The sequence below is a fragment of the Colletotrichum karsti genome (assembly GCF_011947395.1).
Source record: "Colletotrichum karsti strain CkLH20 chromosome Unknown Scaffold36, whole genome shotgun sequence".
Lineage (NCBI taxonomy): Eukaryota > Fungi > Ascomycota > Sordariomycetes > Glomerellales > Glomerellaceae > Colletotrichum > Colletotrichum karsti.
In genome coordinates, this window is record NW_024065936.1 from 451,178 (window position 1) to 575,129 (window position 123,952).

At 55.0% G+C, this 123,952-nt stretch overlaps 33 protein-coding genes across 33 annotated transcripts; 20 read left to right on the forward strand and 13 right to left on the reverse strand.

The window, feature by feature from the left end:
- Window positions 1-4,381: 4,381 nt before the first annotated feature.
- On the forward strand, window positions 4,382-7,510 carry CkaCkLH20_09891 (C6 transcription factor; the record flags this gene model as incomplete). Its single annotated transcript, XM_038892606.1, has 5 exons — window positions 4,382-4,688; window positions 4,742-5,489; window positions 5,541-6,170; window positions 6,239-6,623; window positions 6,674-7,510. 5 exons carry the CDS (start codon window positions 4,382-4,384, stop codon window positions 7,508-7,510), a joined length of 2,907 nt encoding a protein of 968 aa, XP_038742173.1.
- Window positions 7,511-10,089: 2,579 nt separating this feature from the next.
- CkaCkLH20_09892 (metallopeptidase family M24) lies at window positions 10,090-12,137 on the forward strand (the record flags this gene model as incomplete). The annotated part of the gene is made up of 5 exons (XM_038892607.1): window positions 10,090-10,148; window positions 10,416-10,447; window positions 10,581-10,710; window positions 10,768-11,874; window positions 11,927-12,137. 5 exons carry the CDS (start codon window positions 10,090-10,092, stop codon window positions 12,135-12,137), a joined length of 1,539 nt encoding a protein of 512 aa, XP_038742174.1.
- A 3,778-nt stretch (window positions 12,138-15,915) lies between these two features.
- Window positions 15,916-17,328, reverse strand: CkaCkLH20_09893 (zinc carboxypeptidase; the record flags this gene model as incomplete). Its single annotated transcript, XM_038892608.1, has 3 exons — window positions 15,916-16,532; window positions 16,588-16,702; window positions 16,756-17,328. 3 exons carry the CDS (start codon window positions 17,326-17,328, stop codon window positions 15,916-15,918), a joined length of 1,305 nt encoding a protein of 434 aa, XP_038742175.1.
- Window positions 17,329-19,137: 1,809 nt separating this feature from the next.
- Window positions 19,138-21,549, forward strand: CkaCkLH20_09894 (signal transducer; the record flags this gene model as incomplete). Its single annotated transcript, XM_038892609.1, has 1 exon — window positions 19,138-21,549. One exon carries the CDS (start codon window positions 19,138-19,140, stop codon window positions 21,547-21,549), a length of 2,412 nt encoding a protein of 803 aa, XP_038742176.1.
- A 3,455-nt stretch (window positions 21,550-25,004) lies between these two features.
- CkaCkLH20_09895 (uncharacterized protein) lies at window positions 25,005-26,298 on the reverse strand (the record flags this gene model as incomplete). Its single annotated transcript, XM_038892610.1, has 2 exons — window positions 25,005-26,105; window positions 26,158-26,298. 2 exons carry the CDS (start codon window positions 26,296-26,298, stop codon window positions 25,005-25,007), a joined length of 1,242 nt encoding a protein of 413 aa, XP_038742177.1.
- Window positions 26,299-33,843: 7,545 nt separating this feature from the next.
- On the reverse strand, window positions 33,844-35,064 carry CkaCkLH20_09896 (sphinganine hydroxylase; the record flags this gene model as incomplete). Its single annotated transcript, XM_038892611.1, has 2 exons — window positions 33,844-34,253; window positions 34,350-35,064. 2 exons carry the CDS (start codon window positions 35,062-35,064, stop codon window positions 33,844-33,846), a joined length of 1,125 nt encoding a protein of 374 aa, XP_038742178.1.
- A 1,926-nt stretch (window positions 35,065-36,990) lies between these two features.
- Window positions 36,991-38,065, forward strand: CkaCkLH20_09897 (translationally-controlled tumor protein; the record flags this gene model as incomplete). The annotated part of the gene is made up of 5 exons (XM_038892612.1): window positions 36,991-37,200; window positions 37,367-37,478; window positions 37,576-37,713; window positions 37,764-37,926; window positions 37,981-38,065. The coding sequence occupies 5 exons, from the start codon at window positions 36,991-36,993 to the stop codon at window positions 38,063-38,065; spliced, it is 708 nt and encodes a 235-aa protein (XP_038742179.1).
- A 353-nt stretch (window positions 38,066-38,418) lies between these two features.
- On the reverse strand, window positions 38,419-39,708 carry CkaCkLH20_09898 (uncharacterized protein; the record flags this gene model as incomplete). The annotated part of the gene is made up of 2 exons (XM_038892613.1): window positions 38,419-39,567; window positions 39,631-39,708. The coding sequence occupies 2 exons, from the start codon at window positions 39,706-39,708 to the stop codon at window positions 38,419-38,421; spliced, it is 1,227 nt and encodes a 408-aa protein (XP_038742180.1).
- Window positions 39,709-40,197: 489 nt separating this feature from the next.
- CkaCkLH20_09899 (uncharacterized protein) lies at window positions 40,198-41,305 on the forward strand (the record flags this gene model as incomplete). Its single annotated transcript, XM_038892614.1, has 2 exons — window positions 40,198-40,260; window positions 40,325-41,305. 2 exons carry the CDS (start codon window positions 40,198-40,200, stop codon window positions 41,303-41,305), a joined length of 1,044 nt encoding a protein of 347 aa, XP_038742181.1.
- Window positions 41,306-43,656: 2,351 nt separating this feature from the next.
- Window positions 43,657-45,537, reverse strand: CkaCkLH20_09900 (uncharacterized protein; the record flags this gene model as incomplete). The annotated part of the gene is made up of 1 exon (XM_038892615.1): window positions 43,657-45,537. One exon carries the CDS (start codon window positions 45,535-45,537, stop codon window positions 43,657-43,659), a length of 1,881 nt encoding a protein of 626 aa, XP_038742182.1.
- Window positions 45,538-47,199: 1,662 nt separating this feature from the next.
- On the forward strand, window positions 47,200-49,535 carry CkaCkLH20_09901 (uncharacterized protein; the record flags this gene model as incomplete). Its single annotated transcript, XM_038892616.1, has 3 exons — window positions 47,200-47,510; window positions 47,564-49,292; window positions 49,347-49,535. 3 exons carry the CDS (start codon window positions 47,200-47,202, stop codon window positions 49,533-49,535), a joined length of 2,229 nt encoding a protein of 742 aa, XP_038742183.1.
- Window positions 49,536-50,379: 844 nt separating this feature from the next.
- CkaCkLH20_09902 (alpha- sarcomeric (f-actin cross linking protein)) lies at window positions 50,380-53,030 on the reverse strand (the record flags this gene model as incomplete). The annotated part of the gene is made up of 4 exons (XM_038892617.1): window positions 50,380-51,256; window positions 51,309-52,288; window positions 52,357-52,423; window positions 52,510-53,030. The coding sequence occupies 4 exons, from the start codon at window positions 53,028-53,030 to the stop codon at window positions 50,380-50,382; spliced, it is 2,445 nt and encodes an 814-aa protein (XP_038742184.1).
- A 2,377-nt stretch (window positions 53,031-55,407) lies between these two features.
- On the forward strand, window positions 55,408-61,038 carry CkaCkLH20_09903 (uncharacterized protein; the record flags this gene model as incomplete). The annotated part of the gene is made up of 3 exons (XM_038892618.1): window positions 55,408-57,027; window positions 59,509-60,195; window positions 60,253-61,038. The coding sequence occupies 3 exons, from the start codon at window positions 55,408-55,410 to the stop codon at window positions 61,036-61,038; spliced, it is 3,093 nt and encodes a 1,030-aa protein (XP_038742185.1).
- A 783-nt stretch (window positions 61,039-61,821) lies between these two features.
- On the forward strand, window positions 61,822-62,852 carry CkaCkLH20_09904 (proteasome component pre6; the record flags this gene model as incomplete). Its single annotated transcript, XM_038892619.1, has 5 exons — window positions 61,822-61,852; window positions 61,910-61,916; window positions 61,975-62,027; window positions 62,084-62,471; window positions 62,525-62,852. The coding sequence occupies 5 exons, from the start codon at window positions 61,822-61,824 to the stop codon at window positions 62,850-62,852; spliced, it is 807 nt and encodes a 268-aa protein (XP_038742186.1).
- Window positions 62,853-63,029: 177 nt separating this feature from the next.
- CkaCkLH20_09905 (zinc finger protein) lies at window positions 63,030-63,368 on the reverse strand (the record flags this gene model as incomplete). The annotated part of the gene is made up of 1 exon (XM_038892620.1): window positions 63,030-63,368. The coding sequence occupies one exon, from the start codon at window positions 63,366-63,368 to the stop codon at window positions 63,030-63,032; it is 339 nt and encodes a 112-aa protein (XP_038742187.1).
- Window positions 63,369-64,368: 1,000 nt separating this feature from the next.
- On the forward strand, window positions 64,369-66,840 carry CkaCkLH20_09906 (DNA repair helicase rad25; the record flags this gene model as incomplete). Its single annotated transcript, XM_038892621.1, has 1 exon — window positions 64,369-66,840. The coding sequence occupies one exon, from the start codon at window positions 64,369-64,371 to the stop codon at window positions 66,838-66,840; it is 2,472 nt and encodes an 823-aa protein (XP_038742188.1).
- A 1,838-nt stretch (window positions 66,841-68,678) lies between these two features.
- CkaCkLH20_09907 (uncharacterized protein) lies at window positions 68,679-69,716 on the reverse strand (the record flags this gene model as incomplete). The annotated part of the gene is made up of 1 exon (XM_038892622.1): window positions 68,679-69,716. The coding sequence occupies one exon, from the start codon at window positions 69,714-69,716 to the stop codon at window positions 68,679-68,681; it is 1,038 nt and encodes a 345-aa protein (XP_038742189.1).
- Window positions 69,717-74,357: 4,641 nt separating this feature from the next.
- On the forward strand, window positions 74,358-77,234 carry CkaCkLH20_09908 (potassium ion transporter; the record flags this gene model as incomplete). Its single annotated transcript, XM_038892623.1, has 3 exons — window positions 74,358-74,457; window positions 74,548-76,244; window positions 76,296-77,234. 3 exons carry the CDS (start codon window positions 74,358-74,360, stop codon window positions 77,232-77,234), a joined length of 2,736 nt encoding a protein of 911 aa, XP_038742190.1.
- Window positions 77,235-77,804: 570 nt separating this feature from the next.
- Window positions 77,805-80,312, reverse strand: CkaCkLH20_09909 (uncharacterized protein; the record flags this gene model as incomplete). The annotated part of the gene is made up of 1 exon (XM_038892624.1): window positions 77,805-80,312. The coding sequence occupies one exon, from the start codon at window positions 80,310-80,312 to the stop codon at window positions 77,805-77,807; it is 2,508 nt and encodes an 835-aa protein (XP_038742191.1).
- Window positions 80,313-80,931: 619 nt separating this feature from the next.
- On the forward strand, window positions 80,932-83,798 carry CkaCkLH20_09910 (uncharacterized protein; the record flags this gene model as incomplete). Its single annotated transcript, XM_038892625.1, has 4 exons — window positions 80,932-81,069; window positions 81,273-82,245; window positions 82,347-83,026; window positions 83,097-83,798. The coding sequence occupies 4 exons, from the start codon at window positions 80,932-80,934 to the stop codon at window positions 83,796-83,798; spliced, it is 2,493 nt and encodes an 830-aa protein (XP_038742192.1).
- Window positions 83,799-84,615: 817 nt separating this feature from the next.
- Window positions 84,616-86,247, forward strand: CkaCkLH20_09911 (uncharacterized protein; the record flags this gene model as incomplete). Its single annotated transcript, XM_038892626.1, has 1 exon — window positions 84,616-86,247. The coding sequence occupies one exon, from the start codon at window positions 84,616-84,618 to the stop codon at window positions 86,245-86,247; it is 1,632 nt and encodes a 543-aa protein (XP_038742193.1).
- A 915-nt stretch (window positions 86,248-87,162) lies between these two features.
- On the forward strand, window positions 87,163-88,653 carry CkaCkLH20_09912 (uncharacterized protein; the record flags this gene model as incomplete). The annotated part of the gene is made up of 1 exon (XM_038892627.1): window positions 87,163-88,653. One exon carries the CDS (start codon window positions 87,163-87,165, stop codon window positions 88,651-88,653), a length of 1,491 nt encoding a protein of 496 aa, XP_038742194.1.
- Window positions 88,654-89,261: 608 nt separating this feature from the next.
- CkaCkLH20_09913 (pyridoxal-phosphate dependent enzyme) lies at window positions 89,262-90,460 on the forward strand (the record flags this gene model as incomplete). The annotated part of the gene is made up of 2 exons (XM_038892628.1): window positions 89,262-89,379; window positions 89,463-90,460. The coding sequence occupies 2 exons, from the start codon at window positions 89,262-89,264 to the stop codon at window positions 90,458-90,460; spliced, it is 1,116 nt and encodes a 371-aa protein (XP_038742195.1).
- Window positions 90,461-90,651: 191 nt separating this feature from the next.
- Window positions 90,652-91,886, reverse strand: CkaCkLH20_09914 (uncharacterized protein; the record flags this gene model as incomplete). Its single annotated transcript, XM_038892629.1, has 2 exons — window positions 90,652-91,697; window positions 91,772-91,886. The coding sequence occupies 2 exons, from the start codon at window positions 91,884-91,886 to the stop codon at window positions 90,652-90,654; spliced, it is 1,161 nt and encodes a 386-aa protein (XP_038742196.1).
- Window positions 91,887-92,157: 271 nt separating this feature from the next.
- On the forward strand, window positions 92,158-92,896 carry CkaCkLH20_09915 (mitochondrial ribosomal protein; the record flags this gene model as incomplete). The annotated part of the gene is made up of 2 exons (XM_038892630.1): window positions 92,158-92,320; window positions 92,388-92,896. 2 exons carry the CDS (start codon window positions 92,158-92,160, stop codon window positions 92,894-92,896), a joined length of 672 nt encoding a protein of 223 aa, XP_038742197.1.
- Window positions 92,897-93,351: 455 nt separating this feature from the next.
- Window positions 93,352-94,519, reverse strand: CkaCkLH20_09916 (inositol-pentakisphosphate 2-kinase; the record flags this gene model as incomplete). The annotated part of the gene is made up of 2 exons (XM_038892631.1): window positions 93,352-94,277; window positions 94,342-94,519. 2 exons carry the CDS (start codon window positions 94,517-94,519, stop codon window positions 93,352-93,354), a joined length of 1,104 nt encoding a protein of 367 aa, XP_038742198.1.
- A 3,304-nt stretch (window positions 94,520-97,823) lies between these two features.
- CkaCkLH20_09917 (mitochondrial distribution and morphology protein 34) lies at window positions 97,824-99,952 on the forward strand (the record flags this gene model as incomplete). Its single annotated transcript, XM_038892632.1, has 2 exons — window positions 97,824-98,090; window positions 98,573-99,952. The coding sequence occupies 2 exons, from the start codon at window positions 97,824-97,826 to the stop codon at window positions 99,950-99,952; spliced, it is 1,647 nt and encodes a 548-aa protein (XP_038742199.1).
- Window positions 99,953-101,529: 1,577 nt separating this feature from the next.
- Window positions 101,530-102,411, reverse strand: CkaCkLH20_09918 (histone acetyltransferase subunit; the record flags this gene model as incomplete). The annotated part of the gene is made up of 2 exons (XM_038892633.1): window positions 101,530-102,101; window positions 102,171-102,411. The coding sequence occupies 2 exons, from the start codon at window positions 102,409-102,411 to the stop codon at window positions 101,530-101,532; spliced, it is 813 nt and encodes a 270-aa protein (XP_038742200.1).
- Window positions 102,412-103,359: 948 nt separating this feature from the next.
- On the forward strand, window positions 103,360-104,296 carry CkaCkLH20_09919 (nad dependent epimerase dehydratase family protein; the record flags this gene model as incomplete). The annotated part of the gene is made up of 2 exons (XM_038892634.1): window positions 103,360-103,472; window positions 103,531-104,296. The coding sequence occupies 2 exons, from the start codon at window positions 103,360-103,362 to the stop codon at window positions 104,294-104,296; spliced, it is 879 nt and encodes a 292-aa protein (XP_038742201.1).
- A 103-nt stretch (window positions 104,297-104,399) lies between these two features.
- On the reverse strand, window positions 104,400-105,314 carry CkaCkLH20_09920 (SYF2 splicing factor; the record flags this gene model as incomplete). Its single annotated transcript, XM_038892635.1, has 1 exon — window positions 104,400-105,314. One exon carries the CDS (start codon window positions 105,312-105,314, stop codon window positions 104,400-104,402), a length of 915 nt encoding a protein of 304 aa, XP_038742202.1.
- Window positions 105,315-105,775: 461 nt separating this feature from the next.
- Window positions 105,776-107,053, forward strand: CkaCkLH20_09921 (uncharacterized protein; the record flags this gene model as incomplete). The annotated part of the gene is made up of 1 exon (XM_038892636.1): window positions 105,776-107,053. The coding sequence occupies one exon, from the start codon at window positions 105,776-105,778 to the stop codon at window positions 107,051-107,053; it is 1,278 nt and encodes a 425-aa protein (XP_038742203.1).
- A 1,630-nt stretch (window positions 107,054-108,683) lies between these two features.
- On the forward strand, window positions 108,684-111,066 carry CkaCkLH20_09922 (uncharacterized protein; the record flags this gene model as incomplete). Its single annotated transcript, XM_038892637.1, has 3 exons — window positions 108,684-108,933; window positions 109,005-109,695; window positions 109,752-111,066. 3 exons carry the CDS (start codon window positions 108,684-108,686, stop codon window positions 111,064-111,066), a joined length of 2,256 nt encoding a protein of 751 aa, XP_038742204.1.
- A 9,813-nt stretch (window positions 111,067-120,879) lies between these two features.
- Window positions 120,880-121,992, forward strand: CkaCkLH20_09923 (uncharacterized protein; the record flags this gene model as incomplete). Its single annotated transcript, XM_038892638.1, has 3 exons — window positions 120,880-121,091; window positions 121,373-121,432; window positions 121,491-121,992. 3 exons carry the CDS (start codon window positions 120,880-120,882, stop codon window positions 121,990-121,992), a joined length of 774 nt encoding a protein of 257 aa, XP_038742205.1.
- Window positions 121,993-123,952: the final 1,960 nt, after the last annotated feature.

The window sequence follows — 123,952 nt, forward strand, 5'->3', positions numbered from 1 at the left end:
GCTGCGTCGTCGTCGTCAGTCTTCTTTTCTTGTCTTGCAATTTGGCTCTTGGCCAGTGGCACCCTCCTGTCGCCCTAGCTCGTCTCCCTGTCCCTGCTCGGGGTACCCAGCCGTGTGTACCGTACCTGTTGATCGACTCGGCTGCTCTGGTCTGCCGTGCCGTGCCTATCGTCTCTCTTTCTCTCTCCACAATGGCGACACAATCAACATACGCACTGGACCCTCGATCCCAACCTCGGAGCAATTCCTGTCTCCATCATTCATCATCAAGGGATGTGGGTGGATGCCGAGAGAGGGGAACAGTCGCAGGTGCGAAAAGGCAATCGCAGATGAGGCACCGTTTGATATCGTCGACATGCTCATGACTGGGAATGGCCGATGACAGAGACACATCCTCATGCGATACTTGGGATGGACCGATGGTCCAAATGGTACACGGGCGCAGGTGCTGGCGCGGGCGCGGGCCCAGACTCCCCCAGCAGCATCACAGACCGTTTGAGCCAGCAGGCCCCGTCCTTACACTTTGGAAACTGGGCCTGCCACGGCATCGCGTCGCCTCTTGCTAGCCTAGTCCAAGGTCAACTCAACTCTTGCTCAACTGCTCTAGCCCCTAGCCCCGCCAATTCAACTCGGAGACCGAGGGTCATTTGGCTACCGCTACCCTGCCTCTCTCGGGACCGAACCACGTCAAGGTCTAGGGATGGACAGTATCTCCCTCATACTGCGCTACCGACAGGTCAGACCAGTCTTTTGACGCTGATTACGATTTCACCTCTGTTAGCTTTTTTCTCGTTTTCATTTTGGCTTTACGCTCGACAGATTGCAGCTGGAACTGCCTTGCATGAGGAAGGGCCCCTTGTCGAATCGAAAACGGGGAAACTCCTGGAAGTCAACTCCGATCCAATTGGATGCCTTCAGCGGAGGGTCTGATGCATAGCAGATGGGATAGTCAGCGTTGACTGAGGCCCTTGCTGGATTGAATCCATCCCGTCCTGCTGACCTTGGTTGCAAATGCAAGGCAAGACAAAGCGCCATCCATTGATCCATTGCTCTGCTCTATTCGTGGACATGAGCGAATTCGCCAATTACCTCTTTTTAGCGCTGGTGGGCCTTGATGCCAGACCAGGTCTTTGCTCTACTGGCGGCTGGAGGGCTACTCCGGATACAATAGATGGCATACTGGATGGAGCTTACCGGACGAGGCCGGGCGGGACGGGCATTCCGTGGCGGTCTGCTGAGGCCAGTCGCCAGTCGCCAGTCGCCAGTCGCCAGTCGCGCAGTGTGCAGACTGAGGTACCTTACACCACGTTGCCATGCGGTAAGGTACCGAATGGCGTGGAATTCGAGGCAGCGGTTGGCTTCAATCAAGATTCGCAAAAGACACAAACATCAGAAAAGGGTAAAAAGGCATACGTACCCCCGGCTCCACCATGCATCCAAACGCATGCACGAACATCGTCGGCGCTGCATGTTCTCAACCCACAAGATGCAGAGCAGAGGTCCGGCATGACTGATGATGTTGGACTGAGCCCGTTGACTGACATTGGGGCAGGGTTCTTACGCAGTATTGCAAAAGTACGGAATCGTATCCTTCACGGCCAATTCAACGTTGCGCTTGTTCACAAATGGATCGATTTATCAACAGTCTCCATCAAACAAAAATGGGCTGCATCCATTCCCGAAAAATCTCCGCTTTTTCGCTTCCTTTTCGAGTCAAATCAGCCGGGGCCCCCAAAGATGCCCGTCCGGTCGCTACGTGCTCGACTCGCTCACTTCTTTTTTGCCGCTATTATTCATCCCATACTGCGTCAAGGGATGCCCACTCTACTACCTACCCAGAGCGAGCCAGTCTGAGTGTGTTCCGAGAGAATGTGTGGTCTTCCCGCGCGGTATTTCCCAGAACGCAGAGGCGACAAATTCGCATCGCCGGCCTTGAGACGAGGCACTCCTTACAACCCTCAAGCAGAAAGAAAGGGAAGAAGAAAAAAAAAAATTGAAGAGCGTACGGAAACAGCACACGTACCACTTGCGCCTCCAAACGCCGTGTTGCGGCTGGCACTGACAGCCACCGTCAATTGTCAATGGAACGAACAAACCCCAATTATCGTCATTACCTTGCTTTAACGCAAGGGAGCAACTCTGCGGGCTAAAAACCCCCAATCTAATTCAGTTACTTCGTCCTCGCTCTTTCGCCGTTTGGCGTATCCGTACTTGCAAAAGACCCTTCCGTTCGTTCAGATTACCCGCACCACCTGCGGCACTACTTCTGCCTACTTTAACTCGACATTGCCTAGCTCGAGTTCTCAAGATAGAAGCTCCAACTACTCCAATCTCGTCATTGTTCTGACGCCCTCCACTTGCAAGGGCGCTTTTAACACGGGAACAAGCATACCCCCTCGAGTCCGGAGCCAATCTCACCACCGACCACCGAGCCGGAGTTGAGAGTCTTTCCATTCCTCTACACAACCTTTTGCTGCTGTCCTGGCCCATCCCAGCATTGGTTTTCTGCGTCGTCTCCTGCTGTCGGGATGAGTCCCCTTTGTTCAGATTTGGAGAGTCCTAGCACCGGCAGGTGTCAGGGCCAGGGGCGCGCGCCTTTTTCACTTCTGAGCTTCTTCTTCGTCCGTTTTGTTTTGTCTTGGCTTTTCACGGAATCACCACACAATTCCCGTTCCTCCCACTCCTCCCAGCGGAAAGGTACAGTGTGACTCGGAGGCGGCAATGACAGGCATAAGGTCGTGTATGCGTACAAGACGATGTTTTCTGCGCTCTTGGAGGTACTTGCGCACATATACGGTACTGCGATATGCATGGCATACAACATGGAAAAATCGGACTGGCCAACAGCTGCTTCAGCTCATTGTCCGTTATTACTCACCTACAGTACCGTCGTTCCGCGGATTTAATTTCTTCGCGCATCTTGCTGCCGCCATCTGTCACAGACCAATGGCTACTGCGTATCTCTCACCGCGGTCGCCTCGACCGAGCTTCCACCACCCTACCTCCATCTCCAATGCAATACGCCCCCCTCCCGGGGCCCCCTCACCCTCACCCTTGGGCGGGCCTTTTCTTGTCTTGGTGTTTGCTGGGGGAGGTGCGGTACATGCCATTGTGTTGTGATACTTGCTACGGGGGACGGGACTCTCAGTCATCGAACAGATTTGTCCCTCTGTCTTGTCTGCGCTCTCGCCGAGGAGCGCCACGATAGGTCGTCTCGTTGCTTTACTCGCCTTACCTTAATCCATCTTGGCTTGCTGTACTTGTTGCTATTTAGTAGTCTGCCTTACGCCTCCCCTGTTTCTTCACTCTGTCTGCCCCTCCCTCGACACACCTTTCGTCGACAAGTTCAACACAACTCCCCTCATCTCTAGCCCCCTCCCCTCCACTCCCACTCACACTCACACACTCAACTCACACTCTCCAGAGGCCGTGACCCTCGTACCGATCCCTATCGCCTTTTCGTCTTAGCTTCTCCATCCCCTTTTGCGACGGTTTCGTATTGTCTCCGTTCCCTCTTGTCCCTATCCGCTACTCTACTGCTGGTGACTACAACACAACACAATACACACCCCATATCCGCAATAATAGACAGGCAAGGGCTAAGGAAGTGACTTGGGGACAGGTCGTCTCCAGCACCCATCCCGCTGCGCGCGCCAGATCGCGTCCAGCGTCCTGAGCCCTTCCCTCCCCTACCCTGCCAACTGCCCTCCCCTACCTTTCTTTGCCTACCTTACCTGGGCACCTTACACTCCACTCGCAGTCAGTCCCGGTAGCGCGGTGTCTGCACCGTGCGGACCCAGAATCCCCATACCCTCGAGTCGTGTACTCTCTTGTCTCAACCAACCCCGGCCGAGACGCTACCTACCGCTACGTAATCCATCTTTGCGCTCAGCTTCCGCGCGACTTACACACACCTCACGCCCATCTCTTACTCTGTGCTTCTGGCCTGCACCGCACCATCGCACCCGCACCGCACCCGCACCCTGCTCGGCCTTAAACAAGGGCCTTCCACCCCCCCAGCTGCCCAGACGAGCCAGCAAAGAGGCAAAAGATCCCCCGGCTCCTCTCTGGTCTCCCGTTTTGTTTAAACTTATCTTCCTTCTATCCCCCGCGAAGTCTTGGCACACGTTTCGTTCTTCTTCAAATGTTCAAGACTGGTCAGTCCGAAAGCCGTTCCTAGCACTTGGGTTGGCTTATCGGACAACTACCCTTGTACACACACACAAATATGCAAAGAGCTCGACCACCATAACTGCACTTACACCGAGGATCGTGAACTCGACTCCAATCGAGCCGTCACCACCACCACCAACACCACACATTACCTCAATTACTCCAAATCTTGGCACTCTTGTTGTTGGTTCTCTCGACACCACCAGCAATGAGTCCTCCATCACGCCCTGTCAAGACTGACAACAACTCTCCCCCGGATTCGCAAGCTTCTGGAGTCTCTCCCAACATGTCGGACAACGAATCTGCAGCTCCCTCTGCTGGGTGGCCCGTCAAGGAGCCTCCCTCCCCCAGCGGCAGTCAGTCTGGTTCCGAGGACGAGAAAATGGGAGGAGATGCCCCCAACGTTCCTGTACAAAAGCGTCGACGTGTTACGCGAGCTTGCGACGAGTGCAGGCGTAAGAAAATCAAGTGCGATGGCAAGCAGCCTTGCACTCATTGCTCCGTCTACAGCTACGGTTAGAAACCCCAACGCCCAATTTCCCACCTTCTGCGCTGACCACCTTCCCAGAGTGCACATATGACAAGCCTTCAAACCGCCGCAGAAACCCTGCTCCTCAGTACATTGAGGCATTGGAGAGCCGTCTGCAACGCGCCGAAACTCTTCTGCGCAAGTTCATTCCCGACGTTGACTTGGCTGATCCGACACTGGACCCTGCGGTACAGCAAGAGTTCCGCAGCAGAGAGCACGCACGAAGCCAAGCAGCCAAGCTGAGGCACGAACCTTTTGTTACTAACGAGAAGGAAGACGCGCAGCTTCTGTCCATGATCGAGTCCATCGGTCAACTGGACTTGGACGAGAAGGGCGGATGGGACTTCCACGGTGTCTCGTCCGGCGCCGTCTTCTTGCGGCGGATGAAGGAGCACTTCCGGGGCATGATGGGACCCGTCACCAAAGTGCCGTTCCTCCCACGGCCAGAACGGCCGGCAGGCCTCATCAACTTGGATTCTCCAATTTCGGCCGCCAGCTCTCCTTTCGACTCCACCATATCAACTCCCCCTGAGCTGCCTCCCAAGGAGGTTGCCAGGAGACTATGTTACTACTCGCTGAATTGCGCCACATGTCTGATCCGTGTGGTCCATGTTCCTACTTTTTACGAATTATTTGATCGCATTTACGAAAAGTCTCACGAAGATTACACCAAGGAAGAGCACCGTTTTGTGGGTTTGCTCTTTGCAGTCATGGCTCTAGGCTGCATGTACGCCAATTTGGACGAGACTGCACCTCCCAGGGCTTACAAGGACTCTGTGGAAGAAGGGTGCGTCACCACAATCCCCATCCATCGAACCCGTGCTGACAACCGCTGCAGAATGAAGTACTACGATGCCGCCAGGCGTATCCTACAAGACATCACGGAATGCCGTGATCTAACGTCACTTCAAGCACTGCTTTTTATGATTCTGTTCCTGCAAGCAACCTCGAACTTGAGCGGCTGTTATGCATTCGTAGGCATTGCCCTTCGGTCAGCCCTGCGTATGGGCCTGCACAGGTTCTTGAAGCACGAGCAGATTTCCATCATTGAGCAGGAAGTGAGGAAGCGGGTGTTTTGGGTTATACGACAGATGGATATCTACGTCTCTGCTATGCTCGGATTTCCATTGCTACTCAACGCGGACGATATCGACCAGCCGTACCCCACCGAAATCGACGACGAGTACATCACGAACGACGGCATCCTAACACCGCCGCCGGGCGTATTTTCTTTCTTTGAGGCCTTTAACGCCCACAGTCGCCTCATGGAGATTTTGGCCAAGATCCTCAAATTCGTCTACCCCTTGAAGGGCCTGGGGCAAAGCGTTATGAAGGGAGACAAGCCAGGCACGACGTACCTCATCAGCTACGCCAACATCAAGCGGATAGAGACCGAGTTGCAGGAGTGGTACGAGGTACTTCCTGCGCAGTGGCGACCCAGCCCGGAGGGTCCTATTGAGGTGATTCGGTAAGTCATCTGGGAAAGGAGGATGTTGGTGTGTTGTGCGAGTCGAATTCCAGCTAACCATTCTAAAGCGTGCGCCACTTGTTGCGGTTCGCTTACGCACATGTGCAGCTCGTCCTTTACCGGCCGTTCCTGCACTACGTATCGCCTCGACTGAGCATGGACAAGAACATCGATGAACTTTCGTATGCTTGCGCTGCAGCCTGTATCAGTGTATCACGCAACATTGTGCATATTGGTATCGAAATCCGCAAGCAAAACGTCCTTGCCGGGCCTTATTGGTTTATGCTCTTCACCGAGTTCTTCGCCATCCTTTCTCTCGTCTTCTATGCGATCGAGAACCCCGAAAAGCTTGGCTCCGCGGAGGTGTTGGAGGATGCCGTGGCAGGAAGAGACATGGTCGCAAAACTACAGAACAAGAGCCAAGCCGCCGACAGGGTCACCGAGGCGCTCAATGTAAGTGCTTACCCCAATCCGGCCTCGGCAACACGCACTAACATTGGCAGGTCTTGTTCGAACAGCTGCCCGAGAGGCTCCGTCAAGCCAAGGCTCAGCCGATCCCGACGAAGAAGCGGCCTGCGCATGGGCCAAAGGCGAGCTCGATGCCTATCCACGGACACCCTGGCATGCACCCGGGTGTCGGCCACCGCCGATCCGAAGAACTAAGCCGATCACCGAGTGTGTCCCTCGCCAACGGGCGGATGTCGCAAGGCCCGATGCGCGGCTCTTTCGACGGGGTGCCCATTTCCGAGGCGGCGTTCCAGGACCCCAACCTCGCAATGCAGGACCTGCTATCCATGGACATGGCGTCGCGGGCCACTCCGGACTCGGTGAGCACGTCGGCAAGCTCGACTCGGCCGCAAGGATTCCCGCCACCGCACGTCAACAACATGAACCACATCAGCAAGCTCGACTCGCTGATGTTCCCGTCAGAGGATCCGTTCGCCTACCCGAACCAGCCGATGGTGGAGTTGGGCTACCAGAAGGGACCCGGGCCGAACAACGTCAGCGGTCCGCAGGATACGTCCTCATTCATGATGCCTGGGGCATTCGACGAAATCGACACACAACTACTCGGCCAGTCACCCGCGTACTTCCTGCACCAAGGACAGGGACAGCAGCAACAACAACATCACCAGCCAGGATTCGACATGCCCAGTATGTATCAGCACTCGGGGTACACGGGCATGACGGACTCTGCGAGGGTAGAACAGGCCAGGCGAGCACACATGCAGCAACAGCAGCAAAGGCCGGGAGATATCGACAGGATGCTCGCGGAGTCTGGTTACCAAAGCAACTGGGCGGCTGGATTGCTCGCCAGGAACGGATATCAGGGCCTCTAGGCACATTTCGCTTCAAATGATACCCAGCATTATTTTGGAGCCCTGCAAGTTCAGGGTGCGATACTTTTTCTCAAGGGGGTTCAGAGGATGGGGAAGAGGGACACGAGCATATCGGTTCTCAGGCGTTCCGGTGTACTTGACAACCTTTTTTTGATCAAGTTTGCATGGCAGGAAGCGGGAAGCTTTGTCGATCCGAGACGAGGACGATGACGAAGCGATTTTGGATGGGAAAGGGTTTTCGGGCACCATCATCTTTACGGCCTCCCGATGATTTGATACGGGGTCGTGTGGGATGCTGTGACCATGCGACCCCGAAGCACGTACGAACAGGTGCTTTGTACGTAGTTGACACAGCAGCTAGCACACAATTGGATATAGACAATCTGTATCAATCCGACCTATCAGGCTCACAAGACGGAGTGATGACTGCACAAGTGACCAAAGGGGAGCGGGACAAAAGTGCGCAGGCAGGGACCGTAAGCCGTCGACGCCCACTTGCAACACAAACGACCCCGAGATGCAGCATCAGCAGGCATCGAATGGAGTGCAGACTCGGCGTGCATTGCAGCGCATCGCATTGCATGGCAGCGGCAGGGCGCTACCAAGACAGGCCCGGGGGGCCGAGGTACGAATACCTACCTACCACTTCGCTACTGTATCCGTACGTCCTCATTCAGCAAAGCTAGCCTGCTGAGAAATGATTACAGACAGACGTCGCGGGGTGGAGAAGAGCTGGTAGTATCGGTAAGGCATGGCGCGATGTTGCTGAGCCAGGGTTGCCCTCCCTGTCCTGCCCTGTCCTGTCCGTTGGGAACTCGAGGTCTTGGCTTTTGGGGCGAGAGACGATCCATACAATTGGGGGCCACGATTACCTACGACTACGGATACAGTGCTGAGCGAACGACGGGGCTGATGCGAGATGGATTGATGTTTTTCTGGACGGCGGCAGTGGTGTGTACGTTATTGAAACGATCTGCCTCTCCTCTTCCAAGGACTGACAGACAGACATTGTACAGTATATCTCCGACGAGCACAGTGAGCCGGGGGTGAGCAGTAGGTGGAAGCTGTCGAACGGTACCTTTCCACCCACACGCCTCTTGGTGAACACTACTGCGACAGGGGTAAATAGGATTCAGGGGACCGGGGATGAGGAGGAAGAGGAGAGAGGAGGGGCACGTGCCGTAACCATATGAGGCACTCGAAGCAAGCCGTGATTGGAGCGCTGCGTTATTCAATTGCGAGCACTCTGTATTACATCCACAGTGAAGGCGACTTGGTGTCATCTGTATCTCCGTTATTTCCTTATCAGAATCCATCGATCCTTAGTGGCCGTTTCGGCACCGGAGTGGCTTCTCTTGCAGTGTTCTACATAGTACACAAATGGAAGCCGGGAAAAGCCACCGATGATAGGTACGGCGCGGAGGATGGAGGTCTCGCGCGCCGAGTGAACCGAGCTACCACCGGACGGGCACCACAGCACTAAATTAGCTAGCAACACCTACCGATCGCGGATACGCAGGTCCCTACGGATAAAACCACCTTGCTTAGGTACACAGCAACAACACAACCACGACGCAACGCCAACCCGCTCTCGTCGACTCACCGGCCTATCACGAGAAATTCGTTTGTCATACGCCGTGAGCCACTTTTCCCCCTTCGTCTCTTTCTCTTTCGTCTCTAGTGCACCGTCCAAAGAAAACGGCTTGCTCCGTAATCCCGTTGACCCAGGCCGAAGACGACACCCCCCGTCCGTATCCGTACCTTACCTTACGGTGCCCAAACCCGCCCTTTCGGAGGCACCGAAGAGCGGAACCTTGCGCCAACGCAGTACGACGGGTCCCCCGGCCACCCAAAACCGACAACCTGCGAACACGGAACCGCGCGCTGGCTTCCATTCTCTCTCTCACACACTCAGACAGCGTCATTCAACCCCGCCGATTCGGCCCCTCCTTCCAATCGACGACGACTCCATCATCCATCTTGCTTTTGATCCGCGCGCCCACCAAACAAACGAAAAGAAACACGATCCATCCTGAACCCCCCCCCCCTCCCCGGATTCGCGGCTCTTGTCCGAACAAGAAGTCTCGATTCTCAAACTGTCAAGTCTTGTCTTGGCCCTGCGCGAGAAAGCCCGCAACGCCACGTAAACGCCACCCCCATTTCCAAGAAACGAGCCGCATCGCCATTGGGCTCAGGGCTGAACCGGGAGCCGCTGGCGTGACATCCGCCAACCTTGAACCTAGCGTCGCCGCGCTGGATCGTCCGCCTTAACCTGCCTTTGGTCTCCATCGCGAGACACCCTACCACTCACTTGCCTTGTGGTACCTACATACAACACGCCGGCAGAGACGCAGTCACTTTGAGGAGCCCCATTGTGGTCGTCGTCGTCGTCAGACCGCCTTCACCGAACCACCAACCCACCAAAATCCACACCGCACCGCACCACACACCATACCACATCGCACACACGCCCCCTTCCCTTGCATCGGGCCAACTACGGGCTGGAAGCCAACGACGTCTTCTCCTTCGATTAAGCTCAACCTCTTTTACCCCGCCGCCAAAGAAACGCAAGACTCCGAATGACGATGGAGCCCGCCGTCGAGCACGATGTCGTCGCGGTGGATGAGTTCGATGCCTTGTAGGTGGAGATGCATTGCGCGTTCACTTCCATCTCTGTCTGACCGGACCGTCTTGGCGATGGCCGGATGGCGGTCGAGACCTTCGCCCTTCCCGATGCCGATGACCCTGGTGTTTTCCTTGGACCTTGGAACCTACGGTCTACCCCTCTCCGTCTTCTCACACAGTACATGCTCGACTTTGCGGATCATGATGGCTAATTTGTGCGTGTTCTTCGGTGAAGGGCTATCGAGGTGAAGACCTTACAACCGATTGACAGATCTTTCAGAGATTACCCGGCGATCCCGGACAGGTATCCCGGTATGCTGAACTCATGTCTTGTCTTTGCTGCTTGTGTATCGTGATGCTGTTGTATGAGCCTCTAGGGGCTCGTGATACTTGAATGAATGTTAAATAGCGTCTGATGAGAATCAAAAATGCTAACACGTAAAAGCCAAGCTCCATGCCCGCAAGGTCGCAGCAGAGCTCAAGGCCAAGGGCGAAAGCCTCATCTTCCTTGAAGGCGAGCCCAGCCGGACCTTTGAGGACTCAGACATGGGCCCGACCTTTAGACAACGGCGATAGTAACGAACCCCCTCCTCACCCATCACCAGCGCGCTCGCACTAACACCGCAACGCAGCTTCTACTACCTGAGCGGCGCAAACTTCGCAGACTGCGCCGTAACCTACGAGGTCGCCCGGGACCGCCTCATCCTCTGGATCCCCTACGTCGAACCCCGCCAGGTCCTCTGGTTCGGCCACACCCCGGGCATCGCCGAATGTCTCCGGAAGTTCGACGTCGACGACGTCCGCTACACCAACCAGCTCGACAGATTCGTCTATGACCACCTTCCGGAGAAATCGACCCTCTATGTCATCCACAGGAATCAGACGCCCGATTCGGCCAAACTGAGGCACGAGCTGGGCGACACCTACGTCGACTGGACCTCCCTCCAGCCGGCCATCGACCAGGCCCGCGTGATCAAGACCGACTACGAGGTCGACATGATCCGCAAGGCCAACGCCGTCTCCGCCGCCGCCCACCGCCGCGTCGCCGAGCGCCTCCTCTCCCTCGAAAACGAGGCCCAGATCGACGCCATCTTCCAGGCCTACTGCACCGCCGCCGGCGCGAAGGACCAGGCATACGCCATCATCGCCGGCAGCGGGCCCAACGCGGGAACGCTCCACTACGACGCCAACAACGAGGACCTCTACGAGCGCGACGTCGTCGTCCTCGACGCCGGCTGCGAGTGGCACTGCTACGCCAGCGACATCACCCGCACCCTGCCCATCCCGGGCCGCTTCTCCGACGAGGCCGGTGCGATTCACGCCGTCGTCCAGAGGATGCAGGACGAGTGCATCGAGATGATCCGCCCCGGAACCCTCTTCTTCGACCTGCACATCCACGCCAGCCGCGTCGCGCAGGAGGGCCTCATGAGGCTGGGCGTGCTCAGCGGCGACCCCGAGGCCATCTGGGAGGCCGGCACCGTCGCGGCCTTCTTCCCGCACGGGCTGGGACACCACGTCGGGCTGGAGGTGCACGACGTCACGGGCCGCGAGAGGCTGCTGCTCTTCAACGAGGTCAGGGGCGGGAGGAACGTGGCCAAGAGGGAGATGGTCACGGCCGAGATGATGTCCGTCATGGCCGTCCTGACGCCCACCGCGCGGGCCGCGGCCTCGGTGCCGCCGCCGTACAAGGGCCGGCAGCACCTGCAGAAGAACATGATCGTGACCGTCGAGCCGGGCGTGTAAGTCCATCTGTCTTTAATGGTTTCGGGCTTTGCTGACGTTGGGGGATAGGTACTTCTGCAAGGAGTATATCGAGGGGTATTTCCTCAACAACCCGAGGCACGCCAAGTTCATCAGCAAGTCCGCGTTGGAGAAGTATTACCGCGTCGGCGGCGTGCGTATCGAGGATGACATCCTCGTCACGGACGACGGGTATGAGAACCTTTCGTCCGGGGCGCCCAAGGGGGAGGAGTTGTTGAAGGTTATCAATGGCGAGGCCTGAGTTTCTATTTGTGTGAATGGGGGGGTGAATTAACTTGCCTGCGAGTGATTATCGGTTATCCTCAGATATGTTGTTGTAGGTTTCGGTGTGTTGTCGGTTTTGACCGGTTTAGTCAGACCTACCTGTTCACAAGTTGTCACTCCCTAATGAAGGTACCGTCAAGGTTATTTGACTGAAGATTTTAATGAGCTGAGAGAACCGATTTACATCCCTTCCATCCCCTGTGATCCTGGGACGTTCAAAGTGAAGCCATCGCTAATGAACTATTGTCCAGCAAAGACCAGTAAAGCGTCTCAGTTACGGTTCCACTCAATATGATTAACGAGAACTGGTGCTAGCTAGGACATCCTTGTATTGTAGCTTGATTATGGCTTTACTGTCCGCCGTATGTGTTCACTGCGCAAGCTCAGATCAAGCAGCTTACGATATGTTCTGTCATTCAAGTAAACAGTTCATGCGCTTTTGTGGAGTCTCTTTTTCATATCTCCGGGGAAGTGTATCCGGGGTCCTCAATTGTTCGATTCGAGGTTGTTCTTTGAGAGATGGTTCAAGAGTGTGTGTTTTCTACACCCTGAGAAGTTCAGACTTGGTTTTGAAGAGTAAGTGCCGCTGCTATTCGATTCAGTGTAGAAGGTTTGAGTATACTGATGAAATTTGACATCGTCTATGTGGCAGTATGGCTTGTTGCGTGCGGTCTCTCAGTCCATGCCTCGGGCCGATATCAGGTACATCGCTTCTCCCGCTTCACGGTGACGGCGACGGCAGGAGTGGTAACAAGGGCGGTGGTGGCAGAGGGAGCAAAAGCAAGAAGAGGTACTTAGGCGATTGACGGTATTGTAAATTCTCGGAGACTTCTAGATAATCTTGATCTGCTTCCTGGGCAACGTTTTGACCCAGGCTTCAAGCGCCGCGATCCGACGGAAAGAGCACCGGAGCGACCCGATCCGCTTGTAGGTGCTGTCTTCAATATGACGCAACGCTAGACCCTGGAGCATCGGGCTATGAAAGTCATGAGCGCGTCTTGCTTCGTTGATTATTAAAACCAAAACCTTTCCTCGGTCATCTTCCATTGTGTCGAAGCTCACAAATCCGCTAGATGGGCCAGGACTTGACCAATGAACCACATGTTGAATCCCCTGCACGCTGTCCTCGCCTGCGTTCCAGCTGACCAGGTCTCGATAGTTGTGACTTTCGTCTTTAGGCGGTCGCAGTTCGAAAGTAATCATCGGGCCCTCTAGTACAATGCTTCCGCCAGTAACTTCCCCGGTGTCTATGCCGCCCTCGACAGTCTCAGTTTCCGCACGAATAACAGAACAGATCTGAGTGCGAGTGTAATGCAATCTCGCGTACTCCAGTACATCTAGTGCCCCTGGCTTCGCATCAAGACTCGCCCAAGACCAAGAGGGTGCTCGGTACTGTTCTGGCCTTTCTGCCGGTTTCAAGACCATCCACGTAAGGGAATTGGCAAGCTCTGCTTCCCAGAGGCCTGCCAGGTACTTGTGTTCTCCACATTGCAGGCTTTCAAGCTTTACTCTCAAGTCATTAGCCAAGCCAGAGAGAGCGACCAACTTATCACTAGGCTTGGTCAGTTTGCAGCCCGCATAGATATCGACAACTGAATTCCAGTCGGTGTAAACCTGCTCCAGCGAATTCTTGCGCGGGGATACTCCCGGGAAACCCAGCAATCCCTTCCAGAGAGAAGCATCGGGATGCTGCACGACATCATCAACATTGAGGATATCGAGTCCCTCGGGGTGGGTTTCGCAACACCGTGCTTGACGGCACTCCCAGAATAACTGCTTGGATCCGAAATGTAGAACCCGAGGGGCGAGCAACCTTTCCTGGAGGATCCAACCCCTTTCCAGCAGTGGCTCATTCTCAAAGGAACGACGCCAGCAATCATCCATTTCTCCAAAAGGTACGAATCGCCTTGGATTGCTGTCAACGTTCAACTTGATGTCCACTACACTGGGAATAACTGCTGCCGGCTCTCGATCAAAGAAACATCCTTCTTCGCTATTACTTGCTCCCAGTGCGGAAATGCTGATGAACCCGTTTTTATAGACGTGCTGCATCGACGAGGCCTCCATTTGCCAGTCGTCATCTGAGTCTTGGTATATGCAGAGCCGGTCGATCCACAGGTATTTGATGCCGAACCGCTCACAAATTGTTATTGCATCTCTGAAAGTCTTTGGCAGAATTTCGACGGACTGTTGTTGTGAAAGGTACCGCACAGTTGAGTTGAGCAGCTTGAGCGACTGCTTTGCGGTCTCCTTTCCCCAACAGTGGCTTAAAGTAATGTATCGTGAGCCTGCTGGGCATTTTGGTCCACTAACGAGACGGAAGAAGTGGCCATGAGCGGAATGAGTGAGCTCGAGAACTCTAGTTGGCATGTAACGATTTGAGGCTGGGAGTTGTTGGCACTTGTCGTGTGAGCTGGTGCAGGTTTCAACCCATCGTTTGACGATAGACCATGCTTGGTCAGACTCGGTTGACGCGCTGATGTCGAGATTGAGGCGACGATAATGACAAGAGTCTATATCTTCCTTAGCAAGTCTTGAAGCCACAATATCGAAAGACTGCCTCCTTACCATCACCTCCGACCGGTACAAACCATACCGGGTAGCCAACGTCATTGACATGGCCTGTAACCCACCGGATTTCCAGTTCCCACAAACTTCTAATTCCAAAACCATCGCGTATAACATAAAACACGATAAGATATCCTAGACTCCTGTGGTTTAAGTCCTCACCGCACCCATTTTCCTCGAAGTAAGTCTTGCAAATAAGGCAACCCTCTAGAATAGAACGCGAAAGCGAGTCTACGTCTTTGTGGTGGCCATAGATGTAGTTCTCGACTTCATGTAAATCTTCCTTTGGATTGTCCGTCTTGAAACGATCGAGTACCTCTGTAAATGGTAAGCACATGTTTACGTCAAGTTGGGAGATAGGTTTGTCAAGTCAACCTACGGGAATATTCAATCCATTCGTCTTCGCTAAGATACTCGTCAATCCGGGCGAGTCGATTTTCCGGCCGTCACATTCCTTCTAGAGCATCGCGACAGACTTGACAGAGCATGATGTTTGATGCGTCCGTTGATGGGCGTAGTTTCGGCTCGTGAGGCGGAACACATGTTTCTGCAGGATTACGAGCGGGGTTTCGATTCGAGTGAGATTGGGTCACCGAAAGGCCAAGTCCCCTGATTGTACTCCTCAAGCCTATTGGAAGGCTTGGGACCAACGAGACGCAGGCGCTTACGAGCTCAGTTAGAACGCAGCATTACCAGGCTTTGGATTGGTTGGTTCAGTTTCCGCAGCCTGCTCCTGCTGTACGTCATGTAGCCGTGTTATGCGTGGCTTCCAAAGACGAAAATGGGTCTTGGTAAGTGTGAAAGTTTGCTCTTAACTTATCAAGCCATAGGCTTCATCTAAATGGACTCGATGAATTTGCGCGCTTCAATGCGCACCGTTTGCGCCCTGTTGAGTGGGACGGCATCAGGGGCAGATAACCAGCTCATGGGCTCCGGTCCGGAGTCCTCCTATAACGGGCACTAATCGACAACGACAACAAGGACCACAACAAGCAGAAGGAAGATAACAATAAATTCAGCGACGAGGATAATACTGATAGCAACAAATAGCAGCCATGACGATGAGTGTGAATTTACTCCGGCGGGGATGTGATTTAGTCCCTCTTCATCTTCTCTGATTCTTGATATTGGAATTTGTCTGCAGCCAGACCGCAATGTATGCCTTAAGTTCCTATTCAATGGCTTTCCTATTCAACGGCTTTGAGGACATACTTGATGCCTTCCCAATGCTCCTTTACCGTAGGCCAGATAAATTCCGGGGGCAACACAAACCCTCCATCACCATTGGTCTTAGGCCTCAACTCAACGCTCCAAGAGTACGTCGCATTAAGAGCTCCGTGATGGAAGTCTCTCGCAGAACCAGTGGAGTAGTACAGAATCTCACACGAAGGTCCGACAAGATATTCCTCACCACTTGTCGCGTTGATGGTGGCCGCGTACCCTCCGCCAACGTCCCGCTGCGCCTGCAGATTCTTAGGCAGCACGTCAGGTTCGCAAGAGAAGCCCCAGGGGAGAAGGATGAGTTGCGAGTAACTGTGCCAGTCGATGAAGAGGCGGATGCCACCGGGAGTGGCTGCCAGCTTTCGGGAGAGAGCGGAGAGCACTACGTTCTCGGGAGTGTCGCCGGGACTGAGACCGCGGAAGGTCTGGCCGCAGGGGTCCGCGGAAACGCTGCCGTCCTCGAGAGGGTAGTCCCATTGGAAGTTCCAGTTGCGGTTGCCGTCAGTGCCGACGCAGGTTGTGTTGGAGCGCGGTTGACGGTTCTTGCGCCAGAGACGGTCTGTGGTCTGGGAATAGACGAAGCCTTCATGTGGTTAGCGAGATAACACAGCACGTAATCAACGGATATGTGAGCTTACCGTCCGGGTTGTGGAAGGGAACGATGTAAAAGTCATACGCGTCGAAGAATGCAGTGACGTTCTTGTCTCCAGACTTGTAGCCGTCGATGAGCTGGTAGGTCAAGTACTCGACTGTCTTCATAATTTGTCAGTCATTATGATTTTCACCAGCTCGTCGTGTCAACTAACCATCGTCGTGATCCATTCTCTGGCGTGAACAGTGCCGTGCCAAAGAACAATCGGCTTGTTCTCGGCCTTCTTTCCTCCCCAGAGTTTCAACCCAAAAATGTTGCGGCCCTCATGCGAAGCACCGATATCAAGCCATTCAGAGTTATTAGGAAACGCGGCGTGAAGTTCCTTCCAGTATTGAACGTGGTCATCATACGAGTGGTAAGAATCGAACCATGCCAGAGCCGGCAAGTCGCCTCTCTTGGTAAGGGGCACAGCTCGCTTGACCAGAGACTCTGCCTGGATTTGCTTGCCGAGATCCTTGCTAAGGAGTTTTGTCTCCAGACCCAACGCCTCAAAGCTGCCGACCTCGTTCGGCGGAACGGCTACCTCCATGGAGTCGCGCAGGTCAATGGAAGGGTAAGAAACCAGGCGAGACTCTAGATCGCTGGGGGCATTGGCCGTGGATACTCGATAGACGTGGTAGCCATCGTAGTTGACCTTTGAGTCTCGAGATGCAACGTTCGGGGTGGCCTGCAGGACCGAAGCCGCGGCCAACGGCGACAAAAGGCCGAGGACGATGTTGAGCTTCATCGCGAACTGCCACCGTGATGATCGTGCTGATAACGACGCCGAAGATGAACTTCTCAGCCAGTCCGGGGAAAAGATTCGGAGTGTGCCACTTTATATTAGGATGACCTCCTGATGCCCGGCGTCTTGTTTTCGACAGAAGCGGGTCAGGCAAAGACGTTGAACCCTCATCCCGACGATAAACTCAACGGGGTTAAAATGAGGGGTCAACTGTTGATAGACATGCACGCCAAGCCCGCGAAGCTTGGATGACGTCCCTGACTTCCGGAGGTAAGGGCAGCACTCGACAACAGTAATGAAATCGCATGGTTCGGCGTGTTGAAAGCGGCTTGGTGAGGCGATCGCGACGTCGTATGGAGATGCAGAGCTACTCCCAGAATAGTAGGTGCGAAGCACCTCGGGTTACTAAATGATTTCGACCCCTCGCAGTGTGAGTCTTGGCTGCGAGGATAACCGATCACGTAACAAATGTTGAATGACTTGGATAACCTTGAATCGCATTCTTAGAGAAAAGGTTAAAAGAACAGGGGTCAGATAGAAGAAGTGTTTGTCAGAGAGTAAAATATCATCAGCACACTTGTCTCGTCAATTATTGATGACTCAAGTGGTCTCTCCTGCTGATCAATCTCTCATCGTGATAGACTTGGACGTCAACTCTAAGACTTCATGCACGACAAGCCAACTCCAGTATTTGCAGCCGCTTTTAGTAAGGGTTCCTATATTTCTTGCATTTATGAGGAATGGCAAGACAAGCTGTTTGCTCTCTGTTCTCTCTTAGATGATTTTTTTTTGGGTCTTCAATCCAGTTTTACTTGAACATATTTTGGAGTTATCGTCCAGTCCAACTTGGTGCAGTGCCCTCGTTAGGTTATCTCGTAAATGAGCGACGCTCCTTTCCCATGAATCGCAGCGTAGTATTGATGTGAACGATGGAACCAATGCATGTTTGTGATATCCAATTGGAATCTTTGCCTGAGCCCCGACTATGCCTTCACCAGGTATCTCGACAGCCTCGTTAGAGCTTCCCGGAAGCATTGTCGAATTCACTTAATCCAGCGGCGGGACGGCCCCGGATCGGCCCCGGATGAACGGCCCCACTCTCTCGGCATCCGTTCCGTACCACAGTGCCGAAGCAGAATGACGAATGTTCTTCACTCTACACAATTGAACTTGGCCAATAATATTGATTTGTTCTTCGTCTTGAGTACCTTATTGAAGGGAAATACCAACCCGCTAGTACCGGTAACTGCTCACCATCAGAATTTATGTCCTAAAGGTTTTGCTTGATACACCTCAGCATCCGTATGTTATTTCTTTCATGGCACTGCCATTATTGCAGTTATTCGGTTCGTCTGAACAATAAAACTCTTCTCGATTTAGGTAACGCCATTGTGAGTAGGTAGGTTGGAGCTGGGCCGTACGTTGGAAGCCAACTCCGGTCGTGCGGCCGCTAAAACCCCCCACTAAGGTGCTCAGCGTCAAATACCTACCTAGCCACCCGCCAATTGGAATTCGTCCCCAGGCCTGTCATGTCAGTGCCCATACCAGAATGTCCCTTGAAGCTCAGCTATGGTCAGACGTCACAAGCACCTGTGACGGCCGCCACCTTTCCAGAATTTTTTTCTTCTCCAACGTCGACGCGTCTTGCATTTTCATCCGTAGTATTATTACCCGACAAAAAAAAATCGAATTCCTCGCGCCAAACACTTGCATCACGAATTCCTGACTACACACCTGTCGCAAAAGCTTGCCACGGCGGAGATGGGCTGAGGAACCCATTCGAACCTTTCGATACGGCTACCGAACAACGCGATGGCAGCGACCGAGAGCTCCAAACCCTCCTCGCGCGACGAGTCTTCGGACTCTGGCAGCGGCAGCGACAGCGAAAATGACACCCCAACGACAGTCGAATGGCTTGCTACCGGCCGTGCAAAGCGCTCCACTGCCGGTAACCGAATGAAATCGATGCTCGCCAACGAAGAACCCGATTCCGACCTCGAACTGTTGTTTGCCGAAGACGATAATGACGAAGGCTTCACCGATGTCGACGATGGCGGCTCCGACGTACAGATGGACTCGTCGTCCGACGACGAAGATGAGCAGAATCAGGGCGACGAGATGGAGGGAGAAAAGGAGCTTGAGAAGCAGGCCAGGGAGAAGAAGGCTGCAGCGCGAAAGCGCAAGGCACAGGACGCCATCCCGGCCAAGTTCAGGAAGAAGGTCCGCATCGACGCGAACCAGAACGTTGCACCAGCCCCGCGACCCAAGAAGAAATCCGAACGAACGAGTTGGCTGCCATCGCCTGCCGACATGCCCGTCCGTGCCTCACTCCGACAGACGACGGTGCTCAGTAAGGAGCAGTTGCACCTGCAGATGAAAGAGCGTGAAGCCAAGCGGTTGAAGCAGGTGGCCATCATGGAGAAGAAGGCCAAGAAGCTGGCAGAATCAAAGAAACCACCGATGACGCAAGCGGAGCGTCTCGCCGAGGCAGCCATCGTGGAGAAACGAAACTCGAAGTCACTGAACAGATGGGAAATCGCGGAGAAGGCCCGCGAGGAAGAACGGCTGGCCAAGCTAGCGGCGCTGAACAACCGCACACTCAAGGGTCCTGTTGTCACGTACTGGAGTGGCATAGGCGAGTGGGAACACCACCTGAAGCACGTGGGCAGGGTCGCCGAGGAAGAGAAACCAGTTCGCAAGAAGAGGGAGAAGAAGGAAAAACCAGACAAGGGCAAAGGCAAGGAGAAGGAGATGGAGAAGAAGGAGATGGAGAAGAAGGAAGGCGACTCGGCTGCGGCGACAGCTTCCACACCTGGACCTACGCCGTCAAAGACGCCTGATGGGCAGACAGACGCGAAAGCAAATGCCCCATCAATGCCGCCAGCTTCACTGGGCGCCGAGGCTTCTGAGCCGAATGCTACTCCCAAGGCGACTTCGCCAGTGACGCCGTCTCCGGCACCCACAGAGGCGACACCGATCGTGAAGACCGAAGACCGACCAAGCGCTACAGCACCACCTCCAATACCACCACCGCCGACCCTCTCGCCTGTGCCCCCTAAATCTGACGATAAGCCCAGACTGATGGCACCGCCGTCAATACCACCGCCTCCATTAATGGGCTCTTCAATGATGGCTCCTCCACCTATACCACCACCTCCAAAGCCTTCCGTCTTGGCAGCTCCTGTGCTCGCACCACCGGTCCTCGCTCCGCCATTGGGAGGTATACACCTTGGACAGCACAACTCGCTGCCCAAGTCCAACGTTCTCGCACCTCCCAATACCTCTCAGCATCAATCCCCTCTCTCCATGCCTGCTCCTCAGCCACCGGCATCAGCAAGACCGCCACCGCCTCCACAAGCACCTCTTCAACCAACTCAACCACGAGCTTCTCCCAAGATAGTACCTGCGGCAGCGATTTACTCCCAGTCTCCACCACCACCAGTGAAGCCTCCCGTGCTAGCGAAACCTCCTGTATCAACAAAGCCTACCGCCCTGGTAGTCCCGCCCGTCCCGGCAGACCCTCTCGCATCAGCCAAAGATCCCTCCGCACCCAAAGAGCCTCCCCCAAGCGAGGTTGCCCGCAACGCATTTATCCTTCGCAACTTCGATGAGGACCTCATCAAAGACAAGACAACTCAAACGCAGGTCCTCTTCGGACGACGTATGGACCGCATGGCGAAGCCAGCTCCCCGCCCTATCTGCGTCATCACAGCCCATCCGGCCCGCTACCGCGACCCTGCGACTGGTCTACCTTATTATGACGTTCGTGCTTACCGCGAAATCCAACGCCTCCGCCGCGGCGAATACAAATGGAGTAGTCTCCTCGGCGCATGGGTCGGCAGTTGCACTTATGCAGCCCGTGGGGTGCCGGAGAGATTCCTCAAAGGCGACGGCAAACCCAAGAACAAGCCTAAAGAAAAGGAGGTCAACAACGTCACCGACGTCACCAACGGGGAATCCGCCGAAAAGACTATCGAGAAACAGGAACCACAAGACGACAAGGTCACCTCGTCTCCGCAGAATCCGCAAGAAGGGAAAGATCAACCGGAAACGGTGACAGGAAAGCAAACGGTGGCAACTCCGTCGCCGTCTGCGCAACAGCCGCCGCAAGCGCCGCAGGCTCAGGTTCAGACGCCAGGCCAGACCCAGACTCAGGAAGCGAAACCGGCAGAGGCCGAACCTTCGCCGGCGCCGGTGGCCGCCTCGGTCGCGACGACGGCTTGAGTAATGGCACGCTCTGGTGGGTGTGCGCGCCTGAATAATGAAGGGCGGGAAAACGCTTAAAAACCTCAGACGCCCCGTATATAGGCTCCGACCGATCAGATCGGAACAAGACGCCGAAACAGGAACGGAGGTGAGGGACGGCGGAGTGGTGGGATTGGTGTGGATGGCGGGCCTTCGCATGAGGAAGCTTGTCCCGCCTGTTAACGCCTGTGATGAACCATTCTGGTCTGTACTTTTAGCTATACTATCGTATGTAACAATACCCCCGGGCACTCTTTGGAGTCAGGTCCCTGAAGTCTCGAGAATGACCTCGAACAACACACATTCTGCTTCAACTTTGGCCGCCGCATCCTCAGTATTGTGTGATCTCCAACGTGTCACATAAAGACGCCAAACATCAAAACACCAGTTTACCAGCTTCACGAACCGCTCTCATACATCCACACAACAACCTTAAAGGCCCCGTCGGAGCACTTTTGGGCCCAAAAGTGAGAGTGATGGTGGGCTGGCCGCGCAAAAGCTAGACGGTCCTCCGGCCGGAGATGTGTCGGGCCCGGAGACATGCTGTAAGGAGACCATTCATGACCTCTCGTCTATAACATAACGAGTATTAAGGGGGTGACGAAGCCAAACCGGGAGTCGTAAGAGAGTCAGAAGAAGGGGCAGACGAGGGACGCGACTGACAAGTCGGGGAGCCCAGCATGAAAAACGTTAAAAATTGAATTGTCTTGGAATCGGTAGTTGAGGGTGTGGTGTACCTTACTTACAAGTGGTTTAGTCTTTCTCTCCCAGGAGAGAGGAAGAATGGGGTTGGACGGTCCTTCTCATGTGATGGGACGGTTTCCGATTCTTCAGGCCAGGCACGAAGTTTGTTTTTTCCCTGGGCTGGCTGGTCGCCTCGTTGTCGGTTTCCATTGCCCTGTATCCATCCCCTTCTTCTTTTTCGTCTCGACTTTCCGTCCACACACACTTACACACTTACACACTCAGTCAACACGCAGGTCAAGAGTCTGTTTGTCTGCTCCATTACTCGTGTATACCGACTCTATCCCGGGTAAGCATAGTCAGGCACGGGAAGATCAGGAGGGTGGAGGGCACAGGCAGCATCAACTTTGGGAAGAGGTAAAGTTCTTCCACACACCATCTTCTCTGTCGACATTGATGTTACGTACGCACACCGCGTGCGCGCTCCTCTGCTTCGGTGTACACGGACGCATGGACACAACTCTAACCTCGTCCTCCATCAAAGCACCACACTTACACCACACATACATACCTACCGCATAGCAACACACGCAGGCACACCCGTGACCTGAACCCATGACACCACTTCATCTCTAAAAATCTCTCCATCCCAAGCTTTCGGGTTCGATATCGGATTCCCGTCCTCCCCCTACCATCCGTCCTTCTCGACCACTCGTCCGTCTACACTAGAAGACACCCACCCGCTTCCATCGGACGACTTCATCAACACCAGAAGCGGAAAGGCGCGAGGCTTACCTCTCAGTCCATCCAATCCTCTTCCTGTTCCTGTTTGTTTTCGCCCAGGGCGAACTTGCGAGCCATTTACCCGTCTTGGCGGGGCATCCTCTCACTCAACCAGAGAGAGGGACAGACAGACAGCCCCGAGAAGCAAGACCGGACGAAGAGAAGATTGAAGCAGCACGATTGGCTTGTCTATCTAGTAAACTCGCAGGACCGCTGTAATGCTCGCGGACGAATTTCGAACCATCTTCCCCCCTTCCCCCATCTCTCGGCCGTGAGTTATGCTGCCTTTCGTAGCTTTCCATTCGAGAGGCCGGCCGGCCGACACAAAACACACACAAAGTACAGCACTTATGTCCTCGCGAATAAGAGATCATGTCGTCACCAACCTGTAACCCGGCCGAGAAAACGTACGAGAGAGAACCCTCCACGAGGCCTTCATGTTCCAATAACGCCATTCCTGTTATGCCTCCCTTTCCCCTCCCCCCTTTCAATTCCATCTGCCGCGAACCCCGCGCCTCACGATGAGCGCACTAATGCAATGCATGTCGACGACTCGCGGGCGTAAGAGAGGGGGGATTGTGGGTGAAATCCGGTTATTCGAAGCATCGCGAAGGTTGGAATGTGATGTGAACAATTCACTCCGATTTGCTGAAATGCTCCTTTTCCATGCCACCGAGTAATGGGCAAAACCCACGACGACCTCCCCTGACTTCCTCCTCCTCCTCCTTTCGGCGACCTCCCACTGAGAGTAAAGTACGCGTGCCAAAATCCTAAACAATCCCACCTTACTACGTTAAAAGAAACTAAACTTTTCCATCATCTCGATCTCTCGTCCGCATGAACAAGTAATTCTGCCTCTTCAGCCGCCCAGCCCACCTCTTACACAACTGCCCGCCGCCCGGTTCCTGACTAAGGAAAGGGCCGTGTGGATGCGGCGGGTGATGGCTAAGCTTCTTTCACGGTTTGATGTTCCTCCAACACTAACAGCCGACGCGGGGAAAACCCGTATGTAAGGTTAAGACAAGAGTGAGGGTGTACCACCTTAGGTATGTATGGGGGACTCGAACACCGCCGAGCCTCATGTTCGCCCGTGCAGACAACCCACAAGTCTTGCCCGTGAAACCTGTTTGTGAGGAAAAAAAGCGTCTTGGCCTCTTCTTTCTTGTCTGTCTGTCTGTTTCGTCGCAAGACGAGAACGGCAGCATCTATTTTCGAAAGAGGAAGCGCTTTGAAGCCAAGTTTTTTTCTGACGAGAGGCTGTGTTGCTACCCCTGAGAAACCTTGGCGTATTGGCAAAACACGTGCGCACGAGAACATACGTGTGTGTGTGTTGTTGAAGATGTCACGAGGAGAGATCACGATGGTTTGGAAAAGTGAAGTTTTCTTGAGTCATTGCAGATGTTTCATTGGGTCATCTAACGAATAATACGTCGTTCCAAATGGCACATCTCCGCCAAGTTCCATCGCCAAGGGCTTCGTACGGCTACTTTTCCAGTCAACAGTCCCAGCTTGCCTGAAAGCCGCAACAGAAGATGTTCGACCAGATACTCCAAACACCATATGCCGTGTCGTGACCAACTTTTTGCGCCCAAATCCACCAGCCCCAGGTACGTTTCCTGTGAACTCTCCATCCCATTTTCCCCGATATCGCTCAAAATGTCCACTCCGTAAAGCGCCGTCGGCGTGATAGCCGTCCCCGTGAGTGGTAGTTGTAAAAGGGGGATTTGAAAATGGGTATATCTCTTTCCGGAACTCCGTTTCAAAATTCATGTCCGCCGTCTGTTTCCGTGCTAGCGACGTGATGGCGCTGCTTGAGAGATGCTCAACGCCCCATCTCGATGGATGGGCGGAGCAGGTGCGAAATGCAACCTAGTTGTGAACTGTAATAGCTTTGTCTATATGACCTTGCTGTAGTTGAAGTATTGTCTGTAGTGATCCATATGTCGGACCACTCGAGGTGCCTGTACTCAGACACCTTTTCCTCGGATGATGTCGACCATCCAGCCCATCTCATTGACCAAGTCATCAAGCTGGTTGTCGACAGGTGCGGACACTACAGTAGTGACACCAGGGTGATTTTTGATACCGGGTGCGCGGGGCAAGCTGTAGTTCTGCTCCAAAGATGGCTTTCTTGATCCAGGGAGCGACAGTGGCTGGACATAGTTGGCGTCGCTCTCGTTCGAGTAGCGATCATCGTCGGTGGAGTCGTAGAATGAAGGTGCCTCATCCTCAGGGGATATGGGCTCCACGGAAGAGGCGATGCTCGAGTCGGATGAGAAAGAAAACCGGGAAGCTGGAGGAATTTCCGCGAGTTCCTTGACAGGCAAGGGAGGGAGAGGCGAGTATTTCTTCTCGCGTGTGAGGACCTTGGCATTGCTGACTGCGGGCATGCTGCTGTCGGAGTGGCAGCGCTTGAAGGGTGGCGGCGAAAGGCTGGTGGTGTAGTGGTTGATCTCAGACAGGGCTGAAGAGGCGAAGTTCTCGTCGTCCTCATTCTCCTCGACGATATCGTCCGGGATAAGGATAGTAGGCCTGTCCTCGTTGCTCCTGGCGAATGGATTGTCATCTGAGAGAAAGCGACGCAAGCTCTCGGGGGAGAGGTCGCGGGTGCGGCTGCCGTCCGAAGACGAGTCGCTCCTATAGTCGTCGAACTGAGAGGACGAGTAGGGAGATACTGGGCGCTCGTCGTCATCATCCATCTGTCGACCTCTGTCGGTGCTGCGGCTTGTGGTTGGCTTCCTTGAGAAAAGGCGGCGCCAAGTTGGTGGTGGTGATGTGGAGCCAGACCGTGGGAGAGCTCTCGAGGGTGTCGCAGCAGGAGCAGAGCCAAGTCGCTGGTGAGGGCTTCCGGGAATTGGTGGTGGAGGTCGCGGGGTGATGAACTTGTCTTCCGGGCTCATGGTCCTGTACTCGCTGTGGTAGAGGGAACCAAGCGAGGCGCTTCGCTGGCGCTCGGCCATCTCGTATGGTACATCCAGGGTGTTCACTGTTTGTCCAGGGAGGTAAGGACACTGAGTAGTTGCTGGTTGCGCCGGGTTGTAAGTCTCGTGGTTGCCATCGACCTCGTACTAAAGAGGATTAGCAAACCCAACCGCCCAATTGCTCCCAGTTACTACTCACGTAGTAGTAGTAGGTGTTGCCCATCTTCAAACCACCGTTACGCTTCTTGTCCCTTGCGCTGAACTCGTCGTCAATGGTGATGTCGTTGAAGGTGTGGCATCCGCGCCATTGGCCGCGGTCTCGTCGAATGTCTCTCTCCATTGTGTACGGTTTGCTGAAATTGTCCCAGGAACCAACCAAGTGTACTGATCTTACGGTCGGGTGGGTTTGGCTGTAAGTCGCTTGCATTAGCGTGATGTAGACGTGGGGATGCTAGATCATTATATATCAAGAGCTCTGGAAGGTGTTGACGGTGTTTTGAGACCGTGTAAGCCGCCAGCCACTAGGCTTACGCCGAGCAACAGACTTGGGTCCCTGTCCTTGGCATCCCCCGTAAGCGGACGAGGTGCCGACCGACCAAGCTCGGCGATACTTTTGGCTTTGGCAGACGTTTGACGGAGTCCTCGGGAGGTTGCCGTTGGGCTCATGATGGAGGGTGGAAAGATGAGGAACGGGCGCAAGCCAGGGCCGGGGAGGCAGGGCATAGCATAGTCCAATATAAACTTTTCCATCCGACAATGTTCGAAACATGAGCCCAAGCAGTTGGTTAAGCACAGCCAAACAAACTTCGGCGGCGGTCCCCGAATGCCCTCCCCGACTCTTTGGGGAAGGTGAAGAGACTATGAAATGCTAAATGAGGAGAGGCGACGAACTTTCGCCAACCTGGTACACGCTGCGACGGAGGGATTGGGCGAGGCGTAGTGGTACAGGGCGATGGGACGAGGGGTGAAGCTGTTACTGTGACCATACACACAATTATGCGAGTTCGAATGAAGGTACGTAGATTGTCGATTAAGGTCTGTCGCGAAAGCGACGGCGAGTAATTCGACCAGCGAACGGAAGACAGAAACGAAAGCGAACGATATGAATGACCAATGGCCCTGATGAAAAAACTCACAGCATGAAGGTGAAGAGAGTCGTGGTAGGGTCCATGGCTGGAATGGGTTGGGCAGAGCCCAAGTAGAAGAATGCGGGAGTATGTCTCAATTAATGGAAAAGCTGCAGGCAGCGCCGCACCGCAGTAGGTATGTTGTTGGTCTGGTCGAAAGGCTTGGTATTTCCACCTCTGGCGTGTTGGTCCGGCCGGTACGGTGTAAGTCGACTTGGCCGGCGTTGGTTGGAATACCAGAGTCGGATTTGATATCAGTGAAACACCAGGAGCATTCCCATTCTGTCCGAATAAACGCAGAGCAGGTCCCGTTCGAGGGTAGGCAAGGCAGATTTGAAATTGACGGGGTGGGTTATCAACCAATGGAGAGGAGGGGATGTGCGTGGAAGCGCCGTGACGGCCGTCTGGATGGGCGAGGTCGATCGTTGACTGGTGAGCGCTTAGAGAAACAAGCGGGCGGGCCTTGGGTGTGCCGCAAGAGGCAGGACGGCAACGCAGGTACGGTTCTAGGTTTGGAAACAGGCGAGGTAACGGAGGAATTGATGTTTTCGAGAAGCGTGTTAGAGGTTGAGATGTAAGTCAGGTACCCGTCGAGACTGGATTGGTCGTCGGGGATGTCTTGGTTTTGGTGGTTTGGGCTCGGTGTCCGGAGGGTGGGTGGGAGGTGAGGAGAGTTTCCTCCAAGTCGCTCTCTAATATATGTGAACCTCGGACGGGACTGGGGAACGTCTCGAGAACCTTGAAGTAAATGGAACGGAGGGCTGTATTGTTTTTGAGGTACCGTGAGCTGAAGCAGTAGCGCGGGTGAGAGAATAATTGGACGGTGGTAACAGAAACGTGCCCCGGTAGCCAGTCAAGGCAGCTGAAGACGAAGGCAGAACCAGGGTCTCCCAGACTATTTGAATGGCCTTCTCTGGCGCTAGCATGAGGTAAACCAGATCAAGAACGGGTGGACTCGGTGGATTCTGTGGGTTTTGGCTGCTCTTTTCTTGCATCTGGCGGCGTTGAGCCACCGAAAGCCCCTCCAGCAATTCCGCGAGACCCGTCGACCCTGGTTGAGGAGGCGTTGGATGGTGAAGCCAAGCGGCATCAAAATCGGCCAAGTCGGGCATGGGTCCGGACCAGATTGGGGGCAAGCTGGAGTCTTAGCCGGGATGGGTTGGTGGCTTCGAGCTGACAGAGACGGCCAAGATGCAGAGGCCTTTGGGTCTTTAAGGGGAGCAGGCGACCTTTCCTGACGCAGCTCGGTAGCGGACGAAGCAAATGCGTCTTCTTGTTGTTGGCGACAGTTCTGAAAGGAGCATCAGGTCGCGGCAGTGTGCAGATTGATGGTACTCGTACGCAGTGAGAGTACTCCCGTCCGTACCTTGGTTCATGCAACGCGCTAATATGGCCAGGGCTAGCGAAGCCTCGTCAGGCCATGTGGGTGTCCTTGTTCGAGGTTGAGTGCCGGGTGCAGCAGCAGGGGGATGCTGCCGTGTGGGCGAATCGATTGGGTGACGATTCTTTAATTAAGGTCCATCGATGTAAGGTACCGCAGAATAGGGATTGGCCAGAGGGCAGAGTGGACTGTGGTCCTCAGTGACGGAGGATTGTTGTAATGTTGACATTGTTGGTGCAGGGCAACAGCAGCTGTTGTTGGGTGACGGTGAGGGACCGCTTCGTCACTCCTGAGCCTGAATTATTCCTTGCGCCATGGCCATGGGTCAGGGGAATAATCTGAGCGGGAGGGCGTAGTCAGAGGGCTGAAGCGTGAGATCGTATGAGAGAATGGACGGCCGAGGGTAAAAGGAAGGATGATGAAGCAGAAGAAAAGAGCATAGCAGCAGATTACTGCAAGGTAATTGTCAACCCAGGAGGAAATCGAGTATCTGATTGGACATTAATTGACAACCTCTTCACTTTACTTGCATCGTACTGAAGTGCCTGCCTGCACTGACAGAGGGCTTAGGCGCGACATGCGCGTACCTTTACCTTCCTGCCAGACGGAAGGAACTATTCCTGCCTCAGCTGCAGGCGCACCTGCCTGCACTGGACCTGCCTGCACCAACAACCAACACCGTCTGCCATATTTGGAAGCATCCAGCATCAAGCACCGCCTTCCCGCATCAGAAAATTGTCTGCCTGTTGACCGCAGTGCATGCAGGCCAGGCAGTAACAAACTGAAGGTCCCTAGGATGAAGTTCCTGCGTCTTACATCTTACCTCAGCCAAAACGACAAACGACGCAACTGTGAGTACGGGCCACCCCCGGTCGGAATGCATGCGGGACGGAAAACGGTGGTTGGCGTGAACTTACGCGAACTTCAAACTTGCGAGTAGGAAGGTGCACCACGAAGACGAAGACGAAGGCATCAGGGTTTGAGAATTCGAGTGTACCTGCCCTAATTCCTCTCAACAACATCTTGAGCACTTGGCGAGCCGTGACAGCCCAGGCTCGATCAATCTCGGTGCGGCCAAGACGTGGAGTCCCGCGCCGAACCCGTCCCCGTCTCCAGTCGTCCGCTTCTTTCGTAGGAAGTACCTGGCTTCAGCGCCAGTGCTTCCCGTCCGTCCCCGATCACACTTTGGACGACAAAGCTACGACACCTTCAAACAAGCAACGGCACGGCACCTTCTCCACCATTCCAAACTGCTCGGCTTCAGCACGCAACATCTGTGCTGTGCTTGAGCATGAAAAACCGACCTCACATTTCCAATTCATCCGTACTGCTTACTTCATGACGTCCTCTGCCGGATTGACGGCAGTGGCAGCTCTTGGCTTTGGGATCGTTCCATCTGTCATGTCGTGGCCTCTCTGTTATGGTGAGTCCTTGAACGGCCGTTGATGTTGTGGTCCAGACTAACAAGAGTCAGTTCCATCAATGCCACCTACCGACCCTCAATCCATACAACCCATCATGACCCGGCAGAAGCAGGACAACCACATTGTCCGTTGCGCCGATGAAAGGTGCCATTCGGCCTTCAACCTCGATTGCCGTCCGTTGCATTGTTGCATCGCTGTACCCAACACCATGGTCTGCTGACTTTCGCCATTACGATCCTGCCTTCGACCGGCCATGTCTCACTCTCCAACATGGCATCTTGTGAGCTACTGCCCAACCACTGTCACCGGCCCCTGTCGCTCCCGTCGCATTTGGGCTGCTCACGGACGATGCTGTCATCAGCCCTCAGCCATCGAGACGCATTAGGAGCCGCCAGTCTAGATCGGACCTGCGCCGAACTGGAATCCGTCGACGGGGGACTTGAGCTTCAGAACCACACTACGGTCCGGATCTTGACAGGCGTTCAGACCAATCCTGCCCTACATCTCCGCTGTGGAGCCGAACCTGCAGCCACATCATCGCACCGCGCTAAAGACCTGCAAGGCCACCTGCAGAACCCTGCATGTCTTTGTGCTGTTCGCAATTCGCATCCGGAACAACGGCCAGTCATCGTCATCTTTCCATTCTGATGCCATTCTGGCCACTGCATGGCTTCACTCTAGTTGCCTTCTAACACTGCTCTAGCGCCGTCTTGGTCACACTGGTAGAGCAACCGCTGAATACCGATCTAGACTGCCAACTGCCGACTGGATGCCAGCACAAAGCCACGGTGGCATCGCCGACTTCAACGCTGATTGCTGCAGGCGGCGATTGTACTGGTCTCAACGAGGATCAAAACGATGCCACATCATCTCACCTACGCTGGCCATCGCGATGCCTCCGCGAAATGCCCCTTCCAATGCGCTCTCCGTTTGCGTCTCAGCACAGACGCGAGGCGCTCAATATTTGTTGATATGATTGCCGAAAGCGATGTCAAATTTCCCCAGACCTCACGATGCTCCATGCTCGAGGCCGAATTCGTCAACGTGATGCCTGCAAGGCACGTACGCCCGTATCTCTTCTTCATGCGACCTGCCGCCCGGCCGAGATCTCGTGATTGAGGACTCGCAGACCGCTGCCGACCGTCGACTATGAAGTCGGCGATACCTCAAACACATCTGAGCTGCCCAATCATGCTCGAGTCACATCTCCGACAGAATCATCTCAAGCCCGTCACCCTGGTCTCAGAGCTTAACTCTAATCTCAGACAGAACAATAATACAGCTCGTTATCGGCGTTAGGCTGTAGAGCACTCGGCCGGGCTGATCAGTTCCACGCCCGTTCCGTTTCTTGCCAATGCTTATCATTTACACCTTACGGCCGACTCGATATTCGTCTCGACTTGACTCGAGGGCAGCGTTTACCTTTTTGACGATTTCTCAAACAGGCTGAAGAAGGCGATAGCGCCGCACGACTGCCTCTGTGCTCCTTGCGCCAACAACTTGGGGTTCGACTTGACTCGGCTTCAGTCTCTCCACGTCGCAGGAAACATACCTGTCGCGTCTTCAGTTCGTCCCTACTGCCGCTTCTTGCACTTCACCCCACGCGCGGTGTGTTCCCGTCTGAGCCGTCCCCGACTTTCCGAGGTCCCCGGATTGATTGGATCGCCGGATTCCCCCTGTCAGCGTAAGGCGAAGCTTAGCGAACTCGGGGGCCGTCGGCTGCCGACCATTCATTGGCTGTCGCGTCGCCAGTTCGAGAAACAGCACACCATCACGACGCCCAGGGTCCGTTCTTATTGGAATGAACCCCTGTTTACAACCAATCTCCCGGTTCTCCTGAATCAGTCCCTACGAGACATGAAAATTCACGATGCTTTCCAGTACGACGATTAAATGTCTCAAGAAAAAGCAATGCCGGCCTATTACAGTCCTACAACTTCAAGACACTGGACAAACAAATTTCCTGCGCGTCGTCTTGGCCAATAACGTTGCGACGAGCTCCGAGCGCTGCGAAGCTTGGTTGACTTTATACTGCTCGTGTGTTGCTGTCGACAAGACGTGTTTGTCGCATGGAGAACACGAGAGCGGATGATCTCCAAGGCCCCTGAGCTTACTCGGTAGCTGATACTCCGTTATTTCCGTCAAGTCCTAAGGGAGGCTTTCGAGTGCGAGTTGATGGTAACACATCTACCGCTAAGTGCAACATTGTTCAGAGTCCGGTATGGACGATTTGATGTCCGAAAAGGGCGGAGGAATGAGAATGTCTCACTTCATATTGGACGTCGATCTTTCTCAGCTACCTCCTGTCAATAGTGTCCTCCCCGACTCCCCGAACACGTCAACCCACGGTCGCGGCGACCCAAACGCCAGAGACTCCAGACGTAAATGCCCTCCTCCACCCCGTGGTGCGATTCCTGCCTGAACAGGGGCACGGAAGCCGCTGCGATCATGTCGCGCCCTCCAACGCGCGCCACATCTCGGGCGCTTCCTCTGCCGTTTCGTGGCACGGTCGTTGGGGGAGGAACAGTTCGATGAATGAGCACCGCGACAGGTCACAACGAACGGGGCACTGCGCCGTGCTGCGTCCTCACATGTCCCCTTTCCCCTGCGTGCATTGTGTCCTGCTGGTGTTACACCAAAACACTCGGACAAAATGAAGAAGATCACCAAGCAGGAGCGGCCGCACCAGCAATAATACATGCAGAGAAAATGAAAGCAACCCAGGCCAACAAACTGTAAACTTCGTCGTCGGATGATCACCCCTTTCCTGCCTTCCAACTAAGGCAGCGACGGGACTGCAACAGAACATCTCAAACGCGCATATCCTTCCTTACGTTCTCCATTGGGGGCCTGCCTGTCAAATCAGAACCTCGACGCGGGAATTGGCGATGACAGGTCCCCCAGACAGGCCAGACAGATAGATGCCCCAAGCGTTCGGACGGCCGAAGAGGCCGAACCCCCTCCTCCCCCGTCCCCTCGGAAGTTACGACTCCCAACTCCGACGTGGTCGCATTCATGATTTGTCGTTGGCTCATATCCATTGCCGGAGGCCGACGAGTTATTCCTCCTTTTTATTTCCATCCCTGCCCTAGCGTCAATGAGCCAAGCACCGAAACAACTCAGGAGGCAAAGTCTTGAATGAATTATTATCGTCCATTAGGTGTGATGTAATAAACCGGGTCTGGGGGAGCGATGACCTCGTGTCTCCCGAAACCCCCAGTGACTACGTTCCGCAAACAAAGGCGGCGCGGTTTGTGTTTTCTTACAGGAATGCCTCCTCCCGGCCCCTGGCATCTCGAAGGATGCGGGCCGCGACGAGAGATGCATAAAAGCGATGAAAGAGAGGCCTCTCGGATGCATCTCACGAGCATAGAACTCCGTCTCTCTCTCTCTCCCTCTTGCTGACCACCGTCCAAATATATCCAATACAGAAGCCCGGAGGTCCTAGTCTTCTTTCCCATCTCTTCTTCTGCTCGTGGGTCACAATACTCTCTTAACAAAAAAATGATAAGAACCAAAACACAAATCGACCTTGCTTCCCCACCCGCCATCGTTGCCTTGTGTTGTTGTTGTCGTCACATGAAAAGTAAAAAGAACGCCCGATCCCAATGCTTATCCCTAGTTTGATTGGTTTGTAATGGTAAAAAGTTGTGTTGTTTTTTGGTGTGCCTGCCTCTTTTTTGGGTCCCCGGATGATCCAAACCAGTGATCTCGACTTTCGCGTTTTAATAAGTGAGGGCGCGCGGCGGTTGTACAAGAGAATCGAAGTGAAGCAAAAAAGATTGACGTTGCACGGCTTGATTATAGGTTTGTTTCGTCGTCGAAAACATATGGTTTGGTCGGTCGTTCGGTCCGGGGGTTTTTTCTATCGCCTCTCCGTCGATTCGCGGGTAGGGTGGGGGGATATCAATGATTTTTTCCGTTTGTTATGCTCTTGCGCCTCCCTCTCTCTCTCATTCGGACTTAGCCTCCACTGCCTTGTGCTGCTTCTGCGCTTCCTCTACGCGGTTTTTCCTGCCGCCCTTGTACCTCGTGTCGAGGATGCGGTCCCAGAAGATGAAGAACGGCTGGGAGAAGTTGGTCTTGATGCCCCACGTCTGGTGGTGGATGTCGTGGTAGGCGGCGTTGTTGCTCGAGATGTGCTGGAGGGGGTCCCAGGGCAGGGAGTAGCCGCAGTGGTCGTCGACCGTCTTTATCGTCGAGAAGCAGAAGAAGACGAGGCCCTGGCGGGCGTTCATGCCGGTGAAAAGGAAGGCGAGGCCGGCGCCGAGGGTGTCGAGGAGGAAGCCCTCGAACGGGTGGTTGTAGAGGGCGCCGTAGGCGTAGGGGACGTAGAGGCGGTGGTGTCGCGAGTGGAAGGTGGCTGTTTGGGTCGTTTGTCAGTCTTCTGAGGCTCTTCCGGCGATCCCGGGGCGCGAGAGGGGTTTGCGCCGAGGGGCGAAAGGGGTGGAAAACTCACTGTACATCCACTTGTTGACGTGCATGAGGCGGTGGAGGAAGTACTGCCATGTGTCGAGGACGGAGACGGCAGCGAAGAGCTGGAATCCGGGGATGGCGAGCCAGTAGATGGCCTTGGCGACGAAGAGCTCCCAGGCGGCGAAGGCGGGGACGACGGAGTGCGATCCGTCGAGCAGCTCGGTGGTGAGGAAGGGGTAGTGGCCGCCAGCGAGAGCGCCGGCGAGCAAGGGGTGGCCGGAGGCGGACATGTTCTTTGAGATGGAGGCGGCGTTGAGGCCGAGCAGGCCGAGAAGGGTGGGCAGGGCGCGCTGGGCGAGGCGGACGCGGGTGGCCCAGACGGCGACGTCGTGGTCCTCGCGGCCGACGGTCTGCTCGTCGTCGATGAACTCGAGGAAGACGGACATGACGATCTGGATCAGCTGCTGGATCAGGACGTCGCGGGCGACCTCGTAGCGGGAGACGTGGTTGCGCTTGGAGATCTCCTCGGGGGTGTGCAGGCGGTACTGCGGCCAGATGTCGTAGACGTCGATGAAGTGGAAGAACATGGACAGGCACCAGTAGACGACGATCGGGAGGAGGACGTTGAGGTAGCTGTCGGGAATCCCGGGGATGAGGTCCGGCTTGGGCCTCAGCGTGTAGGCCGGAAGGGGCGGGAGGTCGGCCGCGGCCGACGTGAAGTTGAGCGCCATCGTGGGAGGGACTGTTTCGTTCACCATGGCCGGTGCGATTTTGGCAGTGTGATTAGGTTGGGCAATTGGCGATCGGGTTGGAGTCGTTTGCCGTGTAAGAGGGAGGGAGTTTAAAGGAGGGTGTTGTTGCTTTTGGAGGTGAGGTTGGCTGACAGCGGTTCGGTCGGTCGGTCGATCGGGTTTAGGATGGGAGCGAATTAAGAAGGGAGGGCGGGGAGGAGGGGGGGCGAATGGCACGTTCGTGGGTTTAAAGGAGCGGATGGGATGAATATATGAAAATGCCAATCTTCTGGGGTGCAAATGCAAACAGGGCTGAGACGAAGAAGTCGGCAGACTGGTGGCGAGTTGGCTCGAGGTTTCACTAGCTTTGTGACTAGCTTAGTCCTTGTTCGCAATGCGCAGGAGGGAGAAAAAAAATATTACCACTACAACAACATGCGCGCGCGCGATGAGTAAGATCAGCAACAACAGACAACAGCAGCTAGCCGTTTTTTTCCCAACCTTTGGACTGGAGTGGCCGCTCGGCGCTTTTTAATGAAAAGATCGATAGGCAACGGTCTTAGCGGCGACGGCGGAAGCGCGGGCGGGCAATTTTTTCCCCTTCTCGGAGGACGGGCTCCTCTCTCAAGGCGCTGGGCGCTGGCCGCTGGAGCCATCGCCCCAACCCCAAGAATGATGCGCTTTATCAATCTCGCTTGTGATCAGGCGCGGGCCTCTCGCCTTTCGACCGTCTCCCGGTTTTGCCACGGATCGAACCACCAAATGCCGTTGCGTTGGTTTGTCCGAGGGGGCGATCAGCTGAATGGGCTTTCAAAGGGTGATTTCCGTGGGTCGACTGGTCTGAAATGCCGACACGATGCTATTCTACAATTGCTTTGCTCTGGTTTCTCTTGTTGTTCTTCTGTTTCCGCATCTTCTGTTGCCTGTGACTTACACTGCGATGACGAACACGCACCCACGAGTCTACTCGCGTAATAATACGCGGCGGGCATGCCATGTTGTCATAACTCTATTACCCTGCGCGGCTTGCTACGCTGCCGTGTCAGGCCACCGGGCTCCCCCCTGTCGCTGCCGTGGATACGCGGACGACTCGGCGGCTTAAGTAAGCCCGATTCACCGCGATTCGTATTTCTGAGTGGTCAGGCCGTAATTGTATTGGTGTCGACATGAGTGGGCTTAAGTAAGCTCCATCCAGCGCATCGTGATGATGCGTCCACTTCATCCGCTCAAGAAGGCCTCTTTCGGTGAGACCGTGAAATGAAGCCGGCAAAAGAGTGCATGTTCTTCCATTCTTCATTCTTGAGAACGATGGCTTGATATTGAAATTCGCTGGACTGGATGAATTCTCCTTCTGTGAGGCACTAGGCGCCGTCACAGCTCCATCGTTCTACTTCTAGAAAGACGGTCCACAATGTCAAACCCAAGACCAGACGACAGTCCAGGTTCATGTGACACGCAGAAGACCGGCAGATCAAAGATCGGGCTGGACTCACCGCTGTCAGAAGCCCGCTGTGCGCAAATGAGGATATCCCAGCTTCAAACGTGGGACACACAGTGGATATCGCCCCGGCCTTCAGCGGCTGCGGCGCCGTCGCCTCGTCCACCACCGCTGCTTGTTAGGTAACATGCATCTGAATCCGATGCTGCTGTTGCAGTCGCTCTCTATGTGCTAAACACCATAAGAAGACGCAGTTAGTGCCAATCGCCGGAACAACAGTAGATGAGCCTCACTAGAGGCAAACACTAAGCTGGGATTTCGTCAGGTTGATATCTAAGGTACGGATACATTCCAGCAGATCAGGCTCGCCCGCATCTGTGAATGAGTGAGTTCCTTGGGTCCTGCTGGACCCACGTCTTGTCCGCACGTTCTCGCCCTTCGGGGTGGCCGCCGCTCCGTTAGCCATCTCCCAGCATCTCCCGCGAATTCCTTAACGCACATCCGTCTGGATATCGATGCTAGTCCGGAACCGGCTTAGCGCTGAAAACCCCACCAAACACAGTCCTCCCACTTGCCAAATTTGCGAACACTTTTCGCCCTTCAAAAGCGACCCCCCCTCATCCTCCTCTTCTCTAGACCCAGGCAACGAATTTCCGTTTCGCAGTCTCGTTCATCCTTTTTTTACCGACCTTCTCAGACAAACCGCCAAGATGATTATCTACAAGGTACGACATTCCCTTCTGGTTTTCACGATGACACTTCTCTCAGGCCTGCGATGCTTGCTCTTCGCACCGCTGTCTTTTACCCCGCCATTGGGTCGGGGAGAAAACAAAAGACGAAAAATTGTGTTCCAGATAGAAGTTCCATGCTGACGAGAACCGCACCGAATAGGACATCCTTACCGGAGACGAGATCATCTCGGACTCCTACGACCTCAAGGAGGTCGGTGGCGCTGTCTACGAGGCTGACTGCGCCATGATCACCGAGGGCGCCGTCAACGTCGGTTCGTGATACCCCTCTCCAGCCCCTGGGCGCTTACCCCGCGCGCAGTCTCCAGGCTGTAGCGAAGCGAACGCAGTTTCTGACGAGGACGCCTATAGACACTGGTGCCAACGCTTCCGCTGAGGAGGCTGAGGAGGGTACCGAGGACGCCGAGGTCAAGGTCAACAACATCGTTCACTCTTTCCGTCTCCAGTCCACCTCCTTCGACAAGAAGGGCTACTTGGCCTACCTCAAGGGTGCGTTGAACAATACCCTGTCTTTATACAGAAGCTAATGCCCACCGCAGGCTACATGAAGGCTGTCAAGACTAAGCTCCAGGAGAAGGGTGCCGATGAGGCCAAGATCAAGGAGTTCGAGACCGGCGCCTCCAAGTACGTCAAGGAACATCTCCTGCCCAACTTCAAGGACTTCGAGTTCTACACCGGCGAGTCCATGGACCCCGACGGAATGTAAGTTTTTAGTCACTCCAACTGCCCGAGGCCCGCATGCTGACAGCCGTTAAGGGTCGTCCTTCTCAACTACCGCGAGGACGGTACCACCCCCTACATCGTCGCCTGGAAGCACGGTCTTGAGGAGATGAAGGTTTAAAAATCTCGATGTGGATGTCCTGCTTTTAAGGTTTTTGTCGGTGCTGGGCCCATTTTTACGTCTAGACACCCTGCTACAGCGTCCATCTGCTTTGGCATATATCCCTTCAGATCCTTAGCAAGCAAAAAAGTAAAAAAAGAACACCCGGTACTGGCCGTAATCCTTGAACGACCGCTTGATGCTTCAATGAACTTCGAAATGCTGCTTGGCCTTATTCAATTCCCGAATAGTTTATTCACAGGCTATACCCCGCAGAGTGGCCTGACTGACCATAACAAAACGCCACGAATGCATGTCTTATGTAATGATACCCCGCCTCTGTTGAACACACGGCCGTACAATCTACTAAGTACTCAAAAAGTTGGTTTGGTTGCCAGGGGAATCGGAGGTGGTTCGTCGTCGTCGCCCGCGCTGGACGCCGACGTTTGAGGTGCACCGCCAAACTGAGGCTTCTTCTTCGGCGGGGGAGGCGGAGGCGGCTTCTTCTTGCCCAGAGCGTTCACCAACGCTGGCGGGGGAGACAACGGGTTCGAGGGAGGATTGGTGGTTCCTGTTTGCTGGTGTTCGCCGGCCTGTCCGCCAGCCTGCCCGGCGTATTTCCCTACCTTGTCGGCGATACCGTACTTCTGGTTGAGATTGTTCGCGCTCTTGACACCCGCAGCGACCTGTTCTCCGTGTCGTTGACGGAAGTTGTTAAATGTAGATGCGGCGGAACGCGCGTCCTTCATGGATACAGAGGACGGGTCCTTGTGAAAATTCGACGCCGTGCGGAGTGCCGCCTGCTTCTGCTCCATCGTAGTACCCTCAGTCGGCGGCGGCGGCGGGCTAGCCGATTGCCCTGAAGACTTGCCCAACTTCGAGAAGCGATTCTGCAGCTCGCTCATCTGGCCTGCGCTAGGCGGCGAAAAGGCCCCTGATCTCGGGGGCGGCGCGGGGCTGCCGGCATTGGAGCGGGTCGGAGGCTCGGGGGCGGATTTTCCGATTCCTAGCGACGGCACCGATATACCGGCCGCTCCTAGCCTGTTCATCGCGCTCTGGTTGAGATATCCGCCGCCGCTGGATGTCGGGGGCGGTGCGGGAGCAGACGATAAAGTAGCTGTGGATGTTGCGGAGGGCGTTCGGGGTGGGAGTCTCGGGGGCAGTTTTGGCGGTGGCCGAACGGCCCCTTGGTCTGGTGCCGGTGACCTTCCATCGGCACCATCTTTCCGTCCCGGCGGCGGGGGTAGATGGGCGGTCGATAGGCCGGTCGTATTAACGCGGAAGGGCTGCGGCGGCGGCGCCTCTTCCTCCTCTTGCTGTTGCTGAGAATAGCCACTCGCGGCGTCGTACGGCGGAGGCGGCACACCAGGTGAGGTTGCGTTGGATCGCGGAGGCGGAGGGAGGGGCTGGCCCGGCACTCGTCTCGGCGGCGGTGCGAATGTCGAAGGATCTTGGAGGGACGACAGCGGCCGGGCGACGCGCTCTTCCCGTTCTTTTTCCTTGTTCCTGCCCAGAAGCCCGTTCTGTATCACTCGTCAGTTCACCCATCGCGTAGTCTCTCTTCCCAATCCGTCGGCAAAACGCACCACCTGGCCCTTGAGCGTGGTTCCCTCCTTCTCGGGATGCCAGCCATTTTTCATAAAGTTACCGAATCCGGAAGACATATTGTCGGGCTGTTTACCTCGAACGCGGAAACTTGGATAATCAACGGAACACCCGATGAGGAAAACGACAGATTTGAACCGGGCCTGGGCGGTGATGAAAAGGAGAGACAGGCTTGTCGGGTTGTGCAATTAATGTAAAAGCGTCCGGTGGAGGTTAAAGCGGTCCATTGCTCTTCGTCAGCGCTCAATCCTGGTTCGTTGCGTGACGTCGCCTTGAAATGCACTACGGGCAGGTGTGCCCCACCCTAGTCACTATTGGGCCGCTATAGGCTCGGGCGGTCGGGCGGCTGCCAGGCCGGGAACGGGCAGATAAACGTGCTGGACGCCTTGCGATTCAGGCGCGAAGAACGCCCCTCCCTACTGCCCTGGCTGAGGTGTAACACCGAACCTGCCTGGACCAAATATTGACTTTCGTCGCGTCAGTCGCGTCTTCTGATTGCTGCTGACTGCGAACATCCCCACCGATTGACAACATCACCACGGTCTACAATGGCCCAACCCAACATTATCGATGTTGAGCTATTGACGGAACATCTCGGATACGCGCCCATTGTAAGTTGACACCATCGAGCGTTCGTCGCATTATTTGATGGATGTGAGACTAATCAGACGGCAGTCGCTCCTCGACAGTATTATCAACAATGTGAATGCGGTAGCCGACAAGACGCTCGATCGCGTCGAGCAAGGTCTTTCAAATGCCTCACCAAAGTCTCTGGGCTTCGAAAAAGCACTGAAGCAGAAGAAGAAAGCGAACCCGCACGCAGAACTACCCAGCATCGAAGAGACTTCAAAGCTCGAAATTATGGATGGCGTCCACAAGCTCGAGACCCTGCTATGCGCCGCCATCGACAAGAATTTCGACAAATACGAGTTGTATGTGATGAAGAACATCCTGGGTATCCAACCCGTTCAACGCAATTGGATGCGCCTAGCACACCACCACGGTCTAGACTTCACGGCAGGTGCGCACGAGGATGCACCTACGAGAGAGGGCGTGGACGCTCTGAGGCGGAAGCTGCAGGCTAGCCAACGGCTGAATGTAATGCTTCAGTCAGAACAGGCGAAGAACGCAGCGCTCTTAGCAAAGCTCAAAGATGTCGTCGGCGGTAAGCCCGCTGGTGCCAGGACATCGCTGGGAGCCGTAGAGATCAAGGTGGAAGCAGCAGACGACAAGGCACCGTTCCAGTTCTTGCATAATAAGGGCGATTTGACGGAGGGCGATGCGAAAACGCCGATAACTACGACAACGGCTTTTAACTTGTCGCAGCTGCAGGCGCTGCGAGCCCTGTCGACTTCCTTACGAAACATCATGCCCGATCTCAAGGATCCATCGAGTACCGAGGACGGCCCGGAAAACAATAAGAGCTGGAGAAGGGAGAGACTCGAGTATGTCGAAGGCGAGACAAGGAAACATCTCGAGAACGTCAGGGGTCTTGAGCTAGGCAAAGATGGAGAAGTGCGAGATGGTGAATGGCAAGGCGAGGGCAGAAAGTTTGCCAAGGGTGAGGTCGAAGGGTTGGAAAGCGTGGTCGCTGCTCTCGGGGGAGCCTCTGGGGAAAATGCTGCACAAGATTCTGACGCCATGGATGAATCATGATCCATTCGGGTCTTGTTTGAGCTACGAGTAGCTCGGTATACCATTGACACGACGGATATCGCGGCAGTGACTTCGTCTCGCAATCACGGATCCCAAAAGGCCAAAGAGGAGCCGAGATCTACTCCCCAGGCTTACCTGCGACCGACGCTCAGATCCAGCATCAGCGGTTCAGACATATTAAACGGCTGTCGTCAACTGTCACCAACGCAAAGGGCAGTACCGGAATTGGCAAATTGCTGCAGTCAGCGGGCCAAGCATACGAGCGGGACGACCGTAGCGTTGTATCGAGTAATCTTGGAAGCCGCCTCAGGTACGAGATGCATCATCAACACATACACGGGCCGCCCAGGTCCAGTCACGCGACGCTGGGGAGCATTGAGTTACCGAGGCCGATTCGGCAAAATCTTCGAGGAGACGAGTACACAGCACGTCGCGAGTTTGAGGTTGAGACACCACAATTAGAACGTAGGAGATCGAGCCAGGATCGCCGCGGGATGAGGAAGACGTAACGAGCCGAGTTACAAAGAACCAATTAGCGAGAGGTCCAAAACTTCTCGGAGGAAACAAAGGCGCAGGTTGTTCACAGTGTTAGATAGATCCAGTCTCTTGAAGTGGCGGCTTGAGGACGAAGAGGACATACGTCCATTAAGCGAGCAAGAATATATGTAGCGTTCAATGCATTTGAAGTTGGACTTTCTAAAGAAGTACTGTGACACGAAATATTGTACGCCTGGTCAGTCCTCCACCAGTCGGAGGCTGATCCGGAGTTTATTCCGTAGTCGTGTCAGCTCCATCCAAAGTGTTTATGTGAAAACCATCTCCATAAACACAAAAAGATGTACGTCGAGCCTTCCCGATACTCGAATTAGCCATCGCTGCAAGCGTCGCAGAATAATTTCCACTGGGCATGATACTGGAGTCGGCGATCTCAGTCCACGGCAGAGTACCTGGTCCGCACGACCCTGGGCACATGAGCATCGAAGGCCTCCCAAAACCCCAAAGTCTTTGAAATAGTATTGAGACAATATCATTAGACTGCGGGGGTTTGTCGTCAACGTCGAATAGGGAGTAAAGCCCAAAAAGGGTTCTCACCAACGACATTGCAACAAAAAGGGGGGGATACTAGATATGAGAAGAACAAAAAAACAAAACAAAGCTCGAGTCAAGCGTTCCAACAATGGTTCGAACCCTCGACTTTAAGAAACACCCCTTCACTTGAAGGCGTGAGATTTCATACCGAGTTCACACTAACGGACCAGGGCGTTATACCTCTAGACCACCGGGGGTCCTTCATCGGGCTCGGTTGGGGGAGAGGGAGGGTATGGGAAGTCTAGGTAGGGTGGCGGAGATTTCGGATGGGAGTGAAAGAAAATAAAGTGTGAGGGCGAGGTACCTAAGGTGTTGTCCACGGTTGAGGAAGGCGCGATCCGGATGTGAGGAAGGAAGGTGCGAAGGGTTGGGTGGGTTGGAGAGGTGCCTTCCCTTTCAGGCTCTGGTGGACGAGACCGGGACGGGACGTCACCAGCAGGATATGATATTCCGCTACCTTGGTAGCCAAAGTGAGCTTATTGCTGTTTTCTAAACGACCTTTGGCAGTCGTAATGACTTGATACGAACACTGGGATTGGCATTGCGTCTCGGCCCCCGGAGAACCTACAGTACGAACAAGGTCGACTTTTAGCATCGAACGAGTGCATCTCGAAGAGGGATTCGCTAGGAGTTAGACCAGAAGGTTTACGAAGATAAATTGGTGGCTATAACATTTCACCGTGTCTTTCCTGAGTTCTGATCTGCTGCTGTTATGATTTCCTGCCCGGAAGGTACGTCTATCAACCTGACCCATACAGCTCTCGTATATCGATGCCCTTAGTCTAGCCTACCAGTGAAAGTACTTCTGTCGTTGGTCGTACCGCTTTTGTCTTATTGGGAATTATTGGAGAGTTGAATGCCACTAGCATAAAAGAATGAGGATGAATTGCGTGAACTGTCATAGCTTCTCTAGAGCCTACGGTACCAGCTCGCATTCGGAATTCAGAAAGTGAGGCTTCAACAAGCCCTTGTCTGGTAGTGTTCTGCCTCAGATCAACAAGAAGAGGCTGGAAGACGATCGATGTTGACATACCCTTCGAGTTCGTGGCGAGGACAAAGCACATCGAGTTTGGAATGCACGAGAAATAGTCGAGTCATCTCGTAGTCGTGGATTTGTAGCTGGCGTGAGCCAGCCTATGTACCTAATTCTCAATTTCAAAACGCCGCACCGTAGTTATAGCTATTATGCATCCGTACCCAGGCCTGTACCTATGAACACCAAATAATGTAACGAAAAAAACAATCTGTGTAACACCCAAACCTCAAATCTCCTCGCTCAAGCCGTCTGACTGACGATCCCACTTCTTACACCATCCAAACCAGTACCTCTTCCGGCACTCGGGCTCTCCGGGCGCCTTCGTTGGATCCGCAGTGGGAGTTGCACTCGGCGCCGCAGGTGCTGAAGTGATGGGGTGGGCGGTGGTCGCGGCAGGAACAGAGGCCGTGGTGGTAGACGTGGCGTCCCTACATCCCCAGAACTTTCCGGGTGTCATACAAGTAGTCGTAGAGGTTGTGGTAGTCGTGGTCGAAGTCGTGGTCGTAGTAGTCGTTGTCGTCTTATCATTGCATCCAAACCATCCAGGCGTCTTACAAGTTGACGTCGTGGACGTTGAAGTCGAAGTAGTGGGACCAGGGGTGGTGGTCGTCTCGTCCAAACAACCCCACCAACCGGGCGTCTGGCAAGTGGCTGTGCGAGTGCGCGTCATCGTTGTAGTCGTAGACCTCGAAGTGGTGGTAGTCTCTGTGCCATTGCTCTCGTACATCTTCCAGTTGACGCAGTCGCGGCACTCAGGGGTGGCCTTGCACACTGGGACGTCGTCGTACTTCATGATCACGTCGTGGATCACCGACCGAATCTTATGCGTTCCAATGCCGACTCGCCAGCCCTTATCCGCAACGACGTCGTAAACACACTCAACACCAGAGTGACACTGGGATTCCATCGCGTATCCAGCAAAGGAACAGGTTGCTGTAGCCCCATTGCATGTGCCGATGTAGATCGGATCCGCAGTGTGGCCGAAGTGGAAAGCACCGGTATTCTCGCGGGCCTGGTGGACCATCTGCTCTGCTCCTGGGGGCACAGGCAAACCGAGCCTTCCGGCAGCCATCGCCTCCGGTACGGCTTCGAAAGTGACAACAGGGACGCCGTAAGTGAGTCCAAGGAGGGAGCTAACCGCACCACCAAGAGAGTGTCCAGAGAGCCAGATATTCGCGTCAGGGAATATTTCGGTAACGTTGGAATATAGCTCCTTGGCCGCAGTGTAGTATCGGTGCTCATCCCGGAGCGCTTGAACGACGCAAGTGTTGTTGCATGAATAGGTGGACGTGGCGCAGTCGCAAACTTGATGCCAGGTCCACTGGCCCTGCTGAGCACAGCAACAGCTGAAGAAGAGATTGTCGTTGACCTTGTCGTTGGTGGTGGTGCCATCTCCGTCGAATACGGCCGGGGACGTGCCCTTCAGTCCGATAACAACGGTCGAGTTCGTCGCATCTGCCCAGATGTGTCCGCGCAAACCGTCGGTTTCCCATCCAAAGTCCGCGCTCCTGTTGTACGGACCACCGACCTCTTCCCAGTCCGCCTGTCCCTCCTCTTCGACGTATGCGTTTGCAGCCATGAGTGCAAGACTCAGAACGGTTGCCTTGTTTGTAACGTCCGGTCCGGGGACTTCGTCGAGCGTCCACATCGATGGCGACATGATGTTTACGTAGCCGCGCTGTCGAGCTTCGGTGACCATGGGGTCTACAACGGAGGGTCGGCGGTCGACAAGTCGTTCGATCTTCATAGGCGAGCTTCGAGCCTTCAAAGGCATGACCTTCTCCTTCTCGTAACCATCCTCCGCCGCCAACCAGACTTGGCTGTCAGCGTCTCCGGCGTGGTGGACATCCTTCCGTCGGTGTAGCTGAGGGTGGCGATACGTGCCGTGATGGAAAATGTGTCGTAATGTAAAGAGATGATCGTCTTGGACGGGCTGTGGAGTGCTGGGTGGAAGCAGCGGCCCAGGCGGGAGGACTGCTTGTTCGTTGTGGGAAGCTTCCCCAACGGATGCCAAGGTTGGCGATACCGCGAGGAACGATAAGAGCAGCTGGGCCGTGACTCTGCCAGCAGAGGTGCATTCGCCCGGTTTCCCTAGTTTTAGCCGCATGTTTGCTTGGTTGTTTGCAGGTTGGGGAGAAGTGAAGCTGGATAATTAAAGAGTGTGGGGGAGTGTGCGGTGTGGCAGATATGAGTGTTGGGGAGGGAGGGCGAAACGGAATCAATGATGCCGACGTTGAGATGCGAAGATTCGCGTGCCCATGTCCCGTTACCGATGACAGCATCAGGTGGGCGGCTGGGTGTTTACGTTGCGTTGCCTCCGAGTCGCGGAGAGAGCACAGACCATGTCTCATAACCCACTTCAGAGTCCGATAGGTCTCCGCCTCCAGATTATGTTAAGATTTAATATTAAAGTAGCATATTATTTCTTAACTTTTTCCCTGATCAAGTACCCGCAACCTCATATCTGCTGATAAGGCGCAATCAGGGACACCCAAACCAGCATGTGACCAAGACAGTGCATGCCTTCTGTATTTAGGCCAGTCGGGTGCCTAAGATCCACTCTACTACGCCACTTCGGGGAATCAAGGTGGTGGTCTTCAGCGGACGTTCGGCTACTAGACGATCCCGTTGCGATCCCGTCGCACTCCTGCTCCGCGGCCATGGATACCGACTTTTGACGTCCCGAGGCAATGGAAATTCATGCTGTGGAGGCCTTCAAACGGGATTCAACGTTTCTTGAGCGTCCAGTGGCTTTGCTGCAAATATACTGCTGTAGTACTCACTGGCTTTTTGGGAGTGTGGAGACAGCTCTAGTACCTAGGCAATGCTCTGTTCTTGTTCTTGTTCTGGCTGTAAGTTTGTTTAAGAGCAGAATAAATCAAAAGTCCCGAGGCAAGTCAACACCTCGCTCACCTTCCGTCGCTATTGTCGTTGCAGCTGTTTGTTGATGACGTTGTCGTTGTCGTCCTATCGTTAGGAGGAATGCCATCGTAGGTATAATATAGGGGAACTACATACCTTGGGTTTTTCGACAAGAAGAAAACGATATAGTCAACAAGGCCTTCAGATAGAACACACAAAGCCCAGACTTCTGGAATTTAATCTGATAATCAGAACGCATTTACAGCCATCTACATGTCAAACTGTCCAGGCACCGCATTCAAGACAGGAGGCTCAATGGCCACGCGGTAAGGTAGCCTAAGAGCGCCACCGCGCCTTCCCAAAATGATCGCCCTTGTCATGCTTAGCCCCAGCACATGCATGCACTGAAGGTCGGATCCGTCTACAGATGACACCTTCCAATAAGACATGAGCGGGGACGAGAGCTACCTGCTATCCGTTGCTTGCGTTACCTCGACCTTACCTCACCTACAAGCTTTCGTTCTCCAAACCCAGCGACATCAACCCGTTGCTTTTGCTTCTTTGCGCGGGCACCAACCGTGCTATCATCAGAAAGCGCTGACATCACTCTGTTAGAGATGCGAATAGAAACACCATAGCTGGCCACCCATCCTACGAACCGAGCCATCATCCCTGCTCTCGTCGCTCCATTTATGGCATAAATCCGCCTCGCACGCGACTCAACCATCCAGCGTCCATGTCAGGGATCTATTTCCTCTGATATCGGGTTTCAAGACTTATCCAATACTTAATGCCGCCTTGACGACGACAACAGGTATGCATCTCCTGTGCCCGAGACATTGCCTTGTCTTTCGTCCTCGCAAGTTACATGTTTGACAAAATGGCTTTTAGTACCGTCGAAACCCTCATGGCGTCCACCGGCCCCTCCAAATCCTCAGGCGCGCGGCCGAACACGATACGAGCGCCCTCGTTCACCCGCCAGAGCGAAGATAGCGATCCTCTCAGAGTGCCGAAACGAGCTCAAACATTTCAGAATGGTGCTGCCTCCGACGCGTTGGCTACGCCGGCCGTCTCCAGCAAGTCGAAACCCGTAGACGAAACCGAAGCCCCAGATGCCTTCGAAACAAGACCATCGACAGACAACGACGATGGATTCGACGGTCGAGGATCTGTGGATTTGGGAGAGCTCCCGATTGAGCTGGTCAGTCTGACCGACAGGTAAGGTGACCCGGCGGCATTGGGACAAATAGCGTGCATCTAACAATACTCAGCTTCGTAGAGACTTTGACCACAAAGCACCACCCCACGCCGTTGAACATCGACAATGTCTCGCAGCTATTCCAAGACTTCTACCAAGTTGCATCGACACACATCAACACGCACATATCAGCTTTGGTTTCGCGGCATAACCGGGATGCATCGCCCGCCCCGTCCGCGTCATCAAAGGTCTCCACAGCCAGCAGGCTTCGAGCCAAGGCGGCGTCACTCGGAAACAAGGACAAGCCAAAAGTCCTCCCTAAAACGGAGCCAGAGCAGCAAATGATCACTGCCGAAGAGCTTGCCAATAAGAAGAAGGCCCGGAAAGCGATCGAAGCTAAGCGCGGGATCATCGAGGAGGCCGTTGAGCGTAGGCTATGCGAGGGCATTTACGACAAGATCTATCGCCACAAGAGTACCCAAGACGAAGCCCAAGACTCCAAGCTGCGATCCAAGACAGCAGCCCTAGCGCTTGTCGGCATCGGCCCTCACGACCTTGGTATCGATCTCGGGGATGACAAGTCACAATCTCCCGAGGCGGCTGCCGAGAAGGCTGAGGATATCAAGAAGTGGCTTGAGCAGGCCAGACGGGATCTCATTATGATGAATGAAAAGAGATATCCTCTTGGGAAGCTGCATCACCTGAAGGCAGCTCACAAGAGTATCGTCGAGACATTGGCGCATTTCCACCCGTCTGCTTCCGCAGATGAGATCATGCCAATGCTCATCTTCACGCTCATCACCCTACCCCCTGAGAACTTGAACGTTATTAGCGACTTGCACTTCATCCAATACTTCAGGTGGGACACGAAATTGACAGGGGAGGCTGCGTACTGCTTGACAAATTTGGAGGCAGCCATTAGCTTCCTCGAGACGGTCGATCTATCCACGCTAAGAGCGGATGAGCTACCCCAGGGACCTGCCAGAGGCCCGAGCCAGCCGGGAACGCCCCGCGCTGACACTTTCCCTCCGGCGTTCCCGCCCGGGTTGACGGTAACGGCGGACACCACGGTGGAGACTAACACTGGTAATGCCACCCCAACGAGACCGCCGGCGTCGCCGTCGGCTTCGTCTGGGCTTCGTGCTGCAGTCCAAGCTCGGAATAGAAGACTGAGCGAACTCGTCAACACGCCTGCTCAGGCCATCGGGGCCGCCAGTGACGCTGTGCTCAATACTGCCGATCAGCACATTAAGACCATTTCCACGAGCTTGGGTGACAGTTACAAGTTTCTCGTTGGCAAGTTGCGAGAGTCTCAAGGCTCGCCGACGGAATCTGGCGAGAGACTTGTTGTCCCCAAAACACTCGACGATGCCAGAAAACTCGTCAGTACGCCACCCCCCGAAGAGGAGGGTTCGGTCAGTGGCGCCAGCTCCATCCATGGCGCGGAGGAGGGCGAGTCAACACGTCGTGCTCCTCTGCGAGAGGACAAGGTGTTGAATCTCATTGGCGGACGGAAAGCCAGCAGAGATCACAGTGTCGATAGTTCTCGCAGCGTGAGCAGTTCCAAGAAAGCTACGCCTCTCAAAGAGAGTGGCGATAAGGACCTCCCTACGCCGTCCCCAGCTTCGCAAGCGACGAACCCTCTGGACTCAGTCCGCAACTTCGGCAACTCGTTTTCCAGGTTTTCTGGGATGAATATGATTCGCGGTCTTAGCCGGACCGCGTCTACACCCGTCGTCGCCAAAGAAATCACACCAAGGGACGGCCCGGCCAAGGGAGCCGAGGGCGTCGATCTCGCCACGGTACGTTGTGACACACGCGACGTTCGAATCCCGGAATCTGACAGTCATGTGCAGGCCTTCCCAGATATCGCGGCAGCTCTGCCGCCCAAGCAGACGCCCCAGATCAAACCGCCAAACAAGAGGTTCATGGAGCTCCAGAACGCGGGCGACCTGAAGCTTAACGAGGTCCTGGAGCTTCTGCGCGACTACAGGAGACTCGCCACCGCTTTGAAGGACATGGGGGCTTTTGAGGGACAGAAGTGATCCTGAGAGGTTGCGTAATGCCTTGGACAGGCTTATGGTCTTTTGATTTTGTTTGACCTGCGAGGATAAGGGTAGCATATCGGACATTGGCGTTTTGATACTTGTAAGAAGCTCCGTCTGCCATCCTGGCTGTAGATGAAGGTCCTCAATCCCTGAGAGGGCACGCAAAGACGAATACACGCACACTGAGAGAAGAGACGCGAAGTAGATAGGGCACTATACAAGGAAGGTCGTGTGGTATTAACTAGAGATAAGGCTTTCTACAGAGCAAATTCGAAAGAATGAAGGGGAAAAACAAAGGAATGACCGTCATATGCTCGACCGCTAGTGGTAAAGGCAACTCGAACAGGAAGAGATAATAAAAGAAAGGCTCCAACGTGGTTTTCTTTTTTTTGTTATATGTACCTGACAAGAACGACACGGAGAAAAACAAAAGGAGACAGAATATATCCATTTCGCTCCCTGCGACGAAGACTCGCTCGCGCCAATAACACCCAACCAATGCTTTGGAAACGATGCTTGAATGCCCCCGCCCGCCTGTGCCGCCCCCGGTTCTCTTTTCTCCCCCAGACCGCCGGTGGGGAAATATGCTTCAGGGAACTTCGCCCATGGATATACGGATGTTGGTGTTGTTGTGGTGGTGGTGTTGATGATGGTGGTCGTGTTTTATGTACCCATGATTTTTATTTGTGGTGTTTCTCTTTTTTTTCTCTTTCGGTTCTTGGACATGGGAAAGGAAAACCCCCGACGAGGAAGAATTTGCCTGCCCCAAAGCCCCCGCCTCACCCTGTCCATTTTCTATGAATGTTTTGTTTTCTTTTTGGGTGGACTTCTCTAGGCTGTCCTAGTGGTTACCATTCAACTTGGAGTCCTTGGGCGGCACAGCGCTCGCGCGGTTCGTGCGCTCCTGGAGCACGCCGCTGGGCACGGTGCCGGCCTCCTTCTCGTCGCTGATGAGCTTCTCCATGAAGGCGATGTAGTCGTACTGGGGCATGCCGCGGTCCTCCGAGGTGTCGGGTCCGTTGTGCGCGGGGATGATTTCAATGAGCTTATCAATGACCTCGTCCGGCACGAGGGAGTGGCGCAGGTCCATCTCCGTGACGTAGGGCTTGCCGTCCGCGACCTCGCGGAAGGACTGGAAGACCTGCTCGGCGGTGTTCTGGTCCTCGGTGACGTCGACCATGAAGCGGATGAACTGTTCAAAGGTGACGTGGTCGCGGCCCTTTGAGGTGTCCATAAAGTAGTCGTGCATCTCGTCCTCGGAGAAGACGAGGCCGAGGGAGGCGAGAGCGGCGCTGAATTCGAGTTCCTGCAGGGAGTTGGTGTCATCGCGGTCGAAGTGGCGGAAGACGGACTCGAACTCCTCCAGTTGGATGGGGGTAAGGTTTGTCATGTTGCGAGCTACCATCTGGTTGTCGAGGAAAGCGAGCTTCTTCTGCACTGATGACTTGACCAGCCCATGTTCGTAGACCAGTTCGTCGTAAGTGTAGGTTGTGAAGTCGTTCTCCTCGATGTTGGCCTCTTGGCACTTGGCGTCCACGGCGGCGATTGTCTCAAGGTACTTGTCTAGAGGAGGAAGGTTATCACTGAGCTTGCGAACGTGGTGGAGTTGGTCCTCGACATCGCCGTCCAGGCCCGAGATCGCCAGTTGCATCGTGTTCAGCGCCATGGCGAAGTCGTTGGCCTTGTCGGCGAAGGATTTGCGGAGCGCGTTCTTGATGCTGTTATGAGTTAGCATGGGGACATTCGGATTCAGGATCTCTCAGCACTCACTCTCTGATGGTCTCGTTGATCAGCTGCGCTCTCTTCATTTCCGTCTGCGCCAAGCCGGTCCACTCCTTCTCCATCGTCTCCAGCGACAACTCTGGTGGAGGGTCATACGGCCGCAGCCTGTATGTGCCCAATTTCGTCTTGATATTGCCCAACAAAGTCGCGAGCTCACTCTTCTCCGCGACCCAGTCCCTCTTCTTCCCCCTCTTGAACGCGGCAAACTCGTTGGCTTGAGCCTTGGCGTCGGCGTAAGTCCCTTGGAACGTCGCCTGCTGCCACTTCTCACCCTGCTCTCTGATCTGCCTCAGCAACTCCCTCATCCGCCTCTCGTACGCGCTCTGCATCTCCCAAGCACCAGCCATGTTGTTCACGAACTTCTCCACGCGACGTCCTGCATTTTCGACCTTCTCCATCTGAGAGAAGGCGTGGAACCAGTACGCGATATACGTCATGAGCGACCTCTCATCAGGCTTGGCGACATCGCACACGTCCTCGACATCCAACAGCTTAGGAATACCGATCTCCTTGTGCGCAATATCGAAAGCCATCTGCATGTTCCCACGGTGGTCTGACTTGTCCAATGCGTCGTAGTCAATCAAATCTGGCCTGTGGATGTCGAGCAGGGCACAAAAGGCGAGACCGTCGTTCCAGCTGCCGCTGAAGTCACGAACCTCCACCTCATCGTAGCACGCCGTCTTTCTTTGACACCACAGCAGAAGACCCTCCTTGGCTGTCATACCCTCCTCGTTGATATCACTGATCGTAAATCGAAGAATGAGCGTCCAAATCAGACCGAGAATGATCTTCCGGTTCCCGTCAACGACATCTTCGGCACCAATGTTGGTCATCTGGATGCCCCTGGACTTAATGAAGTCCAGACCGGTGTTGACATTTTCGAATCGTTGCACGCGAAGCTTCGGCTTGGCCGCGTAGCGTCCGAGGGTGTCGTTGGAGAGGCATTCTAACAGGTGGATGAGGATAACCTATGATTGCAATTTCTCGTTAGCCAAGAGTACCCCGCAAATTTTGGGAATAGGGGCTTCCAACTTACACCATCGCTTAGATCAAGCACGAGATCCTTGACTTCGAGTGAACGAGCCTCCAACTTGGTGTTCAGCCTGCCGAGAGCTCACGTCAGTACACGATCGTGATCACCGTAAAAAAGAGCTAGGGTCTTTTTCTCGGGGTGGGGTCCGGCTCGTACCATTTGGTAAAGGTCTTCTGCTGGACCGTGATCCATTTCTGCTGTTCAGCAAACGCCATCCTCGTCAAGCCCTGGTCATGCGGCGGCTCAACGGCGGCGAGAGCGTCGGCGGGCGAGGATCCGGTGGCAGATCGGAATCGGTTCTTCTTTGAGGTGCTCTCCTTGCGTGCTAAGGCGACACTGCTGCTGCCCGATCTCTGCAGCCGCTGTGCGTGCAACTCCTTTTTGTCTCGTCTGGTTCGCGGGCTCGGGGAGCTGCTGGCGGTGCTGTGTGTGCGGACACGCGATATGGGGGAGGACTTGTCTGGGGACGAATGCGAATGCTCGGTGTTGGTCGGTGTGGTCGGGGTGGTGGAGGCTGGAGAAGATGTAGAAGTGTGGCTTCCGGCGGTGGACTGGTTGCCAGCCGAGTGGTCGTGTAAACAAAACTCGGGGAATTCCTCGTTGCACTGGACGTTGCCAGGCAGACTTGAGCCTGACAGTGGGCGCGGCCCCTGAGCGCCATCCGCGGTGGACGTCATTTCGGGCGATTTTAGTGGCTCGCTAAGTCGATTGGCAACGCTCGACCGCTGCAGGCGCCGGGATTCGATGCTGGATTGGCTTATCGATAACGGTTCAACTGCCGGATTGCCAGGATGGAGGGAGTAAACGTTTCTTCTGGATGTCTTCTTTTTGTACCTTGTTGCTAATACGCTACTAGCTGGGAGCTTTTGGGGGGAAACAAAACAAGTTCCTCAACACGGCAACGACAAGAAAGAACACGAGAGGGTCTGGCCACCTTCGAAATATGAAATAGGGGAGAGTCTCGACGGTTTATACCATCCCTCCACGCCAGTCTCGCGGTCAGTCTCTTCTCAACAACAGACGAAAGACGTCGCGCGGCACCAACAGAGCGAGGTCTCTCCCAGGCGCAACATCCCTTCTGAAACGAGAGCCTGTCTCCCGTCCCTCCACTCCACGATCAGGATCGTACCCCTTTCTCTTGGAAGTCCCCAGGACCCCGTTGATCTCGCCGCCAAATCGGTCTTCTCGAGTCGTCACTGTCGCCTTCGCCATCGTCGCCCCCGGCGTCGACGGGCCCGCACCCCTCGTTCCACCGTCGAGGCCACTCATGCATGCAATAATGCTTGAAGCTGATCAGCAGGGGTCCCCAAGGATGCCATGGTGGCCGTGACTTCCAAATGCGGTCGTCGCGAAGACTCGTCGTCGTCGCGGATAAGGCAGTTGCAAGAGATAGGGGGAGGCTTGCTCTGCTTGTCTTATGCTATTCGCCGGGACGTCTTAGTTGACCATCCTTGAACAATGGTCTTGTTCTGGCTTCCGTCTGGCTTCTTGGAACATTCTCTCCTTCAGCCACGCTGACTGGTGGGGGGGTTTTGGTCAAGCGGCAAACCAGTCCAAACGGGGATTGAATTCCTGATGATCTCTATCCACGACGTCGTCTATTCCGTGCCGCCGCCTCCCGCTGTTAGTCTCCGAAGACCCCTCTTGTGTGGAGGAAACGGTCGAGAACGCATGAATACAGCACGGTAACTCTAACGAGGATCGCGTCAAAGACATCAGACGGAGATTAGAAAGGACAGTCGGCCCAGATCCCAAGTATTTCGGTTTCATAGGCCTGGGCCTTTGGTAATAGGTGAGCGCTGGTGCTGGCCCAACGTCTCGTGGCCTCAAGGCTTGGAAGGGCACGAGGACGATTCGTCAAGCAGGAGATTCATATTGCGACACGTCCCGCCCGTACCCGAGACAAAAATTGAGATGAAGAATGTTGAGGTCAGACTTGGTCTGAAGAATGAGAAAAGGCGTGCAGCCCGAAGCCGAGGCCGGATCTGTCAGTGCGGCACGGCGTAATCTAGCTCATCGGACACTTCAGATTTCATCTCACGTTCGCCTCACCGGCTTTTCAGCCTCTTGTTCCCATTTAATGCTCTCACTTGGCGCGTATTTTTATTTGGCAATCGCGTAAGTGACCAACTCACTACTGGATGAATTTCAGTAGTGTCAATGATTGAGGACGTTGTCGTTTATATGAATGTAAAGCTGTACGCTCAAGTGGGCAACCAGTGACCAACTCACACCCACGTGCTCTTCCATTTTGAAAAGTTACAAAAAAGGAATCCAGAAATCGGGCTATGGCGGAAACAACCAAGGCAAACAAGACAACCTGAGTATGAGAACGTTTTGCGTCACAAAGTAGAACATCCTGAATCCCTCTGCGGCGGTTTTTGAACCTCTCTGCGGCGTGTCGAGTTTGAACTGCGCCTCTCTCTTGGACCGCCCACTCAGTTGTCAAATACCTGAGAGGGCGAATGATGACTAAGAAAGTGTTATAATACGTCTTGAGAAAGTTAACATCACGTGCCCTTTCAGCTTCAGCCAAATCGATAAGATATCAAGCGTCTATCTTGTTTTTGGATGAATCTTCGGATAGAATGAAGCTCCGGAGAAAATTCGGTTTGTCTTACGGAGGAAGAATCGTTGAACAGGTTTGCTGTGCTTCAATTCAAATGTCACAACCACCTACCTCGGCAAAAATGAAAATCTTGCCGACGGGGAAAAGTAACGATTTCGCCGAATGGGTTGCCCGGGACTGCTGTACCGAATTGCCTGCCCCGTAGCGGACGGGAGCTACTGAACTTTGCGCAACACCACGGCTTTCCAGCGGGCTTTGACGCCATCGGGTTGGCAATTCCGCCCCATTGACTGGTTCGTCATACAGGGGTTTAGTGCTTAAAGCCGAAGTCGGGGCCAACCTCAACTAAATCTCGAACCTCTCGCAACTTTTTTGATCTCAGTCTTTCAATCAAGTTTCCAGACACACGAGGAGAAAGGTCCAAAGCCCGGTCTGATAGTGTTCTGCGCACCGTCCACTTTCCTTGTGTCTAAGCCTCCGTCAGAATGGCCTCAAGAGGAAGAATCCAGCCCCTCCTCCGGACAGCGGCCCGGAGGCAGACGCTGCTGACCACCGGCAGCCGGCACGCCATGCGGCAGATCTCGGCCCCGGCCGTAGTCGCCGCCGCCGCCCGGTGCCTCTCGACCACGGCCGTGAGACCCTCAAAGGACCTAAAGGAGATCAAGCTCACCGCCAACGCCTACCCGGACATCAAGCGGGACTCGCGCTTCGCCCAGGTCACCGACGCCCACGTCGCCTGGTTCAAGGACCTGCTGGGCCCCTCCGGCCTCGTCGACGGCGTGACCACGAACGCGGCCGACGACCTGGCGGCTTTCAACGAGGACTGGCTGCGCAAGTACCGCGGCCAGTCTCAGCTCGTCCTCAAGCCCGCGTCCACGGAAGAGGTCAGCAAGATCCTCAAGTACTGCAACGAGCACAAGCTCGCCGTCGTGCCCCAGGGAGGCAACACGGGTCTCGTAGGCGGCTCCGTCCCCGTCTTTGACGAGATCGTCATCAACATGAGCCGCATGAACCAGATCCGCTCATTCGACGACGTCAGCGGTACTCTCGTCGTCGACGCCGGCGTCATTCTCGAGGTTGCTGACAAGTACCTCGCCGAGCACGGCTACATCTTCCCCCTCGACCTCGGAGCCAAGGGCTCCTGCCACGTCGGCGGCAATGTCGCCACAAACGCCGGCGGACTGCGTCTGCTGCGTTACGGCAGCCTCCACGGCAACGTCCTCGGTCTCGAGGCCGTCCTGCCCGACGGCACCATCGTCGACGATCTCTGCACCCTGCGCAAGAACAACACGGGCTACGACCTCAAGCAGCTCTTCATCGGCGGCGAGGGCACCATCGGCATCATCACCAAGGTCTCCATCATCTGCCCGCAGCGCTCCCAGGCCGTCAACGTCGCCTTCTTCGGCCTCGAGTCGTACGACAAGGCCCAGCAGGCGTTCAAGGCCGCCAAGGGCCAGCTCGGCGAGATCCTCTCCGCCTTCGAGCTCATGGACGGCCGCAGCCAGGACCTCGTCCACGCCGTCAGGGGCAACAAGCGCCCGCTCGAGGGCGACCACCCGTTCTACTGCCTGGTCGAGACGAGCGGCTCCAACGGCGACCACGACTACGAGAAGCTCGAGAAGTTCCTCGAGGACGTCATGTCCAACGAGATCGTCGAGGACGGCGTGCTCGCGCAGGACGAGACGCAGAGCAAGGCGCTCTGGGGCTGGCGCGAGGGCATCCCCGAGTGCCTGGGCCACTGGGGCGGCACGTACAAGTACGACGTGTCCATCCCGCTCAAGGAGCTCTACCAGCTCGTCGACGACACCAAGGCCAGGATGGAGGAGGCCGGGCTCGTCGGCAACACGGACGACTTCCCCGCGGTGGGTGTCGTCGGCTACGGCCACATGGGCGACTCGAACCTTCACCTCAACGTCGCCGTCAGACGATACGACCCCCGCATCGAGAAGGTCCTGGAGCCGTTCGTCTACGAGTGGATCCAGGAGCGCAATGGCAGCATCAGCGCCGAGCACGGCTTGGGCGTGGCGAAGAAGAAGTTCATCGGCTACAGCCGAAACGAGAGCATGGTTGGTCTGATGAAGCAGATCAAGAATCTCTATGACCCGGTAAGCCACTCGTCTATGTTTCCCCCCCTCCCCCGGGGTGCGCTCCGTCGCTTCTGTGTTCCTTCGTATCCTTGCCAACTCTGGCTCCCTCTTCCTCGCCAACATCTGACATCCCCCGCCATCATCCCCCATGTTCTGCCCCCCACATACTGGCCCTCCCCTCCGTCCCGCTTAACAATCAACCATGACGCCAGCCGCGTGTGAAAGGAATGCTGACGTCAAGCCAATTAGAACGGCATCATGAACCCTTACAAATACGTCTGAGGAAGCGCCAAGAAACGATACCCCCCAACAATGAGCGGAGAAAGAGGTTCATGGCTGCACCCAGCCCTCGGGCCTGAGTCCTGGAAACGGGTTTGTCGAAGTCGGGCTGTGTTGACCGGCTGGATTCCCAACCAACCACTGGGACCCCTCCAACGGAATTAAGGCAGCGGGCTTGTAAAAGGCAACCTGGAACCCGGGAAACGAACAGTGTGCGTGTGAGTATGCCGTAGATGCGTGTGCCGCGTGCGCGGCTGCGCGTGTGCGTGACTGCCACTCGGTGTAGAAGACATGATTCCCAATCGGGACATATTTTGAAATCTGTCTTACAAGAGGAGGGGAGGAATTAGAAAAAGCCTCGGCAGGCGGTAATTTAGTAGGATATCACACACCGCATGTATCCTAGGATATCATCATCACATCGACCACAACCACACACAAAAAAAAAGAAGAAAAAGCACAGCCATTGTTTCCCTTGTTGATCAGATCAGATCGCTCATCCCCGGCATCGGGCGCCCCATCCCCCCTTCCTCCACCCCGGCATCGGGGCGCCGAACCGCGACACGGAGTGGTCTTGACTTACATCGGACATGTCTGAGATCGGAGCGTTGACGAAAAGTGATGCCATGCATTCCCCCCTCTCCAATCCCCTCTTAACCTGCCAAAGGTCCTCCTCCTTCCCAGCCTCAACCGCAGCGGCTCCATCTTGGGTGCTTGGGTTCCGAGGTCAGGTCTCAGCCCTGGGTGACTCGAACGTTCCTGGAGAAGACCGTAAGCCGCGTCCATTGGCTGCGGTACGGCCGCCCCCAATGTAAGCGAGAAACACCAATGACAATCGCGCCGTCGCCGACACCCGAGCCCCGGCGCTGGTGTGATCGTCCCTTGTCGCTCCCTCTCACCCTCCGTCCGTCCTGTCCCCCTCACTCTCACTCACACATCTCTCTCTCTCTCTCTCTCTCTCTCTTGTCCCCCTTGTCTTTGACGTGCCTGACCCCGTCCGGGCTTTCCGCGCCGTCTGGCTGACAGGTCCCCCGGCAGAATCCTACCACAGTACTTCTTCTCAGCTCCCATTTGCCCCTTTACTGCGCGCAGCTCATGTCAGCCTCCGAGGAGCCAATCCGGGGCCGTGGCCCGTATGTCTCGTGGGGCCTCCGAGCCGTTCACCCCTGTCGTCGGTCTGTGACGGCATGCAGCCCTACGGAGCCCAGTTATGGGTAATTGGAACGTGCGCCAACCACACCGTCCGTCCGGGGCCAGATATGAGGTCGTTTACACTTTTTTGTCTTGATTGTTCTGGTTCTTGGGGACTTGTGGTCTCAGTCTCCTCTGTCAAAGTCTCGGGTTGCACTGCAATAAGCAGTCTTCACCGGTTTATCATGTCCCGTGCATACGTAGCGTGAGAAAATGTTTTCCCCCTCCACATATGATTCCAGACGGATAGACATGCATCCCTCGGTACAATCTCTTTCCCCATTCAAAAGTGAAAATACGGACTTGTCCGTTGATTTTCGATCGGTTCAGGAACGCCATGTTTGATAGCCCCGATGCCAAACTATGCAAGGAATCCAAAAAGGAACATGATGCTCCCGCTCGTCGACCGCATCGTGCCTGCGTGCCTCGGCCGCACAACCGCGAGACCCCATCTACCCGCACCCTGCCTCCGAATCTAACCAAAGGGAGGCATATATTTGATCCGTCTCGGGGCGGCCTGGCTTGCATACGCAGCCGCAGGAATCTTATTCGTCTGAGCCGTCCCAAACGTTCAGTTCCCTTGCCGTTGTTTGTCCCGTACACCGTCATGATCCACCCTCGGTAGGGCTGCAGCACACCATCAACCAGGTTTCCCGCGAACCATTTGGCTTGCCTGACGCGGTCCCACAAGACGTTCGGCACTCGCCCAACGTAAGAACCTCCTTCGTCCACCATCCTGTTGAAGAGAGAGGCCGCTTGACGTCCCACTTTCCAGGTGCTTGGTATATGATATATATCCGCTCGTGCCCTTTCCGTGTTCCATCGTCATCTCGGAGAAGGCTAGGCCAGCTATGGGCATTGCGCATCTTTCCACGTTCAAGTTCGAGATTCTGATTTGTCACCATGGTTGGAGTCCGTGGTAAGTATAAGGGGTGCGAGACATGCAGGGCTCGGAGAGTTAAGGTAAGCTGAAGAGCCCCTCCCGTGGACCGCCCGCCTCTTGGGAGAGACAACAGCTGACGGCCTTAGTGCGACAACGAACGACCGTACTGTCGGAAATGCATCGACAGCGGCCGAGAATGCGCGGGGTACGAGCGCGAAATGGTCTTCATCACCGCAACCATCGACGACGGCGGCCGATGCTCGTCCCACCCTCCGCGCCAGGTTAACCCACCGAGGAGATCCCCAAAGCCCAAGGTCGAAGAGGAAACTGTACCTCGCCCCGTACCGACGGAGCCACTAGCCCCCGCCTGGGATGACTTGGTCTCCGTTTCCAATAACGGCGTCGTGTATTCGGTGCAGATCGCGGCTTTGCATACCAAGCTTCAGAGCATCATGCGGGGCGGTGAAGACCAAAGTCAGTTTGGGTTTCGAGTTGCCTTACCGCCCTACTCGTTGGTCGACTTAGAAACTTGGGAAAATGGCGGCGAGATGAATGTGGCTGCGCAGACAATGCTCAGTCTTCTGCCTGCTGGGAATGGGGTTGGCCAGCCGGAGGGCCTCTGTGCTTTCCTGTTTGAGGTTGGTTCGGTGTACTCTCCCTGCAGGCTGGCCATTAACACAGAACAGCAAACCCCTTCACTTCTTATGACGAATACTGTGACCCCGTGGGGAGCCCCTCAGGAGCACCAGGATGCCGTGAAGAGTTTTGGCCCAGAATACTTCAAACAATTCCCATCTCACCACTTCTTCGTCAGGGTATACAGATGTAGTGCTGTAAGAGTACATCCTGAAACTTTGCAGACGGGTCAGCGAGCTAATTCGTTGCGCAAGATTACCCTCGCCCTCTTCCAGAGGAAACCGACGTTTCTGGCCTCTTTCGACTGGTGCACCATCCCCTGGGAGATGCACCCCAAGTCTATGTTCGATAGACTGTTCGATATCATTGTCCACGTCCCCGGTATCCTTGCGAAAGTGGATCGAACAATACCTTATGCTGCAACTTTACAGCGGCGACTGAAGGCCCAGGAGTTGTTGAGCAACTGTTTGCAGGTTGAGCAGCAGCTCGATGAATGGGATTCCTTCGCCCGCTCCCCTACTCTTGAGCATCCATACGCTTACTGGATCGAAGAAGCGGACGACCAAGAGTTGCCGCAGGGTCCCTTCGCCGATCCCTTCGCCGATAGCCTTGCCTTCAAGGACGGCGTAACTGCCGTCATGTTCCTGTACTATTGGATGACTCTGCTCATCCTCCATCGGTGCGTCGAAAGCCTGCATCACGTCATCTTCCAACCCGTGATCGAGGACTTCCCAAATATGTATCCCGACTTGCCGCCCCATTTACAAATCAACCTTGCGAGGTATCAACAGCGACGAGATTTTGCTGCGAGAATTTGTCGCGCCCTGGACTTCGCCGTGAGTACAACTGTCCAGCCCGATTTGCTGGTGGCACCTCTTGCCGCGGCGTTGGAATTCTACAGAGAACTGAATGCGTCCTCGAGGGACGGGGAGCTGGAGATCATGTGGTGCGAAAACTTCAAGTTAAGATTGGTCTCCAAAGGACAAGACATCGCCAACGTCCTTCAGAGTCGACAATGGGCCGACATTGGAGGATTTTGAAGGAGCAGGCTCCTACTTGCGCTTTCTTTGGACTTTGCTGGTTAGACATCGTTGATAAAAGCTACCCGGGAGTCGGTAGTGGAGGGGGCATCGGATATCAGGAGCACACGGATTGCTTTTCGGCTTTTGCTCATTTTGGTAGTATTTTGAGAATACCGGGTCTTTTGTTGATCCTGGCGATTGGATGGCTCTCGTTATTGCGCGATCAATGGCCTGGCTGCCGTCGCGGGGAAGTATTGTTGCCATGTATGTCTTGGGCGGCGTCTACCGCCGCTGTTTGGATGTTGTTGTGTTGAACAACAACACGAAGCCGTTGTATAACATGAATATAACTTAAAGAATAATAGAATTTATTCCATAAGTTTGGCGCAATTCGAACATTGAAAATCGGCGAGGACAGCCCGACCAACGTGTTTGTTGAATGAAGAAGTCTTCTTGCTAAGTTCCGGTAAGGAAGCTGCCAGCAAGTGGGTGTCATCGTGCACGGACCAGACAAGTCGACTGGACCATGCCACCCGAGCTCCCCTCACTGAAAGGTCCATTACCCGGACTTTCCCCGGGAGCGCAGGAGCTCCTGGAGCTTTTCAGCCTTCCATGCCTGCCAGCAGGTACCGAAGCTTCGTCAGACCTGCAGCCTGCCTCTACCTCACCTATTGCTCCATCCATCCTCCACCGACCGCACCCTTTCTATCAACAGCAATTGTCCCGCAATAACGAACACCTCGCGAGACTCAACAACAACAATACCCAAATTCTCTTCGACTCGACCATCACACAGCAAAGATGGCTTCAGGATACGACAGAGCGTTGTCTGGTACGTTGCCCTTCTTGCCCGCGATTGCACCGCTCTAAGCTAACCCGCCGCGAACAGTCTTCAGGTTCGTCACCACCCCGCCCCCTCGAATTCCCCTCAGCTTCCCCGTCTAACTGTTGCAGTCCCGATGGACACGTTTTCCAGGTCGAATATGCCGGTGAAGCCGTCAAGCGAGGTAATACTGCGCATCAGCCGCTTGCCAGGGCGAACCCCAGCTCACTGTTGGTACAGGAACGTGTGCGGTCGGTGTCAAGGGTACAGATGTCGTCGTTCTCGGATGCGAAAAGCGATCAGCCATGAAGCTGCAAGACACCCGAATTACCCCTTCCAAGATCCAGCTCCTCGACACCCACGTCTGCCTCGCCTTCGCGGGCTTGAACGCCGATGCCCGCATCCTTGTCGACAAGGCGCGGTTAGAGGCTCAGTCTCACAGACTCACGGTTGAGGACCCTGCCTCGATCGAGTACATGACCAAGTATGTTGCCGGTGTCCAGCAACGGTACACACAGAGTGGTGGTGTTCGCCCTTTCGGCATTAGCACCTTGATCGTCGGCTTCGACAGCGGCAGCAAGGTTCCCCGCTTGTACCAGACCGAGCCTTCTGGTATCTACTCAGCATGGTATGACCTACTCGTCGAAACTTTGCCAAAGCATGTAGCTGACCCCGCGATAGGAAAGCCAATGCCATCGGCCGTTCCAGCAAGACCGTTCGCGAGTTCCTCGAGCGCAACTACAAGGAGGACATGGACAGGGAGGCTACCATCCGTCTTGCCATCAAGTCGCTTCTCGAGGTTGTCCAGACCGGAGCCAAGAACATCGAGATTGCGCTGATGGCGCCCGGCAAGAACATCGAGATGCTCCCGGTGGAGGAGATCGAGAACTATGTCAAGAACATTGAGCAGGAGAAGCAGGAGGAGGCGGCCAAGAAGAAGACGGGCCGGACGCCAGGCACTGGAAGCGCGGCGATCCTCACGAGAGGCCCGGACGGCGGTGATGAGTAAAGGCATGAAACGGCGTTGGGATCGCGGATAGACGACACTGATGAGGGTATTCACCAAATACCATTGTATTACCACCTCTAGACATGCCGTGGGGAATCTACTAAAAAACGGTGTCCATGAAATTGCCTGCTACCGACCGTATTGTTGTCATTGTTTTGTTCGCCCTATTCGCCCACCTCAACCCAGCTTGTCCGCGTCGTCCAGGAGATCGAATATTGATCGTCCTTCCGGCTGCCTGACGCGCTCGTCCTTGATCATGCGGCTGTCCTTGCGCGCGTCCTCGCCCTCGACGGAGATGGCGGCCTTGGGGGTCTTGGCGTCAATGACGAAGTGGTTATCGCAGTGTGGGCAGTACTCGTCGCAGTCCTCAAACTCTTGGGCATCCTTGCGGAAGCACTTCTTGCACTTCTTGCAGGCGAAGGTCATCTCGAAGGTCTGGAGGAGGGGGTGCGTCTCCTGCTCCTGGTGGCACTCGGCGCAGTCGAACCATTTCTTGCCTGTTGGGTAGACGGTCAGATTGGGTGTTTCGTTGAGAGGATGGGTGTGTAGACATACAGCATGGCGAGCGGATGGCGACTTGCGCGTTAAGGATGTGTTTGCTGTCGCGTTCTGTTAGTTGGCGGTCAGGGTTTTTGGTAGAATGATGGGATGCTCACCACATTGTGTGTTTCTATCTCTCTCTTCGAGAGACAAGTGGTTGCTAATGCTCGTATACCAGTCTCTCCTTCTCGATGTTCGTATAACGAGGGCACGATCTTGGGGATGGTCGCGGCTTTTGGTTGTGGTCGTGAGGTGAAGGAAAGATCCACTAGAGATTTGGCGATTCCATGCTGATAAATTTGGCGGGGTCCTGGTTTGCCGCTCCCAGGCCTGCTTCCCGCTGCATACACCCCGCCGAATGGGCGGATGCCAAATCGTTGACGACGACTACCAAATCCCAGTAACGAATATTTATTAAATATCACTTGTAATTCTTTTCCTTAAGATGGATGCCCGGACTCAAATCATCTAATGTTTCTCTTTGATGATTTTTGAACCCATCTTAGGTATAAAACAGGCAGTTACTGGAGGCGTATCCTGAAATTGGAAGGCGCTCCCTCCTGTACCTGACTAATAAATAAGTCCCTCCTTAAGATAGACTGGGATAGAAAGCTCTTTCATTTCAGCTTCTTATCAAATCACCAAGGAAATTGGAATTCACCAATAAAAAGTGCACTCAAAGTTTCACAGAACACCCAAGCATCAACAAGACCAGACCAAGCCACACAGCAACAGCGCTGTGAACTTCCACAGAGCAAACTGGTTCAGTCTGTCACTGCACCATTCACTTGGGTCCCTGGCAGGTGGATCCCGCTAAAAGCTGCCTGCGAATTAACTTCGACCTGCTTGTCTGCAGCTGCTGCTTACCTTAGCAGCATTTGTAGGCAGCAGGCTACATCATTCGCCTCTTCACATCAACCATCCTGGACGCATCGACACCTCGACACCTCGACATCCCAGAATCCCTTTCACCACGATGCCACCGAAGAGGAAGGCTCAGGGGGCCGGCACCGGCAGCATCAAGGTTGGAAAGGGCTCTGCGGTTTCGACCCCAGGAGGAGCTACTCCGAGGAGCGCTGCTAGCGACAACGAGTCCTCGGCTGTGGATCCCGTCAGCGAACCCGAAGATGAGAACCTCGAGAAGAACGTCGACAAGTTCTCCGTCGAGGCCTACCTCGATCGACCGAAAGCGAACGGCCACGAGTCTATGTCAGCATTGTTTAAGAAGCGTCGCGACTTCTCGTACCTGCAACTTAAGCCCGATTACCAAAACCGCCCGCTCTGGATCGACCCAGCCAAGGGACGTATTTTCCTCGAGAGCTTCAATCCGCTTGCCGAGCAAGCGCAGGACTTCTTGATCACCATCGCCGAGCCGATATCGCGACCCTCGTTCGTCCACGAATATGCCCTCACCACACACAGCCTGTACGCTGCCGTCTCGGTGGGCTTGTCGCCCGGAGACATCATCAATACCCTCGACCGTTTTCTGAAGATGCCCCTACCCGAGAGTATCCGCAAATTCATCGAGGGATGCACACAGAGCTTTGGCAAGGTGAAGCTCGTCTTGAAGAACACAAAGTACTTCGTAGAAAGTACCGATCCAGTAATTCTGCAAAAGTTGTTGAAGGATCCTGTGATTGGACCTCTGCGAGTACACGGAAACGAGGAAATTACAACCACAGCCGCTCCGAAGCAAGGCCCTCTGGTCATTCCAGGCACGGCCAACGCTGCTGGAGTGAGACAGGCTGAAGAGCAGAAAGCCAAGGGACGCGAGGGCGACGCCAAGGAGAGCGAAGTTTACGCGGCACTGAACGACGACGATGACGACGATCAGGAAATCACCCACGCCTTTGAAATCTCGGATGACGCTGTCGAGACCGTGCAAAAGCGGTGTCTCGAATTGGAGTATCCCGTGCTTGAGGAGTACGATTTCAGAAGAGACGAAGCCAACCCGAACCTCGAAATCGATCTGCGGCCCGGCACTTTGATTCGACCGTACCAAGAAAAGAGTCTAAGCAAGATGTTTGGTAACGGTCGAGCCAAGAGTGGTCTGATCGTTCTTCCTTGCGGTGCTGGAAAGACGCTTGTCGGTATCACGGCAGCTTGCACCGTCAAGAAGGGTGTCATCGTACTTTGCACCAGTTCCATGTCCGTCGTTCAGTGGAGAAACGAGTTTCTCAAATGGTCCAACATCAAACCTGAGGATATCGAAGCATTCACTTCCGACAACAAAGGCAGAATCTTTCCGGGTAATACCGGTATCATCGTCACCACGTATTCCATGGTCACGCAGACCAGAGAGAGATCTCACGAAGCGAAGAAGATGATGGACTTCCTGCAGACTCGAGAGTGGGGTCTGATGCTTCTCGACGAAGTGCACGTCGTGCCTGCGAATATCTTCCGCAAGGTCACCTCCTCTATCAAGACTCACTCGAAGCTCGGTCTCACTGCCACTCTTCTTCGCGAAGATGACAAAATCTCCGATCTGAACTTCCTCATCGGACCCAAACTGTACGAGGCGAATTGGATGGAGCTTTCTGAACAAGGCCACATTGCCAAGGTTCAGTGCGCCGAAGTCTGGTGCCCCATGACGACGGAGTTCTACGACGAGTATCTTAAGGCCTCTGCACGGAAACGCGCTTTGCTTTACATCATGAATCCTCGCAAGTTCCAGGCCGCTCAGTACCTCATCAACTACCACGAGTCCCGAGGAGACAAGATCATCGTGTTTTCAGACAACGTGTACGCGCTGAAGACCTACGCCGAGAAGCTCGAAAAGGCCTACATTTACGGCGGTACGGGTCAAGCAGAACGCATGAACATTCTTCAGAACTTCCAGCACAACCCGCAGGTCAACACCCTATTCTTGTCCAAGATCGGAGACACGTCGCTGGACTTGCCCGAGGCGACGTGCCTCATCCAGATCTCATCGCACTACGGTTCTCGTCGTCAAGAGGCCCAGCGCCTCGGCCGTATCCTGCGAGCCAAGAGAAGAAACGACGAGGGCTTCAACGCCTTCTTCTACTCCCTCGTGTCCAAGGATACACAGGAGATGTACTACTCCTCCAAACGCCAGGCTTTCCTCGTCGACCAGGGCTACGCCTTCAAGGTCATCACCCAACTCGCCAACATCGAGAAGACGCCCGGTCTCGCCTACGCTGCCGCCAGTGAGAGGCGCGAACTGCTGCAGAAGGTGCTCATCGAGAACGAGGCCGGCGGCGAGGACGAAGTCATCGACGACTTGTTCCACAGCGGCAACATGGGTCGCGCGCCCGCCAGGGGCAAGAAGAAGGCCGCGGCGCGGAGGACGGCCGGTCTGCTCGGCGATTTGTCCGGCGGCCAGGACATGGCCTACATGGAGCAGAACAAGAGGGTGAGGCTGAAGAAGGCCAAGCCCGAGAGCAGCTCGTTCTTCAAGAAGATCCAAAGGGAAAAGGCCAAGCGGTAAGGGGACAGGGTTTGTATCATGAACAGGGTCAAGGCGTTTTTCTTTTGGTGGGGGGGATGGATGCTCCAGATCGACGGGCACAGCAAACGGCGATTTTGCGTGTTGTAGTATAGAACATACGGTATTAGGCAACTTTACTGGTAAATTGACACCGTGGATAGAAGATACACGATGATTTTCAATGAAATTAATTGGCATTAGTTTCCGGTGCTCGAGAGAAGACGAGAATTTCTTTATGCCCTCGCGATCCTCGCAGCTCCCGATGGCCCGATTGTCTGTCCACTTCCATCCAGTGCCGCACCACATGCGAACTTCTACTCCTGGCTTGACTTCAAGACCCATTTAACAGCAATTGGTATGCTTGATCTACCTTCGGAGGAGCCGATTCGTTTCGATGATACTGTCACCACTGACGAAGCGAGGGTCGCGGCATGATATCCATGCCAAACAAAGAGAACTTTCAGATCAAACGGCAAAAGGTTCTCTCATGGCGCCCGTTAAATTGCTTCGTAAGATATCACAGACATTTCCGGTGTGAATGGCCATGTCTATGTACGCAAATGCCCAATGACACTCGCGACAATCTTCGCTACACGAAGCGTATCCGTGGTAAGAAACCGTCCACAGCTGCGGTTTGCCGTTTACTCCTCAGTATGAGGCAAGCCGTCTCATTTGCAGGAGTAGTTGACATGTCTTTGGATAACGTTCCGGGCACTGTTTTCTGACAACCCGGTAACCCCAAGGATGCCGGACTTCTCTTTTTTGGGAAAACCAGTGATCAGTGACGGATGTCCCTGTGTCCGTTCCGTCCGTCCATCTAGTCGTATCTGCACCTCGTATGCCAATCGGCGGTCCCGCCAGCGAGAATTGTTGGTAAAGAAAAAGGGGGGCTCGATGGAAAATGTTCTCCGTTCCCTGTCGACAGAACCCTAGTCAGAGGCTCTGTTTACCAGGGGAGTTTTGGGCAAGGTGATCGACAAGCTCCCGTGGACGGATAACCGGGAACTAGCCGCCCGGCTGGAGCAATTAGCATTGGGTTTTTATTTAGTGTCCACTGCTGTCGTGTTTCTGTCAAAGACGTCCATGTTGCCTTGAAAACGTGGCTGTTTGGTCAGAATCAGTTGGGAGATGACAAACAGGCGCCGTTTGCGATTGCGGTCACGTACGGCGCTGTGAAAACGCTCCGAGATGGCCAAGACCGCGTTTCCCCCTTTCTGGGTGGTTTGTAGGTAGGTTGAGCAGGGGGTCCGGTAGGGGACTCGGCAGGGGATGAATGGATTGCGCCATGGGCCAGAATATCCTCGCTCCCATCCCCGATCGATGTTTCCTGAATAGTCGGTCTGGAAATCTACCAGTCGGCAGACGTTCCCCTTCACGTGGGCCCGGCTGGCGAACGAGTTGAACGGTGCAAAAGCAGGTGGTCTTGGCAGATACACGGGTTGGGATCGGGGCGAGCTGTGATTCTCCGCCGGCATCTTTCCCGTCTGTCCTATCTTGACGGTTGCTGCGCGTTCGAGGGTGCCAGGGAATTCTTGGCGGTTCGGGTTTGGGCATGAGCGTCGGTGAGCGGTGTGAAAGGTATGTCGGGGACGTCATTGGGGGGAGGCCTTCTGAGGTAGATATCAGCAATTTTCAAACGTCACCCGGGAGTTTATGTCAAGGCCGGCGTATCGCCAGATGCTATCCGTACGGGCTGGACCGACTCACTCTCGCCTGCCGGAGCGGCGGGACGAGGCCGTCGTCCGGCCCCACGAAGGGTTCTCTGTCGAGCTAGGAAGCCATTTCTCGCTTTGCAATGTGTCATGAATGGGGTTTTGTATTGAACGCAATGTATTCTACTAAAGGAAACTGAGTATCTTCTCGAGACCCTGCTTGTCGCCTTCCAACGTCTCAGCTTTGTCCTTGTCAACCCACCCAGGTGTGTAACTGCCTCCAAAGTCGATGATCCAGGCATTATCGCCCCTGTCAATTAAGATGTTCTCGGCTTTAGCGTCACCCCAGATGATGCCTTCGCGATGCAGCATTCCCAGTGATGTGGTGATCTGCTCCCTCCAACGTTGCCTCAAAGCGGACGAGCTTATCTCGGCTTCGGCTCTTGAGAGCACCCCGCGTGTGTCGATCCAGGAAAGCAGCATTCCCATCAACATGTTCCCATCTCGAACAACTCCATGCATGCGGCAGATCCATGCTTTTGGGGCGAGAGGTATCTGCGCCCTTGCGATTTTCTCCAGCGTCATTATCTCCCTCTTCACCTGGTCTGGATCTGAGCCGCTGCGAAACTCCTTGAAGTAGCACGTGACCATGTCCCCATTTCCTGCATCAACAACGACCTTGCTTGGTGGTTTTATCAAAACGTCCTTGGGTCGGTTGTAGAGTATGTCGACTTGGGACGGATCGTATGACCGAGTCCACTCGTCGAGGCCCCTAAGAAACTCATCCCCTACGCGTACACCCGGGCCGCACAAGCCGTTGCCCCGAGTCTTCTCATGGTATGGTCGTGCGACTTCTTCGGTAGCCGTCAGGTCGCAACTGAAGCCCTCAGGGAACAGGTACTGGGAGAGGTTCGGACGCCCATGCTCGGGGACCGGCGAGGGCGCCGGCGCCAGCTGGTTGATGAGAGGCGCGAACAGCTTCGACAGCCAGTCGCACGCCTCTTCGTCGTCGTAGAGATCGTATTCCTCACACTCGTCTCCAGACCGTAGCACCTCGATACACTTGAGGTATTTGTCGGTGAGCTTGGGCGAGTGAACAAATCGCGATGGGTCTATATCGCAGTAGAAGGCTCGTCCGTTGTTGGCTCGTATGATCAGTGTGCAGTCGTTTTCCGTCTCATGCACTATCCAACTAGCGACTTCGTAGTGTAGTAAATTTTCCATGATGACTGTTGTTTGCGGCGACGTTTGGGTTGAAAGGAGAGTAGATGAAGTCCGGTCGACTTTGAAGACTGTGGAAGAGATGGGTGTTTTGTGTCCCAGTCTGTTGGCATTTCTGACGGATACATGTACTGTTGGTGATGATGGCCCGTGCGGTGGGTTTTCTTTGTTGGCGGGCTTGAATGCCCAGCAGTCTTTTGGTCTCTCGCAACCAGTTGGCTGCCTGGGCGTTGCGTCGAGATATCAATCCTAGGAATAAAGGAATTGTTCAGAACTTGTGTGTGGAATTACTTCGAGTCCGTTTGAACTAAGCAACTGTTCAGAACTTATCTGTAGAAAGAGCTTGGTCCCACTTGAACCAAGGAGCTGTTCGGAACTTATACGTAGAAAGAGCTTTTCCACTTAAACCATGGAACTGTTCAGGACCTACGTGTAGCATGAGCTTGGTTCCGCCTCAACTAAGGAACTGTTCAGGACTTGTTCATAGCATGAGCTTGAGTCCACTTGAACCAGGCGACTATTCAGGACTTATATATAGGATGGAATGAGTCTGCTTGAGATCAGACTTCTACAGCTCTTTAGCAATCAACTTCATAACTACCTCTGTTATTACTTTCCAAACTCAAGTAAATAAAGCTCTATGACTCTTATAAAGATCTTAATCAGTCACTAACTAGTCTAGAGAAGCCACGATCTATTCGACTGTTTACGGGAAGACAACTTGACGTCACCAACCCCCAACCCACTACCAACACAACGAGCTGTAACACCTTTGGTCTTAGTAGAGCCGAAAATGTGTCATAGATATAAGACCGTCTATAGCTGCGGACACCTGTACGAACCGAAGCGGTGGACGCCTGAGACACCCGAAGAATGCTCCGTTGCTGTAGCTGCGAACCAGCGGACCCCGGGGGGGAAACTGAAGCGCTGTGCGAATGCGACAACCAGCACGTATGCAAACATAGCCGGGCATTGTGGCGGAAAGAGGTGCAAGGTCAAGGAGGAGCTCTTACCCGTCGGCTGGAAGTGTTGCAACTGTGGACATACAAGCCCCCCTGCCGCGCACCCGAAGCCCTGTCCAAATGTGGCTAATTTCATGGATGCTGACAATGACGGTAACTATCGCCGTGTGTGCAAGCATGAGCCTTGCGCGACTTGCGACCCTTGGCCACAATAGGCTCGACAATCAACTTGATATCACTGTCTCTTAGACTTCTAGATCCAAGCCAACACAGTTTGTTAGAGTAGATGTCGAACGTATCATAAATTCATAACATCATATCACTGCTTTAGGGTTACATCTGCCCTATTACGTCCACCTGCTAAAGTATGGTTTCTACTCGCGTCTGTCTGAACTGCTTTGTTGACTTCATCCTTTGATGCGTCTCATAAAACCCTCCTTTACTAGCTTCTATATATTCCAGATGTTTTCCTTATACAATATCAGGTTTCTGTATCATTTGGGGTTCAATTCCTTGGGGCCCCCCCCCCCAACAAAAAAGAAAAGGGGTGGTTGGTTGGGGGTGTCGCGTACAGCACGTTGCGTGCCTGACAAGACTGGCTGGAGTAGGGCTGCGATCTATCGGCTGAGGAGCAAACAGACCCGGCGGTGAAGCAGGGTGAGCGAGAGACAGAGAGAGCAACCTGCAAGTCACGTTGTGTTGGGATGGTGAGAGTGAAAAGCGACAAGATGGTTGTCGCCAGTTCCAGTTTGGCGATGTTCTCACTTCCCACCTCGGTGGGTAGTTGCTGTCAGTGGTCTGAACCCCAGGACCCGGCCGGCGGGATGGACGGAATAAGACGCCGGCAGCCCGGTCAGACAGGGTTGGAATTGGCAAAAAAATGACAGAAAATAGTTCGATGGAATCGCACAGTGTTCACTCTCGATGTTTCTATTTGAGAGGAGTTGTATTGGTTTCCGAAGTGGTGGCGCAGAGCACACGATTTGTTAAAGGCGATGTTGTTGAGATCATCGTTGGGCTGTGCTGTGCTATGCATGTATTTGTACAGCAGGTGGCTTTCTGAAAGCCTCCGGTGCATGAGATAAGGTGCGCCTAAAAAAGATCCAATGGGTTGCAGGATATCTGGGGAAGCCGACAGGTTTCACAAGTCTCCGTGGCTTGCGGGTGTTGTTTGATTCGGGGAAATGGAGGGTATTGTTTTTGTGGTCGAGGGACTGCGTCGTCTTGGCTAGGATGACCCGTTAAATACAGAGGCCATGCTGTTTCAATTTATAGGGGTCGAGAGGCATTTCTCTAACAGGTGTCGTGACCTCGAGAGAGTCATGCTGAAGACTTCTAGGTTCCCGACTAGTTTCTTGCTTAACATGAACCTGGCCGAGGCTTGCCTAGTGGATGAATAGGTTTAGCGGGATGCGCGGCGCCGTTGTAAATATACGGACGTATCTGACTTATTGGGTGCTGATCTTGGAAGTATGGAATGGGAACCCTACCTTGGAGGTGTCGGCACCGTGATTGCGTAGGTAGGTTGTGGCAGAGAAAGCACCTCAGCCAACATGAGATCATGTAAGGTAGTGTATGCGACGAAGGTGAAGGAGGGGAGATGCTTGGTATTCACATGTCAAGTGGTCATTTCAGTCAGGTACAGACACGCAAGATGGCAGGCAATAAGAGACAACGATCGGGAGGGTAGGGGTGTGGCACCTTCAGGTTTCCATTTCCAAGAGATGCTTCGAGATTGGAGAAGCAGAGTGAGATGCGTTGGCACAAATGACGTCGGGTAGCATACCTACCTAGTACCTGATGCCTGTCGTGGGTGCTGGTTTCTTGCTGCTTCGGGCGAGTGCAGCAGCTCTGCTGTGTTCTGCTTGGGTGAGAGGTTGCGACCCACCCAGAAAATAAAGTTACTTGGCACTCCGCCGGCTTGGTTGGGGGAACTCACAGCTCCAGCTGCACCTGCTACGCGGGAAATTTGGTAGTCTGGCGTCCACGGTCCACGGGCAGTGTCTTGGAGTCTCACGAGCTGCGACCAACGAGCTACATGTCAGCTAGAGTACCGCATATGAGGTTGAGCTAAGAACTAGGTGCTACCTTATTGAAGCCCAGCCGTGTGGTCTTGTTGAAGGACGCCGTTGCGTTGCGCAGGAGAGGAAAGTCTCCATGTTGCGCTGCATGGCATTCTGGACCGCCGAGCCAACAGCGCCCGTCACCACATAGCGTGTACTATCTAAATAGCAGGATGATTCGGGCCACACATGAATGATTTGCGCAGATGATTGGCGATCATTCCGACAAGTTTTCGAGATGCTTGATGCAGCCACCATCGGTCACAGGAGCACAGGGGGTCCTCGGCGAGCGGCGAGCGGCGAGGTCGGCCTTGCACCTTGCATAGGCGACTCGGGTGTGGTGTAAGCAAATGGTAAGTGATGTGACTGTCACTGCATCTGAGGCTAAGGAGTTGTTCGATGCGATGTTGCGCTGAGTCAATTGGACCAACTCACGATCACGCAACCTTCTGTTGAACGAGTAGTAGAAAATAGAGTCGCAATCGCCCCACGATATTCCGTGTTCTGGACCGTTACTCAGAGCAGGTTGTCCGGAGCGTTGGACTGTGAGTGAGGACTCTCCATCGATGGGGAGGGCTATTTCTGTTCCATTGGCAGTGGAGCAGTACTACTGCCAGACAAAGCTTAGCTTGTGTTATCCCCAGGCACAGTTCAGAAATGTCGTCCCGGTCGTTGCCACTGCCATTGCACCCCATCCAGGACCTTGTCAAAATGCATGGATGGCTGAAGATGTGGATATGCCGCAGCCATTGTGGACGTTGTCGTTGTGGTTAGGTACTCCACTGAACCCGTCCGAGACGCCCGCACGCCGGACGGAACAGCCATGCTCCCTTCTAATTAAAAAAACCGAGAAAAAAAAACTGGACAGGACGGAACGCCTCCTGTTGAGCTGAACCCCAATCGCACAATATCTAAAACACCTCCATCCTCCTCCCCCGGCCTGTCGCCGTCGCCGTCGCCGTCGCCTATCTCTTCTGCTTTGCTGTCGCTGCAGTCTTCAGTCGCTGAGCCAAGAGCCAAGAACCAGCGGCAGAGCCCTGGGACATTGGCGTTGGCGCGCCGGCAGTAGAAGTAGCAAGTGGCACCTGCAATCTGCAATCTGCAATCTACCTTACCCGTACCTAGCAGTTGCAGCCCGCAGCATCGGATGCCTCTTCTGTGTTCCACCTACGGATACTTCAGCACTGAACTCATCCGATCCGAATTCGACTCTTCTTTCCCATCCTGGTTTTTTCGTCGAATCTACCTGCCTGCCTACCGCACTTACCGGCCTACCTTACCTACCTACGCAGTATATACACGGACACCACCTGATGTCACGCTTACCACGACCGGCGACCACCACTTCGTCCACCTTCTCACGCACCAATCGATCGTCATGAATTCCAGCTCAGCCGTCATCCAATCCTTTGCTCGAGGACGGTTAGACTAGAAAGCTTCACAGCCACACTAGTGCCAAGACCTGGCCCCATACCCAGAACGCCCACTACACCAACCTACTCATACATATCCCCCAGCTGGCCGATGTCTCGACTCGCCTACTTCTGAACAAGAGGCCTTGTTTTTCCCCCTCCATTCCGTCCTGCTCGCCATCAAACCACCATCGCGATCCGAGAGAGATGCTCGACGACGCGCGTGGCTGGCTGCTCGCCCAGCTTCGGGCAGCCAAGCCTTCTTTTATATCAAAGAAGCCTCACTTCAACTTCATCTCGGCTCACTGTAAGTATCTTCCCTCGCTCGTCCCAACTGCCGTCGCATTCAATCGGCGCAAAACCCACAGCGCTAACCACTACCGCGACTTGACCTTAGACTTCTGGATCTGTGGCCTCACCATCCTGGGCTCCATTCTCATCTACGCCACTGCCGGTGGCCAGATGGCATACATCGACGCTCTGTTCTTCGCCAGCGGTGCCAACACGCAAGCCGGTCTCAACACCATTGACGTGAACTTGCTCAACACCTTCCAGCAAATATGCCTCTACTTCTTTACCATGACCTCCAACCCCATCACCATACACTCTTCTGTCGTCTTCCTCCGACTTTACTGGTTCGAGAAGCGATTCCAAACCGTCGTCCGCGAAGCTCGCCAGCGGAGAAACACCATATCTAAATCAATGTCCAGGGCCCGGGGCGAAGACTTGAATCAGGCTGAGCGAGGCCGCGGTTTAAGCGTGCGCAATATTAAGGTTATGCACCGCAATAACCAGAGGATCACCAACGACGGCATCGTGCTCGATATGAAGGACGACGAAGACGGTCGTGTATCCCCTGGCAGCAACGGCTTCGTTCCAATCCCCGGCACCCCAGCCCACCGTTCCTCGGGAGAGCAGACTCCCAGTACGGTTCCGGGGTCCCAACATGACAACCACGATGCGCATGACAACGACCCATCGCAGAACCGAATCACTTTTGCAAGCAATGTTTTCCGAAGCGATGGAACCGAGCCCGAGGTCAAGCTCCCGCCGCCCTCTTCTCCTGCGCACTTGGCCATTCTCGAGCGACAACGCAACGATCACCACGAAGAGACTCTGCGAATTCCCAACCCTAGAGATGCTGAGAGGGGCATGAAGCCGAAGCGTGTGGAGGACGGCGATGCTCCTGAGCCCGAGGACGACGAGGCCGCTCTCCATGCACACTCCGCTGCGAGCGGAGCGAACGGCATGGGTAACGAGGTCGGTAATGGCGGTCGTCGGCAGACGATCAAGATTGAAGAGCCTGAGCGGCCCAAGGACCAAGAACGGGCAAGAAAAGACGAGATCGCCGAGGAGGCCGAGGTTATCGGTAGGGCCATGTTCCCCTTCTCGTTTCGCCGTCACAGCAAGAAGGCATCGCAGAGTGAGGCAGGCTCCGAAAACCCTCTCACCAAGGTCCGAAGCCGCGTCGACACCTTCAGAACCGCGCTTTCTCGCGACAAGGAAGACGAAATGCCGTATCTCAGTTTCACGCCCACGCTAGGAAGAAACTCCGCTTTCCCGGGCTTAACACAGGATCAACGTGAGGAGTTGGGAGGAATCGAATATCGATCTTTGAGAACGCTTGCAGTCATTCTGCTGTGCTACTTCTGGGGTTTCTCGCTTTTTGCCATCGCATGCTTCCTCCCTTGGATCCATACCAGCTCCAATGACAAGTACGGCAACTACGTCGAGTCCGGCGGCGTCAGCAAGGCCTGGTGGGCCATCTTCACGGCGAATTCAGCCTTCAATGATCTCGGTCTCACCCTGACCCCCGACAGCATGAACTCTTTCAACGACGCGACGTTCATCCTCTTGATCATGTCGTTTCTCATCATCATTGGTAACACCGGCTTCCCCATTATGCTTCGGTTCATCATCTGGGTCTCGTCCAAGATCGTCCCAAATGGTGGCCTCCACCAGGAGCTGCGATTCCTGCTAGACCACCCCCGTCGTTGCTTCACCCTACTCTTCCCTGCAGGCGCGACCTGGTGGCTCTTCGCAATTCTCATGGGTCTCAACATACTCGATCTCTTATTCTTTGTCTTGCTTGACGTATGTATTCGCTACGCCCGCCAATGGAATCATGCTAACCTCCAACGACAGCTTCACGACAATGCCGTTAGTCATTTGCCTGTGGGTATTCGGATTGTCAACGGTCTGTTTCAAGCGTGTGCGACCAGAACCGCGGGTTTCTCCGTCGTCAACATATCGCTTCTGCATCCTGCAGTTCAGGTTTCGTACATGATCATGATGTACATTTCCGTATTCCCAATCGCTATCTCAATCCGTCGCACCAACGTGTACGAAGAGAAGTCACTTGGCGTGTACCACCATCCGGACGAAGACGTCGAGGGCACAAACGAAAACAACGCCATGTCCTATGTCGGAACCCATTTGCGTCGTCAACTCTCTTTCGACTTGTGGTATGTGTTCTTGGGTCTGTTCATTTTGGCCATCACAGAAGGAAACCGCATCCAGGCCAAGGACTTTGATGTTTTTTCGGTTCTGTTCGAAATAGTGAGTGCGTACGGCACTGTCGGTCTCAGTTTGGGTTATCCCAACGTCAACGCATCACTCTGCTCGCAGTTTAGCACGGGAGGCAAGCTCATCATCATTGCCATGCAAATCCGTGGACGACATCGCGGCCTACCATACGGCCTAGATCGCGCAGTTCTACTGCCGAGTGAGGCCAGGTTCGAGAAAGAAGCTGCTGAGGCCCCACTGCCTGTTCTGGTACGATCTGCTACTGGCGCATCGACCGGAACTGCCTTGAGCGCCAGTCGATCTCACCTGAGGTCGAGGAGACAGAGTACAAACAAGGGCAACCTGTTCAGCTCATTCCTCCATCCGGGTCCTCCCATGCTGTCGCTCGATGACAGTTTCGCAAGCAGACGCAGCAGATCATTTGATGTTGGCGAACATCATCTACCGATAGCTGAGGAGATGAGAAGACGGTCGACGACGCCTGCTGTTGTAGATGACGATTCTACATCTACCGACACCGAGGTGGTGCAGCCCCGGCGGGTGAATACCACGCGCTAGGGGCTGCCACAATCGGTTGTCCCGGAGAGGACGACGAGGGAGTAAAATAGGGAGCGAATATTGCACAGAGTTCTACATGATATCAACTCGGAAGCGGAGTTACTGGTGCGAAAACATTACATATTCGGTGCGGCAGTCCTCTTTTTTTTCAAAGATGGGTCGGACTAGACAGCTCAAGCTACGGACATACCTCGTGAACCGGCGTTGGGAGATTCCTGTACATTCTTAGTATGCTGTACACTATAATGAATGACGAACATGTCTTTTACTGTTACAGACTGGCGGCGAATAGCCACGTGTGGCCCATTGATTCCTCTCAGCAGAACTTCTGCTTTGCTTGGATCAAGAAGCCGTCCAGACAGAAACCACATGTCATTGATCTCAGAGACAAAGTCAACAGGTGTGCCCCCGAAAGTTTTCTCATCTTCTCCAAAGTGCTACAATTGGGCAGCAGAAATAACATCATATTACCGCTATAGCTTGGTCTAGCAAACACTACCACCCTGTAGCCACATGACATTCATGCATACTCATGTGACCATATAAGTATATCTCAGCCCTTCTTATCCCTTAAGGGAGCTTTATAGTAAGGGTCTTGGAGCTATGTACTTCTATAGTATGCGGTTCTCGGCCTGGTAGGCAAACCATAACTGGCAGGAAACTGGCTGCTGATGCCTCTCGGAAGGAACACCGAAGGTTGACGACGTAGGCTTCTTCTTTTCTCCCCTTGCTGGTCCTCTCCCAGCTGACCTCCAATATCGCGGTGGTCTTGGAAGTCCGGACTGGTATTGATGCCTTGAGCCGTGGGGAAAGAGATAGCCGAGGCTTGAACATCACGACAGACCAACCCGGCTGCGCAGGCCGGATGCCGGCAACTTCGACCAGAAACTCGTGGATAGGCGCACTGCCCCATGCATGGCAGTCGGAACGGACGCTGACGGCATCCTCTGCCCACGTCGTGAGGTTTTGCGCGATTTGCTCTCTCCAAATCGACCAGAACGAGTGGAAGTTCTTGTTGTATACCTCATCTCCTGCCGCTGCCAGAGCTCGGAGTGTGTAGAATGAGAAGGAGATGGACGTCGGGGTGAAGAGCCGCCGCGCGGAGATCGCCTCCGGAGCGACGTCTTGTGGCGCGGAAGTGTCGACCTGCGCCAGGCTTCGCTCCAGGATCGTCACCGCGAGCTCACCCGTCGCCACGCCGGCCAGCACCGCCCACACCTGGCTGTGTTGGCTGAACTCCTCGGCCGGGACGAGCTCGAGGGCAAGTCCGTCGGTGAAGAATTCGCCGTCGAAACAATGTGCGCGGACTGCTCTCACGATCGTTCCCGCCGCGTCCTCGTAACGACGCGATTCGGCACCTCGGCCGACCTTGTCGCAGAGCCATGCCAGCTTCTTCAGAGCAAATACAAAAAGACAGTTGGTGTACGTCGATACGCCAGTCCGCCGCAGCGCCGTCGGGATCCCCTGGGGCGCCCACCTGGTGGTCCAATCGGTGTACTCCCACAATGCGTTGTTGAAGGCGCGGACCAGGCCGAGCTCTGCGTCGATACGCGAAGAAAAGGTCTCGATGATGGCGTCGCTCACGCCGAGAAACCTGCGCGCGAACGCGGCATCTGCGTGGTGTTCGAAGTGGTCGACGACCATGCAGATCCAGTACAGCGAAAAGGCCGGGATGAACTGTCTCTGCATGACGGACGACACCGACCGAGACGACGTCAAGCCGACCGACGGCACGAAGCTGTCGTGAAGCTGAACGATGGCCTGGCGAGCCAGCCGGTCGTCACCTGAGGATAAGTAGGTGAAGAGCGCGGAGCTCCGAGTGTCCATGGGATACTGCATCTGCTCGTAGAACGGGCAGTCTTCGTAGCAGTCGTGCATGCAGTTCTGGAGAGTACGCAGGCTGACAGACCACAACTTCGACACCCAGTCATCGCCGGTGTCGAAGCTGGCTTTAGGAGCGAGTGGATAGCCGTATCCGACGACTTCGACCCCTTTGACGTGCACCTCGGCATCCTCGGGTACCTCGATGTCTATGGCGAGGTAGCGGAAAGTGCGATAGTGGAAAGGCTGGTACACCTCCTCCTCGGGCGCCATGGGGTGAAGGTCGAGACTCGTAGCCAAGCCCCCGAGAATATAGCTGTCCGAAGGTCCTACAATTTTCTTGGACTTGTCGGTGCGGTCACCCTTGCGTCGCGCGAAGGGTACGACGACCGGATCATCCTCGTAGCATTCGGAATACGTGATGGAAAGCTTACTCCCGGCCGAAGCTTCTTCAGACGCAAACCGGAGTGTGAGGAATGCCGTCGTATGGTTCTCAACGGCCAGTTCGACGTGATGCTTCGATCCAGACGGCAGACGGAGGCTTTGAGTTGGGTTCGCCGCGCACGAGCGCCGCAACAGCAAAGATTCCCACTCGGCCTGTCCAATAGGGCGCTGGACGTTGTTGACGGCGTTGAACTGGACGTCCTCCAGATTCATTGGTGGTATCATCCGGGCGCAGAGCCGCCACGGCAGCATCACACCCCAGTCTTCCTGGATATCCAGCCCCTTCGCAGATGTCCATGAGAGGTGCACATCATTGCGCCGGTCCACCTGCTCAAAGATGTGCAAGAAGAGGTCGAAAGGCTCGTCGCTCCTGAGGAGTGCCGAGACATCGACGGCGGTTTCCCACGTGTCGTCACCGTTCAGCTGGGCCTCGCTGGCTGGATCGATGGTTCTCACGTACAGGCCTCCAATCGGCATGCGCGGAAAAGATGTGGCGTACGTGGTGGCATAGAAGAACCGTAGAACATGGATGACGACTTGGTTCTGCCCCTGTTGAAGAAAGGGTCGGATGTCTATGGTGTCGTAGAACCACCGGTTCTCGTCTCCCTTGACAGGACCGGAGTGGACCAGTCGTTTGTTGATGTACAGCTTGTAGCGCGTGTCTGCCGTGAGATTGATGTAGACAGGCCGGCTCGGAACATCAGAGATGCTCAGAGTCTTACGAAAGTACAAGAATCCGCCAGCAGCGTCGGGCCTGTTGTCGATCCAGTCGGGGTGCCATATCCAGGCAGAGCCGTACTCTGTGAGGTCCATAGCGAATGAATGTGAAGTGCCGAGCTGGTCGCACTCAATTAGAACAACTTGAAGACAGTATTATCCTGTTTCCTAAAGGGCTCCGTCTACTCTATAAGACATTCATGACATACATCCGATCATGGCACGTCGTGCGGTACCGTTGTCTCTTCGCACATCATTCTGCGATCAGGCCATTCACTCAACCGAGCGGACCATTTCAGGCCGAGATCGAGGGGTTGGTCAACAGGAGGTATCTGTTATTAGCAAGTCGCTGCAATGAGAACCGAAGTGAGGCATTCAGAAGGAGGGTAAATGGTAAGAGAGAGGTTTTTCGTATTGAATGCGAAAATCCCCCCAAGCCTGTATCCCCCATCTTCGGGCCAGCGCGGCTTGCGGCTTTCCGCTTTTGGGTATCTCAAGCACCAGCTATAGATGCATTTGCCAGAATCTGGCGGTGCATATCGTACCGATCAAGTTTCAATGCCATCCTTAAGTTGCCTGCTAGACGCATGATCTCTCTCTCCCTATTGTCTTTGAAAGACTTTGTTGTTGAAGTTCACGCTCGGGTATTCTGTATTGGTTTTACATCTCAACAGGAACCTATTCTTGTCATCAGAGATACAGACATCTTTTCAACATGGCGAACACCGAGACGCTCCGTGGCGTGGACAGTTTGCTTGAGCAGCTCACGTTGGAGGAGAAGGTCAGCCTGCTCGCTGGCCAGGGCCGATGCAGAACAACTGGCGTTGCACGTCTAGGTATCCCGCCTTTGGATGTATGTTGGGACTCGGACGCAGTATATTCTATTTTCATACGCTGTTACTGATTCGTCCTTTGCAGACATCCGATGGTCCTCATGGACTGCGAGGATATCCGTTCTTCAATCCGGTAATGTCACCTCCTCGCCTACTCGAAATATCCCCGTATTGCAGTCTGCACCACGAGGGTAAACATTCGACCAGTACTGACCCGCTGCAGAATCAGGGCTGTCTGCTCCCTTGCGGCACTGCCATGGGTGCGACCTTTGACGTGAAGCTGATGGGAAAAGTCGGCCAACTGTTGGCCGGCGAGGCCCTTTGCAGGCACATTTCCATCATCTTGGCTCCAGTCGTCTGTATTCAAAGATCACCACTACTCGGCCGGGGCTTCGAGGCTTTTGGTGAAGACCCTGTTTTGAGCGGCCTGATGGGAGCAGCATACACTGCTGGTATTCAAAGCCGCGGTGTTGCATCTTGCATAAAGCACTTTGCAGCTCACGATCAGTCGTGGTCGAGCACGGAAGACAACGCCGTCATGTCAGAGAGGACCCTCCGAGAGATGCACACACTACCTTTTCAACTGGTCATGAAGGAATCCAAACCTTGGGCGGTCATGACATCGTACAACAAGATCAACGGTGTCCATGCCAGCGAAGACCCCAAGCTTCTCAGGGAGATCTTGCGACAGGACTGGGGCTACGATGGCCTGGTTCTCAGCGACTGGTGGGGCACGTACAGCACGACCGAGTCCATCAACGCAACGATGGACTTGGAAATGCCGGGTCCCACGTTGTGGCGTGGAGGGCTCTTGGTGAATGCCGTGGGCAGTCGGAAGGTCACGACGGCAAGGATCAACGAGTCCGCCAGAAGGGTCCTGGAGATTGTACAGAAAGTTCAGCCAGCGATATCAAAAGCCAAGTACGATGTCAGGGGCAACGACACGGAGGAAAACCGGCGCTTGATTCGGAAGGTTGCTGCTGAGTCGATTGTGTTGCTGAAGAACGACAACAAGTCCCTTCCCCTGAAGCCCGACGCGAAAACGATATACGGACTCATTGGGGACCACTTCACCAATGCCGCTTTCGCCGGCGGCGGTAGTTCTGAAGTCGATCCCTACTACGTCGTCCAGCCTCTCGATGCTTTTGTGGAAGATGTGGGCAAGGAGAACATCACGTTCGAGACTGGCTGCTATTGTATGTCGAACCCCCCTCAATCTTCGCGGGAGGTGTTTTCCCTTCTCTCTTCTTGTTTCTTCTTCTTCTTCTTCTTTTTGCTCAGACTGACTTATTCGAAGCTCATTCCTGGACGCCCCTTTTGTGGGACGAGCTTTACAACGAGGCCGCCGGGGAACCAGGACTGCACATTGAGTTTTTCCAAGACGACCCCGAAGTCAACCCCGATGCGGCAGTCATCCACACCGAGAAGACGCGGAAAAGTTTCATGATATTCGCAGACTGCCTCCCGCAGCCCTTTCCGGACGACTACTTTGTCAAAGTTAGGACCAAGTTCACATCGGCAAAGACCGCCCGGTACCGATTCGGCCTGAGCGCTGCTGGAAAAGCCAAGTTGGTCCTCGACGGCAAGACCATCATTGACCAATGGACAGACCATCCCGAGAAGAAAAAGACGGACATCACGCCTGGGTTCAACAACTTCACCATGGAAAGGTTTGCAGAGTTCGACGTCCAGGCCGGGCAACCGTTGAACTTTGAGATCTACCTGACCAACAAAAACTTGGGTACGCCCACCGGCATTGCACCGGCGGCCGGCGCCAGGCTCGGCGGTTGCGAGATCATTGACGAGGATAAGACGATTGCAGCCGCTGTCGAGCTCGCCAGCCGAGTGGACGTGGCCATTCTTATGACGGGTCTGTCCTCTGATTACGAACTTGAGAACTCTGACCGAAGCTCTCTTTCACTCCCGGGGCGCGTTGATGAACTGATTGAACGGGTCCTCAACGCCAACCCGAACACGGTATGTGTCGATCCGTCAGCGCACCAGTAGAAGAAGCAAGCTAACTAGACCTGTTTCATCGGCCACGTAGATCATCATCACGCAATCTGGAATGCCTATCCTGATGCCGTGGGCCGCAAAGGCCAGAACGCTGGCCCACGCGTGGCTGGGCGGCCAAGAAGCCGGTCATGGCATGTTAGACTTCCTCTTTGGAAGAATCAATCCATCAGCAAGAATGCCTTTGACCTTTCCCAAGCGGCTAGAAGACAACCCGGCATTCTTGACCTTTGGCAAGGCCGACCGGGACTTGCTCTATGGCGAAGGTGTCTTTGTAGGCCATCGGTATTACGAATACGCCAAGCTGGAGCCCGAATTCTACTTCGGGCATGGCCTCTCGTACACCGAGTTCTCATACTCCAACCTCGCCGTCCCCGCCGAGTTTGTGGCCAGTGCAGACCACAAGATGCAGGTCACCGTTGATGTAAAGAACACTGGCAGCTTGGGGGGCGCTGAAGTCGTGCAGTTGTATGTCGTCGATCCCGAGTCGACTTTCCAGCGACCCAGAAAGGAACTCAAGGCATTCCAAAAAGTTTGGCTTGAGCCCGGACAAGTAGAGACTGTGAAGTTGTCTCTGGACAAGTACGCCCTATCTTACTGGTCTCAAGAGCACGATCAGTGGATTGCAGAAAACGGGGAGTTCGTTGTCATCGTATCTCGGAGCGCCAATCCAAAGGATGAGCTCTTGAAGGCAAGTTTCCGGTTGCCCAAGACTTTCTTCTGGTCTGGTTTGTGATGTATATATGTATATATATACATATTTTAGATCCTTAGACGCATAGTAGCTTAGAAGTCGTTCGTTGCACTCGCACGGCTTAGACTTGAGAACAATGATAGCACACACCGTTCCAAAAGATAGTCGGAAGAAGACTTCGTATTGGTTACGCGCGTGACCATCACTTCCATCTCAGGAGGTTTAAACTGCTGGATACGTAGCAGTGGTGTGATTTGTTTTGATTTTTGCGTTCGATCATCTCGGTCACATCTCCTAGTCGTTGCTCTTGTTCAGGTCGTCTATGTCATCGTCCGTATAGAATACTGAGATTTACGAAAATAACTAGATGCGGAAGGTCGAGACGCATATCGTGGCACTTGACACTTAGCTTCCAAGAGAATGGAATGACCGCTTGTTGGGTACAGAATTTAGGCTAAAAATGCGTCCTCACGGGAAAGAAGTGGTAGGGGCTGATCGTATAGCCTCTCGCCAACGTTGGATCATGGCTAGACCAGCATGTCCAAATAGTCAACAATAAGCGCCGAACATACCACCGGAGATCTGCTGATGATTCGCGGGGGAGAGTGGGACGCCCGCCGTTTCCGCAGTCCGGGGAATATACCTACCTTGACCCCAGATTTACCAACAAACGGACCATAACCAGGCTCTACGGATACTCGCTGTATATAAGTCACCCGGAGATGCGCTGTTAATCAAGATTTTGGGCCCCTTCCCATCAATCTTTGGTACCACACCACTCATTATCTCGTACGCCTCCCTTCATTACAACAACCCCATCAAGCGCAACAGAGGTTTGTTCATACATGTCTAGGCCACGATGACTGCCGACTCTAAGACGACAGAGGAGCGGGCTAGAGAGTCGCCAGAGGCGGTGACCGCTGGCGATCAAAATGTCTTTCATGAGATCCTCGAGAAGCTACCGCCTTGGTATACGAATCCCAGACTGGTCAGACTCTATTTTTTCCTCGTCGCCCCCATCGTCACATCTGCGGCCCTTGGCTTCGACCTCAGCATGACGAACGGCCTCCAGTCCGTGAACATCTTCATGAACAACTTTGGAAACCCTAGCGGATCTACTCTTGGCTTTTATGGCGCCTCCATGTCAGTGGGCGGCTTCGTTGCCTGCCTCATCGCCGGCCCTCTCAACGAGCGGTTTGGTCGACGGCTCATTTGCTCCGTGGGCGCAGCCATTGTGATTGGAGCGACAATCATGCAAACGTTTGCCATAAACTTTGGCATGTTCACCGGCGGCAAAATGATCTTGGGCTTTGGATCCAATCTTCAGCTCCTGACCGCTCCTGTGCTGGTGACGGAGCTGGCCCATCCCATGAATCGCGTCTTCATCTCCTCCTTCTACAACACGAACATCTTCATCGGGCTCATCATCGGAGGCTGGGTGACCTTTGGTACCTACAGCATGAACTCTCACTGGGCGTGGAAGCTCCCCTGCATTCTCCAGGTCGTCATCCCCAGCTACCAGGTTTTCATGCTTTGGCTCTGTCCCGAAAGCCCGAGATGGCTCGTGACCAAAGGCCGCATCGCAGAGGCTAGGGAAATCCTCATCCGCTACCACAGCTCAATCCAGGGAGTCGAGGACGAGGTTGTCAAGACCGAGCTGCAGGAGATTGTCACCGGGATTGAGATGGACAAGACTCAGCTCAAGCTCAATAAGGATGGCTTCAAGAGTGTCCTACTCTCCAAGGGAAACAGACATCGTCTTTGGATCGGTTTCTGGACTGCCGTCGGATCCCAATGCGGTGGCGGCACATTCATTGCGTCCTACCTCCCCCAAATCATGGACCAGATCGGCATGACCAGCCAGCACGACAAGACGCTCATCAACGCCATCATGAGTATCTGTAACTGGGTCACGACTATCATCGGCATCATGATCATCCCGCACGTGAAGCGAAGGTCGATGTTCCTATACAGCACCATTACCATGACAATCGCCTTCATAGTCTGGACAGCGCTTGCGGCTACTTACATCAAGGACCCGCAGCGAGGTTACGGACTTGGGGTTCTCGCCATGATGTTCCTCTTCAACGCGTGTCAGACCGTCTGCTGGATTCCCTTGGTCGTGGCGTACCCTCTCGAGATTGTCACGACGAAGCAGAGAACCATCTTCTTTTCTTTCACCATGTTCTCCATGAATATGGCGTCCTTTATTGCCCAGTACATCAACCCGATCGGACTGGAAGCGCTGTCATGGCGATGGTACATTATTCAAATCGTCTTCAACTCATGTCTTACGGTTATCATCTACTTCACGTGGGTTGAGACCCGCGGCCTCACTCTTGAAGAAGTTGCCGTGATTTTCGACGGAACGGAATCGTTCGATGCTGCAAAGGCCGCCGCTGGGAAACGATTGGATGCCGAGGATGCAGATGTGGTTAAGGCTGACGACGAGAAGAATTCTGTGGTGACTCGTGTGAATGAGAAGGCCTAGGTCAGGACTGGTTGGCAGGGCCAGTTATTGCTGTGCGCACAGCAATGCTCATCAACGGGTTCGTCCATCCCAACCGGTCTCGAGCGAATCTTCATCGTTGCTTCGAAATCATTTGACGGAGGAAATTGATATAGGGCACATAAATATTTTATCATCAATAACTTTATTACTGAAATTGCGCTGTGCTTCTGTGAACTGAAAACCCTGGGGCTTCTGGTCTCGATGTAGCCGTTAGTAATGTACAATGTCCTGCTTAAGGGGTCCTACTAAGGAAAGTTCTCTCGTGCTGTCATGTAGTGAGGCGAGAATGATGATGTCTCGAGATCTGTCTTTGCCTTGGGGCTGGCCGCTGGACTTTGTGCCGAGAACGTGTCTCGACGCCAGTCCGAACTTTACACGCAGGTGCTACTGTTGTGGTCGCTCCAGCTCCGGCCAGGTCTACCAACCTGGAGGAAAGCGTTCATGGGTGTTACCCAAGACAACCGTGGCGAATACGCGTCTATATAGTGCTTATTATGGCTTGATCTGGCATGTCTTGGCTACTTCATGTCTTCGTCTGCTCCGTGGCGTCGCCTTGGATTTACGTGCTCGTTGGTAGCGGTCGGCGAAGGAATACTATATTTGGCAAGTAAAGGCACTGTTCAGTGCCAACCAAGACACCCGGGACTTCGGCAGACTTCGGCAGACCTCGTATTGCATACGGCGTTCGCCTAGATGTTGGAGACCTAACCATCTCGGTGGAATTCAATGACCGAGGTGCAGTAAGACGGTTAACTCCGTGTTATTGAGTCCAACTGTTCAAATACGGTGATGCTTTTGCTACTTACTTACCCCTTCAGCATCCTGATATTAGATGTTGTGAAGCTGCTGAATCATCTCGAGATATCCTTACAACGAACTATTCCCACAGCCATCATGTCCGTCCAAGAGAGATTGCGCGTTTGCCGCAGCAAGCCGAGAGTCTTCATCCTCACCGATATTACCAACGAACCAGATGATTCCGAGTCCCTCGTACGCTACCTGCTTTACAGCAACGAATTCGACACGAGGGGCATCGTGGCTTGCACGTCGACGCACATGAAGTCCCGCGTGGCGCCGGACGAGATTAGAAACATATTATCCGGCTACAAGGATGTCGTCGACAACCTGAACGCCCATGCGCACCCTGACAATCAATATCCGGACGTGCAAGCCCTTCTTGATATGACAAAGAGTGGTCCGGCGGTCTACGGCCAATTGGCTCTGCAGCAGCCGCTCAGTCAAGGGTCGAAACTCCTCATCGATCGTGTCGACGAGTCAACGGAGCCTCTGTGGGTTTTGTGCTGGGGTGGTGCGAATCCGCTTGCGCAGGCCGTTGCCCACATCGACAAGACCCGGAGCGCCGCGGACAGCTCTGAGTTCCGGTCGAGGCTCAGGGTGTACGCCATCTCCGATCAGGATGACAGCGGGCCCTGGCTTAGAGTAAGGTACCCTGAAATATTTTACATCTGCTCCGTTCACGGCTGGTGCCAGTACTCCTGCGCGGCGTGGACGGGCATCTCGGGGCATACTGATGTCGGTGGTTCTGACCCGACCCAATTTACCAGCGAGTGGCTCAAGAAGAACATTCAGATTGGCCCTCTGGGAAACAAGTACCCCGACGCCAAGTTCATAGTTGAGGGCGACACGCCCACCTTCTTGTATCTCATTCAAAACGGTCTCGGCTCTCCTGAGCACCCGCACTGGGGAAGCTGGGGCGGCCGATACATGTATTATGACCCATCCATGGCGGCGAAGCACTTTGCAGACGCGGTCGACACCGTCACTGGAAAGGACGGGAGGTCATACTCGACGAACTACGCCACCATATGGCGATGGCGAGAGGCTTTCCAGAACGATTTCGCGGCCCGTATGCAATGGAGCCTGACCGACAAACTCGGCGCGGCAAATCACGCTCCCGTTGCCATCGTCAATGACAGCACCGCCGGTCCGGAACCTCTCCTAGTAGAGATAGAAGCCGGGCAGAAGCTTGTTCTGGACGCTTCACGGAGTTATGATCCGGACGGCGATGCCATGACCTTCCGTTGGTTTCAGTACAGGGAGGTCACCGGTGTCACAGGTCTTCTGCCACCCATGATTCCGGACTTGGACATCGCCAATGTCGACAGCGAGGTTCCCGGGAAGCGAGTTGAGGTGCAGATACCACCTCCGCAGGTAAGCTGTCTCGAACAGCTCAGTGGAAAGCCAGTAGAAAACGGACATGAGTATCACATCATCCTGGAGTTGAAGGACAACGGAACACCTTGTCTGACGACGTACAAGAGAGTTGTCATCCAGACGAAGAACCCGCAGCTTCTTGGTGGAAGAGAAACCGTGGTGGAGACAAATGCAGAGTGGCTGCTCTTAGATGAGCGCTCTTTGAAATAACGCAGGATCAGAGTCTACACTTCAGGATAATGAAAACTTGATGTTTTTTGGTCTTACGAGTAAAAACTCGAAACTTGGAACAACACCCGTAATAAACCCCGTCCGTTCGAGTCTCACTCAGCCATAAACCATCCTAAGGTACCTACACACTTTTAAGGTTGTGTGAGCAACATCAGCGTCCAGCGTGCCTTACGGAACTTAATAAGACCGGTTCTGTGCCAGGTGACCTAGTTTGCGGTTGGAAACAGACCAAGCTAGCAAATCCGTAGACACCCGGTCTTTTCGGCGCAGGAAGATCGGCCGCTGCGGTGCGACCGACTACCGCACCGGCCCCGCCCCATTCTTCAACAGCCCCACCACGGCGGTCTCAGCCCGAGCCCCTCTGACGTGATTTTTTTTAGCGGCACTCAGGTTGTCGAACCCAATTGAGGGACCCCCCACCACGGGAGGGACCCCTGCTCACTCAGCTTAGAAAGCCGACCGCCGGAGGTTCTTCAACACAGAAACCGCCCACCATTCAATTCGCGACTCGACAGTTGCACACCACCCGGCCTAACGGAGGGCTTCTTCTGAGTTCGAATTTCTCTCTCTTCGAACAAGCAGACACCATGAATCGTCTCGGTGTGCGTCGCTTCGCGACGACGGCCGTCCGCGCCATCGACCCTCCCAGCGCCTACTCGCTCAACCTGTCCAAGGCGCAAGGCGTCGTCAAGGGCCTCACTGGCGGTACGGCCTCTCTATCTCTCTACTACTTGCCCCTTACTATGCCTCTCAATGGACTCCGAGCTAACGCTTCCGCTCCTCGCCAGCAATCGGCAACACCCCGCTCATCCGCCTGAATAAGCTCTCCGCCGAGACCGGCTGCGAAGTCCTCGGCAAGGCCGAGTTCATGAACCCGGGCGGCTCCGTGAAGGACCGCGCGGCCCTCTACGTCGTCAAGGACGCCGAGGAGCGCGGCCTTCTCAAGCCCGGCGGCACCGTCGTCGAGGGCACCGCCGGCAACACCGGCATCGGCCTCGCCCACGTCTGCCGCTCCCGCGGCTACAAGCTCGTCATCTACATGCCCAACACCCAGTCCCAGGGCAAGATTGACCTCCTGAGGCTCCTCGGCGCGGAGGTCTACCCCGTCCCCGCCGTCGCCTTCGAGAACCCCGAGAACTACAACCACCAGGCCCGCCGCCACGCCGAGCGCCTCGACAACGCCGTCTGGACCAACCAGTTCGACAACACGGCCAACCGCCGCGCCCACATCGAGACCACGGGCCCCGAGATCTGGGAGCAGACCGCCGGCAAGATCGACGCCTTCACCTGCGCCACGGGCACCGCCGGCACCCTCGCGGGCATCACCCGCTTCCTCAAGGACAAGAGCGGCGGCCGCGTCAAGTCCTTCCTGGCCGACCCGCCCGGCAGCGTGCTGCACTCGTACGTGAGCTCCGGCGGCAAGCTCGTGGAGCGCACGGGGTCCAGCATCACCGAGGGCATCGGCCAGGGCCGCATCACGGACAACCTGGCCCCGGACATCGGCCTCGTCGACGGCTCCATGACCATCGCCGACGAGAAGAGCATCGAGATGGTGTACCGCTGCCTCGACGAGGAGGGCCTGTACCTGGGCGCCAGCTCGGCGCTCAACGTCGTCGCGGCCAAGGAGGTCGCCGAGAAGCTCGGCAAGGGCAACACCGTCGTCACCATCCTGTGCGACGGCGCGTACCGCTACGCCGAGAGGTTGTTCTCGCGCAAGTGGCTGGGCGAGAAGAAGCTCCTGGGCGCGATACCCAAGCATTTGGAAAAGTACATTGTCTTGCCGTAGACCGGCTCATGTCGTTGAGTGTGTTGTCTTGATGCTTGTATACATAGATAATCTTACATATCAGCTGTACATAGCCCCGTCTGCCCCCTGGAGCGTCTGATTGTGTGGGTCTCTTTTTCTTCCCTCGCCGAACCTCTTACTATGATATCATTCCCACCTTTCACCGAAACCCTGCCCTTACACCGAGCCTCTTACTCGGTCTCGGCCTCGCCGGACTGGAAGAGGAGGTTGTAGGCATCCATGCCGCGCTGAGCAGGGACGCTGTTGTCGTTAACCGCCTCCATCACCTCGGTACCGAGGGTTTTCGAGATAGCCTTCAGCTGCTTCGCCGGACCACCCTGAACCACGCGGCCGGCCATGAGCAAACCGTGCAGAATAGGGCTGGCGATGGACAGATACGGCGTCCTCTCAGTCAGGTACTTGACACCGTTGACCTCGTTCTCGTACGCAGCGTCGTGGTACAATGTCTTCAGGCCCTTCTCGGAAGGCCACGTCTTGGTGAGCTTCTGGGCGTACAGCGCCACCTTTCCGTCCACATCCTTGCCATCGTTGTGCTTCACAGCCAGTACCGCCGACAGATGCAGCACCGCGCCGATAACCTGGGGGTCTCTGTGCAGCGGCCACGAGATCTCCTGTTGGGGCTCGACGGCCGGGTTGTGCTTGAACTGGTGCTTCTCGTCCTGGACCATCTCGAGCACCATCTCGGCCCATCGCAAGCTCTGCTCGGTCATCTCCTTGTCCCAGCCGCTGGCAGCCGCGCGCATCTGCACGTAGTGCATCACCATGCCGACCTTTTCGCGGGTGTCGAGCTTGAAGTACGTGTGGCGCACCTGGCGCGCCGCCTCGATGATGGAGTAGATCTGGCCCTTGGAGCCCGCGATCCGGATCATCTTGGCGAAGTCGACCGGGGTGTAGCGGCGTCCGGCGACGCTCATGCCGGCGAGCAGGCGGCCGAAGTTCTTCCAGTCCTCGGGGGACTCCATGGCGCGCAGGGCCTCCCAGGTGATGGCGCGGGAGGCGGGGATCGAGTGGGTGTCGATGTGGTCGAACCTGTGCTCGTAGCCGTCGACCTCGACGTAGACCGGGTTCGAGCGGAGACTGTGCTTCATCTTCTCGGAGAAGACGCGCTGGCGCTGGTGGACGGGGAGGTAGTAGGGGAGGATGATTGAGGATTGGATGCTTTCGAGGATCGGTGCTAGCTTTGCGTTCGAGGTTTTGTCAAAGATGACCTGGTTGTCTGTGCCGTGAACATGTCAGTCCCCTCTGCGCATTTGAGCAGGGCATCGTGACGAAGATCACGCGAGAACTTACCTTGATACACCGATGTCTGGGTGAAGCTCCGTTGCTGCTGCCCGATGCATCCTGCCGGCTGCTCCCATATCGACGGCTTTGCCCTCAAGGCCCTTCCTACTAAACTCCTTGACATGATTGTTGTATGTGACCAAGGGTGTGTGCAGAGGCCCAAGAACAATCTGCGAACCTCCAATATCAAAAAGCGGCAGGGTCTGCCCCAAAATTTTGGCAGAGCCGGGACCGCGGGACCCTCCGGCTCCGCATCATTGATGCACCGAGCCAATCAGACCGCGCAATTGGCACTCCGAACTTCGACTTTTCGATCTGACAGCGAAGCTAGCTCTCGGTCTGCTCGATCGACGACAACGCCTTCCCCGGACGAAATCGTTCATCACGACTCCAAAATGAACGCAAACTGTCTCCTCAGGCGGCCGGTCGGCTGTCTGAAGACGGCCCTCCGTCAGACCCGCCACCAGAGACTGCTCACCCGCACCATGGCCACCGCCGCCGAGCCGCTGGTATCAACACCACCCTCGACTCCCGCACCCTCGATCAAGCCCTCCATGTGTAAGCGACCCCTCTACCTCCCGCACCCTTGAAATCATTCATACTGACGTCGGTTTCCCCCTCCCAGTCGGCCCCAAACACAAGCCCACCTTCGCCGTCTACCCAGCCCTCCCCTCCATCCGCGAGACACACAAGAACCCGATGCCGGCGCTCGACGAGAAGCAGCGCGCCAAGTTGGACCCGACGGGGGCGCGGACGCGGCTGTTCGACCCGGAGCGCCCGGACGCGGCCAAGGTCGGCGACGTGCTGATGGTGACGACCAAGTCGGGCGAGCCCTTCTCGGGGGTGTGCATGAGCATCCGGCGCCGGGGCGTGGACACGGCGATCCTGCTCCGGTCGCAGCTGATGAAGGTCGGCGTCGAGATGTGGCACAAGATCTACTCGCCCACGGTCGTCGGTATCGACATCGTCTGGCGCAGGCCCAAGCGCGCGCGCCGCGCCCGCCTCACGTACATGCGCAAGCCCAAGCACGACATGGGCAACGTCGATCATCTCGTCTTTGCCTGGAAGAAGGAGAGGTACGGCATGCGCAGCAGGGGCAAGGGACAGATCGGTACGAGGTTCGAGAAGAAGTGAGGGGTTTGTGGGGCTGCTGGCGTGAGTTGATTTGGGCTGAGACGAGAGGATTGTGTGACTGGATTGGTGAAGTCACTGGGGAAGTTTGGCCCCCAGGTGCTGTACGATTAGAAAACCTGGCGAGTTGTACAACACGGGCCCATATAGAGTCGTGTACATGAAGAACAAAGATCTCTCATAATCATCTAACAGTCCTCAGAGTATGTGACTGCGCGGGAGTGGCTCTAAAAGTCATGATGGACCGTCGTTTGATCTGGACTATGATTAAGTGTGGAGAGCTCTGGTAAGGATCGCCTGGGGCCATTACCAATGTTGCTACCAATGTTGCTGCTGCTCATCAAAGGCATCGGTGCTGAATTACATTAAGATATATACTTGCTACTTATACACTGTTTTACAGAGGCAGATGCGCTCAGCTGCTGATCCAACCATTCGCCGGACAGAACCTTCATCCTTCAGCGTTTTGCTTGAGAAAGTGGACGATAGAGCGCGCAGTTCTTCATCTGACCACGGCCAGTATACCATCCCTCATCGACAAGTGCTCGCTCCTTGGCTTGCCATTCCTCGAACTTCCACTCTGCGTTTTTGCAGTCAAGATCAGCCAGCCTTGCCTCGAAAGAGCCTTCGACGACTCCACCCTTCTCCCCTTCCTGGTATCGTATAAAAAGAGAGCAGTCCCGTAGTGTCATGGCCATGCTGAACCCGGGGTCGTCTTTCTTCTGGCGGAGAGGGCCGCGAGAGTCCGCGCTGAGCTGGTTTTTCCTCAACATTGTCAAGGTAGGCAGTCGCTTGAGTCTTTCGTACACATCCGTGTGGTTCTTGTCGTTTTTGAATAGCCTCTTGATTGCTTCGCGCCGAATTTGCTCCTTGTCAGATGGTGTGACTCGCAAGGGGTCGAGCCAGAGAGGACAGGAATAGTCGTCAGGGCTGTACTTCTGGTCTTTGATTTTACTACCCTTAGGTGTGTTGGAGTCGTGGAACTTTTTAGCAGCGAGAGCGCAGCATCGACAGGTGTTGGCATCTTCGGGGGCCGAGGGAGATTGGATAAGCCACTTGGGCTTGATTTCAATGAGGTGCTGACGCAGGCCTGGTCTCGGGCGCATGTCTTCGACGAGCATGATGACGGTTTCGCGGCCGCAGTCCACAGTGTCGCCGACGAACTTAGCCGGCCGTCGCTTCGCTTCATCCATGGCCTTCAAGTGGTTGCGCATGCCTACGATGGTGTCTTGTGATACCTTGGCGACTGTGAATTTTGCAAATAGGTCGTCTTTATTATCGAAAAGCGGGAAGACCTTGCCGCGTATGTAGTTGTACTGATACCAAGCATCATGCAATCGCTTGGCGGGGTCTTTGGGCTTCTTTGGCACCCTCAAGAGGTATCCTGAATAGTGTCAATTCAAAATCTCTTAGAAGCGAACACTTCGTACGGGGTATGTCATCCTTACTTGTTCTATCGAGCTCAGCCGTCTTTTTGTTGGAAGGGGCCTGACGTGTTTCGAATACGACGTTGGCAGCACCCTCGCCGACATATTCAACGTGCGTCCAGGGCCCAATGTGAACAGAAGCGTCAACCACAGCCTTCTCGGATTGATGTGACGGGCGCTTCGGCAGGGGCTGCGCCATCTTGGAAGACCGGAAAGATTTGCTGAGCGGGGTATGGTTGGCCGAGTCTCAACTTCGATACCAGTAGGCCGGCCGAAACCCTTTTTTGTCAATCAAGTGTGATGGATGACGGTGCCTCGAGATGGCGATGAGTATTTGTGCAGTGCTTGACGAAGTGGAGCAGAAGTAGGCGACGCGGTTTGAGACCGTTCTACGAGACGACGGTGAGGTGGAATGTTTTGTCCAAGACGAAAGCAGCATCCATGGTGAATTCAGGCTCAAAAGTCGAAGTACGGCAAGTGTGGCTGCGCTAGTGGTGCTTGCTTCCTTCCCAGGTGAAATAAACCAAGACCAGGAGAGAGATGGTTTTACGAGCTTCCTGCTGCGACTTGATGAGCCCGACCTGGATGTTACTTTTCCGTTTGAGATATTGAGTTTCGTTCCCGCAGTCAACTCAAGCGCACCACACGTCTCCGAGATGTCAGCTGCTTCGCCTTGCTCGGCCCGATGCTGTGGACGGAGAGTACGAGATAGGACTGCGACTGCGACTGCAACGTGCCCGATCTTGCCTCCTGGGTTGATTCAACAGATGAGGGATATCGATCAGTCTCCATCTGATGTTTGTTGTTGCGTCGCAACGGGCAAGTGGTTGTTATGGCTTGTTGTTTTCTTCAAGAAGTCAGCGGTATCCCTGGATGACGACACACACTTTCCCTTCCGGGAGTGGAGCAGAAAGCTGGTTTAGTTTGCCGCGAGCTGAGTTGCTGTCGACACAACCGCTGCGCGCAGGCTATTCCTTGGTTGAGCAGCCGCTGACGGGGTGGCCAATGAATGACACCTTTCCACAGGGAAGCGTCGGCTTTGGCGTTGACGTTGACGTGCGTGTCATGCTGAGCGCGAACCAGACCTTGCAAGCGCTTGCGCGTGTGAGGCTACAATTTTTTTTTTAATTGGTAAAATTTACCTTACCCCAGAGTCGTGTGAGAGGTTGGTTCTGTCTGTGGACTGGATACCACGACGTCGTTGCAGACAGAGGGGCCGAAGGGGATAATTCATCCAATGACTGCGGTGTTCCGGCGTGCGGCGCGCCTCCACATGGGTTGCAGGAGTTCCAATTCCAATCCTGCTATGGACGAGCTGACGAGCTGACGAGCAGGACGTGGAACGATGGCTTACATAACGAAGCTCTCCCAGATAGGACTTGGAAACGGGGTTCATCAAGGAAAAAAGGCGCGCCAGGTCGGCCGGCCTCTGCCGGACGAGCACCGAAAGTGGCCTGTGCTGTGGGCGCTCGTGTCAGACTGTCATGGAGGACTCAGGACTCAGGACTCAGGCTCAGAGCCCACCAGCGGCCCAGCGGTCCAGAAGGCATTGCGACGTGTTTTTCTTTGCGGCGTTGCCCGTTGGCTCCCTTTTACCGACAAGCGGGTCATTGCGGAGAGGAGATCAAGGAACCAGGTAGGACCCCGGGACGAGGGGAATGTCCCGCGGAGAGGGGTAATTAGCGATCGTGATGGATGGCCGCCATTCCAAGGTTGATAGTCAGAAGAAGGTCGTAGGTTGTCGGTTCAAACTCAGGTGTCAGTGGAAGAAGCCTTCTTGACCGACAGAATGTCTTGACGGGATAAGAAAGCGCCAACCCGAGAGACGGGCAGTTGTACTTTGTACTGTCGTACTGGTCGATTCTTCGGGGTTAAAGAGGGTGACCGGGAAGTCGGACAGGAGACAGGCCCCGAGAGCGAATCAATGTGCGTGATTTCATCTCCTGATTCCTGGAAAAGCACCTCCCCTGCTTGACGTTGCCTTACTGTTATTGCAACTGTACAAAATACATCACGTCTGTAGGGAGGGGTTCAGAAACAGCAACGAACCACAATCTTGCTCTGCATGGTTGGGAACGGAGCGGTCAAGGTCATGGTGAAATTGGTTCTAGATTCAGCCTTCATGCAGATGCATCCGCCGGAAGCGGACAACGAATGTTCCCTGATTTTTGGCAATCTTTGGGAATCCTGCGAGGTCACCTCATGCTTGGGGCTTCGGGTGCTCTGATATCAGACCATAACGAACACACAGTCTTTCGACGTCGTCTGATGTTTGCTGACTATCTGCCACTCGTGATCGGCTCAAGACTGCAACGGCCACCAACAGGACGGATCATGTCATCTTCAACGGTTCCAGATGGGTGTTTGACAGATCTGAAGAGCTTCTGCGACCCCGTTTTCCCGTTCCGTTCCCCAGATTGTTCGCGCTTATCGAAATGATGCCCAACTCTAAATCGGGCGCCGTCTTTCATTCGCTTCCAGCCGTCCGTCGAGGTTTGGCGGATGCATCTGTTAGTGTCGTCTCCGTCGCAGTATCGCCATCCTTGGTATGCTTTTAAGGGTGCACCAGATGGCAGATGGCAGATGCTAGACTACCCACGGTCTCAGAAATAACCTCAGGTGACTCGCATGACGGTTAATCTTCTCAACAACTCATCAGTTCCTCCCACTTCTCACATGAAAATATACCTATTCAAATTAGGGCCAGCTCCAACACCGCCTTATCTAGGTGCTCTAGGCCTTCAAGTGGAAGACACAGGAAGCAGGTTGCAACCACTGTAAAAAGGTGGAGCCACCTCCCTACCGCGACTCCCTGAGCCCTGAGCCCAGAGCCCGTGGCTTAGGGGGCCCGTTGTGAAGTACCGCCGCCGCCGGTTCGCCCGCACTGGTTCAGAACGCTCCATCGTTCCACTAAGTGACTGGCAGCACCAGTCAACCCCCCCTTGCACGCGACACCTGCAGGAGTTCGCCCAGTCACAGTTGCAGTAAACCCAGTCGCCGACCTGGGAAAGTCTCAGAAAATTTGCGGTCAAGGGGAAAAGAAAAAAAAGAAGGCGCTAAGCCCGACAGCACACCCTTACCTCCGAGTATTCCCTTGCCTTCACAAACCGCCTCCCGAATACTTCAGTACACAGTCCACCCGACAGCGTCATTCGGGAAAACGACGCACACACGCACACCACCCACCACACGGATCTACATCCAGTCCAACTTCCTAGGCCTCCTTCGCCAAAATTCCCAACCCTCCTTCTCCTCTCGCCTACCCCATATTATTCCGCTGCTCTTCCCCGGACTCTCGTCTTCTAATTGTTTTGCAACTCATCGAGTCCGTCCTTTTCTTCGACATCATCCAAACCCGAACGGACCTCTCAGCGACAAAAAAACCCGATTGCCGATTACTTAGCGAGCCTCTACCCCGATCGACTTCTCCCTACAATCGCTTGGCCGAACGGCCCTCACCACTTCACCCTTCGATGGTTGGCCGCAGTTAACGCCATTTCAACATGGCCTTCAACTTCAACTGGTCGCCGCTGACGGCCGACGCCGAGTTCTACCAGCGCGCCCGAGAGATGCTCACCACGGCGCTGAACAAATCCCCGAAGCCCCCGATTATCGTCGATGACATCCTCGTTACCGAGCTCAACCTGGGCTCCGTGCCCCCCGAGCTGGAGATTCTCGAGATTGGCGACATTGCCGAAGACAGATTTCGTGGAATATTCAAGATGTGCTACTCCGGCGACGCCTTCTTGACGCTGAAGACCCGGGTTCAGGTAGGCCGAATTTTTTTCTCCCACCTTCCCTGCACGCGAAGCTTTGGAGGCGAAGCTCGGTGCCGCGGCTGCGGTAATGACTTCAGCATTGCCGCACTTCGACCACCAAGCACAAGCCCAACCCCGACACATTTTCTTCATTCTCTGCGCGGACTCTTTCTCGCAGAATACGTATTGTCGCGATGCCATTTCATGCCAGTGCTTGGAATGGCTGTGGCCCTCACCGCTACCGAGACACTCCGATGCAGCTCCGAATGCATCTTCGATTGGCTCATTCGCTTGACGTCAAGCCTCCAACCTGCCCTTCAGCATTTGAACCAATCACCCCGGTGTTTGTTTTTCCCTCATCAAACATTTTGTCTAAACCCGCGTCGTTGCATTGATCCTGAAATTGCCCTACCGGGATGCGCGTCCTTGACTGCCATCCGGATCTCACCAATTGGAACGTGCGTCATAGCAGTCGCTAATATATCAACAAATAGGCAAATCCAATGAATACCTACCTGTATTCCAAGCCAGCTTTCACATCCCCGCAACCGTTAGCGGCGGCGGCTGGCTTGACAATTCCGTTGTCAATAACGCTGTCCGAAATCAAGCTCTCGGCTTTCATCATCCTGGTCTTTTCTAGAACGAAAGGCCTCACCCTGGTCTTCCGAAATGACCCGCTCGAGTCGCTCAAGGTCTCTTCGACCTTTGATTCGATCCAGTTCGTGCGCGACTATCTCCAGCGTACGATCGAGGCTCAGCTCAGGAACTTGATGATGGACGAGCTCCCCGCCATCATTCACCGCCTTTCGCTTCGCTTGTGGTGCCCTGACGCTGTGCCCAAGGAAGAGGAGTCACCGAGAGAGAATGCCGATGAGCCCGTTGTGGATCCCTTGGCCAGCCCCCCACTAGACCCTGTCGATGCGAATGGTAACCTTCTCGACGCCAACGATGTGTCGTCATTGTCGCTTGAGGGTGGCCCAGAGGTTCAGTCATTATTCTCCCAGAAGAACTTGCTGAGGCTCGCCGCACTGAACGATTCTCACCGCACATGCTCTCTCTTCACGCCGGGTATCCGCGATGTCGTTTTCCGGGCTTGGACCAGACCTGCAGCGTCTGAACCAAGCAGCACTCCACCAACGGCAACCCCGAGCCTGTCTAAGACGAATTCCTTCCACGGCACTTCGACGACGTACACGTTCTCGGACACAGGTAGCGCCGCCCATGGCCATCTGCCTTCCCGGCCGTCCCTGGTCAGCCTTAACTCGGCTACCACTGGACTGTCACTCGGCGCTGGAATTAGATCGAAGTCGTATGCTGGCCGCAAGAAGAAGAACAGAGTTGTCAATCTCAGACGCTCCAAGAGCGAAGTCGGCACTCCAGAGGGAAGCGATACCTACTCGGATATGGCATCTGACTCTGCGTCCGTGGCCGGACCCTCAACCGAGCCTCTCATGTCTAGCTCTATTGCTGAAGATCCCGAAGAGGAAGAAGCGCTGGCCGAGTTGGCCAATTCTACACCGAGCAAGGTTCGCTTTAGTCACGTTGAGAGGCCGCACCTCACTTCGCGGCCTCCTCTGCAGCCAGACTTCTACACCGCTCCCACCGAGGAACCCACTGCGCCTATCATGCTTGACAGCGAGCACGATGTCGAGGTGACTCCCAAGGCCCAACCTCAGAATGCAGAGAACGCAAAGATGTTCCCCGCTGAGAAGGGCGCTGCCGCGGATAGCTCTAATGTCTACGAACAAGCTTGGATCGAGAAGATGGCTGGTGAAATTGCTCGCCGTGTCTACGATGAGAAGAACCGCCAGCAAAACGGCATCTGGGACGTGAGGGAAGACGTTCCCCCTCCGGCCTACGAAGCCTCAACATAACCAAAAACTGCCAACGGCAGGTGAACATACGTACCGACCGTACAAAGACCTTTATATATCCACTCAGATGGACATATCTTTTCCTTACCGTCTCATCCGTCAGCTTCTCTCCGCAAGGCGTTTCAGGGGACTCTCTCCAGGCTTGGAATTGCGGTAAAATAACGCTCTTCCATGACCTCTTTTCCTAGTGTTAATGTGCTCTTTTTTTTTTATCGCATGGCGTTCGAAAGGAGAAGGGGTTCATAAAAAAAAGAATGGGTTGGTCTTTTTCCACACGACGAGAAATGAAATTGCAGAACCACGGCTCCCCGTCGTCGGATTCTTTTTTCCTTTTTTTGGATTCATGGGTTGGGATTTGGGGGGCCACCAACCAACCACGCTGATGACACGATTTACGGCAGCCACTCGAGACACAAACAAACACACACACACATACACACACAAAACATATAACGGCTGCTACGACGCATCATCGGCCCTTAGCGACGCCCCTTTGAGGTGACTCGCACACATACCACTTTTAAAACACACAACTTCTCCTTTGTCAGAACAGTCTACGTCCCCGAGGGACGAATAGAGAGGATGTGGGACCTGGGAATTGGGCGGATTGATTGTTGGCATGCGATTGCATTCGAATCATGGCGAAGAGGCGGGAGAAGTGGTGACGGACGGAAATCTCATGGACAGTCATCAGTATCTATTTTTTTTGCGCAATGCCAGGGTCAGTAGAGATCCACGGCGATGGGACGTGTCGATTAGGCATGTCGGAAAAATCAACTCCCATCTTCTATGCAAACGCTTGTCTGACTCTGTTATTCTTGTTGTGATTCCTGCACAAGTTCTATTCTGCGGCTGCCTACAGTGACTCTGCCTTACTCGTGCTCCATTTTCACCTTGACGTGCGCATAATCATCATCCTCCAGCTTCACCTTCACGTCTGGGCTCACATTATCGTCCTGCTCCAATTTGATCCTCTTTGACGGCTCGCGGCGCGACCTCAACTGGCCAAACGTGTTGGACGGGCAGGCCGCATCCTTTGCGGGAAGCAGGGGCAAGTGGTTGTCTGTGGGTTCCTCCTTCTTTATGTCGTGATGACTGAGAGCTGCATCGTAGGCTGGCTTGGCGAGGGCGAGGTCCTCCCGTGATGATAAGATGTTTTCGCGGCGAGACGACTGTGATGCAACGTGTTCTTCGCCTCGGTGGCGGGCGATAGCCAGCGCGTACTAAACACCGTGCCGTAGATTCTCGATATAGGGGTACCCGGTTTCGTCACGGGCTTGACAGTCGATTGCGAACCTGTCGATTCTGTCCCATAAGAAACACTGGACATTAGCGCCCAGCTCGTCGTTGACCATAGCGTCGGGGTGGAGGTCGAGCAGATCAAGCGGAGGGATATCTGCCTGGTTGTCGATCGCGACGCACACGGACTGAATCTAAGAATCCACCAGCGTTTGGAGCTTCTTCATGACGGCATTCTTCCTCTCCTCAGCCTTGGCCTCGGCTTTGGCCTGGGCCTTTGCCTCGCCGGCGGTCGTCGATTTTCGAGCTGGCCTCTTCTGGTCCTTGCTGGGCGGCTTCTAGCCGCTCGCAGCAGCGGCTGAGTTCTCGGCCTTGAGGGAGGCGAGAAGAGCCTCTTTCTCCTTCAGAGCCTCGAGCTGCTTCTTGGCCATCTCCTTAACTTTGGTCTCGGCCTCCCCAAGCTTCTTGACCTCGATTTGCTCCGTCTCGAGACTGAAGGGCTGGCCGGGCTTGTTGACGGCGGGCAGCAGGGCGCTCCGCTCCCATGAGACCTGCACGTTGGACGTCTTCTCCGGCAAAGGGGGGATCGGCTTGTTCTTGCCCTTGCCGCCCTTGCCGACGGGGTGGCCCTTGGGGTGGGCGCCCGAGGTGAGTATCTCGTAGAAGGCGTCGTAGGGCTCGTTGAAGAGCTGGTCGTCGAAGGACCAAGCGCGGATCTCGCCGTCGTTCTGGCGGAGCATCTGTTCCTTCTCGGCGTCGGTCCGACCGTACGGGTGTAGGCGGAGAGGGTGGTAGAGGGTCTGGGGCTTCTCGCCGGACTCGGTTACGTAGTACATCTTAATTGTGATTTCGAACTCTCCCCAGCCCGTCTCGTGGATAATGAAAGGCTTCCCGGGCTCGCCGTCAATCACTGTTGGTCGGGGTTAGCGGGGGATCGAGGGATGTTGCGAGGATATTGTTAAAGAGACTGTTGACGTACTTCGCACGTGGTTGGGGATAGACTCGTGTAGCTTAAACTGGACTCTTCTCAACCAATAAGTGATATCCGTATCATCGATACCCTTGACGAAGACCTCCCATGAGTGGGTGTGGTCTTCTGGGACGCCCTCGGGCTTGGGGTTGTGTTCGGGGTCGAAGGGGCGGGCGGTGGTGCCGTAGACGAAGGGCCTTCTGACTTGGGTGCCTTTGACGCGCTTGCCGAGGCTGCTAGGCGGCGCCATTTTTGTGTCTTTCTATCGATGAGCGAATAGATGCGATGTGTGTCAGTTCGTTCGTATAAGATGAAGACGTGGGTAGTTGATGTTGAATGTTGTGTTGAGGAGAAAGAGAAGATGTTCATGGCGCAAAGTACAGACCTGGATGCGCCAACTTTAAAATGGGTCGATATCGACCAACCAATGGCGGGGCGTTTCCGTGCCTTCCATGTACGATGGATCCATTGCTTCCATAAACCTTTCCTGTCAAGCTCACATGTCTTACATAGGTAGTAGGTAGTCATCTAAGTATGTTTATTCTTGCCCAGAAATCGATGGAAGAAATTTCAAGAACAAAGTTTTTCTGATTTAGCAACATTGCGGCGGAAGATGGATGGAAGAAGTTACCTATATGAATGAGCCCACCGATATCCAGAGGACTGTATACCTATGACAAGGTGGAAGCCTACTTACCTACCTAGATATCAGCTTAATCTGCGGCTGGTTCTAGGCCTTACCGTACGCGCCTCAAATTCTGATCTAAAAATCCACATGTCTGTGATCTGGCTGTATCGATTTTCAGATGCGTTCCGTCGAAGATTCCATGGCCAGGCACAGCGGTACGCAGCCAATGCAAGACGACTTCAACCAATGAAATGTTTCAATTCACATGCCCACCCCTGCAAACGCATCTTAGTAGGTGTGCGTCAAGACCCTGGAAGATTTTACTGGGGAGCTGGGGGGAGCTCTGGCGGATGATGATTTCATGACTTTGCACCGCGTGCGGAACGACCATCGAACCATTTTCGGAAGAAATTGGCATGTGGTAATTAACGCCGAATTCGGGGTTCACATATTGATTGCACTGCCAATTGGATTCTCTTCAGCTCTTCATTCGCCCTTGTGAAATTCATCTCAGCCGCCGCTCAATTCCTGGAGCTCAATATTAATCTCATACCTGCGACCACCGGCATCATGTCTACCTCCGCTGTAACCAAGAAGCTGGTCGTCTGTGGAGGCAACGGCTTCCTCGGATCGAGGATCTGCAAATATGCCGTCGCCAGAGGTTGGGACGTCACATCCATCAGGTACGGCACTCCCCCAGGATTCACCACGCTCATCGCAGTGTCTAATACCTCACAACAGCCGCTCAGGCGAACCAAAATGGCAAGCCGTGACCTCATCACCAGCTCCTCCGCAGTGGGCGCATAAGGTCTCTTGGGAGCGCGCAGATATGCTCCGTCCCACAACATACGCTCCTCTGCTCAAGGGCGCCGACTTCGTCGTTCACAGCATGGGCATCCTCATGGAGGCTGACTACAAGGGCGTCGTCTCGGGCCAGGAGTCCCCCATCGCCGGCCTGCAAAAGGCCTTCGCCCCCGTCAAAGACCGCGGCGTCGATCCCCTCAAGGATCCCGAGGGCAGCGATCTGAAGCCCTCAAACCCCAAGGACCAGTTCTCCTACGAGGTTATGAATCGCGACAGCGCCATCGCCCTCGCGAAGCAGGCCAATGCCGAGAACGTCAAAGCCTTCGTCTACATCTCCGCCGCCGGAGGCGCGCCGGTCCTGCCCGCGAGGTACATCACCACCAAGCGTGAGGCAGAGAGCACGATCGCCAGCGAATTCCCCCGCATGCGTGGCATTTTCCCCAGGCCGCCTTTCATGTACGACAGCTCGAGGAAGTTCACGTTGCCCCTGGCCGCGATGACCGGTGCCGGTGCCCTATTCAATAGGCTGACTGGCGGGGTGCTGAGCGGGTTCATGGGTGCCAGCGGCGTGAAGCCCCTGCCCGTCGAGTCCGTGGCCGAGGCCGTGGTGGAAGCACTTGATGATACAAAGGTTCAGGGACCGATTGAAGTTCCCGAACTCGAGGAGCTGGCGAACAAGGGATGGAGGAAAACCATGCTGTAAAGCATGTGGTGTATTTGTAGAACCATCATAGACTGTACCATTCCCAACAAGCCAATGTTCCCTTATTAGAACGCCTCTATTCCCGAAAATCGTAATCCCGTTGCTAAATCATTGTTCCTCGCTCGAAACTGTCCCTGATCTCCGCAGTGTACTTATTGTAGAAGCGTGCCAGCTTCTGGTTGAACTGCTTGTTCTTCTCGTTGATGTATGTGACGTCGCCGTCGTCGCCGTTCTGCGCCATACGATCCTTCCTCTTCTTCAACCTGTTCTCCTCGGCTCTCCTGAGATCCTCCACAAGGCGGTCGACTGCAGCCTTATCCGGCTTGTTTTGTGTAAACGTCGTAGAGTCGGCCGTTGAGTAGAATGATCCGTCCTTGTCCACGGCAATAAGCTCTCCGTCTTCCGTCTCGACAATGTCCAGGCCACCAGACGCCGCCGCGCGTTCGATGGCGGCCATCTTGTCCTTCTCGTACTTCTCCATGTCGGGCGCGATATTCCTCAGCTGCCGCTTGTAGATCTTGTTGCTCTCGGCAGTGTAGTCCTGGAACGCGTTGTTGTCGCGATGCGCCTCCTTCTTCTTCACGCGCTTGTCCCATTTCTCGCTCTCGTCGATGGTCCAGTCCCACGCGCGCTTACGTTCAAAGTCGCCGCCCGCGTCCTCGACATCTGCCTTGAGCAGCTTGTGCGAGGCGATGGCCTGCTTGCGGTGGATTGCGGCCAGCTGGCTTGGGTCTGTGGCGAGACGCTGCGACTCGAGCGTCGCTTCTTTGAAATTTTGGTCGGATGAACTCTTAGCGCGGGCCTTCAGCGCCTTGAATCGCGCCATGCGATCTTGTGCTTTTGAGGCGGCATCGTTCGCTGATGATGCTGGGTGAGCTTCTGTCGTCTCTGTTGATGCGGCGGCTGCCTCTGTCGCTTCGGGTTCTTCAGTGGAGGCAGATTTTGTCGGTGGGCTTTGGTTGGCTTCCTCGTCGGCGGCAGCCTTGGACTCGGTCTTTCTCTTCTTGGCAGGGGGCATTTTGGATATCTAGCTTTGTTTGCGACGTTTGAAAAGGGGGGATATACTCGTATTGCTGAAAAATCGCGGCGGATGGGAATAGTAAGTAAATCGAATGGAAGTGGGACGTCACTGCTGCAGCGCCTGGGTTGATAAGGTGAGAGCCGGAGTTTCTCCGAGGTAGCCAGAGCCTCAAAGTGGCTGAGCTGATGAGTCACGTGCTGGACCCATCGATTGCTTCCATTCAAATTCCCCGCGGATCCATGCGGGTACCGGATCTTGCGAGAGAGCATCCGTGGCTGTGCGGCCGGGCCATCCCTGTCCTACCCCAATACCCCCTGCATCTAAACCGCCTTCAACGCGAACTGGGTAGTATGCGGCTCTCAGGATCGGACGATTTTGGCAGCGACATCGCATGGCCAAAGAAGCGTGCGAAAAACTGAACTGCGCTTGGAGCACTCAACAGGCTTCACACGCCAGCTATGCGACCTCTGAGCACTGCGAACGGCATCCGCAGCCTTTGCAAGACCCGGCTATCTCCCACGACGACCACTGCGGCTTGCTTTCATTCATCCACGCAACTTCGAGAAAGGACAAGACCACGGGTTCACACCAAGAAGAAGCCGGAGCCGCCAAAACCAGGTCCCTGGTGGAAACCTTTTGAGGTCACGAACGTAGTCTTGGATCTCGACAGCTATGAAAGCAGCTACACGCGACCTTACGATGAAGCCGAGGAAGAGGCTCAGTCTCAGAAGTGGGCTCTGAACCCTCGGAGAGAAGGCATGAAGCAGCGCATCGACGAATTCAATGTCGGTCGTGAAGCGGCAAAGGCGAGGTTCGACGAGGTTAGCCAGAAGGCGTGGCAGCCATGGCGTGTGTCGGATCTGGACATCATGACTGCCGCTCTCAGAGGCGCTCCGACACAATCGGTGCCCCAGACCGGGGTTGAGGGGTTTCAACAAAAAGTCGTGGAGAGAAACGGTATCCCGACGACTGTCTATCGGAATGACCAGCGGCTATTGGAATGGCTGATCCACCGCAAGCCCCAGACTCTGGCACTGCGAACGAACGCGGATGTGCTCACACGCCTGCTCGAGGAACAGACAACTTCGGAGGGCTTTCACGAGGTGCTATCAAGATTACTCACCTCGAAAGAGAGCGCCGAGTTCCTTTCCAACTACGCATTCATCATCGGAAAAGTCATATCAGATGCGCTTGACGACCGTCTTGCGCGACCTCTCGCGCTTTTGCCCCTTCTGAACAGTCTCTTGCTTCGCTGCGACGCGAAGAATTATGCCCTCGGCCCACAGCTTTGCACCGTCGGAATGAAGATGTCAGCGGAAGCCTTTCGTCTGAAGGCACTGAAGTTGTATCTTGATCACGTCTTTAAGCATCACCATGTCATCTCGCCAACGACTGTCATCGAAATACTGCGCCCCCTACATAAAGTCGTTGTTCAAGGACGATCAGAGGACAGCGGACAGCTTGCCGAGGATGCCGGAACGGATCGTTCTGCACAATCAATTAGAACGCCGGCCTTCGAACTGCTTCTTTTTCATCTTCTTGTGGGAAAGACTAAAAAGACCAATTCTTCGAAATCGTTCCCCTGCTTCAGGACAATCATCGAAAATGATCCGTCCGCTCCAGAGGAGTTGAGAATCATGTATCGGGAACTGGTGGACAAAGTCAGGCCGTCAGCTGAGAACATTGCGGAAAACATTGAGCCGGCACACGACGAAACAGAGCCTGCAAATCCATGAAGGGAAATGGCGACGAAGTGGTTCACACCTTTACCAAGACGCGAGGCGCCATGAGCGCAACCCGAGTTCCAGCTGGTCAGTTTGGCATCCAGTCCGGTCGAAATGGCTGAGAGAACTAAGCAACCGTCGACAAACGTTGCCTGTCAATGTTTGGTTTGAGCCATGCCCAGCTCTGCCGGGCCAACGATAAGACAGAAGGACGCCAGCCAAGAAGGGATAGATACTAAGGAGATCGGCGGAGTTCTCCGTTACATATCTCCCACCAACATTACTCGATATCAAATGGAAATTCCAACTCAAATTCGGTTTTCAACCTTTCGGCGGCGATCATCTATCGAAAGTGCTCTTGTAGACGTATTGCCTGTTTTTCTAACGTCCTCCATATTCTACCTTACACCCGTCTTCTTCTCCAAGACAACATGCGAAGCTGCGCCCCTCCTTCGACCCTTCCCGTCTCAGCCCTGCCATGCCTAATGCCGAATGCAGGGTTTAGCACCATGTGGCTGCACAAACTCCAACCCATCCGGCCTCTTAGCTCCAGCGAGCTGAACCGCGCCCCCGTCCAATTGGGCCTGGGACTTCCCATGACAAGCTTTAGCTTGAGCCGCCGCTTGTCCTAGACACAACGTCAACAGCCGGGTTCGTGTCAAACTCTCCGCGGGCTTCCCGTTCGTCTGATTTGCTATCAGCCTACATCTTGTCCTCCTGTTGTCTGCCAGGAGGCTGGTGCGGGTGAAAAGAAGCCACGAAATCCTTCCAGCCAACCTGCATATCCGCCATCTATCCAGCTGCTTCACCGCAAGTTGTCCCAAACGTTATCTTGTTGCTTTCTTCTCACGTGAGGCATTCTCACATCAAGCATCGCGTGGGTATTACTATGGATCCTGGAACTAGACCCGTCGAGGCCCACGATCCTCCACGGATCATCACGTTCCCAAGCTTCGTGGTGATCCCGTCCCGTCTCCAACACAGACCCGAGACTCAGGCTCAGTACACGACTAGAGAGAACCGAACGTGGCAAAACAAGCCATATCGATCGAGACGGTGGCGTCCCCAGCTAGAAAGCACAGCTTGCCTCGCCCGTTCACATCGGGTCCAGCCATCTGGCTGCAGCCCGAGCCGGCCGCCCGTCTGGATCCGGTCTGGCCCCACGCCGCTTGCTCGCGGGGTTGCGACTGACGCTCCTAGACTCGCCAAGCCTTCTCTGTCTTCTTGTTCGCACTTCGATTTCTTTGTTGCCGGGCTGGAATCATATCCCGCCTTCGAACCACCCCTTTCGTGATCCCGCGTCTGCGTCTTTCTGAAGAATCTTCTGAAGAGGTTGCTACCGCTGTTGTTCTCCTCCTTGCCTTCTTCATGTGTCCTTCCTGACAACTACTCTCCCTTGAACCACATTAATCTCCGCGCGAACATTCCACCGCTCAACTCGTACCAGACGATCTTTCCTGTTCAGTCGGCAAAAGCAACCGAAACACAGTAGCAGGACATCTTCGACACGCTGAGCAAATCACCCTCGCCCGAATACTCGGTTCTCTTCGATCTCCACATCTTCTTCCTCCATTTCCCGTGACGCACATTGTACTCCGAGTACCCCAGACCAAGGTGCCGATCGTCCACGCACATATCCACAATGGGCCCGTCCCCGGACCGGCTGGGATCGACACCCCGGCCAGGAGCACCCGGGCTCCGGTCGACGGCATCGCTGCTATGCATCTCCTCCATCCTGTCCATGCTCGTGGCCCCGGCAGTCGCGCAGCAAGACCCGGTCAACAACTTCTGCAGACGTTTCGGACACCAGACGGCCGTGGTCGACAACAAACTCTACATCGATGGCGGGATCATCAACTGGAACATGATCGAGTCCCCGAGTAACTATTCAAGTGAGTTGTCTCTCTCCCAACCGGCGTAACAAGAACCAGCAACCAAAAAGAACCTCACTAACACGCTCCAGACCCATACCTCCTCTACCAAGACCTCTCCGTATCGGCACCCAACGTGGGCATGCCCCCCCTCTACGCAAACCTCTCCAAGAACGGCACGATCCCCTACACCAACGGCGGCGCCCTCTGGTCCGACAGCGTCAACAAGCGCCTCTACCTCTTCGGCGGCGAGCACAACGGCGAGCCCCCGTCCCCCTTCAACCTCTGGTCCTACGACATCATCAACAACCAGTGGGACTCCTTCGGCACCCCGCGCTCCGGTGTCGGCATCTCCAAGGTCAGCTACGGCGCCGGCGTCTCGGTCGACGCGAGGGGGGAAGCCTACTACTACGGCGGCTGGCTCAGCAACGCCTCCGTCCAGAACTGGGGCGCCACGCCCCCGATCGCCACCAACGGCCTCGTGAAATACACCATGGACTCCAACAGCTGGTCCAACAACACGGGCCCGGACAGCGTCCGCAGGGCCGAGGGCAGCCTGCACTACATCCCGGCCGGGAGCGGCGGGATGCTGGTTTACTTTGGGGGTCTCCAGGATCCCGGGAACAACGGCACGATGCAGGGACAGCCGATGGACACCATTTTCCTTTACGACATCTTGAGCAGCAGGTGGTACACGCAGACGGCAACCGGTCAAATCCCCGAGATGAGGCGGCGTTTCTGCGCCGGGGCGACGTGGGCTGAGGATCAGTCGTCCTACAACATGTGAGCCCTCCTTCGTCTCTACCTTACCTGAGCGACTCTGACTAACACCTCAAAAGCTACATGTACGGCGGCGCAACGGTCCCCGGCGTCCTCGGCGCGGGCTACGACGACGTCTACGTCCTCTCCTTGCCAACCTTTACCTGGGTGAAGCAGTACCCCGCCACAAACGGCACGGGCTCGAACCCTCACCACTCACTCTCCTGCAACATCGTCCCCGGCCGCGCGCAAATGATCATCATCGGCGGCACGTTCCCGGCCTCGGACGAGTGCGACTACCCCGTGCAGTGGGGCACCCACAACGTCGACCTCGGGCGGCAGAACAAGAACAAGAGCATCTGGGAGCTGTACTCGCCCAACAAGACGTCGTACTCGGTCCCGGACGACATCATCGCCGTGGTCGGCGGCAATGGCAACGGCGGCGCGTCCAAGACCGCGCCGGCCAACGGGTGGAACCAGAACGACCTGGGTCTGATGATGGCCCAGACGGCGGATATCTCGGTCCGCACGCCGACGCGCATGGTCTCACCCGCTGCGACGTCCACCGGCCGCGTGGGGACCTTCGTGACCGGCGCCATCGTGGGCATCGCCATCGGCGCCGCGGCCGTCATCGTCCTCTTCGCCCTGGCCTGCTTCTGCCTCGTCCGCAGACGCCGCCGCATCAACCGGTACCACACCCCACGGGCACCGCGCCCGGGACACCCGTACCACACGCAGAGCATGTCGGAAGCGTGGTCGCCGCCGCCCATGACGCACATGAGCCCCGTGGCGTCGCCGTACTCCCCGCCGTACGGCCACTCCCCCTTCACGCCGCCCCCGCCTCCCATGTCCCCTCCGCCGCAGTCCGCGCAGACGGTGCCCCCGCACATGGGCCCGCCCGTCGAGCTCCCCTCCGAGTCGCCCGGCCCGCCGACGATATCGACGGTGACGCCGGCGCCGGCGCCCTCGGGCCACGTATCCTCGGGGGCCACGACGATGGCGGCGCCCTCGATGGCGCCGTCCTCGATGACGCAGACCTCGGGGGTGATGTACCCGCCGCAGCAGGCCTACTTCCCGGACCCGGCGACGCTCTCGAACCAGGTGCAGATCGACGCCAACGGCAACATGTGGGTGCCGCAGGTGAGCATGGTGCAGGTGGCGACGGGAGGGGGCAGCCAGCACGGGACGCCGCCGGTGTACACGCCGCCGATGGGGGACCGCAAGTCGCCGCTGCCGGGGAGGGACCAGCACCCGACGCCGCCCGTGGTGGAGGTGCAGCCGACGCCGCCGGCGGAGCTGCCGTCCTCGCCGCAGGAGCTGAGCGCGGAGGGGCCGGACGATCGGGGGGCGGACGGGCAGCGGGGGTCAAAACACCAGACGTTTTACAACAAGTGAGAGGATGGATGTGTTGTCGGGTATCATGTCACGAAAGCAATTTTCAAGTATCTTTTCTTCTCTCTATTTTTGTCATTTCATCATCTTTTTGAGATTCCCACTCGGAGTTTGGTAGCGTCGATGGGATAGGACGGGACCGTGTTGGACGGAGTTCGGCAGATGGAGATGGAGACGGAGATCAGTGAACCCATCCGGGTGTTTTTGAGGTCATCAGGGTCCAAGATGACGACGAGGTGACGGTGACAAGGGCCAGAAAAGCCAAGTCTTTTCTTATCTTTCGCGTTATCCCATGTTGGATGGCGTCAGTCAGACAGACAGACAGACAGTTGTGCGCCCCCGGTCGTCCGTGACACCGCCGGGGGAGACACGATCCGGAAGAAAAAAGAAGCTTCTCCTCACGACGGCAGCGTTGAATCTGAATCCGTGTCACAGGCAATGTAACGCAAGTCTCGGCGCAAGCAACACTAACGAGATGCACGACGTGTAGTCGTCGGGTCGATCTGAGAGTATATGACAAAAGATCACATCAACATCAGGCGAGGTCGCGTGACAAGCAACCGCCGGATGCGGTTTCGATTTGGAGGGTCCATTGTCTCGAGTTTCTCGTCGAGGGTTCCCTGCCTGCCTGCCGTCCTGCCTCATCGGGGGCGGAAGGGGAGGGAGGGAGAGGAAGAAGGATGACTGATGTCGTGCTCCCGCCGTTCGAGCTCGGGATGGCTCCACACCCGCTGATGCGAGCGCCGCGGCGCGTTGCGTCTTTCTACATAGTACCTCTTCTTCCCGAAGGGTCCAACCCCACGATTCGTCATTGCAGGGCAGCGTTGCGTAGACGATCCCGAGTCACGACAACTAGATCTAAATGACGAACGGCGGCCAGTGCCAGAGAAGACGGTGAAGACGAGGAACGAGACACCGCGCACGAAGTCCAAGGATTCGAATCACTTTGTCCGGATCAGCTTTTCCTCGGCGCCGACGATCTCCGTTACACGACGTCTATATCCCTTCACCATTCATGGCTGAGAAAGACACCGATATCGGTCGCCGGTCTTCGCAGCGCAGGGCGAGCGAGACCGGAAGTATGGCTGGGTGATGGACCAGATGGTTCTTGGCGAGAGTTCAGCTTACCTCAACGGCAACACCATTCCGGTGGTCCAGGCCCACGGTCTGCCACATGGGAAGCACAGATGTAGTCAACCGTTGCTCGGGAGGGCGCAAAAAGTTTCTGCAGCCAACGATGATGAGATGCCCACACCCACAGGGCGGCGGGATAACGAAGAGCAAAAAAATTTGCTTCGCTCGCTCGCCGCCGCCGACGACGTGAAGGAAAGAAAAATCGGCGAAAGGAGCCATCGCACCGAGCATGGGTTTTCTCTTCGTCGACATGCGGAATTACGTTTGCGAAAAAAGTCGCTGTCAAAGAGCTTGGACAATCAGGGTCCCCACGATTCCCACGATACGGATGGACCCCGGACGGGTTGAAAGAGGCATAGCGGGTGAGGATCGCTGCTTGTCACCCCATCGTCCCCGACAGGGGCGGGATGCGATGCGACGGCCGAGGACTTGATGCAGTTGGGTTCGTCCGCGCTTCCGTCCCGCGTTGCGTGCTCCATAGATAAGAGCTCTTTGAGCTCGATGGTCGCGAAAGCCACGCCATTGCCCACGCCGAGGACGTTCCGTACCATTCATTCAATGGCCCCAGTACCTGCAGACGGACCAGAAGGGTCCTCTCGAAAGGCCTCTTGTAGCAGTGCAGAGACGGGAAAGGTTCGGCCGGGAGCCTTGGAGCAGCGGCCGGGCGGACTGGTAGTTGCATTGCAGGTGGGATATCCCGACATCCGTGAAGTGTGGCAGCGTTGGTTGGTGGTCGACGTTTTCTTGTCCGAGTGGGTTTCCATATTCGACTGTCTTCATTTACGTGATGGATGGACAAGAGGCCATGGCGGGGTGAGCTTCTGAGACAGGCAGACACGGGTCGGAGGGGTGAGAGGCTCAAAATGTCGTTATCTTGCATGAGCGGCCTTACCAAAACCACGTTTAAAGGTGCCTGCTCGTGAAGGGGTGCCCACTTGAACATGGGCTGACCCGAAAGTATCCGATGCAGCTCTTGACCCCTAGGTCTTCGCGATGAGAGCGTGGGATGAGATTCGGAGGCGATTGGGCCGGTGGGAGATGAGATCCAGCACGTTCGTGATTTTCACTTTGCCTTCATGTCGGTGAAATAATTGCTTCGCCTACAGCCGTAAGTGGCGAGGCAACCGAGTTTCAACTTTCCCGTATACAGCAACTAGTGAACGAGTATCGGTCATCGACCATGTTAAGACTAGACCATGATCTCTCGGTGTCCTCCTGGCGTCCAGCCAGCTCTCAAGGTGACGCGCAAGGTGAGAATTATGAAGTCGTAGCCTCTTCGACGCTCACCTTGATGGTAGGCGCCTGCGTCGCATGCCCCAGAACGCAGCGAGCCACTGCAAGGAAAATGTGTGCTCGAGGCGCGGGATGGGCAAAGTATGGCGCGCATATAGCGAGACGCGCCATCGTGAACCAAAGGGGGGATACCGGACGGCATGTCGTTTGCGACGGGGTGTGCCGTTGTCAATCTTGCTCTTCGGACGGCAAAGAATGTGGGCTCTGCGTCCGGAATCCTTCGGGCTCCATGGGACGCATCGACGTAACCCTACCTTGCCGAGCTGGCGGAAGAAGCATCTCTGAATGCGTCGCTTTGATAACTCTGATAGTTGTGACGGGCGAAGACCCCCACGTTGGCAAATTGAGCGCGTATGCCCGGTCTTGTAGTTGAATCCCGAACATGCAACTCGCTGATCGCCGAGTCGTCCAGCCGGCGCCGGGAAAGGTTAAAGAGCACCGGGCAGAGACAAGTCGAGACACAATCGGCCCTCGACTATATTGCGTTCCCCTCACTTCTGAACAGTTATCGAACCAGTCGCGGGATTGCGGCAGTTTCGTTGGGCGGCTGGTTGGTGGTGTCGTCGATGCAGCTGGCTTGAATCGCACACTGCAGCAGCGAGGTCTGTTGTTGATTTGCACAACACAACGACAACGGTTCGTGTGGACTTGTGTTCCAGTCGGCGGTGGTTCAGAGACGTGGCGCCCGACGACAAGTCATTTCTAAACTCGGCCGAGCCGAAGGAGCGAGTCCACGCACGCCAGTGAAGCCTTTGACGCAGCAAGATAGGCGTCGGTGCATAGCGTCGTATCTGTTGTCTAGTTGAGGAGAAGACCAGAAGGTATTTTCCACGAGATGTGACGAGCCGGCGAGCTGCAATTGGACGCGGTTGAAGCATGAAGCATGGATAGAACGGCAGTTGCTTTGGATGACCCCGCATTGAAGAGTGAGATGTGCGCAACGTGAGGTGAGCAATTGATCAACAGAAAGCACAGTCCGTTCTGATGTCGCATCTGACGGTTGAATTATTCACACCGTCTGGAGCGCACGGATATTGGTCTTGGTCTGGGCCGGGGGATCGTCAACTAGCGGATTGGCGAGTGAGAAGCTGTACTGCTTGGCATCAACGGCGTTTGCTTGTGCATGAGCACGTTTCTCCTTCTCGCCGCTGTCTCCCCTCATATGCTGATGGGCAGGCAGTGAAGGTATCGGCGGAGATGGTTGCGGATTGGCGGTGACGGTTGCCGTTGCAGAGGGCCACATCCAAGAAGCAGCTGAAGCTGGTACTTTGATATCGACGGCCTCCATGCCCCTGTTGCTGCTCTCGGGGTCGTAATGTAATTAGTTGTCTCCAAAAGCAACGGCCGGGGGCCAGAGACGTCTCTCAGGAGAAGGAATAACGGGACCAGGAATCTTACGACGATCAGAACAGCAGCCCCGACGCGAGAGGTACCCCATGTGCTGGTTCCCGTGGTTCCTGGCCAAAAGATTCGAGGAGCTGCAGCTGGAGGTTGCAGCACCAAGGTGAAAATTTTCCGTCGGCAGGCGTCTCCGGATCCTGGAGACCTGGATCGCCCCGCCGGCTGGTGGATTGAAAGATGCTGACGAGAACTCTGAGAGAGGTAGAGAAACGAAACGCGCATTGATACTGTGTGTGATTGTAATGTGAGGTAACTGCAGTAAGAAAAATAAATGGTTCCTCTGGCCAGACGCGATGCCAACACGTGTGTTGTGACGGTAGGCATCGTCCATGTCGTTCCGTCTCAACGTGGATGGAGCGGCGTCTGTGGTAGGTGGTTCACCGTGTCGGAGGGAGGTACCTCGAGTACCTTGTTCAGTAAGGGAGGTACAACCTGACGGGACAAGGAAGTCGGCGGCCCTGGCAGAAACGGAACCGGAAGAGAAGGAAACAAGCGGGGGCCGCATTTTGGGGCTCCGGGCTGTGCTGTGTCATCCAGGCCTTCAGACTCTTTCCAACTGCCCACTTTCTGAATGGATTAACTTTTTCTCATTCGTCTCGACCTTGCATCCTGCTGCCCTTTTCCACAATTCATCTTTTTTTCTGCCCGTGCCCTGTTTGTCGTTGTCGGTGTTGTGGGTAAAGCCCAGTCGTTGCGTGTGTTGTTCCTGAGAAAAACGGAGCAGATGGCGGCGCATAACCGGAGAGGTCCACGGCAGCAAAAAAAACCAAAAAAAGGGGAAGGGATGGGGGATCTTCCAGAACTCCCGTCCCGTTTTAGTCAGAGAGTCTGGACGATGGGCGCCGGTCCGCTCAAGCTCGCAACGCCGTTCGGGAAGTATGACGCCTCCAAGGGACCCGGGGGCCATCCTCTTGGGTGTCTGGCGTGCTGGCTTGCTGGCTTCAGGGCATTCTCACCCCCAATTTAGTTGTGGAGTTCAACCTAAGCCTTTGACGACCGGGCTTCCGGTGGCTGTTCACAAGTCTGAGGTCGACTTTTGGACTCTGACACTTTTGGTTGCGTGGTTGCTTTAGAAAATCTGCTAGACAGAGGTCTAGTTCCCTCCCGTTGACCGACTTTTGTGGAGTTTGTTTTGAACTCTGTGCGGTTCCAGGTTTGCAAGCCAAGCCAAAGTCTGAACTCGCTGGACCGTGGACGGCGTCGGCGACACTGGACACTCACACTTGGCCCCAGTATTTCGTGATTCAGAGGGCATTCTCACATCACCTCATCCACTCCCGTGAGCACGTTTCCCTTCCGGACGGGCGTAGTGCGGTAGAAGTCTCTCTTACTCTTAGGTAAACGGTTACGCCCCTTCTCATGCCGCGGCCCGCACCAGCGGCGACACGGGAGACCCAGAAACCAAACACCGCTGGGTTCGGGGACACGATGCTGCGACCCGGACCCTCTCTTGGAGTTTCCTCTCGTCTGAGGTTCTCTCTGGGTCCTCGTTTGTACCTGCCCAGTTTCCACACACTCCTCCCTCTCTCTCTCTCTCTCCCAGGACCCTCGATCCGCTGACGAAGTGACGACAGAGTGACGGGGACCGTCTGTTGTATTCTTTGACGAGAATTGCAACATGCCATTGCAAGGGCACGTGCCGAAAAGAGAAAGTGTAAAAAAAACTGGAGTCGCGACACGGCTTCTTTTTTTCCCTTTCGCATTGCATCATGTTTTGAGTCTTTTCGAGTGAGATGATTCCATGTACCTATCTCGCCTTACATAATGAGGCCCAGTACCTGCGTGCGCGCAATGCTATGCTTTGAGGCAACCTAAGTGCTCACTCGTGGTGCCGTCCTATGCGGCTATTAGTTGCGACTCAGTCGTCTGTAAAAACTCAAGGCAGGAAAATCAAGGCATATGAGAGGCAGCCGGTTGGCTTAGCGTTAAATGCAAATACAAAGTGCCTCAAATACCGCAACAGCCAGTCCCGATCAAGCAGCTGGCGACAACTCGACGCCCGTCCTGCGCACTATGCGGTATATGCCTTGGCCTCGGCCTCGAGTTGAGACAATATGCACATTCAGGCAAGCGATGGAAAGGCAGAGAAAGAGAAGATGCTACCGTGCCGATGCAAGGTACCTTGCCTACCTCACATTTGATGTGTTGTTATTTTTCTGGTTCCCTTTATGCACCACGCGGGACGGCATTGCCTCTCTCCATAATACGGGGTACGGCGCGAGGCATACGAAGCCGACTGGCAGTCGTCTTTCTCCACCGCATCAAAGTGCTTGTTTCTCTCCCGCTCGATCGTACCATGAGATGTATTCTTTTTTCATCCCAGCCATTGGAAGTTTGGACGGAAGCCGTGATTCGGCGTTTGATGTACCGCTTGGCCCGTCGTCAGCCGGGCCGGGTATACGTACGACGACGTATCCGTAGGTAGTCAGGTAGTGTCTGAGGGAGCCGACAGCGAGGCCGTACAGGTTTCGACTTACATAAGACACCCGTGGACACCCACCTGAGCACCTCAGACCCAAACTTCTAGGTTGTCGCTACTTGCACATCTTAGCTAATAGGGTGTGCTTGGTGATGCAAGTCGCCGGCGTGTACTCCGAGCCGCCGGGGTAGCTGCGAGCTGGTGAGCTGGTGAGCTCCCTAGCTTTTCCCACGAGCTGTGATGAAGTGAGCTGATGACAGAATGGCGAAAATGATGCATCGCAACCTGTGCGCCGGGCTCGGGGTCCTTAGCTGCTCTTCCCACGCAGCTAAGTTCTCACTTGGTCAGTCACCTGGCCACACCTCATCTATTCACGTCTGCACTCTGCTGTCCAGACGGCCTCCAAAGGTAAAAGCCGTTGATCTCAGGACCCCTTTCGATTGCCCTGTCGGACTGGACTGGTAAGGACAAGGAAGCAGGGCGCTGTATCTGTACCCCGTCCTGCATCCTGCTGCATTCTGTACCTGACATTCTAGTTTCGATCATGTAATGATGGAGGGGTCGTAGCAAGATTCGTAATTGCAGGCTTGAATTCACCATTCACCGTTGACCGCCAGACCACACACAGTCTCAGTACGTATTCGGGACGAGGTACATCGCCTGGAGCTCGCTGTACCGTAACCTCCCCTAGACTCGTTCGGCGGCATCGTGCATCACGTCTGCTTCCCTTCTCGCTTCCCCATATTTTGGCACTATTAAAAGCCCTGCTTGGCCGTGGCCGTTCTGCCTTAGCAGTCGGTGCTAGTCTCGACCGTGGCCCGCCAATCCACTCCCATCTCCACCGTGAGAACACCAGACATTCACACCTTCACTCACCTTCACCACGTCGACAGGGGGGTCCGGATTACCCAACAGAGCCTTTCGAAAGACAGGCATCCCCCGTCTTTCTCGAGAGGTCGCAATTGCACCTGAGCTTCCTGCCCTTCCTATCCACCTCCAGAAGGGCCATTCCCCGTGACGACCTGAAGTTTTGGGGGCGGAGTGCGATATAAACCTCGGACCCCGATCTGGGAATCTCGAACTACAGGAGAGACAGGAGAAGAGAAAAAAAAAGTTCAGGGTGTCTTTTCGCTAGCGAGCCGCATTCTTCGACACGTCAATAAGTCGGTGAAGAGAAAATTTTATAAAACCAAAAAAGAGGATTCAAAGAATTCCCAACCAAATTAGCTCGCGTACGCAGAGAAGGAGACAAGCGCCCATCGCGTTTACCACACAGACGTCGTTGTATACAAAGAACACCCCCTTTGGCTAGACATTGTTCTCCCGGGTCTCACACAGAAAACCCTTCTGGCCAACTCATTCGTCGTCTTACCGCTTAGGAAGGAAACGAGACAGGTTAGAAACCCACAACGCACATACACAAATCGAGATTCCTTTGAGAAACAATTCAAAGCAGAATGGAAGAGGCTCATCAAGGTGTCTGTGGCCAAAATTGCGCGTTGCTACCGTAGTGCGTATTATCCCAGGCAAGAAACAGAGAGGATTTGCCTGCTGGGCTGTCATCGGCAAAGTTGAGACGACGGACGAATCGGCGGCGCTGAGCGATGTCGATTGGCTGGAGGCCCGTCCGCACCCCGACATCTCCGCTTTCGGCGAACCCACGACCCTGCTCCTGCTCCTGCTGTTGCTCCTGCTATTGTTCTTGCTCGTCCTTGCGTCAATCCGAGGTATTCTTGTACCTTTTCTGCGGGCCAAGTACCTTTTTCTCTCTCTTGCCTGGGTTCAAGGAATTGGACAGTAAGAAAAAAAAAAAAAAAGTCCATCTTCAAGGGAGCGCAAAGTAGCACGACAACGGGAAAGAGTCACACACCTTCAAGCGGCTCCATCCATCCCCAGAGACCCCGACGGAGTGAGAGAGAAAGAGAAAGCATCAGCGTTGATACAAATACATCCAATCCGCCTGCTGCACCCGTCCCGTTCCCAGAGCCTCTCTTTCGTGTTTTCTCGTATCAACTCGGGTCACTTGGACTATCTCAGTCATCATCCTCATTCTTCTCTCTTCTTCTTCTCTCACTCACTCACCCACATCACGTCACCCGTCTACCTGAACCAATACTCCGCTCACTTCAACTCCGACGACTTCTTCTTTCCTCCGCTTCCGCCGACCATTTGGCAACCCACCGCCGAAGACCACTCCGACTATCCGTACCAAACCAGACTTCAAAACTTCCCTAGCTACTCGCTACCTAGCCTTGGTCCCCGCACTCTTGATTGTGTCGTCATTGTGCTTCCAACCGGCGCATATTGGTATCTGCACCCGCTGTTCAATTTAAACAATAAACGAGGACAAGACCGGCGAGCATTACTGCAGCACCACCCGGTCATCAGCCATCCCTGAAGCCAGAAACAACCACGGTGCGACTTAGCGCTACAGACGCCCGCGCCCCCCCTGGCTTGCTTGCGACTTACACCAACACCACCACACCTCACCTAACGCGACCTTGTCAGTTGTGAATTGGGTCTTAGCCCGAGTTGCAGTGATCTTTGCAAGCGCCTACCGGATTACCTAGCACGGCAACGACAACCACCACCGCCGGCCGTCAGCAACGACACTGAACACGCCTCGCAGTCGACTTGGCCATCGCAAAAATAGAGCGCTCACACTCACCAGCCTTCCTTCGTTCGGGCTAGCACCACCACCGCTTCCCAGCACCTCATCCGCCTGGACCCCAAAGACCCGGACCGGGACATTGTCTGTGTCAGCGGCATCTCTCCGAATTGCTGTATGGTAGAAATCCATATCGTACCTCACCCGTCCAGTCACTTATCAGCTCGGCCAAATACCTACCTTACCAACTCGACATCCGTATCATTATCCACACCCCCAGGCAAACCCGCCGCTATCTATCAATCCATCACCAAGCCGCCTTAGCTATTGGAAATAAGGCACACCACATCAGGCGTCCCCTGCAACCTGCGGCTGCTCGAGACCTTCTTAACCCTCCCAGCACCCGCTCCGACCTGGCCTGCCTGCGGGGAATCTTGTTCGAGTCTCCAACGACGAAGAAAAAATCTCTTCAACGGTATCACGCAAAGAGTCCAGACTTTCGCCACCCGGAACGCCTGAGAGAGCAGGGTCCAATTTCCTTCCTGCATTCCTAGACAAGGCCACCAACAGCTTTCCGTATCACACATCAGACATCCGTCGCGAAAATTTTTCACGAGAGTCACCTACTTATTCCTTCAACTCCACGGGGTTTTTAAACTGGGTCTCGTGTCTCTGTTCACTGCCAAACCCGACGGCCGAGACAGGACGGGCAACCACTTCACACTTGTGTTGGTGTCAATCATCTCTGCTTGGGGGAATTGAACGGCGCTACCCCTCCACCAAATCGCCATCCCCGCTTATCTCTTCCCGCTCTTCACGGCCGATACAGGCTCTCCCACTGAAAGGGACGACGACATTGTGAGAACCGTCGACTACAAGAAAGAACCCTGCCAACATCGCATTGGCTTTTTTCCGACCTCACTTCTCATCCTCGTCTTTTACACACAACAAAACATACAAAATGCATCACAGTCGCAGAAAGTCGGGCAACACCTCCATGACGGAGAAGACCGTCACCGCAACTGATCCCACTCGCTACGGCAAGCGCCCGACAACACTCTCCAGACGCCAAACACCCGTTACTGCACAAAAGCTCGGCAAGAACCCCAGGGAACGCGAACGCGAATGGCAGGACTCGTGGGACGATGACCGGGAAAGCTTCCCTCAGTTCTGGTATGTTTACATCATTCGTCTTTGGTATTGCTTCAGCTCCTTCTCTTCTCCCCGGCTGCCGCAGGTGGCTGCTCGCGCCATGTTCTAGACTGGCCACCCCGCAACTCGTCCTCCAGCTACGCAATCGTCTTTCGTAGTACGTTGCAGATGGTTTCCCTTTTCGGGAGCACTGCCGTGTCACGATGGACGAGCAGCTCGGGGCGTCGCCTATCTCCCGATATCTCTTCAAACTATTGCGTGCCCGTTCATTACGACAAGCCCGCTGACTGGTTATGTTTTAGCATGACATGCGAGAAGCAATTCGTGCCCCAGGACGTCAAAACCCTGTACTGCTCAGAAGCGTATGCTACCCTCACTCAGATCTTGACGCACGTATGGCAGACAACTGACACAGCTCAGGTGCCGCCAACATGACCAGCAGAGCGTGTCAACAGCGAGCAGGAGTCACAGCCTGGCGCACGCGGGTCACTACCCCTTCTATGCTGCAAACAACCCCGAACCCAGAGACATTGTCCCTCGCGCGTCGCCATCGAGGCCCAACTCGATGCACTTCTCCCCGCCCACGACACCAGGTGCCACCAGCGGTGCTCAGTACTCCTCCGCCATCTCCGCCTTGAGGTCGCTCAGCATCCGCCCTCCCAGCCCGCCATCGCCCTCGACGTCTCACCCGGGCCTGTGGCCCTTCAACAAGAGCAGCGCCGCCAGCCCCAGCTCCTCCTACAACCGCAGTGGCAGTGGCTTCTTCCCCGCAACCTACGACGGCGGTTACGCTTCCACCGGGTACGCCTACAACTACAGCTCCAGCGGCATGGATCGGCCGCTGCCGACGCGGAGACCCACTGGCCCGGGTTACTCTAGGCCGAAAAGCATCGAGTTGGTGACCCCCATGGTCGGTCGCTAACAATCGACCGCACAACCAAGACTAGGAAGGCTGCACCACCCGACACATGGTGCGGCCAACCACTTGACGACGATATCGGGAAATTGGCTGGCATTTTCGACAATTCGCACTGACAATGGTGGGCGCTGCGGGGGCGATGCTGCTGCGAGACCCGCTGGAGCGTCTCGTACTCGCCTGTTACCCCAGCCTCAGAGCGCGGGGTTAGCGTCGATTCCAACACCGGGAAACGCGGGGGTTTAATTTACGGAGGCCACGCCGATAAGGGGCCAGTTCGATCCAACTCGACCTGCTCCTCCGCGTTTGCTTCGGATTGCCACTCTTCCGAATCATCCGCATACATTTCATCAGCCATGTCTTCCGTTCCAAGCACCCCCGTCTTACCCCACGAAAATGACGCCTTGACGCGCGGAAACTAGCTGCGAACTGTGTGGGGACTAATTTGCGCATTCACGGCGTCTTGCGAGCGCCACGGCATCGGTCATGTGAGGGGGAGGACAGACGGATCACACATCAAAAGTTGGGGCTGCATTGGCATAGGCGTAGGCATTGATGGATTGGCATTGGCACAGCGAGCTATCCGGGGTTTCCCGTCTTCAGTCGAACCGGCCGTTTGGTACGCCATACCCAACACATCACGGAGGGCCCAACAGATTCTCCGTGCGGGGGCCGTTTCGCGGCGGGGGATTCTTCTTTTTTCTTTACTGGCAGTTTGCTTCCGCATATTTGGCCAATCCATACATTTTCTAGCATTTAGAAAGGGCGAGCATCGGCATGGAAGGCATCTACGGGCTTCGGGTTTGGGCGCGTTCATCATCATACCTTTTCGGACAAGGAGGCATATGGCGGATACAGTACTCCCCCTCCTTTCAAACAAGGCATATTCTTCTGTATATCTTATCTCCACACATAATGCCACCTACCAGCATTTCACAACAAGATGTTTATCTATAGTGTAGCATAACCGGGGCCCTCAAAGGGCCACCGTGCCAAAAACATGGATCATTATCCCAACGCCTACGCACCGTCACGATTCAGGCTGTCTCGCGCCGTACGCGCGAAGGCGCGCGCCGGGTGTTTGATCGGCAAGCAGCAGACGCGCCTAGCATTGTCGGTATTTCGCAGTTGATGCGGATGGGGTTATCTATCAGGCACGGGGTCGAGAGGTCCAAAGGCAGTAAGAGATGGACCGACGACCCCGTCAACCCACACGCACCGTGCCATCTGAACCTGAGAACCACCCTCTTCTCCGCAAGATGCAGGTTGCCGATCTTTTTCGCGGTTGGTTTCTTTCTCCGGATAACGATTTAAAAAAGAAAGTGGCCGGCGGGTCTCGTCGCGATTTGTTGCGGAACCAAAGATTGACTGACTCGGGAGATGGACAGGAGTAAGACTCTTCCTACCTAGGTCGGTTTGGAATGATGTGTTGTGATTGTGGTGATTCGATTTGGTGTGCCCGGGGGAGGGTTTTAGGATATTAATTGGACACCACTGAGGAAATCCTTCCTTCTTGCTGGTTGGGGTCTCATAATTCCGGCGTGGGAGAAGGGTCTGGATCTCGAGGTTTGAGGTCACACAACCGCCGCCTGCTGCTTACGAGGTGCGTTGTGGTGGGATTGATTGGATGGGTTGGATTGGAGTTTGTGGGAGAGGGGGTATTGATGTGGGGGCGGTCTTTACTGTATCTAAGTATTGTGGTGGTTCAGACAATATGGCAGGATATCACGCATGAATACCATTGTTCCTTCTCACAGACGGCCCTTTTCTTTAATCACGACTACGTTGGAGCGGGATGGCCCTGGGAGAATGTTTCCTCTGCGGGCGCGGTTGAAGTTCGGGGTGGAGCGGGCTTATCAAGACGTCGTGGAGTCGGTTTTTTTTTCGGCGGCGGTCGTGAGTGTGGGGATTGATGATCACTTTTGTCGTTGATCTGGGGGTGGATTCTCACTTCTTGCTTCGCCTT